Source organism: Phalacrocorax carbo, chromosome 5, assembly GCF_963921805.1.
Source record: "Phalacrocorax carbo chromosome 5, bPhaCar2.1, whole genome shotgun sequence".
NCBI lineage: Eukaryota > Metazoa > Chordata > Aves > Suliformes > Phalacrocoracidae > Phalacrocorax > Phalacrocorax carbo.
Window position 1 is genome coordinate 7,759,942 of NC_087517.1, and position 110,278 is coordinate 7,870,219.

At 39.0% G+C, this 110,278-nt stretch overlaps 3 protein-coding genes and 1 long non-coding RNA gene across 6 annotated transcripts; 3 read left to right on the top strand and 1 right to left on the bottom strand.

Moving 5' to 3' along the window:
• The first annotated feature begins 3,579 nt into the window (after positions 1 to 3,579).
• On the top strand, positions 3,580 to 7,135 carry CXCR4 (C-X-C motif chemokine receptor 4). The gene is made up of 2 exons (XM_064451038.1): positions 3,580 to 3,727; positions 5,537 to 7,135. The coding sequence occupies exons 1-2, from the start codon at positions 3,689 to 3,691 to the stop codon at positions 6,596 to 6,598; spliced, it is 1,101 nt and encodes a 366-aa protein (XP_064307108.1). The 5' UTR covers positions 3,580 to 3,688; the 3' UTR covers positions 6,599 to 7,135.
• Positions 7,136 to 48,925: 41,790 nt separating this feature from the next.
• On the top strand, positions 48,926 to 92,237 carry DARS1 (aspartyl-tRNA synthetase 1). The gene is made up of 16 exons (XM_064451041.1): positions 48,926 to 49,087; positions 50,365 to 50,422; positions 56,666 to 56,758; positions 61,646 to 61,748; positions 70,319 to 70,421; positions 71,871 to 71,951; positions 72,399 to 72,458; positions 80,819 to 80,930; positions 82,942 to 83,076; positions 84,236 to 84,383; positions 85,297 to 85,443; positions 86,458 to 86,500; positions 87,211 to 87,291; positions 87,938 to 88,049; positions 88,998 to 89,069; positions 90,804 to 92,237. Exons 1-16 carry the CDS (start codon positions 49,016 to 49,018, stop codon positions 90,893 to 90,895), a joined length of 1,512 nt encoding a protein of 503 aa, XP_064307111.1. The 5' UTR covers positions 48,926 to 49,015; the 3' UTR covers positions 90,896 to 92,237.
• LOC135313343 (uncharacterized) lies at positions 81,137 to 95,191 on the bottom strand. 2 transcript variants are annotated; one of them, XR_010372967.1, is made up of 4 exons: positions 95,078 to 95,191; positions 88,314 to 88,438; positions 83,188 to 85,579; positions 81,137 to 81,625 (listed from the first exon to the last, which is right to left on the bottom strand). It is a non-coding gene; the product is annotated as an uncharacterized LOC135313343 (long non-coding RNA). The 2 variants fall into 2 exon arrangements; XR_010372966.1 differs by having other exon boundaries at positions 81,137 to 85,579; positions 95,078 to 95,189.
• Positions 95,192 to 95,412: 221 nt separating this feature from the next.
• MCM6 (minichromosome maintenance complex component 6) lies at positions 95,413 to 109,730 on the top strand. Of its 2 annotated transcripts, XM_064451043.1 has the most exons (18): positions 95,413 to 95,562; positions 96,262 to 96,408; positions 96,967 to 97,077; positions 97,545 to 97,794; positions 98,479 to 98,644; positions 98,731 to 98,876; positions 99,775 to 99,925; positions 100,579 to 100,720; positions 100,876 to 101,017; positions 101,162 to 101,269; positions 101,869 to 102,024; positions 103,097 to 103,225; positions 104,616 to 104,777; positions 105,921 to 106,056; positions 106,329 to 106,496; positions 107,418 to 107,557; positions 108,186 to 108,329; positions 108,918 to 109,730. In XM_064451043.1, the coding sequence occupies exons 1-17, from the start codon at positions 95,447 to 95,449 to the stop codon at positions 108,297 to 108,299; spliced, it is 2,484 nt and encodes an 827-aa protein (XP_064307113.1). In that variant the 5' UTR covers positions 95,413 to 95,446; the 3' UTR covers positions 108,300 to 108,329; positions 108,918 to 109,730. The 2 variants fall into 2 exon arrangements, with proteins under 2 accessions (XP_064307113.1, XP_064307112.1); XM_064451042.1 differs by having other exon boundaries at positions 108,186 to 109,202.
• Positions 109,731 to 110,278: the final 548 nt, after the last annotated feature.

Sequence of the window (110,278 nt, forward strand, 5' to 3'; positions counted from 1 at the left end):
TTTTAGAGGACCTTCATCCAAACACTTCTCAGTGACATCTCATCAGATAGGATATCAATCCCCAAATTCCCAACCACTCAGCACTACCGTGCTTCAGGGCTAAGCCATGGAACTGGATCATTCCTCAGTTCTGAATCTTATCTTATGTTATCTATGAACACAAATAACCGAGTCACTGTCCCATATCCCATTAATTAACAAAATCAATTTTCACATAATACACTTCGCTGTTCTGGGTCTATCTGTGCAGTTAAGCAGTGTGATAACACTTGCGTAGTTGGGCTGTAATTACACTTGTAGTTCCATGCACTGACACCCCACATATCAACGCACTCCATGCTATCCACCCCAATAAATAACCAACCAACTTGTCCAATAGCTCTAGAGTTCATGTACATATATATATATATCTACTTTTGCTCATCTGCAACCAATGCCACAATGCACTACAAGCATATTTTAATGGCCTGCACTGCAGGACATCTTCTATGCCCCTCTGAGATGAGAATATGTTCTCCATAAAAATACATCTGTCACCCATATGAATTTCTGGTAAGGTAGGATCCAATTTTACCTAAAAGTTCATCTCCCCTATATGCAGCTCCATGTCTGGATTAGGTTTTAGCACCTGTTCGATATGTGTGTTTCTGAAAATCCGATTCACTTGTTTGCAAGTTCAGCAGACTGGGGAGCCTTTCCTTGCTGAAAACTGCACAGCAATTGTTGGTGCCATGAGCTGGACATCCTCCTCAAGTGAAAAAGTGAAAGATGGTTACATAGGCATGATCCTACTCATCCATATATAAAAATCCATCATCTGCTCATTTATCTGCCTGGTCATCTAATGTTGGGCTGCAGATTACTTGGAGCATATATTTTCCTATTTGTATGTCTAGAAAGTAGTGAACACATCACAGGTTTTGTGGATAATAAGGAACAAGTAGCAGTAATTATAATTTTGTCACACTTGGTTTTAAAGAAGCTCAGCAGCGTAGAATTACGGTTATGTAAAGCTAGGATTAGTATCTAAAGATGGGGATTCAGTAGAAGATTTTTTATTTCTACAGAATTCTAGCATGGTATCCCTCTCAAATTTTTCTGGATATAAACTCAAAGTAGATATTGAGTCTTCTGAAGACTGTTAATTCCTGAGTTATAATCTATTAAAATTTGCTTTTAATGTAACTTATATGTGATATTCCAGACCTGCTAACAAAATATGAATGACTATCAAATTATGATGCAGTTAAAGTACGTAATCACATTATAGGTCATACCTTACACACCATGTTTTTAACAAAAAGAAAGATAATTAGTGTTATTAATCATAACCAAACTCATACTCACTGTAGTGCATGAGAAGGGGTTCTAGAGCTTTTGGGGGAAGAGTAAGAGTGTGACTCTTGTCAAATACCTGGAAATGATCTTTGGATCTAAAACTGCTGGCTAACTCAGAGCATGTAAACTGGTAATAGGGGCATTTAAGAACAAAACTTTTATCAGACTGTCATTTCATTCATCCCTTGAGGCTGCCAGTGTAATCTGAGCATATTGTTATCACATAAAGAATGCCCTTCTCCCTTCTTTCCACTCCAAATTCCAACTGTAAAGGGTAAATCTATATAACTGAAGAAATTATTCCCAATATAGTTACTCACTTTGTTGTGAGTTGTGAAATTGGGTGGGGAGAGGGGCGATTATACTATTAAAAATCTTTTCTGCAAATTAGTTTACCTACATGAATGTCAACAGTACTGAAACCGCAGAGACAACTGTAAAGGAAATCCATTGTTCTGTTTCATTTTTCTTTATATTTGGGTTGATTTTCCCTTGCAAAACTATTTTATGATTGCTATTTTTATCCTACACATACAATTTCAGTTAAATTAATTCAAAATTTCATTTTTCCTCCCAAGATTATGCAACTACTGGAAACAGATAATTATTAAAGATACTCACCCTTCACGTTTAAAAAACTAATTTACCAAGCTTAAGATTAAGGGGAAAGACAAGCAGCATTCCTGATATCAGTGGGCAAATAAAGAGCTCATTGTTTGCTATTTCTAGATTACAAGACATTGAGCATGCAAATCCATGGTTTTAAATGAAATTGACCGTGTTTTCTTTTCTTCCCAATTTCTGTTGTTTCCTTAACACATTTCGTGTAATGTTCCAAAGCTTTTTGGAACAATGAGCCATCACCATATCTCAGCCATGCTGACAAAGCACCTGCAGCTCCTCATCAGGCTTCTCACCCAAGACCACAGGTACCAGAGGAGTTCAGTGGGTGACCTGCACCCCCCTCACCTCATGGCCCCTGAAAGCTCTGCAGAGCCTCTAGTCCCTCAGTAGGGGCCATCCATCCCCTTATGTCCTGTCTCTCCCAGTACACTGTCTCCTCAGCAGGGATGGATGAGGGACACCTCTGAAGACAGAGTGGACTATATTTTGAAGGGTGCGCAGCAGGACCTCTCCTATTCCTCCTCCATCACAATTCCCGGCCCAGTGACCAGGAACTCGGGAACTGTTCTTGAGACTTCACCCAGAGCTTGGCTGGGGTACCCATAGCGTCACGGGGCCCAACAACCCACTTGTTGAGTGTAGAGAGGGACCTGGGGGTTCTGGTCGACAGCAAGCTGAACATGAGCCAACAGTGTGCCCTGGCAGCCAAGAGGGCCAACCATGGCCTGAAGCCCTGCATTGCAGCCAGGTGAGGGAGGGGATTGTCCCACTCTGCTCCGCGCTGATGCGGCCTCACCTCAAGTGCCGCACTCAAGGTGTTGGGCACCACAGTACATTAAAGATAGATATAAAGCTACTAGAGAGTGTCCAGAGAAGGGCCTCAAAGTTGGTGAAGGGTTTAGAGGAGAAACTGTATGAGAAGAAGCTGAAGTCACTTGGTTTGTTCAGCCTGGAGAAGAGGAGACTGAAAGCAGACCTCATCGCAGTCTGCAGCTTCCTCACAAGGGGAGGAGGAGGGGCAGGCGCTGATCTCTTCTCTCTGTGATCTATGACAGGACCCGAGGGAATGGCAGGAAGACATGCCAGGGGAGGGTTAGGTTGGGTATTAGGAAAAGGTTCTTCCCCCAGAGGGTGGTGGAGCACTGGACCAGGCTCCCCAGGGAAGCAGTCATGGCACCAAGCCTGATGCTATTCAAGAAGCACTTGGACAACATCCTCAGAGACATGGTGTGAATTTGGGGTTGTCCTGTGCAGGGACAGGAGTTGGACTCAATGATCCTCGTGGGTCCTCTCCAACTCAGGACATTCTATGATTCTGTGAACACACTTCAAAGAATTTTATGGAGGGGAAATTCAAAAACCCGCTTGTAGGAACCCCTCAGCCAGAGGGTGGCATACGCCCCGGTGAGGAGCAACTGCCCCGCGGGCCCTTGGGGCAGGCGTGGCTCCCCCGGCCCGGCGCCGCAGACAAAGCGGTGCGGGGCGGCCGCCCTGAGCCCGGGTGCACAGTGACACCCGCCGGGGAGGAGCCAGGCGGGGGCTGCCCCGGGGGCGGGGGGGGGACGGGGGACGGGGAACTTATAAAGCCGCGTCCCGCCACAAGAGCCGGGGCGCGGGTTTGGTGCGGCTGCGAGTGACGGCGCTCGGAGGGACGCGGCGGCGGCACCAGCAACAACAACAACAAAACAACAACAACAACAACAGCTCGAGAGCCCAGAACCGTTAGATGGCTCAGAGCATGGACAACAGCCTCGAAAGCCTGGATGTAAGTGCCGGGGGCCGAGCCGGCCGGCGGAGCCGCGGCTACCTGTCCGTCCGTCCGTCCCCGCGGCTGTCCGTCCGTCCGTCCCCGCGGTGCGGGGCGGCGCTGGCCGCTCGACGCCGCTGCTCCGCGGCAGCCAGGGGCGGCAGCCCCCTCTCCCCGCCGCTCTCGCCCATGTGCGCGCTGTTTGCAAACAAAGATGCCCGCCCTCGGCGGAGAGCGCGGGTGTCGGCGGGCGGGGATGGCCCCCCGCCGTCCCGGGAGCGGGGAGCGGGGCAGGGCGGGGAGCGCGGGGCCGGGCGCCGCGCCGCCTCCTGCTCCCCAGCCCGCCGAAGCGCGGGGGTGTGCGGGGCGCAGCCGGGCAGGGCTCGGCGCTGGCCCCTTGCCGCTGCAGCGCGCCCGACCTCGCTACGGCTGCAGCCGCCGCCGGACTCCCGCGCCTCTCCTCGGGCTTTGCTGCTTGGCCGTCAGCTGAAGTGACATGTAGCGCTTTTGTGGGGTGAAAAACGCCGGTAGAGCAGTTAGAGCAACGCGAATGATGGGGCGGGGGTGTGCGTGGGGGGAACATGCGAGGGAGCTTGGAGCGGTCCCGCTGCAGGGAGGGGCATCCCTCCGCCCCGCTGCCCGCTCTGTCCTGGGGCTGCCGGCGAGCCCGGGAGCGGGGGCACCGGCGCAGCCCCCCGCCGGCCCAAACGCGGCTGCTGCCCCGTCTTTCGGAGGCCGCTTTTCTGCCACGGGGCTTTGAGAATAGTTAAGGACCGAAGCGGAGATCTCTGGCAAGTTCCAGCTCTGGTCCGCCGTTAATTCCCGCGTGGGGCTGGCGGGTCCGCGTGTGGGGTGCTGCGGGGCGCGGGAGGACGGGGTGCATGGCACACAGGGCATGAAAACTGCACTGAGGAGTTGTAGATGCATGAAACCTGAGGAGTTGTAGATAGCCAGGTGGCACTCGCCCGCCTGCATTGCTTTTCGGCGCGGTGGCCAAAACCGTTGGTGGTTTCCTGATGTGCTTTCATGCCCCCACCAGAATTTCGCTTCCTTTTTCCACTGCTGTACTTAGTTCAGCAGTCTGGCACAGCCACCTTACCCCGGCCCCGCAACCGCAGAGGGTGGGGAGCGCAGGGAGGGAGGGCAGCGTGGCCGTTCGCGATGACCCTCCGCGGGCTTTGAGTTCCCCTGCTTAAGGTCACCTCTTCCTTTCACTTCTTTATGGGCTTTGGGTTTTTGTTTTATTTTTTTACTTGTCTCTGTCTGTGGAGCTGTCAATTGCTTCTCAGCAGGGAATTCTTGCTGTTATTTATCTTTTCTTACATCAGCCGAGGGTACCTTCTATTCCTCCTTGACCCCATCCCCTTAATGAGAAGGGTCTTTGGAGCAGCAGAATTACCGTCCCAAGTGTAATTTTTTTTTATAGCTCTCTGTTGTAAGACTTAAATGTCATGGGTAGTATTCTGTGCGGACTAACCTCTTGCATCCAGCACTTCTGAGCTCTTCCATTTGTAGTACGCATCTGACGAGAGCACTGAAGTGTCCAGAACCAACATTTCTGGGAGTAGCCATTATATTTCTTCGCCCTTTCATCCCCTGTCCTTAGTTACAAGATCTTACTCCTTAGAGAAAGACAAAGGAAGTTTTTTAACTTGTTCTTATTTGCTGTCTATTTTTTTCTATATATATTTAAAATCTGTATTTTTCCATTTGGTTCAAGAAGGTCGCCTACTCATGATGATGGACACTGTTCAGGCAACTCTTAAAATACTGTCATATAGAGTGAGCTTTTGCAGAGGAGCTAACATGTAATTTTTTTTTTTTTAGCTGTCCTCCGGGTTAATCATTGAACTTTCTGATAATGGCACGGATGAGATTGGTTCAGGTGACTATGGAGACTACGGAGAGCCATGCTATCAGAATGAGAACGCTGATTTCAACCGGATCTTCTTGCCAACAATCTACTCCATCATCTTTGTAACAGGAATAATCGGCAATGGATTGGTTATTGTTGTTATGGGCTACCAGAAGAAACAAAGGAGCATGACCGATAAATACAGGCTGCACCTCTCAGTGGCTGACCTTCTTTTCGTCGTCACCTTGCCATTCTGGTCTGTCGATGCGGCCATAAGCTGGTACTTTGGGAATGTTCTGTGTAAGATAGTTCATATAATTTACACAGTCAACCTCTATAGCAGTGTCTTGATTTTGGCCTTTATAAGTTTAGATCGTTACCTGGCAATAGTCCATGCTACCAACAGCCAGCGACCACGAAAGCTGTTGGCTGAGAAGGTGGTGTATGTAGGCGTATGGCTACCAGCTCTGCTTTTGACAGTGCCTGATATAATTTTTGCCAGGACTAGTGAAGTAGAAGGGAAATACCTATGTGATCGCATATACCCTCATGAAAACTGGCTGATTACTTTCAGATTTCAGCATATCATGGTAGGACTTGTCTTGCCTGGTCTAATAATCCTGACTTGCTACTGTATTATAATATCTAAGCTGTCACATTCAAAAGGCCACCAGAAGCGCAAAGCCTTGAAGACAACAGTTATCCTCATCCTCGCCTTCTTTGCCTGCTGGCTGCCATATTATATTGGCATCAGCATCGACACATTCATCTTGCTAGGAATCATCAGGCATCGTTGCAGCTTGGAGACGCTGGTGCATAAATGGATCTCCATTACTGAAGCCCTGGCATTCTTCCACTGTTGCCTGAATCCAATTCTGTATGCCTTCCTGGGTGCCAAATTCAAAAAATCAGCACAAAATGCTTTGACATCAGTTAGCAGAGGATCAAGCCTCAAGATTCTTTCAAAAAGCAAACGTGGGGGACATTCTTCTGTTTCTACAGAGTCCGAGTCTTCCAGTTTCCATTCGAGCTAACGCTGCTCCTTGCCATCATTTTATAGACGCTTTAAAGTTGTGCAAGATTCGGAAAAACAAGACTGACCATAATGTACAGATTTATTTACAGTTGGGATTTTATATTGTTTCTTTCAGTCTCTGTGAAAGTTATAATTGACTTATTTATATAAAAAAACCTTTCATATTGATGACAAACTGTCTAGGCAGGTCCTGTGGACAAGTGGTTAGTTCACAAAGGTTTTAGTGTTTGTTTGTATAGATAAGTGAACAAAAACGCTTCTGGATTGTAGCAAAGTGACTGTTGAAAATTTAGAAAATATTTCTCTGTTGTTTATATGTAAATGTTTTCAGTGTTGCTGTTAAATTCTTGAAAATTTAGCTGGAGTTTTTTATCTTATTACAGGATGTTTGGTTTACAATAGCTTAACTCTGCTGTAGAAATGGCACTTATAACCAAAGCCGCCTCTGTTATATCCTAGGGTTTTTTCCTCCATTCTCAGCAACTTTGGGTTTGCAAGATTTTCTGTTCAAGGTAAATAAAAGTATACGAAAAAAGTTACTTTGCGTGCTATTTTTATTTACGGTTAAATGTCTTCCACAATGCTTTTATTTACAATTTGCAACGCACAATAATTTCTTTGAAAATTGCATGGCCTTTGTATGAAAAGCAGGAAAATCGAGTTTCAGTACATATTGATTATTCAGTTGACACCTGTGAGTTCTAAGTAATTTCTTTTTTTCACCAGAATACATTTACTGCAGTTAACATCTTTAGAATTACCTAAATCACTTTAAACAAAGAACTTTTTGAGGACAAAATATCTACAAATGAAACCTATTTAAACAATTGCTGAAATTTACAGCCTCTCAGCAGTCAAACTACGATTACCTCATGTGACTAACCTTTATGCCATGCATATGAAGTCAATCCTCCATTTCTTCTGCCTTTGGCTGTTCTTCTAAATTTAGTTTCACGTGTTAATAGTAATCAAAAGTAGTTTAATCAAAGCCATTCTGCTATTTGACATTGCATTTGGACTAGAAATAAAGTAATTGGTGTATCTCCTCTGTGGAAGATAAGTTTTTAATATGGAGCTTTCCCTATACAGTCTACATCCAGATTTTCATAATATAGTATAATTATAATAATAACAACACTCTTTTTAAAAATCCAGAATGGGTACCAGTTCTTCTTAAAAGTATTTTTTTTAGTACGAGTCAGCCATACTACAGAATTTCCAATGTTTACTGTTGAAAACTTACTTCCCGAAGTTAGTCACGTCTTCATGTTAGTAAAGCACACTCAAAAGTAATGAATACCCAAGAGGACAGAGCCATTGAGAATATTTGTATGGTCCTACATTAAGAAAACAAACACGTCTTACTGATCTATAAATAATAACAGTTTGGAAGTCAAAAAAAGCAAAAAAATAATACCTACTAGTGTCACAGAACTGAAATAAGCAATATGGGTATTGCAATTATATTGCCCAGAATGAATGTGTTTTCACAAGTACAGCACCCCAGTGATTCTGTGGAGCATGTATCACTATGCTAAGCTACACATTAAATTGCATGTTTCATTTCAGGTATTTTCATAACTACAAGACCTTTCTGTTTTCAACTTCCCTCCAGTCAGGAGGCTGCAGCCTTGGCTGCATCCTGCCCACTTTTTCCTTTGTGATGACAGTAGTAGTCATCTGATTCTATGTTGAGCTGATTCAGTTTGCTGAACGAGCACAAAACTAACTGGGCAGAAAAAGAAAATAATTTTCCAGCAATTTAGTGAACTGAATGAGCTCAATGAGGAATCCAACAAGCACTACAGAAGTGCAAGACCCTGTAACCTGGAGTCAGGCACAGGGAGAGAAAAGAGATACAAGGAAGAGGAAGCAGGTCCCCCTTTTTAGCAACTAAACTTTTAGATGAGTTAACTCTAATGTATATCTTCACTCAACATCACAAAAATTAACAAAAAAGGTGAATTCTCAAGAAACAAAATATCTCACTTTCCTCAAGTTCTTCCTCATTAACAGAGTTGAGCAATGAGGAAAACATGGTATAGGAGCAGGATTTCTTAACTGCTTTATTTTTGTTGTTTGTGTGTTTTCTTAATTTAGCGAGGGTTTCCCCACGAAGAATTTGTTGTTCTAAATGATCCTGATTTTCACCCCAGCCCAATCAATCACTGTGACTTAATTGCACTTATAAAATATTTATTAGCTGTCAACATGCTGCTGCTTATTTGTTGAGGAAATGTTTAGAGCCATTTCTCTAAATTCCTCTAGAATTAAGTTAGATTATTGCCATTATACTTAAGTCAGCCAACTATTACCTCAAACAGAGAGTTAGCAGGAAAGAGGGTGGAAGACCGAATAAACTCAGAGGTCGATGTTACTGCCAAACACCACTAAAAGGTCACTAAACAAACAGCAGAAAGCATTTGTGTAGAAAATAAATTAGCAAAATTAAAACATGCCCCAGAGGGATGAGACCTACATTAGTTTTATAAAACTGCCATTGTTTTCAGTAGAATTAGTGAAACTATGGACAGAAGAATGTCTTGAAAAGGAGCTGCAAGATCATTGGGGTTTTGCTCCAGCAAGGAAAATGGGTCAAAACCCACATGTATTGATTTTTAAAATACTTTATATATCTATAAATATGACTATAACATATATTTGTACTGTTTACAGAGCAAATATTTGCAAATTGAATGACGTTGTCACGAGGAAACACAGTAAGAAATTATGAATGCAGTTCTGTCCTTTTACCTTGGAGTAAGTCAGGGCAAATCAGGCAAATTTCTCTCAAAGCCACTGAACTATTCCAAATATACCATACTGGTAAAAAATTGTAATTTATTCCCTTTTAAAACAAAATCACCTCTAAGCTGATTTTTGTTGAGGCTGTGACTTTTTTACATCTTTGGGAATCAAAAGTAGTCCTAGTAAATGCATTTCTCAAGGGTAAATTCAGTAACAAAGGCAAATAGACCTAATTTTGTAATTTATACATTGGACAAGTCAACATACATCAAGAACTTTCCAAAGCTTTCAAAGAGACTTTCCAAGTCTTTTTTCCAAATTATTCCTCTCTAGTATACAGAATAATCATAATGACATTCTTCACGACATACCCAATGCATAGTCTCAGGATTTTCTTGATGTCATAAAATAATAGCTGTGCCCAAGTAATTTCAAATATGCAATTCAAGATACAGAACAGAAAATGAATGTGAGTACTGGTTACAAACCAGTTTAAAATGTTACATGGCAGTTTAAAGGACGTATAGTGTATTTATAAAGACATTAAAGACATTCTAATGTATTTACACAGACTTTTTCCACAGAATTCAGGTACTACGTATTCTGCCACAGTTGTTACAATGTGCTAACAGCGATGCTGGACTAAAACACGGATATTCACCTAATACTATAATGCACACATTTTGAGTGCTTAAGATTAGTTAGAAATCCTTTGGATCATGCAAGGCTAAACCAAGAACAGAACGTGTACATGAACTTACTTCTGCTTCCTCTGAAATGCTGTTTGGAAGTAAAGTTAGAATACTTAAAGTGGTGGGATAAAATTACACTATAATCCATTATTTGTACGGTATATTTTTACTCCTTCTAATCAGGTTGTGCAGCGTCCACATGAGAGGAGCATGTGAAAAGATGAGTGGTGGTAGCGAGGGTGTCATTGCTAATGTATGCAGGCTATCAAAGGCAGTGATTAAGGTGGAGTTTCTTGTCTTTTTTTGGCTAGCCTTACGACACAATCATTATAAAGGGGGTTCAACTTCTATGCATATACATAAATCAAAACAAAATCACCATGAAAATAAAAAGGAAGTAGCAGTAATAACATGGAGCCATTCATACAAGTGAATGGTTTATCTTCTGATGGTTGAGCTCGAGTCGGACAATGTACAAAGTGACCACCTCTAGATGTTTGGTTGAAAAGGCCATTTTTTATATTGTTTGGGAAAGGAAACAGCATGACGAGGAAGTACTTCCTTGATCCAGGCATGCCTCCAAAATCCCCTAACAATGGAGTATTCTCATATTCTCATAGTGCTGAAACTTAGGAAACACTTAAGCAGATAGGGCACCAGAGGTTTTGCTCAAAGGATGCCACTCCCTCACTTTATGTTTTGAAAGAGCTATACAGTCTCTTTTTCACAGCCATAAATCACGTGTCAATTGAAATTACATGAGCACTAGGATTATTCCTTATAAAGAAGGAACACATTTCTTAAAATCTTTTCTCTTTAGGCAACAAATTTTCTGCCACTTTTCTAATTTTCTCTGATGACCTTTAATATTTAACAAAATGAAGTTTAAAGATCATTTGTTTTAACATCAACTCTGTTACTATCTTCCCACCATTCTAGTTCTAACAGGACATACAATAAAACAATACTATGCTTACTGTTTTTTAAAAACATATTTTAATAGCATTTGATTATAAGCATACTTTGTGCTTATATTTATTTTTAACACAAATGTATCTACATATACATTTAATGTAGATGTATAGCGTAGATTATGCATAATCTACATATAACAATGTAGAATATAAGTACCGTTTTTAATTGTGGATACAAGTGATCCAGGCTCCAGCACAGCTACTACTGACTTCAGAGGAGTCAGGATTCCTTACAGGTGTAGTAGGTATTGATTAAAATGACTGTTTCTTAAAAGAACAGGCAGCTTCAGTGACAAACTCCCACTGAATTCAGAGGCAACAGGGTACCTAAAGAATTATGCTTCCTAAAGTATATAACCGTATAGCCCAAATCATTTACAAATGAAGATTACAAGTTCCTCTGATTTCAGCTGCAGTCAGAGATCTACAAGAAATCAAATCTTTCAGTATGGAGCAGGTGAAATTGTTCTGTTGAACATAACAGAAATAAATTTTCAGCAAAATGGTTTTCTCTTACATGCAAGCTTTGCATACCCAGCTATCAACAGTCTGACAGTAACTTGTCATCAATGGCACAGTGTTTGAAAGAAATAGGTCCAGATTTTAAATGTCCTTATCTTATGGAATTCACACCAGGAATAGATTCTTGCCACACAAACATGTCAAACTAAGTAGAAATTATGAGGGATTTTTTGAAGGGTTACACTGTGAAGAGTTCTCTGGCTTCTGGTTTGGTTTGGGTTTGGTTTGGACTTTTTTGCTGTTGATGCTGCCTTTTGTTTCTACTATCCTTTTCTCACAGCTTCTGTTCTACCTGACTTTTCCTTTTAAAATGTACCTTTATGGAATTTTTAATGGCGCTGTTCTGTTAAGACTACACACAATATCCTGGACAAGTACGAAAAAGTAGAGAGACTGTTCAAATAAAAAACACAGCCTTCACTACAGTTTCTATGTCTTCTCATGTGCATTTCCCTTCCAACATCTGCTTTTCTTTAGCCAAAAGATAAATTAGTTCAATATCGTATGAAAAGTTTAAACTCAAAGGTTGGTTTTCTTCTCAAGTTTCTTAAAGTGCAATCACAGCACACGTTTGTTTACTGTCTTGGTTCTTTCCCATTCAGCACTCTGTAAGCGAGCAGATCTCCCAAAGAGAGGTCTGGATAAGACAGGCTGAGGGGGCCCCTTACCTGCTTGTCAGTGTCATCACTGATGCCAACACAGCTACAAGAACACAGGCTGTCCATATGCTTGCTCTCACTACTAATGCACTCTGCAAAGCTATGCTAAGACTGGACAGCAATAATTATCACTGGTGATACTCCTAATGTATCACCTTGCCAAAGCTGAGCATGCCAACCCTTATCAGACATAGTACAAAATACACCTAAAAAGTTCAAATAGAACGTCTTTTCTTAACTCTCTTTCACAACTATTCACTTTTTATTGGATATCTTGTCACCTTTCTTATGGTTACTCCTTTTCAATACTACCCCCCCTTAGGCTAATATTTACTTTCTTTTCCTTGGGGGAAATATCTAATATTTAAAATATCTTTTAAAACACTCACTCTGCCACATCTGTCTACATGAGCTCACCAAAGAAAGAAATGTTGATATGCTTGATAGTAGAAGATGAAATTGGGACCTCAGTTTCCACAGATCAACCCCATCTCTAAAATCTGTGGTGAGAGAGAGAATAGTTCTGGTTTTTTATAGATGCATTTTAATGTGACAGCAATAGATGTGTCTTGTCAACAGTAGCTTTATTGCAAGCCTGAAATCTATTATTCCTACTCTTTGGGGGAGGAATTACATCTCTTATACAAATGTTAAGTGCACTGTTGGAACTCAGTACAGGAATGCGTTGGTAAGAGAAGGGATTATTGTACAAGGACGTGGTTTCATGTTAGATTTAACTTGACAGTGAGGTGGATTTAATGAGTTCCTGCCCTCCCTTACCCCTTAGTATTTACTGCCTTCCTTTCCGTGCCCTTTCAGGTCATGCCCACCCCCCCCTTTACTTGCTCTCTTTCTCCCCAACCCCATTGTGGTGATTCTTTAACAGTGCTATCCTGCATGGAACTGGGCACTAATAATGCATGGATGCAAGGCAACTGAGCTGATCTACTAATCAGCAGGACAAAAAAGAATAGTCTCACACCTCACAGTCCTCCTTCCTCTCTCCTTTACTCTTAACTATGCATACACCTCAACCTCTGCTGCTCATGTGACTCCTTGGCAAGCCAGTTCAGCTCTTGAAGATTGGAGTTTCACAGGAATTTGAAGCAATCTAACTTCCTCTGCTGGGAAGGTCTTCAGCTACCCTCCCTCCCTCCCTTCCTCTTTTAATCCTTTCATTTGTTATCTTCAGTACTCTGTGATTCTTAGTCCTGTGGACCAGTCTCCTGCTGTGCATTATCTATTGAATCAATGACACTTTTGAACAGACTTAATTGACTAAATAGATAGAATCTATTTTTTTTCTAATTTATTTTATACTATTTTAATTAAGTTAGTCAGCTCAGACTGACTACATCCAAGATAAAAAAGTAAGCAGCAGGCACATGGCTCAGCAAAGAAAAGCTATAACACAGACTTTTTTGCACTTTTCCTTTCAGCAGCAGCAAGCTTTTAATTTGACGGCCTGTATTTGTGAAGCCCACCAGCCACAGAAAATGAAGTGAATAGATTTCAGTCAGCAGAGTGAACTGAATTGGCTCACTAAGAAGTCCAAAACTGGAGCAATTGCAAGAGTGAAAGTGCAATCACCGCACCTGGGAGCTGGGAGGGGGGGAGCAAAGAAGTAGGACCCTGTCTTTTGGGAGCAGCAAGCTGTTAGACCGGTTTAGCTATCTTGTCAAAACTTCCTTAAGTAAACAGCAAACTGTTAAACAAACATAAACCAGCTCTTAGGTAGAGGATAAAAGGCTGAAAAGGTATGGAGAGAATAGATGCCCCTCTTTAAGGGAAGTGAGTCCTGCTTCCTCCATAACCAAAATATGATTGCCTGCTGACTACATGACCATGGTCCTGCAGAGGACTTTTCCCTGAAACAAGGCTCGAGAAAGAGGTCTTGAATAGCAGTATTTTAAACTAAAGAGATCTGTAATAGCATGATTAATCATGTTCTTGATTATAACCTATATTGTTCATCAGATTTAATCTAGCTATTTGTTAAGACACACTGTAAATCTATGTTCATATATATAGACCACAGGAATTTCTGAATGTGATGGATGTTTGTATGATTTTTAAAAGCAGAATCCTTGAAAAGTAGAGAGCATGCTTTCTTCTATTTAACATCCACTAAACTTTAACAGGACTTCCTATGAAAAAAACGACCAAAGCATTTAAGTATTATGCTGTGACTCTCTCCTTCCTATAGTTAACCTATCAACTAAGGAAAGAATAAATTGCCTCTTGGTATGAAACCTGCTTAGGAAAAAACACCAGAACCCTGCCTCAAATGCAAATTTAGTTCCACTGAGGAAATGCAGTCAGCCCAGTTATGCTGAAGCCCAACTAAATATGCTCAGATTGTACAGTCTGAATGTGTGGAGCTATATGGCTCTTTTAATACTCTGCAGTGAAGGAGAGAGCCTGGCAACTGCATGAATATTCAGTGTAGCATACAGCGATCTAAGTCTAACCATACTTCAGCCCGGAGAATAAACAGTCAACAGAACCATGAATCCTTGAATGTACTCATTCTTGCTTCTTTCTACAAGCTAATATGGAAGGATTAGTAAGAAACTTTGCCCCCTCATCAAGTGCTTTGTGGGCACTCTGCAATAAAAACTGTGACAGATGAAGGATACAAGATCCTTTTGTCTGTGATATTTGAGAACCACTCTGCTACCCAGGTGTTTGAAAGAGATCCTTTTCATTCATTCACCAGTTTCAGTAACAACTAAAAATCAGTACAAAGATTTTTTAATCTCTTTAGAAAACTTTCCGTTTCTAAAGGTAATCCATTTTAAAATCCTCTGTTCTTAGTACCACACGCTTTACTGTACATGCACTCTTTCAGCTGCCAGCCAAACTGGGGTGTTATGGCTTCTTTAAGTTGTGCCCAGCAAGGAAAATGAAGCTACATCTACCCAAACTGGAACATGGTATTGAAATGCTGAGGTTACACTGACTGAGCTGACAGTGGTACTGTTTTGTGGCATGAATGGAGTTCAGAAATCATTGCAGCCAGAGAAGCAGCTGTGATTACCTGTCCCTTTATCCATCTGGACTGTCCTGACCCTTGGGCTATAGAATTAGTCTCTCTCTGACTCAGTGAATATTTATTTATGCAAAGTTAAACATTTTCAAAAGGACTTACAAGACAAAAGCACCCCGCCAAATAAAACAGCATGGGGATTAAGCGTCCTCCTAGGAGAGAGTGCATGCGCTTTCTTAGACAGCAAGGAGACCCGAGCTTTTGCACCGATGTCCCTTGACAAGGGACATTGTTTTTGCAAGAGAGCTCCTCCTCCTGCTCTTCAGTGTTTTGTATTGGATTAAGTGTGCGTTTAAAAAGCACCTATAGGGTAAGCACCGTCCTTTAAAAAAAGCTGAGAAGTGCTTTGTTCATGACTTCTGCTGGGGGTTAGGCAGATAGTACTTTGTCATTTGGCACTATCAAGTCTGAAACGGGCTCTGTAGGTTAGCAGCGGTAGACACTTCGGTACTTAGATCTGCTAGAAATTGACAAAAGCTTCTTAAGATTTATGTTTAGATTCAAGTGTCCATATCGTTTGTAGAAATGTAAATTTGTCTTCCAAATCTAGCTGTCAGTAAGTGGAGTCCAGAACACTACAGAACTCTGTCCCACATTAACAAAGTAGAGCTGTAGATGCTATCCATATACCAGTAATTCAAGCTCTACACCAGAAATAATACAGGTGCAACATGTTTTCCTCCTTACTCTTTTTACAAACTCCATAACTGAATGGACAGCTCATCCTAACGAGCTCTTCAGCCACTGAGGTACACTTGATCCTGAATCAGCAAAAACTGATAATAACTCTCAGCTGCTTGAAATTGGATTATTTTCTGACGACTGGACTTAATCCAACCAAAGGCCAGTAGAAATAAAAAAATGCTGTCAGCTCAGAACTTAATGATATATTCTTACCTCTGTAGGCCTATAATTTCTTTAGATACCTAAGAGGTCATGTCAATCCTAATGTCTCCTAGTTTTATGAATGTAACCATAAGCCCCTTTTAAATCAGATTACAAATGATTATTATAACTCTAAATCAAGGGGAAGGTCCACCATTTTCTCTAATTGGAAAGACTAATTTAATTATAATTCTTTTCTTTCCAGATGCTTTGTATTTGTTCCATTACACCACAACAGATAGTCAGGGTTTATGCAAAAGAAACAGTTAATTGTTTACGATTTGGAAAGGATGGGAAATTAGTTCACATGCTGTCGTAGCCACCTTCAGCCACACTTCTATTGTTTTTGAACTGCAGGTATCTTCATATGCAGTACAGGATGGTTTCACTTCTAATTTATAGTAGCCAAGAGACCACAGCTTATGCTGCCCCAACATTTTTTAGAGATCTTATTCTGTCCAAAACAGGCAATTGATAAAACCATCTGAAGTAAAATGCTAATAATTCAAGATTTACAAGTCAGTGAACACAAAGTGGAAAATGGCTAATGTATTCAATACTCCAGTGTGATTTTGCACTGACTTAACATAAATTGACATAGCCTTCAAAGTGAATCTTGTCAACAAACTCACCTTGCCTTATTAAAATCATTGTTGTATCTAAATTACTGTTGTCAAAAATAAATTCCTTTCCAAATATTAAACAGGCCAAATCTATATTCTGTGGGGCTTTGCTTAATCCAATGTTTAATTATTTATTAGATATCAAATATATAACATCTGTGTAAAAGGCTGACATATGTTAGGACCTTTGACTTTGATGTACAAAAACTGTCTGCTGAGTTAGGAATCTCGCTATAAATTAATTAGATATACATGAATATAGCATGTATATTCTTCAAAGTCTTCGCTTCCCTAGAGATGAGGATAATGCTTATACAAAGAACACAGAGTGTGTGTATGAATGGAACCTTTTTGCCTTTGAATTAACAAGGTTACACTTTATGCCTTCGTAACTTTTTAGTGGATGGCTTTCACAGTTTAAGGATTTTACAGCCTAAAGGTTAATTCTTCTCTCTTCTCTCAAGCTGTTTCTGAGACTCTGTCAATTTTACAGAAAATTACACCAGTGTAACTACCTAGAGTTTGTTTCATTGGTATAAATTTTGTAGGCAAGGCCTCAAGTAAGAACATTCTCTGGAAAGATATATTTTTCTTCATTCATACACACAAGCACGCAGGCATACACACACAAATCCAATCGATTATGCTTCGGGTTGTAATCTTACATTTTGAGAGCAAAACTTCAATTTGATTTATCTCCTTGTCTGTACTTTTGAGTTGGAACCCTTCTAAAACTTGCTTCTCCAGCTGCTTGTCATTCTACTATATAACAAAAAATCATTACCCCTAACATTGCCTAGGAAGTGGAGCCTACTGCCAATGCAAAGGTTATTTCTTTTTCTCAGCTAGATAGGAAATGTAGTCTTTTATCAAGATAAGGGAAGGGTCACAGCTGATCTTCTAGTGAAAGTGCAGAGCCTCCTCTCCACAATATATTTTTTTTCCTCTAGAGGTCCTTCAGTAGAGATCCACAGTTTTGATTTTTGATTTAAATTACAACTTTACAATAGAAAAGGAGTAGTTTATAGGCAAGTATGCAAGGTCAGAAATCGAGCCATTCTCACTACTGAAAAGGTATAATCTTCCTCCAAATAAGGTTGCATATAGCAGTATATCCAAGGAAACTAGAGTAGTAGACATGTGCCAACAGCATCAAATAGCGTTCTTTGCCTGAGTAGGGCCCATAGTGACATGCATGCAAAAGAACTCTTCCTTCTTTAAAAAGCAATCCTGAATAAAAACTCTTCTCATTCAAGATAGAGGCCTTAAGGAACATCCTGCATGTTAACAAACATCTTCAGATAATGCCTAGTTTGATGCTCATTTCCTAGTTATTCACAGACTCTCTTAAATGGAGCTCTTTCACTTCTGTGGCTTAGCCTAAGGAAATCCTGCAAGAACAATGTGTGACTGAAATACACACAGGTTTCCCAAATGGTAGCAAGACCCATTGATGCTGCTTCAGATAGCACCAAGACAGCAAGTTATAATACAAGCTAAACAAGAAAATGTCTTGTTTGTATAGGATTGGTTTGGGTTCAAGCTTTTTTCCTTTCAATTTGTAGTATATTACGTAAAGTGGCCTTCAGTGAAGAAGATATTTAGCTGCCAAACTACATTACCTTTCCTTAAGTGTGTCAGTAGACAGAATTTCAAACCCATCTACCAATTGCTTACTCCCCACGTAAGCATTCCCATTTACTCTTCTTAGTAAAGTAACCTGGAATCCCCTTGAAGATGCTGAAGGTCTGGTAATAGAAAGAGAAGCCTTAGAGACTCTATTTCTAAAATCAAATACCATGGCAATCACACAGTTTTTTTAATTAAGGTTGATTTATTGCTGTAAAAATGCCTGGTTTGATGCTCCTGGAATCTGTACAACCTGTACATCTTTACAGCAAAACTGCAGCACTGAGGACATTACAAATTTCCTGGAAGTACCTCTGTAAACAAGGGAAAATCCTTAGGACCCCTAGATTATCCAGCTTTCCTGCTGAGGTTATCAACAGGGTGTTAACTGATACCAGTATATGGAAATCTTTCCATTGTACAATAGATTTAGACCATTAATTTATTTCAAGACAGTTAACTCCTGACAGATGGCTTTCAACTATTTCCAAGACAGATTACTTTCAGATCTCAAAGAGATCTTTATTCCATTGCAAAATTCCTGAGCCAAACAATCTTCCTCCTCCTTCTTTATGGCATTATGTAGTGTCCTCTCCAATCACAGTCTAGTTAAAGCTGTTGTAGTACTTTTTCTAGTCAGAGCATCCCTAGTAAGTTTTTATGCTATTGCTTTTCTTGTTTTCTTATTGCCCTTACTGCACACTTTCCTTGACAAGGAGGGCACACAATATTTTTCTATTCACAGCAGGTACTATGCATCACACAGCACTACATACGTGTTAGTGGATATCCTGATTATCTGTCTTCCCCAGAAGTTCATATTGATCAGCCAAGGAACTCCTAAAACACCTTAAAGCCTAGATTACTTTTTCCAATTTATTTGTGAAAACACATTATTCCTCTGTGGCGATGCCTAAATCACATGGTTCTAGGAAAGTTGTGTTTTGACTGAAAGAAAGACAGGAAACAGAGCATGCCTAATGTGCACACAAAAGAGACAAAGTAATATAAAATATATTGCATTTTCAACAAAATAATTAAAATGAAAGGATTTATGACACTAAATCTAGCCACAAAGAAATGAAAAAGAATCATCCATCCAATAACTGATTTCAGGGGTTTTATGTACAGGCAAATACAGTTATCAATTCAGATATGATAGATCATTTAGAAGTAAAAGCAAAGTATAGCAATGATTATATGCATAAAATTGATCCTATTATAACACTTTTCACGAAAATAATTAATAATCAAGCTTTTGAGACAGAACAGAATGGTTCAATGAAAGCACCGCTTTCCTGCAGTCTTAAAAAAGAAAAGGCAGAACCAAGGTATGATGATTCTCTATAGCAAATCTTATAATAACCAGTCATCCCAGTTACCATACCCTCACTCATCCTCTTAAACAGGAATTAAGAACATTAGACTAGAAATTTATTCAAACATTTGCTAAAATCAGTGGAGGCTCTGACTGGATTGATACGCTTTGGACCAGGACACTAATGCAGGGTTTCTTGCACACTGACTTTCTCCATTCTTTTCTACTGCCATCACAGCTACCTAAGTAATTCTCATTAATTTTTGCTTCAGGTGGTTGGGACTTTTCAGAAGGGTCACTACAGTGGGGCCTGTGTGGTTAACTGATGTGCTGAGCAAGAGTGATATATTGCAAAGTGAAGTATGAGGCTGGAAAGCTAAAACAATGGGTTACTCAGAAAACAGTTGGAATACACCATGTTTGTTCTTTGCCTTTTTATACATAAAAATAACTTTGAATGTATTTGTTCAAATGTTAAAATGTATCCAACTATAAACTCAACTTCAAAATCTCACACCTCCAGTTATAAGCCAGTTTAATTTACAAAAAGCAACACTCATTTCCCCATCAGGCACTTATAAGCACATCTTTGGATGCTGTTGCTGTTGGTTTTTTATATAGTTGAGCTATTTAAGTAAAAAAAGTGGCATCTGTATGTAATTTCCATGCTTACTTGGCACCACTACCTCCTTTTCATGACAGTCTGTACTGTTTCCCTTTCTTCTTCTAGTCACTCCAGCTGCAGGACCCAGATGTCAAACTCAGGAATGTATTTTTTCCCCAGCAGCGATATCTGATTCTGTTGTTGGCACCTCTGCTGGTCGCTGTTCTGAAGCTGCCTGTGTGCAGCTTCGTAAGTTTAAACTGCAGACAGCATTTTTTATTTATATGCTAAAACCTTTCCAGTTGCCTTAATTATGGAAACTGAATATTATATATTCATCAAATATACAAACATACACGTTCCATTATTTACTATATTGGTTTCATGACAACTGTCATGCTTCTAACCAGAAACTGGGAGGCAAGAAGAAAGCTTCCAAAAGTGCTAATGAGACTTCAAAAGTAGTTGCTTGCTTTTAATAACTGATCCAGACAAAGAGAAGGTAAACATAAAGCAATCAAAGGCTGAAAGTTGAGAGTAAAGAGTAAGGTAGAAAGGAAAAGGTGAAAAAAGAAATGTATTAAAAAGGAATGCACAGCAAAGAGATGAGGGGAGAATAAAATATGTTAGAACTGTCTAAAAACATTCTGCCACATGGCTTTAAAAAGTGAAGTTCTTTAAAAAAGAACCAAGGGAAAAATTTCTTTCCAATTAATACCCTTCTGTAATTTTCTCTTTTTATTTCCCCTAGCTTCATGTTTTTCTCCCAGGAACTTTTTGCTGCAGTGTCTGATTCTCCATCACATAGCCAAGGTATTTGTCTCCGAGGGGCTTTGCTGGAGCTTACTCACATACAATGACTGGTCTGGAGTACTGAATGAGTCAGGCAGCTTGCATCATCCCACAAGCACCGGAAAGCACCTGTGTGCTTACTCTGCTGCAGTCTACGTGACAAATTAATTTTCCTGTCTACAGATCCCTTAAAGAAAGTGCATTCCCCTCCCCCTGCATTAATAAACATAATTTTGAGGCAGCTTCTATCTACATAAATATTTCCAGTTGCTTTACATTCATGCACATATAGTCACAAGAACAGCTTATGAAGACAAAAGAGTGGCATATTAAGAAACTGCTTAGTCAAGAAACTAACCAGTGTAGGCTAAAAGAGCTAACTCGCAGGTTAAGAGAAGGAAGGATAATGGCTGAACCCGTTAATGAGAGAAAGGAAGTGGTGAGTATCCCCAGCCAGGTAGACAGACAGACTGGAAAGGTCAGAGGTAAGAAAATATTAATACATAGCAGCATTTGTCTTATCTTGAGAATCCACCTGATTTCTATCTCAATATATCTGTTGGATATTGAACAGTGAAGTGATAAACTGCATGTAATTCATGTCTTACAAATTAAAGAACTACGGCCAAAAGTTTAGAGAGTCAAATAAAAACAAATAATTAGCTTGAAATCCAAGAATATAAAATGTTTACCAGGATTCAGCCATTTAATCAATTAATAGATTACCTGTATTTTGCTGTTCAATCTTGCAAGATGCAAACACCATGATTCCTATTCATCACTTACATAGGTTTACCTGCATCACAGGTATGGCATGGATTCTATATGAGGAACAAAAACATATACAGGATTCTACAGCATCTATATAGATAGATAGACCAAACAGTTTTTGCAGTATGAAGAAGATAAGTAGAGGACAGAGCGTACACTCAGGCTGACATAAAAACTAGGAGGCATCAGGTTCATAGACTCATAGAATCATTAAGGTTGGAAAAGACCTCTAAGATCATCAAGTCCACCTGTCAACCCAACACTACCATGTCTCATAAACCATGTCACGAAGACCAACAAGACCAACACAAGGAGGTATTGCCTCATACTATATAGTATCTGTAGAACTAAATGATACTAAAAATTTATAGGGATAGAAAAAGTGATATCACAAAACTAATGCAAGAAAATCCAGCATGGACAAATAAATGCAAAGAGACTTAAGATGTTCCTGCTCTGAAAATCACTGGAGGTTGGGAGAGCATTTTGGGAAAATATCACTATATACCTACTCTCTCCTTGTACTCTTTCGTGTACTCTGATGCTGGTCAGTGCCAAGATGATGAGTCACTGATTCAGACAAACCTTTGGTCTGACCCAGAAGTCATTCTTACAACAGATACTTCCAAGTATCTGGAATCCAAAAAGTCTTCCAGCTTTTGGAATTTGAAAAGTCCTACAGAAATCACCAGGATGTCTAAATTCTTATACACTACAGGTCTGAACACCCAGCATTTTGTAGGAACAATCAAGATAAAAAGTAACTTACTAGAGAACAGAAAGGTATTGAAAGTGTATTGTACAATATTGTAACTCTAGAAACGGAGAGCTTCATGAAACCAGAGAGGCTTTTTCTTTCTTTCTTTTTTTTTTTTTAAATAGCTAAAAAAAGTTAGCAATGTAGAGACTGGGTTTGTGAGTTCTGTGAGAGAGGATGAAGACATTTCATGAGAAAGCACAGAAAGCAGGAAGACAGCTCTGCTTCAGACTTGGCACTAGATGAAAAGCTAACAAAGCTGAGACTGATGGCAGAACCATGTTCCTGTAGTGGGACTGTGGCATGATTGCTGCCCTCCTGCTTTGGACAATAGGAGTCAGGGGTTTTTTCCTTATCTCGATTTGTTTGGACTGTCCTGATTCAGCAACTGTATCTCACTTTCAGCACCAATAAATTCAGCACCTCTAAAAGAAATGTCCAGATATTCCCCCATCAATCACCACCCATTTCTAAAAACGTATTCTCAATGACTTAGGAACATGCAAAAGCCTCAATTACAGTAGTTACCACAGCTGAGACTAACATGCAGCTACAGACTGTGGGAGCACGCAGTTTCCATAGCTAACAGCATAGGGGTGATGACAGGCAGACTATGCAACAAGAAGGGGAACCCAGTACGAAAGATCAGTATGAGAATATGAATTTTGGTCCTGCAGATGAAAACAAGAACAACGTCAAGAGCACTGGCAAGACCAGAGATACAGAGAGAGAAGACATTTTACCCCAGGAGAAAATGTACCACAGACTTCCGTCATGACAAGAACATTATACTTACCTCAAAAATATTTTACTTCAGCAGCATGAAAATTTCTAGTTATTCTTACAGTTCTTCCTACAAACAAATTTATGGAGATTAGGCGCTCTTGGGAGTTTGTGATCAAAGTTTAGAAACAATCAATTACACTTGTAAGTGTGAAAACTGAAAATGGTAGCATACAAATGGAAAAAGGAAAGCATGTCTTTAACTAGCTAACTTGCATATAGAAGTCAAAACTGTAACACCTTACCACAGGTAAGATTAGAGATCACATACAGAGACAATGCATTTAGACATGCCGAGGACATTATCACATTCTTCCATTTACTGCCTTTTTTTAATACAGCAAGATTTTACACAAGTGGGAGAAAGCAAAACAAGCTTGCCTATATCTAAGTAAGCAAGCAAACCCGTCTGTGAACTTGGCCTCCAGCACCTCTGCCCCTAGAAAGTGGAATTTGTTTCATTCTACATAATGGAACATTCCCTTGCTAACACTGGGTGGGTTTTTCCAGTTTTCCAGTAATGAAAAATTTGACTCTTAGAGACTTTGTGTTCATCACATCCACTGGAGGTGCACAGTTCAAAGTCATATTTATAAACTTGAATCAAAACTTTCAAGCGATGGGAACGGTTCCCAAAGCTAAGTAGGTCTTCTGTGACATTACAGAACAAGCCTCTGCCTTTTGAAGGATAGATCCCAACATTTGGAATTGATTCCAGACACATAAGATCTGGTAGAAATAAAATCAAGATGGGTTGTTACATAGACACCACGGTCTGCACTTCAGAGGAGACTGTTACATATTGACTGAGAGTCTTAAAGAGTTAAGAAGTGCAAAACAGACTGTGGAGTTTGTAAAACGTTCCACCTGCCAGCTACCAAGATACGGCTAGAAAATAACCTAGTATGAGGAACTGCCACTGCAAGAACCTTTGATACTGACCCTCAAGGTAACAGAAGGATTGAACTGCACAATCAGGTGCAAACAGTGATACTGGGCTGCAGCAAAGGGAAGAAATTTCTATGAAATGGATTATAATGTGGAAATAAATTCAGAGAGAAGAGTGAGTTTACCCTTTAAAATAATGGTATTATTACCATTATTATAATCTCAAACTTGATTTTGACAATAAAAGCGTTCAACTAAAGTCAGAGATGGCTCCCTAGCCTCTTTTATTCTTTGGATACTAGAAAACAAATACTGTAAAACTCCTTTTCTCTGATATAAAAGAGAAGACAATCTGTGGCTCCTAGATTATATGAGCAGCTGCTTTATTTGGAAGGTCTACTGCGAAGGCAAGAGCTGTGGAGTATATAGATTCAAGTAAATACAGTGGAAAACAGGCCAAATTTTAAGCGTCTTACATGAGATGGTGGAAGAAGCCACAATATTTCAGGATCAGACTATGAATGTATCCTTTCAAAATTCCATAAAGGTATTTTTTAGAATTGGAACTGTCATGGGATCATCCTAGTAACAGCAGTTTGGCATGGGAAACTCTGAGTGGGTAGAGGAAAATGGAGAAGACAGAAAATGAAGTATTTTAGCACAAAGCTACAATTTTAAAAAAGGAAACAACCGGAACTGCTTAAAAGGGAAACATCATTATCACAGCAACCAGAATAAGGACAAAAAACCCCCCAGTATTGCTGGTTTTTATTTTACTTTTTTTATTATGCTCTTGGAAAAGATTACCCAAGCACTTTTTCTGCTGACATTCAAGCAAGATATAATTAGACATAGTCAAGTAAATTTGATATATGAAAATACAATGAGATTTTCTTCCTCTTTCAGCAACTTCTTCCAGCAAATTGAATATCCACATTCAGGAAGGAATACTGCATATTGCTAATACACACAGATTTCAGGTCTGAGTGTCTATTTTAGTCACTAATTTAAAACTGTGAAGAGGTTTACATTACTCCAAAACTGGACTTGTAATGCCATGTAATTTATAACACGTTACTTGATTTTTTGCAGTAGATAGTAAAAGGCATAATTTTAAATAAAAGCAGAACTAATAAGCTATAATTTGTTTTACTTTCAAATTTGTCAGAATACTAGCATTCCACAGAATAGAAATACAAAATTATCATGTAAGTAATCATCAGGTGGTCAGTGTCCAGCAAATGAAGTAATATTCTTTATCATCAGTATTCAGAATTGAAGTTTTCTTGCTACTTCTGTGTGACAATGGCCTTTTGCCAGTGTTAGAGAAACAGTTCTTGTTTCACAATATCATGAGGACACTACGACTTAGTGATGAGCTGCCCTTCCCAAAATATACAACTGATAGTGAATTAAGAAAAACGAGCGCTTCTTAGCTTGAGAAAATCTTAGTGAACATGACCCAGTTTATAGTTTTATCTAAATTAGCAGCTCAACTATAACAAGTTAAAAACATTATGGAAACCACAAACTGATTTCTGTTCACGAAGATTTTGTCTATAGTCTGTTCTCTATTGAGACTAAGTCAGGATTTCTAGACTTTTTTTGGCAATGAAAACAATGTCTGTAGGGCAGATGTCTGGTGGAAATAGAGACAAAAGCAATGTGATAGAAGTAATCACGCCAGATGTCCAGAGCAAGCAACTATTCAAAAGAAAATTAATTGATAGAGGAGATCCAGATCTTAAGGTGCTGGTTACCCTTAACCACATACATCCTAGCACTACTGACAGAGGTGAGACTAGTACGAATTTTAAAAGTAAAAACTACTAGAAGGTCTGTAGCTTTCCTCTCATAAAAAGTATTTTACAGCAATCACTCAAAAGGTTGCTATTACTCGGTGGCAGCTGACCAAAAACCATTTCTGCACAGAAGTATTCCGATTTTTCCTCAAAAGGTCAAACTTTTCCACACAAGGAAAAAATAATCTTATGCTCAAAAACCAATGTTATATAAGACAGTGTAGAAAAAAAAATTAATCATGTTTAGAACTGTCAATTGGTTTATTTAATAGTTTAGCTTCTTTATAAGAGCAAATGGAAATGCAGGAAATTCTATTTAACCATAAGAAAAATTATATTTTTTTTATGTGAAGGTGATTAAAAAATGGAGCAGGCTGCACAGGGAAGTTGTGGAGGCTCCATCCTTGGAGATATTCAAAACCCAGCTGGATACAGCCCTGGGCACCCTGCTCTTGTTGACCCTGTTTGGAGCAGGGACTTTGGACTGGACAGTCTCCAGCATCAACCATTCTGTGAATGTGGAAAATACCAGTGTTCAGGAGTTTTAATTTCCATTTATTATCAGTTCTTTTTCAACAGCACCAAATGTCCACGTGTCATCTCTGTGTCTTGTTTGAAATGATGGTAGTTTGGATTTCCAAAGTTTTCTGTTTACTAGTTAAGAAGCCATTCTGTAATTTTGATCTTACTACCCTCTAATATAATTTAGTTATACTCTCACTACCCTACCCTCTTTCTTCCTTTCCCTCCTTAAGTTTCCAGAGCACAGAAGTATTCCAATTTACCATATCTTTAATCTGGAATGATCCCTTCCCTCCCAAATTGCTAAAACAGTTTTTTTTTTCACCAATCTTTTTGTAAAACTTTATGGCACATTTTAGTGTAAGCATTTCTCTATCTTCTCCTTTAAAAATTGCAGCTGCTTACAGAAGTGTATGTTTCACTGTTTAGAATCACAGATGATGACTTTAGTACATTTTGTACCTTTAATAAAACTGCTGTTTTTAAGGAACTGGTAATTCCTGCATCACCTGATCCAGAAGAATCCAGTTTGTTCAGAAGAAATTATTTTTTAAACATGCACACAAAAATCTTAGCTCTTCCATCCTCCTGCTGATATTAGAAGTACTGAGCTACATGAGGAATTGTCCTTTCAAATTATCTACTTGCATATTTATATACTAAACCTCTTTTGCAGGTACAGGTATGATTAGAACACAGAAATTTCTGGGTTTGCATATGCAAGTACGCTGCATGCAAATGCTAGCATTCGCAAACGACTACAAGAGCCGCTTTGAAAATTAGTTTAGGTATTTAGTTCTTTGTTATGACATATATTGGCAAATCAGACCAACATTTGTTATTCCATCAATTTCATAATAAAAAATGTATAGTATTAGTAATGTGAGATATAATTTCTTATAAGTAGATTTTCAGTGGGATCTTTGCAGTAACAAGTGGCCAATGCTAATTGTAAGTCCTGTTCTCTGCTTCACAGCAGAATTGTATTCCATTTTGGTAGGACACTTCACAGGCAAAAAGAGAAGCTTTATAAACATCTACATTCATCATTACTAAAAATAAAATGTCTACACTAACAAAGGCATTTAACAGTCAACACTTGTTTGAGAATCATATTGTGACAGGAAGCATTCCAGTAGGACTCCAACCATGTCTTCTTCTGAAACTTAATAAGATATCTTCCTTTGAAAGTATTTCAGACAAATTTGTAATGGAAGAAGAAGTCTTGATAATACTAAACAACAAATTTTCCACAAAGTTCAAGTAGCTGAGTTTTTTAAAAAAATAGAGCAGGTACCTTCCATATGATATGAGAGTCACTGAATTTTTTGGATGATATTGTAAATGAAATCAAAGCATGTTTAGTTTCATTTTGGTTTGTTAGAACTACAAACAAAGAAGGAAGAAACAGCAATTTGCAAGAAGATGGAAAACAAGGCAATATAAATAGAAAAAAATAGTTACACTTAACGAGATTTGTTTTCATTGGAACTGCTGCTGGGTTTCACTTTCAAACTACAGAGTTATCTACTTTCATTTGATTAGAGACAATGCTATGCAATCTGTCTGAGTTGCTTTGATTCTCTCACCAAATAAAAGAACAAGTGTGTCACACTTAAAAAGAGAAAACATTAAATTTAAGGGAATGAAAGAACAAAGAAAGAACCTAGTTACTTTAAACACAAACGTGAAAACAATTACATTAAAGATAGTAAATCACAGTCTGGCAAGGATGCTGGTAGAGAAATTCTGTCCTGACACAAACCCACAAGGAATTATTAAAATTCACAGGATTACTTTGGAAGAGCATAGGTATGGTTTTGTTTATACTAAACTCTTTATCTCAATAGATTAGGTTTTTTCTTTTTAATAGTTGCTTCTAAACTTTCCCTTTATTGTTGTTTTCCATCATCATCCTTCAGTCTCCCAGTGACTAATGACTTTTCCATCTCTCCCTGTGCTGCAGCAGCACTTGCCACCTTTTTTCCTTCAAACTGTTTAACATAATTAAGTAATTTAAACCATCAAAGCAATTATTCCCAAAAGGAATACAGTTTGACAATTGCTGCTTCTACTTCATGTCTCTTTGTCTTGCATTCTCAAAAACTTACAGATTTCTCCAGTTTAACACTGGTATAATAAGATTTTGCCTCTTCCTAGAAGCCTTGTCTTGCTTGCACTTCTGTACTCTCAGATCACCATAGCTACAGCGCTACTACTAACTATGGATGTGCTTGTATCATCCTTATGTTGCATCACGTTATTACATCCTTAAACGTGCATTCCTTCACCATCTAATTATTACCCATGTCTTAGAAAAACTTTCACCTCCAATTCAGAAGTCATACATGTTATGTATTATAAAAGAACAACTGTATTTATACTACAGGTACATTGCTTTAAATGTCTTAGTACGCAATGACAAAACCTAAAGTAATCCTAGATAATTAGCCAGAATGCAAAGCCTCTACAGGCAGCATGTTCGCACCACACTTCATGATCCAGCACAACTGCTCATTCAGCCTAAACGAGAGAGTCAATTCTCTCTCTGAAAAGATTGCCAGGGTACACAATTATTCTTATCACATATCTTAGATATGTGTACAGAAATGAAATTTAAGAACTTACTAAGGCCTTCAGAACAGTGTTCAAAATACCAAATATTAATTACAGTTGGTGTTTTCCCTGTGTGAAGACAACAAAATGTGACTTAAAACTAGATCAAGTTATCAAAGGTTCAGCCTTGGAGGATAAATGTTCAGCTGTAGACTACAGAAGCAGAGTCTTCAAGAACAGTCTCTAGCAAACACTGTCACCACAACTTTGCAACATATGTAATGGAACCTGATGGCAGTTCCATGCAAGCTGCATCTAGGGATCTCTATCTCAAAGCATACCACTTCTAACTTGGATTGCATGGCATGCTATCGACTCACTTTTTGCGTATCCGAGTTCCCTCCCAGAAAGCACAGGAATCACTTTGTGAAGCAGGAGGGAGGGTAACTAGGGAAAAAAGGTTATATTCACAAATATGTTTCTAGTAGCAATGATGCTGCAACTATAATACTCTGTGCACATAAATAATTTCAGCTGTATAGAGTTAGTTAATATTTTTACTAGACAAAACAATGTATTCAGTAGTTGCTTTACTTCAGGCCTAAATAATAGGCTACGCCCCAGAAAGTCCAGCTGTTATTTTACTTAAGTCATTGGTCTAGTAAAAGATATTGCTTCTTCATACAAGCCTTGACTTACTTAGTGTTCTTTTATTTGCTGTTTCCAATTGTTGTAAATTAACAGAGTTCCCATTTTGGGTGTGTGGTTACTTTGAATGCACTAAAAGATAGGTTGTTGACTTCATATTTTATTTCACTTTTGAATACACTATTCTTTACTGCGCCTTTTGCTTTTTTAATACTTCTAATACTTGAATACTTCAAGCTCTGCTTTGCTAACAAAGTAAGCTACTGTCAGTGGTAAGATGCTAATTCAAGTATATGTTTTAACAGGATTCCCAGGCCCTAATAACCATTACTTCCTGCATTCATAATAAAAACAGTGTGAGATGGCTATGTTCTCACATATCAAACAGAACCTCAGGACAGCCCAGTTAAATGATTTGCCAACATACAATATGATATAGCACTAGCAATTTTCTAAGTCTCTCTCAATTATGCACATAGCTGTTCAGGACATAGCAGGTTAAATGCTGACCAGCACTACTGAAGTGTGCAATTTAATTCACTTGTTCCATGTTTTGACATAACTTTGGTAAGCTTAAAATACAAGGCTGAATGATACAAAGTATTTTTTTAAACAGTTTGCCAAACCTTAATGTGTTTCTTTACAACAACATATGGTATAGTCATTATTTAAAGGCAGGTCCTCGGCAGTACACATCTTTCACTATAGGGATTGAAACTGGGGACCCATCTGCTCACATCTATTAAACTCTCAATACAATTTCAAACATTTGCTGAACTGATGACACTTTCAAATATGGTAGGATTTTTATAACGTAGGTGAACAACAGGAACATGATTTCAGTTTAACCAAAATCGTCTTAAATTTTGGTCAGAGCAAAGAAAAAAGGGAATAAACAGCTGCAGTACTGAATCACGTTAAACACAATGACAGGGCTGTGTAATACAGGCTCCATGTTATAAAGCTTTCTTTTTTCCTTTAAACTAAGGAATGTGCAAGTGGTAATCACTCTAGCTCAACAGAAAAGCACTTTACACCCCAAAATGTGGAGGTGATCTCTTTTATTGGGGTAACTAAAATATAAAGAAGTAGTCTTTGAGAAATTTCATTTTAATTTGTTTTATCAGAGCTTGTGAGCAGTAAAAAAGAAAATCAAAGGGTTGCCCTGTGTGGTGCCTCTTGGTAAAATAATCAGCTTTGAAGTTATTCTTTGGATAACACAAGACACTGGGTTAAGTAAGGGGCACCTTAGGATTTACTCCCATTTGACACGTCACTGCCAAACATATGTAAATTTTATACCAAACTAAATGTGAAAACATGCATTATACTAACCAATCCTGTAAACACCATGATTGTTCCCTAAATAACCACACAGCTGAGGAAAAGACAGAGGAAAACACAGGAGAGTAAAATCAAGGAAAATCTAGGGGCAAAAAAATTACAAAATGAAAGAAAAATTGAACCATTGAACCATCAATGTTCTTACACTGGCCACTCCCCAGCTGGAGTAATATACCACAGTTCAACAAGTCATCAGCTATGACAACCTAGACGACACAGGATCTGTACCTGTACACAGATTAAATGAAACCAGATTTGTTCTTAATCTGATAGCTATCATATTTTGACAGTTAGTGATGTTCATTTAAAGAAACACATCCCAAATTGCAATAACTAAAATGCTTGCTACGACTGAAAATCTGTTAAAAATCTTTTAAAATCTTTTACCTTGTATGGGTTTTTTTTCTGTTAATTCACTAATTTTATTGTCTAAAATGAGGAAGAAAAAATTAAAAATAGAGGGGGGAAGAGAAAGAAACAGAAGCAAACAGAAAAAAAGATAAACAGTAAAATGAGAAAAAATAGCCAGCTCCTCACAGCAGCAATATCTTGAGTATAGGGTTACAAACAAATATACTTCAGACTTTTCCACAGAATTTTTAAACTGAATATATTCTACCTTGTACCATAGCTTTCCATAGCAACTTGCAAAAAAACCCTGCATATACTGGAATGGCATCTTGATAAAAGCTAAGGCCTTGCCTAAACTTGCTTGTACAAATAAGATATAATGTATGGTCAAAGCAGAACGATTACTTTAAAAAAACCCCAAAATCAAAACCCTCTATGTATGGACATTCCTATTCCAGAATAAAACCATCCAAGAGTGACAGTAGCAAGAAAATCCTCGGAAATTGTTTTAATACAGTTAATGGTTTGTCTCCTGTATGTGTGAACCTTCTGAAAAAAAGATCACAGCTCTCCCCACACTGTTCAGATAGATCAATGAACACTAACTATTTTTGTTCATTTGAACGCACAGAACATTTGCAAAAGATGTGTCTTTTTGTCGCTGCAATGGTCATTATAGTTTTCTCCTGGTACTTCCATACAGCCTCATTAATGGAATTAGCAAACTGTAGCTTTTGCTTGACACTTATTTATTACCAGTTGACCCTATTTTATCATCATAATATACTTACTTGGCTGGTCATATTAAATTAATTGAAAAAGTCTGTCTGTTGATAGCAAATATCATAGGAAAAAATATTTTGAAAATTTTAATCTACATTTCTGATAATATTTTGCCACTGGAATATAGAATAGTAGTTCAAATACACTGTGGCTTTCCAGTACAGTAATCTCAGACAAGACAGCATGAATCTTCTCAAATTAATCTAGGTGACTTTTAAATGCTATTTAGGAACGATACCACGCCAAAATGAAGGCAAGCAGAAGAGGGAGTCAATAAAGGAAAAAAATCTAGGTGTCAAATCATATTTGTGGAATCTATGGAAACCTCATCAAAGCAAATGAGATCCGTATTAAAGGCATTTTTTGTGATGTCCAAGTGAAACTGAGTAAATGTGCTTGGCAATATATGTCTGGACAAAACTAAATAGCTTAATGTGGATCTGTAAAAGTTAGACCAACAATTGACCGCTCAGTCTTCAACCAGGGACTCAAGGTGGCATTTCAGAGCTTAAAATACGTAACAGGGTAATAAGAGGAGGTTTGTAAAAGGTGGAGAATTTCAGAATTGAACACAGGCTCTAGCTTTGAATGTTGTCTCTAGACATCAAAGAAAAAAACTACTGATGCATAAAAATATACAGCAGTAAGTATTGCAACTAATCTAGTGCAATAACTTTTCATTCCTTTTGATAGTGGATGGGATTATCAAGCTGGAGCAGATCACTGAAGAATCATTGTGCACAATAAAGATCATACCACAGCAGTAAAAATGTTAGGATACTTTCGGTCCTCAGCCACAGACCCTTCATCTTTTGATAACATTCTGCTTGTTGAGTGAAGATTTTAATGAAAACGGTATTTCAGAACTTCCTTCCTTTGTGAGTATATGTCCTCACCTTAACCTTATTTTAACATTGTTTTTTGTGTGGGCGTTTATTGTATTGTAGAGTATGGCAATTCTGATAAGAGAAAAGCAAAGACTAAGCCCAGTCTTATTGTATCAGAAGGGCTGAAATAATCACATATCCTGGAAAACCTGGGAATTTCTGATCCTACTTTCAGACATAGAATGGATACACGGTTTTTGATTACAGAAAATTCTCTCGCAGCCAAACAAAAAGCCAAACTTCAGTTGTATTCTCCGATGAACAATCAACATGGCTCATTTCCTGGGCTTTGGGAGGAAAACTGTTTCTAGCACAACCTAGTGAACTGAGAATAATAGGAATGATATGCTTGATGACAGCAGCAACATAGAATCTAAAACATACCCCAGAAGGCTGCACTTTTGAATTAAAGTATGAATGTCACAGGCACAGCACTTAGGATGTTTGATCCCAGAAGGTTTGCTTCTTTCAGTGCCCTATAAGCTACAGCTGTACCTGTCACAACCACCCATTACCTGGATAGTTAATTCTCCCCAGACATTTTAACTTCTTTCTAAAAAGATCACAACAGTTATTAAAAGACAACAAACCCCCAGTAATTTACATTCTAGTTTCCAAAGGAAACAAAATTATTTCCTTTATCTACATTTTATTTTGTTATAGCTTCTTTTCATGCCTAATGATGAAAAAAAAAAAAGGTAATTGTCTATCCCTATTCTTTGAGGGTATCCTCAATCCTTAACATCTCATCAGTCTCATGTACGATAACGACTGCCCAATTAATTTGACTATATTAAGCACATTCATACTACTAACTGGATTCCAATACATACCTAGGGGAAAACCAAAGAAGATTGAACAACTTAGTGGGAGCAGAGGTCCTGGCAGCATGCACCATAGAAATTGTTCACTGTAGAAAAATAATTCAAACTTATAATGGATGCATTTGTCTGTAGGGACTTACAGCTCTTCCAGAGCTCTTACAATGACCAATCACATTGACATATATTTTCTTTAACCTTTACATTTAAAAAAATAATCCTACCATCAATAGATTACGGTTTGAAAGAGATTCCCTTTACAGGCAATCCTTCTCAAAATTATTCATAATATGCTTTCCTGTGCTTCTGGTAACTGTCAAAAATTGGCTTCATATCAGATGGAATATTGGTCTGATTTAATACAGCATCTCCTGTTTGGATATTTAACTAATTCCAGTACTTTCTCCAGGGCTTGAGTTTTCACTAAGAAAGCATACTGCAATAGCCTCCAGTAAAGGCTGTTTCAGTGCTCATTTCCTGAACCTGATCTTCTGAGAGAATTAACCACTTCGTTTAGTCAGCTGCTAACTCTTAAAGTTGTCAAGATGTCCGTCTTCACAACTATTTACTTTGCAACTCTGACAATACAATTCAGTTGGAATCATTTGCAAGCTTGTTCCCTGAGAGCAAGGACTCCAAATTTCCAAAGTGTTAATAACTGAAATTACTGATAAATATTTCTGCATGTAAAAATGAATATGCCATGTCTATAAATGAGGGGAAAAAGAGACTTGGACAACCAACAAAAATTTCAGCTCCTTTGGAAACAGCAAGGATTCTTAGGACTCAGCTCATTAAATTTCCCTGGGAGATACGCAATTGAAATTCAGTGAGAGTTAAACACACAACTCCCTTAGGTTCTTTAAAATCCCAGATGAAGTGATATTTAACTAATTCCCACACTAATAGAAATTAGTCTTTTGGCACAACAATGCAATCTAATTGTTGGTCACTATAATAGGTTCAGTCCCCAGCACAGCGTTTAATGACGTCATTAGGGGAAGCTCACATGTCCTGTCCCGCTGGGCTAACAGCGGCCGAGCTTACTGGCCTGAAAGCCCAGTCACCCGGAGTGCGATAGGAGGGAAGTGGTTGCATTGGAGGATGCCTCTCATTACCAGCAGAAGGTTGTGTATGTGCATTCAGCTTTCCACGAGCACTTTTTGCTATTCAGAAGCCTGCGTATTCTACACATTAGAAGTAATATATTTTTTGGGTGTGGCCAACCTCACATGTTCTATAAAATCGGCGAAACTAGATCCCTCTCTGATATGTATGAAACAAAATTAGACATCTCTGGAGAGATTTACTCTTGAATAGCCCGACCTTTTCTCCCCTTTCCTAGTTTGTTTTCCCTCTTTCATTCTTAGTGCCTTCGCTTCGCTGCCAGAAATTTCTAAACTGGTGAGCTCACTCTCCCCCCTCCTCCCTTCTTTCTTCCTTTCTCTCCTTCCCTCTGCCCGTCGGTGGGTTTCAATGGGCTCCTGCAGTTACTCAGGCGGACAGCATTCCGTTGCCAAGCAACTCCGTGAAAAGAAGCACATGCTGCTGCTGCACAGACAGAGCGTGTCCGTCTGCTCCAGCGATGCTGTGGCCTAATTTCTACCTCTGTTGTGTTAGATACAAAAGGGAACATCTCCAGAGGAGAGGGTTAGGGAGTACTGAATTATCTGCACTTTTTTTTGTTGCTTGTTTTTCCCCCCCGCTCTCCTGATCGGGTGCATCCCCTTCCATCTCAGGGCCCCCAGAAGTCATGCATGTCTAATCTGCATGCATGCGTTTGGGACCATTCCCTGGGCTTTGTACAATACTGACAATTTTCTGTTAGCTTTTGGCTGAGTTAATAGCACTTAGGGAGATCTGTTAAGCTTTCCTGTAGCTCTCCCATAAGGGCAGTTTTGCATGTAAATTCTCAAGGCCATTCATCTTTTCCTACCTGACTCTTTATTGCCTGGGTGTTTGTTTTGCTTTTTCTTTAAAGGCCTCTTTAGGAATGCAAGCATAGCCTTTCTTATTTTCCCTCCTTTCACTGTGCTTTCCTGAGAACAAAGAAAGCAAACTAAGAAATTCCTTTGGTTTTTCCACAGCCTGAAGAAAGATCACTGCTTTATCCATGGATTAAGTTTTGGACTGCCTAATCTTCTCAAAAGGCAGGCACATACAGATTCAGATTTTGTGGTTTGAACTCAGCTCTGCAACCACAATCCTTCACTGTCTATTACAGACAGTATTATCATTAGGTAAAAACAGCAGTCAGAATAAGAAGCAAGTTTCCTTAGATTTATTGCTAGCTTTCTTAAATTTATTGTTAGCATGTTTTTAATAAAAAGGTTGCTTATGTCGGTTGCTTTTTGTCAGTTCTGGTACCAACTCAGCAGCTCGCTCAACCTGCAAGCAAACTGTGTTCAGCCTGACGGAGTCTAATATTGCTCTGGTGCTCTGGGTATTCCTACGATCCTCCTCTCACTTCTGGACCAAGCCTGACGTCCCAGTCCTAATCTACAAATCCCTAATTTGGTTAGTGTGCCTCTACTTTAAGGGCAGCCAAGGATCTTCATCCGCTGATCCCTAGAGTCAGCACTACACTACAAATTTCTGCCAGCATAGCTATGTCAACACAAACTGTGAAAAATGTATAACCTCCAGCTGACACTGCTGTACCAGTAAGTGCCTGGTTCGGCCTCATTTATGCCATCAGGGCAGCACATTTGTCAGCTTAGTTTATGCCTTCAGAAACGTGCTGTAATTAAACAGGCAAAAACCACAGTGGCATGGGGAAACATGGAAACCACAGATGCCCTGTAACAGATAAGACCAGGCCCAGTGTCTGTGGACACATTACAAGAAAGACTCAGCGAGACACAGAGATCCAATGCTGTGTAGAAGAAAGGTCCCAGCCCAAAATGTTCCATTTCTTCCGAATGGCAGAGTACCTATGAGATTGCAGCTACTTTTTGTTCCAGTGTACTTTATGTGTATAGAGCTGTGGATAAGATTCCGCCAATCTTTTTCTTATCTTTTGCTTATCTCCTGCACAAAGGATCAGAACTGTTCAACTGTGTGGTAGCCATAGTTCTGCAACGCTAAATGCAAATGGAGTGGTGAAGTCTCATTCTTTTGGAGCAAAAGGATATTTCAGTCCCTGAGAGTTTCATGTGCTAGGCAATCACCATGATTATTTACAAAATTTTTTGAGACCTTCTGGAAAGAAAGCTGCTATATACAGGCAGCACAATAGTACTGGCATGAGTCATACATACACAACTTTCAGTATTATACAACTTCCCAAACATGCTCTGTGTAAGATGAAATGTATGGCTTTTCTCCCTCAAAACCACAACTAAATATCACTAAAGAAACAACAAACTGTCTTAACATTACATTAAAAATCCACACTCGCTTCTGAAGTCAATCTAAAAGGGAAAATAAGGCCCCAGAACTGCTTACAGACATGACAAAGCTAACAAAAAAAAAAAAAAATCGGTGATCCCTTGACAAACAGGTAAAGAACTAGAGAATAACAACATGAGCCAATTTGCCATACAGCTCCCAATTTCTTACTCACTGTCCACAAGCAGTCTATGTGCTTCTCTATGTATTTTCAGATCTTGCATCAATTCAAGATGATACTAGTTTGGCCCACAGCCAGAAAGAGGCAAGTGAAATAATGTTCCAGTACTTGCACTGTGAACACACAGCTGGCTTCAAAGGGAAATGGACTAATCCTACTTCATTTCCCCTCTTCAGTATGTGTTTAAAGAGCTTTGGTGAGCTGAAGGAAATCGACCAGAATTCATTAGTTCCCTTCTGATTCAGCTCATTGCTGTTGGAAAGGGAAACAGGTCGCGATTGCAGGATCATACGCTATTTCCTTCTGAAGCACACGTTAAGCCAATTCTGCTCTCAGTTGTACACATACAGATCTTCACTAATGATGCATGTATTTAAATGCAATACCTCTCCAAGCTGGCTAAAACATATAAAGACTATGAAGGGAAGAAGAAATATTAAATAATAATTTTTAAAAAATATAATCTATTTGACTTCGTACCATTGAGAACTTTTGCCTGAGAGCATTCGTGAGAAACAAACGCAGAAAATCAAGACAGGAACTTCTAAAAAGAGACACAGGAGAAAAGAGAGGGGGAAAATCCCAACTCAGACTAGGAAAAGACAATGAAGGAAAAAATAAGAATAATTTAATAAATATATCATACACATTTTTTTATATTCAATGGACTATTACAGCACATTAAAACACTGATTGTAATAGCTAAAGCAAATCCCAGGGATCATTTTGATCTTGTTTGGAGGTGGTTTTGGAAATGGTGACATGAAGCTTAATCACTTGCTCTGGACAGAAAGTTTTTCTTCCCATTTGTAATCGGATCTCTCCACTTCTCCCTTCAGAGCTCATGTCATACTTTTATGAGCCTTCTCAAGGTTACTGGAAGCAGTAGGACTTCAAATGATTCCAGGCTATATCATGTTCAGTTTAAGGCCTGAGATGATAAACCAGAACCAACCCTCCTCCAAAGCAAACCTACAATTTAACACCTAAGCAGAAAGTGGCTTGTGACAAACAAAGCAGACAGAAGAATGCTACAGGGTTCATGGTGGGACCACAGCTTTGCTTGAATCAAATAAACACAACACGTAACAATCACTTTTTGTAACTGTAGTGAAGACAAAGAAGAATTATTGCTGTAATGAACTGTCTCTTAAGCTTCAACTATGATACTTAAATGGTCAACAGCCTTATGAATTTGGTTTCCCTATTAATTACAAATCCATGAGCTTGAAGCAGTATATTGCACAGAAAACATGTCCTGGATCTGGAATTAACCAAAAAGCCTTTAAAATAGCAACACTGTATCTGAGAAGAGATGGGTGATTCCAAAAACCTGAAGTTTTAGAAGGTTTTTATTACCTGAAGTTGTAGAGGTGTCTGAGGAGCTCTCTGTGACAATTTAAAAATTTGATTCCTTACCAGTTAGCTGCAGAAATATAGTACAGACACAATTTTTATCCTGCACAATAGCTTCTCACCACAGGAAAATGAAGGACAATTAGAGAGCAAGTATTGGCTCAGTGATTCTGTAGAGCACTGTACCACCTACAGAGCAAGTTAAAACGAGATCATTTTCCGTTGCTATTCTATGTCAACCTCAGTTTACAGCTTTAACTTTAATCACTAGACCATAATTTAAAATGTTATTCAACCTACTCTAGAAAAAGTTATATGACATTTATAACTTATAAAGGCTGAGAGCTTCATATAGAAGCACTGGGATAGACCCAGAAACAACACAGATAATATGTTCTCTTTGGACATTCAACATATTTTCTTACTCCAAAAACAAAGGTTGAATGCCCCATCCCTCTTTAGTTGTAGTGAATGGATATTGTACAGGAAGAAATCAGTCACCACTTGTAGATAACATCACAAACAAGCAAACAAATACACAAAACAAAGGCATTTCACAGCTCAAAGTCAAAACTAGTTCATTAGGCATTTTTCTCATTTTTGTTTAATGTACTCCAGTTTCAAAGTACAAGACAGCAGATGATACAAAGGCAATCTACCTCAATCAGCTCAGTGAGTATGACTACATTTTTTAATCCTTTCTTGTTTTGCTGCATTTATGCCTCCATAATTCTTGTTTGCTACACTGGTTACACAAAAGGTTTTGCTTTCATATTCCCTTTGCAAAATCTGCATTCTCTTTCTTCCTACCTGCTTAGTTTTGCTGTCTCTCATAAAGAAACATTTCCTTTTGTTCATGCTGTGCATACGTATGACTTAAACTTCACCTGACGTCACCACAGAATTTAAATTTCCCTCCAATTTGAGATAAATTATTCTGGATAAAACTATATTCTAAATGTATCCAAGACCTTAACAGAGATGAGAATTTTGTTTTTACTGTCAGAAACGTTTCAGCTTGCAAAACATATTCCAGTAAAACCCTCCCTTGGTTCCTAATGTAAAGAGCCAGAAGTTGCTTTTCCAAAAATAAAAATGAAGTGCAGAATGAGAAATGCAGTTCAATAACCTAACCTACCATGGAGATAGAGTTACTGTTTACAAATGGGAGTTAGTGCATGCAAGGAGAATTGGGCTCTTGAAGACATAACAGAAAAAGAAAACACCCTCTGATTTACATCAGCGGTGTCTCTCAGACTTCAAATGGGAGGCAGTGATATACTGAGGGGGAGAGATTAAATACTGTGGCAAGAGGTAGAACATAGTGACAGAGAAACACCTGCCCCTACTGCCATTCTTTAAGAGGTACCAAATGACCATATTTGTCTGCAAGCAAGATTTAATACACTGTGGAGACTGACACAGGCTGGCCATGGAGGAACGAAAGGGAAAGGGAAGTGATCAGGGAGGCAGGAAGTATCAAGTCCTCCAATTATGCACTGCACATAGTGCAAATGCTTGTGCAGACCACCCTGGACAACAAAGGCACTGTATGTTGTTTGAGCAACTCATCCTTCTACTTATGGACAATTAGAAAAAGGAGGGACAGGGATCGTGGCTGCCACATAACCTTACGGTGACCTTGGTAATAGGTACTCTGAAAATACATGATGGATACTTCAAATTACAGACACAGATATAATACCTGCATTCATCAACTGTACCTCCTAGTCCCAACACATTTTTTAGACATCACAGACTAAGAAGAGTTAGGTTTGAGATCTACAAACTTACTCTCACTAAGAGGTTTAACCTATGATTTGTCAATATTATCCCATCTCCTTGATTCTTCAAATAATAGAAAATACCACAAACCACTAGCAATTCAACATTCCCTCTAAACAGTACAGCCTCCTAAGCATGAAGTTCAGAATTTTGACATTATTACAAAACCCCATATATTTCTCAATTCATTGACAAATGTACCCGCTCTAGTAATTGTGCCCAAACCAAGAAAAAATGGGAGGGTTTCTTCTAGCAGAAAGCCCAGTAGCTAAAATCTAAGTGAAAAAAAGGATGTATTAAAATCTTCCTCTTCTGTTCAACCTTGGATTAAGCAGCTGCCTATTTACCAGGGGTTTAGGAAGACTACAAATAGAACCCAGCCTGTTATCATGCACTGAAAAGTGAGCTTTCTGTATGAGAATGCCCTCACTTGCTTCATTGTACCAGTTCAAAATATGTGATGTGCAGCTACTGAGAAATGTGGAGAAATCAACCCACTACAACTATTAGAAAATATTGTGTTTAACACTAACCGGTCCAGCTGGCTTCTTTGCTTTCTCAACAGCCTTTGTAGCTTCCTTGAGTTGTTTTCTAAGCTCTTCCTTTGGCTAGTCATGTTTACAGCACTATGAGAGGAAGAAACAAAGCAATTGTAAAGCTTGTTATGAACTAGTTCATGTGCTATTAAAGGTGTCCTTCCCACTTCAGTTCTATTTGTTCTTCTCCCTCTCCAAAGTGGGTCAAATCTTTCAATTTAAAATCTGAGCACTCTTCACGTCAGGTCTCTGAAAAAAGCATTCAAAGCTAAGTCCTAAGATGTCCTGACCTCCTGAAAAGCTTACAGCCGCACTCTAAGAAAGCAACAAAGGATCATTCCATAGCAGGTTGAAATCTACCAATGTATTAGAATACAGCACAACTCTAAGCAGCCTTCATACGCATATAGAAACTGTTAGTCACAGCAGGGCAGTAAGCATAGTGGTAGTCTCCAAATGCAGAAAACCCAAGATGCACATCTCCTCCGAATGATTCACACTATAGACAAACAGACCTTTGCAAACAGCTGTACCGTACAAGCTACTGTGCACTGGCTCTTTCTCAATTGTTCTTCACATTACACTTCAGTGGAAACCACTAACCCTTACCTATGCTGTCTGTTCATGAGAGCATTTCCCATTGTTTTTCAAGTAAGGTCAGCCAGGTTAGATTAAACAAGAGCTTTGCTACCTTGGATGACTTTGTCTGAAATGAACAGGTGTCCATTTATAGGAGCAGATCAGTGAGGGTGTGGTTTCACATTGAGCCTAATTTGGTGCAAAGGCAGGTTGACCAGAGGCCAGATATTCATTAGGGAAAATTTGCAGATCCTCAGATTCTTCATCCACATGATCTTCTCTAATTATTTTTTCTGTAGCTTGATCCTTCCAGTGATAAAACCTTGCACCCAGTTCTTGAACCTGATGGTCAACTTTGCTAACTCTTCCTCCTCAAGGAAGGCAGCTGAGGTTTTGGCTTTGTGCTAGTGTGTCTTAAATTGACAACCAAAAAAAAGGGCACCCCAGTCTTTCTTAGCTGAATAACTACAACAAAGGCAAAACCACTGCAAACCTATGTAACCAACACAGCAAATCAAAAGATATAAATTTTAAGTATATTTTACAAGGTGTAACTTCGTATCTTTCATATCCTATATTCCAGTTACATGGGTTCAAGTCTACAGATTATAGAATGTGGAATGTAACTACGAAAGTACGAAAAACTTAATGACAGACCTTGACAGTCACATAGTTAAATCACACAGAGCAGCCAAGCAAAATTAACAGGAACGTCCTCAACAATCCAAAAAAAAAAAAAAAAAAAAAGAGGTGATCTATCAAGGTCTAAGAAACAGAATCTTCAGAACAAAAAACCCAACAACCCAGCTGTCAGGTAATGTATTTAGTCGTTCTGAATGAAGGACAGTTAAAACAAAAACGTGTTATCATGTAGATTTGCATTTTCATTTGTAAAAAGGAGATGGGATATGCCAGGTTAATCACCCTATTTATCTGCTTCTCTGGTACTGGATGTGCACCATACACTTATTATTTTATGTCTTTAAAAAACAGCAAAATGTAGAGGGGAAACCTGTACAATAGTATAAAGAACTAAAGTAGTGGTTCTGATGTGCCCCCCACAATTTTGAGTGCCATAAAGTTTATAAAAGCCTACAAGTTTTGCTCAACAAACAAGAGGAGAGGGGAAGTACGGCAGTGAAAAGTAGCAGCAGTTTGCATAGTGTGCAAGTCATACTGGTGTCCCCAGAACGAACAGTACTAAGCTGTAGGTATGTATATCATTTAATCACACTAGTTGCTCAGAGTTGAAAGCTGGCATTATATTCTTCCCGCTCCCTCTAGAAGGAACCAACAAAACACGTTTCTAGAACTTAGGACTGCATCACATGAAAACTTCACAGGAAAAATGCCTATAAACTGAGCACAAATATAAGCAAAGAAAAAACCTCTCTAAATAAAATGTTAACAGTTAAAAGAAGTTTAGAAGAAAGAGTACAACCTTTATAACAGAATTTGCTGAATGTCTTTGTCAAAATCCCCTATCAAATAAAATTTGATTTTTCTTATGATGGTGAAGGCAAAGGCTGAAGTCATACCTCATTCAAACTGCACCACTCTAGTGAGATGGAATTACCTCAGTTTACAGAAGGAGAGGTTTGATCCTAACAGGGTTTGCCTGAAGCTCTCTGGCAGAGAAAAGCTTGAGCTATAATGACAGAGTGTGCAGAATGACCCATATTACCTTTTGGCTAAGTACTACTTTTAGCAAGCTTTAGTAGTTTATCATCACTATATGGTAATGATGACTTTTCTCAGACACAAAGAATTATGGTTTTTATCAATGGTTCATGCCAAATCCAAGTCCTTAAAAGAAATCAGCCCAAAGCAGGTGCACAGAGCTGTCAGACCTTGAAATTTGTTTTGAAACCAACCACCTGTTAGTGTAATTGTGTAGCTGTTTTTCCTGGCTTATGGGATTTCAGTTCAGCTGTTGTTCTCATGCTAACGCTTATTTCCTCCAGGAATCAGTCTGTCCATTTACACTAACCTACAAATTTCTATGTGACTATCTTCACAGTCTGATTCAATGTATACATGCAGAATGTCTGGTGTAGCTCCGTTAATCAATACCAGACTTTGTTTACAAAATAGCTCGTGATTGCTGTAGGAAAATGTCTGAAAAATAGTATTTAACATCCTCTGTGTCACATTTAATCATTTAGATGACTCGCCTCTGTTTCTTGTTTGTTTCAGGCAGCAACAAAGAACATTTACTCTTAATGGATGACCTCAAAGATCAGATTTACTGTCGGTGCCTGACTCACATTCTATTGATAACAGAGCACTGTTCCCGCTGCTGAAATTAAGTCTGAGTCAGGATTCCCATTTAAACCTCTTTCTGAAGGTTTGTAACTTCACCAGAAGTTAACTCTGGATTGTGGTTAGCAAAGATACTCTTGGTTCACAGGACCATTTACTCGAAAAAATCTGAAAGAAAAAATCTGCCTACGTGTGAGCTAAAGTCTAAAAATTCTCATCAGGACAATGGCTTAAGATGCTTTTTGTAAACGAGAAATGGCATGTAAGAAACAGCAATGTTTAAGAGGCCAGTCAGAACTGCAGTTCCTTTATTCTCCAGATTGCCGTTTTCAGCACCCTTTGGACATAAGCCACCCCAGAAAAAGAACTGGACACTTGGGTGAGAACAATAGTTGAGCTGTTTATGAAATGTCCTCCTGCCACAGTCAGTCCCAATCATCCCGCAGGCCCACACTGCCCTCCAGGGAGGGCCATCAACAAAGTTGAGATGTTTCCCTCAGTTTACCTCTGACAGGATATAATTCCTTGGGAGTAAACACATAAAGTGAGTAAGAAAAATATAGCTGACATAAACATGAAAATATTCATAAGATATTTCATGACATAAAACCACTAAAAGATAAATTATAAAGATTAAATATTCCATGTTCTTATTCATGCAGAGATAACTGCTATCCAAATGCCTTTTTCAAGCATCATATAAAGGAAACAATAAACAATTTATGGGTAATAGTTCATAAATATAGGCAGTGCTGTATGTCCAATGCGCACCGATATTTCATTGTGTAAGGCATGATTACTAGGTTTATGCATGAGATGAAATGTGAGTTGTTTGCAGCTATTTAAAATCATTTTGGGACACAATAAACTGTTGACAAGATATATCCTATTTAAATGTATTACCCATCCCTGACTGTAGAGCATGTTGTCTTGTGTTTATCAGAAGGAATGCTTTTAAAATACATTGAGAAACTCAATTGTTATCATTGTCTTAACTTAAAAAGACAACACCTTTGTATAGAGTTCTGTTAAAAGAAATCCTGCTGCTTATCATAAGCACGTACTTCCCCAAAGTTCCTGTTTTTTTAGAAGTTTTATTAATTGCAAATGTTGTTTACTAGAGGAAAACCGTGATTGAAGCTCTAAAACAAAGAGAATAGTTGTAACTTTAATCCTTTCAATAAGCCTTTGTTTCCCATTGACTAAAAACTTCCTAAAGGAAGTAGAGCTGCGAAAATCCAGGAAGGAATTAGATTTGCCAAATTCTGTTCCTACTTGGATTTAGATGCAAAGGCTTTGTTACTCATTGTACAAATGTCTGAGTAAAAAAAGAATGATCACTGACAAAATTGCATTTTGCCAAGGTTGGAAATTATTAATAGAAGAGGTTTGCCTATCACAGAATGCACACTATGAACCTACATAACTTAAAAAATAATACATTAATTTTTTAGCTGCTGCTGCATTTTTTTCAATGGTGTTTTTTTTTTTTCTCTTTTTGTTATCTAAGGGGAACTTGGATACCAGCCTGACAATCATACAAGAACCTTGATCAGTAAAGAAATATGGAAAGGAAAAATCAAATGCAACCTCTTACTTAAATTAAGCATGCTTTGCAGCACCCAAAATCAGATAAATCTTCAAAATCCCTTTCCATGACAACGAGTAATTGCATACTGGAAAGTGTGCTATTGTGGCAATAAAGCTGAATTCCCCAAAGACCTTTCAGAGACACCACCAATTTGTTTTGTATTTTTTTCTACATGTTCCTTTTACCTCTGCACCACTTCATGCTCTCCAGGTTTTAACTAGCTGAACATGTAGAGACTAGGCAAATATATTCTCACTTATTCCATAGGCTAGAGGACCTTTTAATTTCTTATCCTAAAATAACTTAAAGGCAATTCCTATCTCCATCCCACCAACACAGTGTATATTTTAACTGCTCATTTCTTGATCAATAGTACGCTGGAAGATTAAAGAATATTTGAGCCGCCATCTCTGTAAAGTGCTACATAAGGATAGATTATGGAAGGTGCTGACTACTTTCAGCTTCCCGTGGTTTCAGTGGAAGTGTTGGTTAGCAAATTGTGGCACCCAGCTCGTAAGTAAAATCGGCACTGGATTTTAACAAAAGTATGTCAAAGGTTTGGCCAAGCTGGACCGCTGAGTTGGAAACGCTACACTGTGAGTTCCAGTAGCCAACAGCAGGCAACAAAAGGCTGTAGTCACCATCATACCCAGCCTCTGCGTACTGCTAGCTCAAACTATCCGGCGGAGAGGCTGACTGGGCGTTACCTTCAGCCTAAGCAGAAGCAAATGCCCCTGGATTCCTAATGAGACATATTTATGACTCTGCTATGGAAACGCCCATACAACATTTGTAACATGAGTACACATATGACTAAATTTGGGAATAGCTTCAGTTTAGGAGATTGCGGGTGCTAATGCCAGAGTTTCAAGGATAAATATGGATATCATTATTCACAGTGACTTAAAACTTGCTTGAAGATTTTCCTGCACGTTAATAAAGAGATGTGGAGTACATCCCCAAAATCACTAAAAAGTGTTTTGATTAGATCAAATTATAACAGGAGAGGAGAGGAGAGGAGAGGAGAGGAGAGGAGAGGAGAGGAGAGGAGAGGAGAGGAGAGGAGAGGAGAGGAGAGAAAAAACAAATTTCTGTGTTCCACTTTTGATCACAACAGTTGACAACCCCCTCCCTCCCTTTAAGATGGAAAAGCCAGTCTTAATTTAAACGACGAACTGTTGACCAGGCCTCAGCTTGGCTGTGCAATTCACTATATGCCTGAGGGATAAATTATTTAGCATTAGCACATGGTATGTCATGTCTTGTTACTTAAGTGGAATATGGCTTCCATCCAGCCGTACCCCCGGGGCCCCCCGATTGGCTGCGGGTGATGTCATTTCCATTTGGTAATCCTCGGGAAAGGCCCAGGGGACAGCGCTGGCCACCCCGCAGGTCCCCCGGCCCCTCCGCCTCCCACCCGGGCCCAGCACCGGCTTTGCTCCTACTTATCACTCTAAGGTGCACGGCAGGTACTGCCCCAATTACATGATTTTCAATAACAGTGCAATGAAACAGAAGGTGCAGCAGATGAGCTGTATCATCTGCACATAGTGTTTTGTTTTCTTCATGGAAGATTTGTAACAGATTTAGTGAGATGGATATAGGAAAATACATTTTTGCTGCAGACCCAAATTAAATTGAGATTTTTGAGGGGTTTAACCAAATATAAAATAATTATAGTCAGTAATTCTTCGTAAAATGAATTTGTTTTTCTATTTTGCTAAGACAAAGGGATTCTGGACAAATGACCTGAGAGCATGAACTCTGGAAAATGCTTCTTCTGAAAGTTTGGCAATGGAATAATAAGCTACAGTGCCCTTTAAAAGGCCATGTTTTGTTTTCAGTTTACACCCATATTATAAGGGTTTTTCCTTCAGAACCACCTTCAGGTTATTTGCCCCAGAGGAAATACTCATTATGCTATCCACTATTGGAAGTCTCCCAGCATAAAAATAAGGGTTACAGGGTCGGTTTGTTTTGACTGAATTTTGCAGCAAAGTCAGTGAAATGCTGAGAATTACAGAGCACTTTGTTGTACAGATGGTACTGTTGACTCCATGGTGAGGCACAAGATTTGCATCTGTCTGTTAGTTAAGGTTCAGCAGTGGTTCTGCTCAGCCTTGTGTTCTAAGTGACAGATAACAGAAAGGACACAACTGACACGTTATAAGAAAACCACATGTTCTGCTACTGTTATATTAGTGTTTAAGTACACTACACAATACCCTACTATCAGAACTTCGTTTCTTGTGGTGAGGGGGTATGAAAACCGACTGTGATTTGCCTTCTCTGTTACTGCATCTTAATTCTCTGAAACACTGCTTTGCATGAGAAGAGAAGATTTTGTGAAAGCATGCGGTCTTATAGTGAAGTGCATAATTCTCTGAGACAGAAGCAGAAGGGGAACTTTGCAAGGGGATTCCCATGAGAAGAGATGCTGAGCCAATGCAGTACGAAGTGCTGCAAATAAACAACTGTAGGACAGGAAATGAAAAACTCTAATCGATACCGCAAGAGGGATTAGTTAGTCAAATGTGAAATTCAAAACTGCAGTTTAAATCAGAACCGCTATCTCCTTCTTCATGTCCTGCACAAAATACAGCCACAGGATTCAACAGCTGCTTGCAACTTTGATTTCTGTCCTATGAAAGTTGGCACCTGCAGCAAGCCCAGCCTCAATATCGTAGCATTGATTTAAGCACCCAGCTGGAGGGAAACACCTGGATTCGCACTGATGTTAATTCTTCCCGAATTACCAGACCTACTTTGGGTTTTAGCTAACTGATGATAAACAGCAGGGTTAGCAGGGGGTACAGGCGACTAAACTGCTATTAGGGTTAGCGCTGCTAAGTCAAGTTTGTCAGTGAGATAGACCAAAAGCGCACTTTGGTTTGGCTGCCGAGCTGGGCCGAGCCACCTCACAGCCCAACGCGCCAGCTCACGCCGTAACACGCCAGACTGCCACGCAGGACAAGCCAGGCCCAAACCCCCCCGCTGCCCAGCCTCAGGGCCGCGGCCCAGCCCGGCACACCTCGGCACGGCGGCTTTCGCCCCAGCGCCGGGGCAGGGCCGGCGGCTCTGAAGCCCGCTCAGGCCGGCGGCCGCTCGCTGACCAGGACCGCCTCCTGAGGCGGGCAGGGGCCGACGTGCAGTGCCCGCGCCTGTGGCGGGAAGGAAGGCGGCCCCGCCCGCAGCCCTCAGGCAGCTCGCGCCCCGCGCGGCCCCGCCCCTCAGCTCTCGCGAGAGGCGGGCGGGCGGAAGCGGCGTGTGGCGCCGGGTCGGGCCGCGGCGTGCGGGGTCGTGAGGGGCCGCGGCGGCAGCAGCAGGATGCCGAGCCCCGCCGGTTGTGGCCAGGGCCAAGACCGCCGCCCGGAGAGCGAAGAGTCGTCGGCGGCCGACGTGGGTCTCCGCAGGGAGGGGGCGGGCGCGGCCTGTCCCGAGGGGGGGAAGGGGCAGGGTCCGGCCTGGCGAGGGGTCGGAGCCGCCCGAGGGGGCGGCGCTGTGGGGGCTGGTGGCAGCGGCCCCGCCGGGTGGGGAGGCCGGGCCCGGGAGCGGGGGGGTTGGCTGGGCCCGAGGGCAGAGCTGCTTTTTGCTTTTGTCCTGCCTGCCTCCCCCCTTGGCCGGACCCGGACACTTGGTGCCTCAGTGAAGAGCTCCGGTGGTCACACAGCGTCCCTGAGGCCCACTGGAGTCCGGTCTCCGAGTGTGTGGGTGGAGAAGGCCGTGCTTCAGCCGTCAGAAACGGCACAGCCCTGCCTTGCCCCTGCGCCCTTTCCCCGCTGCAGGCCCGTGGTGCAGCGTGCAGAAACGCCTGGGCTGCTGCTCCATAGCAGGCTGCTTCCGCAGGCGCTCCGGTGGCTCCTGCTGGCCTGGCAGGTGTTTCTGTCTCTTACTGGAAAATCACAGATCGGTGCTGAAAAATTGTAGGCTAGTATTTCTTCAAGAAAGAAAAAAAGATGTATTAATAACGAGTATGAGTTAATTTTGTTATAAAATCAATTTTGCTTGCTGTTGAAAAGTCAAAAATGCATCAACAGTAAGGAATACCCAGTATAAGTGGCTTCTGTAAAATTATATATGGGCCACGATTCATCAAAAGCAAAGGGAGACATCCCCACCCCCCACCAAGTAGAGTATTTAGAGTGAACTTAGGTTCATATATTGAATGCAATAAAATAAGCAAACTAAGGCTTTTTTAAATTTGGAAATGAGTGGGCTTAGTTGGGAAACTCGAATTGTGATCTCTCTGATGAAAAGGCCCCATCCCCCTGTGTCCTACCTAGCAGATTTTGGTAGTAGTCAGTCAAGCTTGCTTTGGCTGTCATAATGATGTGACCTGTTGGATTTCCTAGTGTGCCTGGATATTGGAAGGAAATACTTAGCCATGCATCTACTGTAGGGCTCATATCTTTCCAGGAGTAGGCTCTTTGCAGAGGTATTCATACTAACAACTGTGTAGCAAATAATGATCCTAATGTCTGTCTGCTGTTAGATTTATTTTTGTTACAGGGCACAATTATCTTCTCTCAGTTACGTATCTCTAAGTGTCTGAAACACAATTTCTGGACTTCAATACTACAGTTAGATGTTTTTCATTGCCTCAGTTAAATCTGTAGTGATTTTGTTCATCTTCTTGTGTATGCTTCTTTGATGTATGTTTCTCACCTCCATTTTAGGATTATGCTAAGGAAAGATATGGAGTGTCATCAATGATACAATCCCAAGAGAAATCAGGTCAGTTAAAAAATGGAAAAGGTTTTTTGAAAAGATGGGATAAAAATAAGTTATATACTACATACCTACAGTACTTGTTTGAGAAATCATTTACCAAACTTTCATTCAAGTCCTGCTGCCATGCTTTCCCTTGATTTGAATACATTTAGCACTTGTGAGGCTGCATTTGAGGTGCTGTGTCCAGGTTTCGGCTCTCCAGTGCAAGGAGGACGCTAACATTTTGGAGCCAGTCCAATGGAGAGCTACCAGATTGCTCAGGGGACTGGAGCACAGGATCTCTGGGGAGAGGCTGAGGGAGTTGGGTTTGTTCAGCCTGGAGAAGAGGAAGCTGTGGGGTGATCTTATTACTGTTAAAAGCTACTTAATGGGAGGGTGTAGAGAAGATAGAGTCTTGAAGGTATGTGGTGATTGGACAGGAGGTCATGGACACAAGTAGGAACACAGGAGATTCTGATTAGATAGAAGGAAATAAAAATCATGAGTGTGGTTGGATATTGGAGCTGGTTCCACAGAGGTTATGGAATCATGGTCTTTGCCCTTGCCTGGACCACACCTTACACAACTTGTCAGTTTTTGTCCCTGTCTATGTTTGCAGGCTTTTTTTTTTTTTAAATTTATAATGTACTGAGTCCAGAGATGTCAGGTTTTTTCTTCAGTGTAAGTTCTGCTATGGCTTGCTGCAGCAGCTCCTTCTGAGTAGGCTATCTGTCTACTTATGCAGCCTTCATTACTGCTGCATATGAGCACCAAATCCATTAATATATATTAATATTTATGGGTTTTGTCATTATTCACACCACTGTGAATTCAGTAAATGCTCATTTTCTACTGTTGGGGAATTGGGATTCAGAAAGACTTGTCAGCTAGAGAACAATCTCCCAGACCAACATCCCAAGAAATACTAGTCTTCATATTATTCAGTGCATGAAACAGGGACGAGGGAAGGTGATAGACTGGCTTCTTGTAACTTCTTCACAGTGAAATGTAAAAAAGGAACATCACCTATGATTAGGTGATTTTATTTCTCTTCTGAATGATTGCTTTGGTTGACCTCCCTTAAGAATGGAAATACAGAATGTAGGGAAGAGGAGGAGCCACAAATGCACTCGTAGGTTAAAACCAACTGAAGGGGAACATTATGTCAATGGGACAAGAAGATCACTAGAGACTGCATTAACAGTCATTATTTAAGAAAATACATACTAGCTGTCAAATAAGGGAACTAAAGTTGAAAACACATGGTAAGCCAGCCCAACTGCTGGCTGCTGTGGTCTGCGTTTTCCTGATGCTGGGTCTTCTGCTGATCCGTTTGAGCATGCTAATAACAACAGCTTGTTCAGCCAGCTTAGCAAAGTGAAAGAAGTTGGCTAGAGGTCTGATGACTGCTGGAAGGGGCAGGAACACAGCCGTCTATATTTATGTTTAACCATGTAACAATCCATAAATTGGTGTGCAGGCGCAACCTAAAAGGTATAATATTAAGGAAAGGGTAACTTCTCTAAGTTAGCATCTGGCTGGTTAACCTGCACTGCTGACTGTAGGCTGAAAGATTGCCCTGTTGGATCTCCTCTCCCTGTACTCTTCTGTGATGGCATTTGGCTCACTGGAGTTTCTGCAAGCTGTTTCCTCTGCCAGTTTCACACCCCATAGCAAACAACTGTGGGGGAGACCCAAGCTGGCAGATTGAGATAGTGGATCAAATTCTGCTCCCATGGAGAAAGTCTACCCTGTCAACTGTCTCACATTCAAAAGAAACACTCAAAATACTGTGGAGGAAAAAAATATGTTAAGAAAGAAAGTGGCAGAAGCTACAGGAAATGATACGAAAAAAGGCCAAGTGCTGTATTTAGATATGTTGTCCTCTTGACCCTCGATCCTTGTTTTTTAAAAAGGAAAAAAAAAGTTTCAGCCAGTATATGGGCAAGACTGAGTAGGTTTTCCACTGGGCTTAAAACACAACCTTCAACACTCCTGCTGTTCTGTGGGTTTTTTTTTTTAAGATGGTTATCCAGAACACCACAATTAGGTAACAATAAAAAACAAGTTGTCTATAATAAAGTTCAAGATCAGCCTAGCCCAGTCCTTGAGACTAATGCCCTCTTATTTAAAGATTCAGTAGTTTTTGCCAGGGAGAACTCTTACCAAAGGACTCATGGGAGGGTGAAGTCATAACTCGGCATCAGTAGTGTATATATGCTTTTCCTCAAAGTATTCTAATTGCACTGAGTGTCTTGGAGGACGAGGGCTGGCAGGGAAGCACAAGTGCGAGTGTTCCTGTCTGTCTGTACTATATTAATTATGTTTGTTTCTGAAGTCAGTGTGGGTACATGCCATTTCTAAGTCAGAATAACAAATTGTGGTATGACCTGTGCAGATCCATGTAACTGACTGGTAACTGGAGCCAACAGACAGCACAGACGTGGGTAGTAGCTCAGCAGGATGTCTGCAGCACTGTTGCTTTTAGGCTTGCTGTAGTAGCTGCACTGTCCTGGAGACACTGGCTGGACGTGGGAAGTTAAGAAGCTTGGAGTGATCAGAGCAAATTATTCTCCCTTTCCAAGGGACAGGCTTATTGTCCTTTTGCTGCACTCATAGACTGTTGTTCCTCTGCAGGCAAATTAAAACTCTTTTCATCTGTTCATAAAATTGTTGCATAGATGCTCCACCCTGCCCTACTGATCTCTCACACACACCTTGCCTCCATTCTTGGCGCACTTCAGTCTGTCTTCTGCTGATGTTGGCTGCCCTGGCTCTCTGATGTTCTCACTTCCTGTTACATCACGTCTTTAAGTCCTTCCTGCCTGCTTGAGGCTATGATTGCTAGTAAAACTCCATTTGCCTTTCCTTTTTTCTCCCTTTAGCCCCATTACTTTCATCTCCCTTCCCTGGAAGCTGCTTTCATCTTATACTGCTTTTGGCTTTCAAGTTTTTTTATTAAACTTATCTTCTCTTTGTCAAATCTATCCAACATTATAAAGATGCTGGCACTTCACAGAGACAGCTGAAATATTGATCATACTGTTCAAAACTCCACGATAACTTAGTAAAAACTCCATGATAACTTAGTAAACAGGCTGATGTGATGGGCAGGGAATGGGGGTGTGGGGGTGGAAAAGTGATCTTGTCTTGTATAACCCACACAGCTTTTTGGGTTTTCTTATCTTCTCTTCCCACATTTAGAAGAGGTTAGAGTTCTGAGAGAAAGATAAGGATATTTAGTATGTTGAAAAGAAGAGATTGTGCTATACATGAAGGAAACGAAAAATATAGTTTCCCCTTAAACATGATTCAAACTGGCAATGAAGGTGAGATAACATGAATATTGAATTTGGGCCAGAAGTGTAACTTCAGACTTAGAGTGTTTTGTTTGAACGTCATTGAAAAATCTTTATTCCCTTGTCTTCACTGCAACTGTAGCATGGTTTAAAACTTCTTTTATTTTTGCATTATTTAATTGTAAGTGTTTATGTGGCAAGAAGACAGAAAATGTAACTATAGCTTGCATTTGTGAAGGAATGCGTAGGTGGTAGTGTGAAGAGTATGGTGAGAAGGCCTTAAAGGTGAGAGCAGGAAGCTTCATTTTTGTCATGGAAGAGAGAGAAATTAACTGAAAGGAATTCCAACTGAAATTATATGTGAGAGTACATAAGGAAGATTTGAGCTACACTATGTTGGCTGTACAAGAGAAAATGAGTGGCAAAGGCAAATGATTGCTTACACTAGCAAAGTAGACATTATTGTGAACTACTGGCATTTTAGAAATGAGAGGAAAAGAAGTCTAGATTTGGGAAGCATTGAAGAAGGGAAATAAAATGATGTAACAGTTGCTACATATGGCTCTTTTCAGTGGAGCACACTGACAGGACAGGAGGCAGTGGGCACAAACAGAAACACAGGAGGTTCCCTCTGAACATCAGGAAACACTTTTTCACTGTGAGGGTGACTGAGCACTGGCACAGGTTGCCAAGGGAAACTGTGGAGTCTCTCTCTGTGGAGATACTAAAAAAACATCAGAACAATGATCAGAGCAGTCTTGGACAACTGGCTCCAGGTGGCCCTGCTTGAGCAGGGGGTTGGACCAGATGATCTCCAGAGGTCCCTTCCAACCTCAGCCATGCTGTGATGCTGTGATCTGCTGTTGGAAAAAATGACTTTATGATGTCTCTTTTTGGATATTGTTTTATTACTGTTTTTATGAAAGGTGAAATAATTTTAAATCATACTGTAAAAAATTTTTTGTTAAAGGTGTCTTGTTTAGTCTTGATGAAACACAAACCACTATGTATCCAAAAGACTTTAAAAAATATTTATCTAATGCAGATGGTTCCTGAAACACTAAGGATCCATAAAAAGGGTAACACCTCATTCTGTCTTTATGCTTGTGCCTGGAAAATGTTTTAAGTTTCTAACAATCCAGTTTTAAGTTGACTGAGGTAATTTTAACTGTCTGAATATCAAACTCTTACAAATGCTAAAGCTTATGGGTTGTGCTGGTTGCATGTTTCCTATAGTACTATACTGGTAAGGTTTGAACATCACAAGTTGCTGGCAAGTGATAACATCTTTATTCCCCTTTCTCCCTTCCCCAGTGCACGTGTGCACACACACACACACATTATTAATATATTTGAGTGAATTTCCTATCACGTTTCTTTGTGCACTTTCATTCTGTTCTGGTTTGTCTGTGAAGAAAAAAGTAGCTTGCCCTGAGCATAAGCTAATGAACATTTTCAACCCCCTAAAATTCCCAGTGGAGAATAATAGGCTTACAGGGCAATCTGTGACTGGTATTCAGAGACAGAGGGAAGGAGTCCAGAATGGCAGATGGTAACCTGGGGCAGGCAAACTTTGGAAAAGTTCTGGCGGGAAAAATGTAGAATGGAAGTGTCTTAGAAAATTTAATGTTACTTTGAAACAAGGGAGAAGTTGTCTGTGATGAAAGGCAAAGGTCTGAATTTGCTTGCATTACATATCACAGAATCATAGAATATCTCGAGTTGGAAGAGACCCATATGGATCAGTATCTCCCTTGAAGTTTTTTTTTTGTCTAGTAAGCAGTGTTTTTAACCACATATAAACTGTAAATGAGTAAGTGTAGCAGTTAGAACTGTTGAGGTATCTGCTATGCATATCCTCTAACTGATTTGTAGATACTATAAGAAATAAGTGTTTGAGACCATGCAAAAATATATTTGGCCAAAAATCTACAGGAAAAATGCAATTAAGTACATTTCAAGGAATAGTGGCATGCAGCCAGCATATTGACAGTTCATAATGGTTGAATACAATTTTTAAAGTCTTGATTTATTTAAAAATATTTTCATTGATAATTTTTATTTTCTCCTTTACTATCCAGAATCTATCCTTTCAAACCATGCATCCCTATTGTTATTTAGCTTTCTTGGTTACATAGAATTTGAAGGGTTCTTTCTAATGAATCCTGTTTCCTACAATGATAGTAGTGCTTGATCAGGTTGTCAGAGAGATTCTCTCGTAAAATAAATTGTACTGGCTTTACACAGTAATACTCTTGTTGCTCCAAAATGCTATTGTTTTTATCAGAATAAATATTCTTTTAATTTCTAATGCACATTTATTTGTGGTTTCTTTCTCTTCTTTATTTTAAACAATAATTATTTTACAGTGATATTCACCCTACTTATGTAGATACAGAGAACAGTCACATCACCTCTGAGCCTTTGTTTTGCTGTGTTCAACATAACATCTTTCATATCACAGAATAACACAGAATCACAGCATGGCTGAGGTTGGAAGGGACCTCTGGAGATCATCTTGTCCAACCCCCCTGCTTGAGCAGGTACACACAGTGGAGCAGGGTGGACATCCCTTAGCTAGCAGAAAATCAGACTAATAAGTGCAGGTAGTACAGTGCAGCACAGTGAAGTCCTATCAAAAATAGTGTAGTCATGTTGGGTTCTGCCATCCATGAACTACACTAAGTCTTGCTTTTGTTTTACTGCAGTTTGACCCTGCTATATAAACCAAACAATAAGCTTGAACCAATTTAAAACTACTTGATCAAGTACAATTCACTGAGAAAGGAAATGGGATCCTGTGTGTTTTCAGTATGTCTGTTATGTTGTAGATACAAAAAATAATGTGTTGGATTTATTATAAATTTTAGCAATGATAGAAAATGTATGCAGAATTTAAAGTGAAAATATTTTCCTTCAAAAGAACCACAAAACTGTTTTAAAATATAGATTTTTTTCTGTAATTCAGATAGAGTTTTGATTCGAGTAAAAGACTTGACAGTGGAGAAGGCTGATGAAGTGGTTTGGGTTCGTGGAAGAATTCATACAAGCAGAGCTAAAGGTGAGATGTCTCCAGGGTTTTTATTTTTATTTCTCCATATTGTTAATATAACCTGAATATTTATTTTGACTTCATGACCTGTTATATCTTGCATACAGGAAAACTTTGCCACCTGGTTACTCAGTGTTCACTTTGACTGGTTATCTTCTCTTCTTTCCACCTCTTTTTTACCAGGAAGGGAAAAGGAAATTTTGTTTTCAGTTGAGTGGAATATTACATTGTTGTAAAAGTGAATTTTTGTTTTATCATATTACTAAATAATGTGTAGACAATTGTAAATAATAGGAATTTAAAAAATATTATTGTCATTCTCCTTTGCATGTTAACAGTTGTTAGATAAAACAGTTACAAGCTTCTACTGTAAAATGTACTTTTATTATAAATGTATCAGTTGTCAGGCCATATTTATTCTGCTGCGTATGAATATTTTCACTATACCTTTTCTTCGACAGGAAACAAGAATCTATGTTAAAATTTCAGAATTTTTACTTTCAGTTACCAGTATCTGAATCTATAAATTTGAATTTAAAACAAGAAACAATCTTTCTTTAACGACAAAGGGAAAATCCTTTTATAGGTTCTTAGTAGTGTAGGCTGTCATACTTGGCTGTCTGACAGCCATATTTCTTCCCTGGAATCAGAAGTTCTCTCTGGAGGTCGGTTTGCCATATGCAAACTTAAATAGGCTTTGGCCTTTTCAGTTGACATCAGATGCAGACAACTGTTGTACTGGCTGCAGTTATGTTTGGCAGCTCTGTGGTGAGATAGAAATACCTTGTCTTCCCAGAAGTTGAAAGAAAAGAGCACAAAGAAATTAACTTCACGAATGAAAATTAGCAGTAGTCTCAGAATTGGGAATAATGCAAATTAGGAGTGAGAATCCAGTACAAAATATTGTCACGGATACCAGATTAACTTTTCTTTTTGAGAAATTCTTCATTTTCTTAAAAAATGTCCCTCTTAATGAGAGACTGTACTGTACTCAGTTAAAATAAGGAACTGCTCGTAAATATATACGTATAATGCACGTATAATGCAGGTATAATTTAGGGCATCATCTGTGATTTCCTCAATAGTTCTGTAGCGAGATCTTACATGGGTATGTCTCTTTGCTATGCATAGAAATTGTCAGCCCCAAAAGCTGTGAAAGCCGTGGTCCTTAGAACTTGAAGTTGTTCAGACAGGAGACACTATCTAATTTAAATGGTACTATCAGTATACAATTAAGGGTACCCTTACGGCTTTTTCTTTTGCAATTGTAGGAAGAGTTCAGACGACTGACAGAATTTAATATATTAAAGACAGGTGTCTATGCAGACCTTTACAAATAACAACGTTCAATGGTTGGTTGTTCTTGTCTCTGTATTGCGTTTATATACAGTGTCTTGCGTGATATATGCAGTTATTCAATCAAAGTAACATGGCAATATTAACTCACAAGAAGCTGTTTGTAGTCCTTCACCTTTGACCTCAGGAAAGACTGTTGTTTTTCATGAAATAACAGTGCTTATTTTCAGAACTCTTTAACGCAACCTGAAGAATGAAAGCAAAAGGAGTTGATTACGGGCATGAAGTGTTCTCAATTTATTGATTGTGCTTCTTGTTCCCTCTTGGTTTGACAACGCAGAACGATTCTGACATTCAGGGAATGCTGCTAGGGAATGCCATATGCTTGTTTACTTAAGCTTTGGGGGAGAGAATCTTACAAGAAAAGCAAATGTTTAAGAGTAAAAAGTAATATTGTCCTTTCCCATGCACATTGTGGTGTTATTCCTACCATTATGGAAATAAAAGTTGTGCAGGAAACAGGACAATCTTAAAGAAAAATAGCTTTAGTTTTCTCAGAAGCTCAAATTTGGCTCCTAAATAACCAACATAACCTTTATTTAACCCTGTCTAGTTCTGACCAATAAACCAAAAAAACTGAATGTGAGCAACTGCAGAATCCAGCTGTCTTGTATAGCAAGCCACTCATGAAGTCTCATGGAAATTAACTGAAGGATGTGTAAAGAATGGGGTGTTTGGAATTTCTGTGGGTTGTACTAAAATGAAAGTGCTTGATGCCCTGTGGTTTTTATTGTAGATTGAATAAATGTTATTTCTGGCCTTATTTTAAAGCCAGCCTAAGCTACTGATCACGTTTATCATTGAAAAGCAGTTGGGAAATCAGTTTGGGTGGTGCACTATGATAGACCTGAACTTGGTTGTGGTTTGTGAATGCAAAGGTTTATAAAATATCGAAATTCTATGTCAGAAAATCAGAGTACTACCAAGAGCAATTTAAATACTGTGTCAAATTTTATAATAAACCATATGAAGTTTTCTCTTTGCTGGCGCATGCCTGTAACTAGCAATGTATTAATTTATGTGACCAAACATTTTTCACTCTTTGTACAAATTCCTTCCTTACATACTTTTCTCTCATAAGGTCTTGTGTCATTTGGTGACTAAAAGTTCCTTGTATTAGACTGAGTCAGACCTTTTTAACCAAATTTATTTTGAAACTTTTAATCTTTTTAGGCATTCTTGTGGGACACAGTATTGGTTTGTTTTATAGAAACTTAGAGTAGTTTACTGTTGAATGTGAGTAAAGTTGGTCTTATACTTTTCACTTAAATACCATGTAAATATTTTGAACACATGGACAATGTTCCATAATCCCTTTCCCACCCCCCTTCTGATGCTTCCTTTTTTCCATCTCTTGGTCTGGAAAGGCATCTAATAATGAACTAGATTTGATTATGGCTTGTCTTCTTGATACTTTATTTTGAACGCCTTTAGCTCTTTTGGGAAAAGTTATGTTTCATCTTACAATCTTTGTAACTGTGGTATTTTGACTATTCCTATCAGTGAGGTTTGTTTGATCATTTATCTTCTGTGTGATTAGAAGTGGTTATATTCTACAAAACATCCTCTTTCCTCATGAAAACAACTACTGCTACTCATGACAAAAAGATTTGGGTCCTTTTATAATGCAGATAATGATCAGACTTCCAGTGTTTGGGATTAAGTCCAACTGCCAAACTTTGGTTCCGATTAGTATGATAGCAGGCCCTCCATTTATTTCAGTATCCTTAAATATTTACTAGTTGAGTGACATTCTAGCTGTCTTCAGCTGTGTATTTTTCTTTGGACACCTAACAACATCATTCCTGAAACATCAGTTATATTTTGCTAAATTATTTGTGACTGAAATTGTGGACACAAATACTATTTTTTAGGAAATACTGCATCAAACCACACTGGAAGTAAGAAATATTGAGATGTCAAAGATGTGAGATACACCTAGCTTATCCACAGAAACTTAGCATTGTGTGTCCTATGGAAAAATTGTACTTCGTTTCTTGACTTGCTGGATCTGAAAAACAGGCGTGCATACCACTGAAGGCTCTATTTAATTTCTGAAGCCGGTACTGTTCTAATTTAAATCTGTGGCTTAATATTTGCCTGCAAGAAATATGTACATCCATACCATATTAGCTTCTTTACTGAGATATTGCAGCCTCTGGAATACAGAATTAGTTGTACTCTGTTTTCTGAAGATATGGAATTAATTTTGTTGCATTTCTGAAATCATAACCATAGGACAAAGTTATTTCCAATAATTATAATGTTAATTTTTAATAATATTTTGTATTAGTTTTACAAGTTTTACAAGTTTGCTTTTATTTCCATCGGATAGTGTGTCAAATGTTCTGCATTTATCTTCTGATACTGTTTAAATTATCTGTAGCTATGTGTCAGGAATGGTAATCTCCATAATTACAAATGAAAACTGCAACTAGCTTTTTAGTGTCAGTATTCAAGATAGATATATGTTGATTTTAATGTTTTATAGTCTAAGTCAACAATAACTGGGAAATAGCTATCTATAACAACGCTTCTGGCTTTTTCGTATTCTCACCATTTTAATGGAAATGTAATGTTATGAGTCAGAACTTGGAATTAAAATTATATTGATGCCGTTTATCAGATACTGGTACAACAATGAAGTGTTTGTTGTTCATTTCTCTCTCTGATGAAGAAGCATTTAAAATCACCATATTTCCTTAAATCTAAGTTAAGGAGTAAATGATTATTGGAAATGTGAGGAGAAATATGAAATGATTGTACCTGTCAGCTAAACAGATTAGAAAGAGCTTTGTTGACTTGGAAATACCCATTTTGGAAGTCAAGAAAGTGCATTATGTTCTTTGCAAATTATTATTAATTCCTACTAACTTCTTTTTCCCTAAGCTGTTCATGAATAAATTGCTCTTAGAGAAATTTTTACTTGGGTCTTTTTAGTTTCTTGTCATTCACCAGAATCAATACTCCTTTTGTTCCCTTTCATTCTGAATGTGTGGTGTATTATAGAATGAACATTGTTGGTTTAGTCCCTGTGGTGCAAAATCAAACCTATTTCTCTCAGAGCAGCTTTGTAAAGTGAACTCTACAGCTTTAATTTGAGAAGATGAAAAAAACCTTATTTTTAAATAATGTAGCCTTGAAGTAGTTGTGAGCAAAGCAACAAGGAAAAGTATGATTTACTTCTTGCAGTTGAAGAACAATAGATACTTTAAAAGTTATGATTTCTAGTTTTTGTTTTGTCTAGATATTAATCTTGGAAGGCTTATTGTTATTTTTAGAAAATGTCCATTCACATGTTTGTAGATGAAAGGCAGATTTATTTCATTTATCTCAATATTTGGTGGGGATGTCTGTACATGCAGAGCTGACTGGTTTGATGTAGCCATTTCGGGGAGAGGGTGGTGGAGAGGGAGAGGGAGACACCCCCCCCCAAAAAAAGCTCAGCTTAATATTATAGTAGTAAAGCATTTTTCTCATTCACAAAGATCTTGAATAACTTGTCCTTAATACACCTGCGTTGTTTTTCTTTGTATTCAGGGAAGCAGTGTTTCTTAGTCCTGCGTCAGCAGCAGTTTAATATCCAGGCTCTTGTGGCTGTGGGACAGCATGCAAGCAAGCAGATGGTAAAGTTTGCTGCCAAGTAAGTAAGCAATTATATCCTGTTGTCAGAGTAAACAATGGTGGGAACCAGGACTCCCAGGGGTTGGGACCATTTTCACACATTAACTTCAATGCTTCGTTTGTTTTAAAATGTAGTTATTTAAATTGTCAGCTCACTATTGCGTTGAATACATTACACTGACAAAAGATAAAATAGAGAACAGGCTTGAAATTCATTCTGAACTGCTGAAGCAGCATTCTCTCCCCATAGACAACCTACATTTACTTTCAAGCTGGCTAACAAAAAGTCTGGCAAGCTCAGCTTAGTGGGACACTTTATTTTGTGTGTGGTGTTTGTGTGTGTCTACACATGTTCAGGGTTTTTCTTCTACAAGATGTGCAGTGTAGTAATATGTTTTATAGCTAGAACTGATGTGAAGAAGTTCCATATTGCAAGTAGCTTACTGAGTTGAAGAAATTAAGAGTAGCTTCTGTACACTAAATTAGTCTTATTTAAACCTTAGTTTTGGCACTAGAAAGTTTAATGGGGGATTTAAGTTACTTTTCAAGATATTTTTTGGGGGGTAATAGTTAGACTTGTCAATTAAACAAGTGTTTGTTGCAGCAATTTAATTCAGTTATTTGGTTTGTTCTTAAAGATTAAATAGAATAAATATTATGTAAATAATATATCTAAATAAATAGATAAAATAAAAAATTACCTTCCCCTGCTACTTGCCTCGAGATTGTGTTTTCCGGTTGTCCAGTACTAAATATGCTTGCATGAAAAAGGTGATTTTATAGAAGAGCTTTTAATCGTTTATATCTACTTGTTCCCAGATAGAAATGTGGATCAACTTGGTGCAATAATATGTTTAACATGTGGCACTTGAGTTGCTTCTGTGTAGTTCTTGGCACTACTCTCATGCCTGGGAAGGGAGCCCCCGCTAATTAGCTGCAAAAGTGCTACAGCCTTCAACCTTCAATATGTCAGGGAGAGGAGGGATTCATTATAGTATAGACTTCCAGAAGCCAAGTTAAGAAGGTTAGGATAATGCTTCTGCTGATGAGGTTCAAGGCAACGGGAGAACAGAACCAGCAGTGTTTGTTGTTTGGCGGTGCTTAGTGTTGGCAGTGCCAGTGTGAAGCATGCTGTTTACAGGTGTTTATGAGCCAAAGTGAAGTGTTCTGTTTCTTCATGAGATACTTTGTTCTCTCCAGCGCTTAGAATCTTTGAAAAGGATTAAGTGTATAATCTACTCTTTCCCCAATTCATCTCTGTCAAACCTACTAGCAGTCTGCTTGTAGTCTCTCAACAAACTTCCGCTACAGAACAGTGAAACAACTCTTAGAGTTGTGCTGCTCACTGTCCTGTTCTCCAATTCTCTGCAATATCTCTCTTTTTCAGTTTTCTTCACAGTTCTTTCTTCCACAACTGAATTTCTTCATGAGCGGCAGAGCTCAGTGGTTAGGAGCTCATGAGAGACAAGTTGGTCCTTACTCTTTACTGCCGTGTCCTGACCCTGCCAGTTGTAAGCCTTCCCTGACTTTTTTTTGATTCACCAATGTTTTTTTACTCGGTTAGTCTTCTGTCAGGTTAGTGATTTACACTAGGTCATGGAGGCCCAGGGCTAACAAGGAGCGGGAAATGGTGAAAAGGGGTATGTGGAAATAAAGAAAAAAAGAGGGCAAAGCTCCTTTCTCTTCTGGCAGCAGTGAGCTGTTAAATCAGGTGGAACCTCATCCTTAGGTTCTTTCCAACTCCCTGTCATCTCCCCACTTTTGTTGTGACAGACCTGATTTCCTCTGAGTAGCCAGGCTCATGATGTTTGTACTGTTTTGACTTAAACCTCTCTAATATATAGCATGCATGTTTTAGTCATTATTTGTGCTTCTGAAATGCTTACATGCTTACCATCGTGTTCTTTGAATAATAGAACTTCCTCTGCTACAGCCTTCTGGGTTTTTTTTTGGGGTGTTTGCTTTTGGTTTTTTAACACCTTTAGTGCAATCATCTCATTACTCCTTCCCACCAGCAAACCTATATTATTAATATCCTGCCATGCTCTCACTTTTTCCATTGTTTTATCTTCTACAATTTTGTCTGATAACAGCCATTGCAGCTGCCTGTTGTCCTTTAGAGGCTGTGGTGGTTCTCTGAATTCTGAGTGCACTTGTGGTCGCTGTGTCAGTAATACCTGAAGCACAGCAACAGTACCTGCCTTGTCTTCAATCACTTTTCTGCTAGTTTTCACCTGCTGTGGAGTGATGCCACTATTCGTAACAGATTCGGCTGGTCTTAGATGTCTAACTATAACTATACTGTTTCTCTGCCTTTCTCAGTGTCTTTTTTTCAGCATCTCCCCTTGTTTCCTACACATTAAATGAGGAAGTACACATTTATTGAAGGAAATATTTAACATAAAAACCTTGTATTTCAATTAAATTTTTAAACTGAAGTTTTTCACTGGTAGTACATAAACTTTATTTTTCATGTGCTACTTTCTCATATTTTGATACTGGGTCCAAAACTTTCTTTAAAATAGTTTGTGAAATTCTGGATCTTGAATTTTTAGTGAGAACTGATTAAATCAAGAGCATTTTTTGTACACATTTTCACAAATAATAAACAAACCAGTTCCTCTTTTAGATATTGGCACATGGAAACCAAGAACTTTCATAACCTTCTGTGGTCTAGCAACATTCATATACTAATTATCTCCATTATCATACTGAGTTCTTTTTAGTGAAAGATACTTAATACTGGTTTAACTCAGTTTCACAAAGACGTTTCTGTGAGCTTAACTATGAAAAGTTTCTAGCTGAGCTTCCAAAAAATATGTAGCCAACAACACAGAGCCAGTCAAGATACTGGACTGGGAGCTGTGGAACTCTTTACATTTTTCATCAGAAAAAAAAATACAGCCTAGTCCTGCAAGGGATGCTGTGTAAGAGAAAGAGTTAATTGTCTCTTTCTGGCAGAAGAGGTGCCAAGTGGTGCAATTAGTAATTTATCAACCTGCTTTTTTTCCATAAAGTATTGGGTGTGGTCATTTTGGGGTTTTTTTCCTCTTTTTTTTAATATCAGCTTTTAGCCTTCCCTTCCCCACCCCGCTGCCATAGCCACATGATATGATACAGCAGTTGGGAGAGGTGGTTAACAGATTCTAATTTAGCTGCCCAAACAATGTGCCCTCACTCAGGAAGTAATTTGCTGGCTCTTTATAGTAGGCTAGAGAATGAAAATCCAGAAAAGAGATTAAAAACTGGGGGGGGGGAAAGATGGGTAACCCTGTATGAAAATGCTTCACAATGTAGAAAAATATACTTAAGTTCATCACCTAGAAGAATTAGTAGTACCAGGAAAACTGCTGGATAGTGTAGAAATATCCATTTCTGTTTAATTTTTGGATCGGTGATCTGGAGAAAATGTAAAATTGCAGCTGTTAAGTTTGCTGGTGACACGGAAATTGGAATGGTAAATTAGGGGCTAGAAGCATATAGAATAATCGCTTTGATACTCTTCAGTGTGAATTTGTACCTTTGTGATTGTTAGTTCAGATTTTGTGTACGTTCAGGATTAATATGTAGGAAAGTAAGTGGTGAGAAATGTGAGATCATGGTAGATAACTGACTTGACAGGAGTCCATGCAGTTCTCTTACCTACTGCGATAGGAGAACTTTTGAGTTTTGAAAAGGAGGAATAAAATGCCAGTAATGTAATATATGCCAGTCATTAGGCTGTTTCTGGAATGTTTTGTCCACTTCTGTTGTCTTTGTGTCTGAGTATATGTCAAATTGGAAAAGGTTGGTTGTGAAGCTGCAAGATGAAATGATATGCGGTTAGGCAGATTTGCCTTCCTGTGAGACTGAAAGAAAAGCTCTGTCCTGTCCAAGAGAAATTAGTAAGTAATTTAAATCCCAGTCTGATGGTAGCTGTGCAAGAAGATTTTCTGCCAATGGAGGGTTCTTTACTTTGCAGATACAAAGGTATGAAAAGATGCAACGAACAGATGGTGAAGCTAGGTAAATTCGGAAGGGAAATAAAGCAGATCTTTTTTTCCAGCAAAAATGATTAAAAATGTATAGTGGATTTTGTTGCTTAAAATCTTTAAAAGATAACTTTTTTTTTTTCCTCCAGAGGATATCCAGGTCTTAGAATGTTGGTATAGGAAACAGATTATTATATTTTTAGAATGAAGAGAATAAAAATGGTGTTTACCTGGCCTTCATGTATACAATGTCAGTTAACTCCCCTTTCAGAGCGCTTAATGGATACTTACTGTATTTGTGCAGACAGTATTACAGTTGCTTTTATTGGGTTGGGTATAAAATGTTTATACTTTCAACTTTTTACAAAGTGAACTCATTTTTTGCAAAGTAAACTATTTCCTTCAGCTTTCACTGACATTCAGATGAAGGATCATTGATTATTATGTTCTATTACCATTATTTAATATTTTTAGATTTAATAATGTATTAATATAATGATTTGTGTAGTCTGCTAATAGGAAAGTGTTGAAGAAAAAAAAGAAATGTCTGAACAAGTATAGATGCTTCCATTAAGTAAAACATTTTCTATTTAAAGTCTATAAATAACCAAATCTTTTCCAATTCTTCAGACTTTTGATCAAGAAAATGTTGATTGTGATTCACTTAGGGAGGCCCACACGGGGTTCAGCTTGCAACATGAAGCTGTTGATGAAAGATGTTGTCATACAGACTGTAGTAATGCAATCCTGTGGTTAAAAGAGAAAGTCTTGGCTAATAGACATGCACATAATTAAGAGGGACATAAGGCATCTAGTGGACATTTTAGTAATTATAGTCTTGATTTTTTGGAAGGAACTTTACATATAAAGAAGCAGTTTGCTATACAGAAGCATTTTTTTACATTGGACTGACTATTAAAATAGCTTCTTTAAGGATTAAACAATATAAAGATGTCATCTGTCTTAATGCATCATGCATCCTAATTCAGTTTCTAGTCCTTTGTAATATTACTTATCTTTAATTATCTGTAATATTAATTACAGATAGAAATATTGTTGTCTTTAATGGAAATGGTGATAGCTTTGGCATGCTTTTCTGCTACTTGTTCACTTATTTTGGTTTGTTTGGGTTTTTTTATTATCCAGGGGAATTTTATCAAAAAATCACCTAGATGACTTAGTGCTGCTGCTGATGCAGAGAACCCTTTGCTGCAGTTACCAGCATTTAATTAATATATCTTGTTTCTTGTTGTAAATTAAAGAGAAATTACTGTTTCAGTAACATTCTTAGAATTACCTGTTGAATCAAAACGGCACCTTCTAGGTTTCTGTTGTTTACATTTGATGCACTGTGTTAGGGACTTCAGATTTTTCCAGCACTAGATCTTGCTGAGCATGGTTCAAACAGGACTCAAAACACAAGCTTTTACTTCCATACCAGATTAGATATTTAGTCTGAATGAGCAAAAGCATATTTTCTAATTACCAAATGGAAGTTTAGAGTAGATTATGAACATTTGTAAATACAAAAATGGTCATATGCAGTAGAAAACTTTGTAGTACTGCTGTGTGCCCAGGCACTTATATGCATATTTGGATACAGGATCTACACAGGTAGGAACTGAGTTGAAATACATCCTAAAATTATGGCAAATTTAACGACGAAGGGATGTTACAGTTTTAAAGTGTGTTCCAAACCAAGAAACATACCGTTTCAATTTTAACTCCAGTTTAGGCAGAGAGGGAGAAGCACATTTAATCACAAGTACAAAGTTTTAAAGTTCTGCTATGCAAGTTTAAGTTTGCAAAGCAATATTACAGTTACAATGATGTAAAAGTCAGTTTCTTCCTGTATTTTTAAACAGATACCATGTGGCGTGTCTTGGATTCCATGCATATTCTTATCAAAACTCTGTAATGACTTCACTAGCATGAGGTCTCCTCCATAGGATACGTAATCTGATTATGAATGCATCATACAACACATTCACATTTAACTATTATTTTCTTTTTCATGGTGCAAAGAATTCTCTATCATAAGTTTAAAACATTTTTATTTGCAATTATTAGTGAGAGGGCTTTTATTCAGCAGGTTAGAAACTTGTATTTTCAATGAAGACACTGCTATTCGTGTCATTAGTGTTTTCTGGGCATTTGCCAAAATGTTGACATGAAAAAGGAAGCGGGGGAAAATAGAGGAGAACTGTTTAGGGGGAAAAAAAGCACCAGCATAAAACTTTTAGTCTTTTAAACAGTCACTTATTTGAAAAGCAAAGGGAATTTATAGTTCTGCCTCATACTGTTTTAGCTTGATACATCCTCTGTGTTTCTTACCATTACGTTCTCTTGCACCCAAAGTATTGCATTGCTGCCTCAGTCTTTTTAAGGAGTTTTAAACAGAATTATTTCGTAAGAGGGTGCACTTCTAAGCACTTAGTGTAATTTCTCCTCATCTTTCTTGAATTTGTTGCCTCTGCTTAAATAATGGAGATGAATGGAGGCTCACCCTTAACAGAATGAATTCTGGTTTAAAGCTTCCTGTCAACCTCTGCTTTGAACAAATGTAGGCATTTGTTTGTTATGCTGATTTGAGCAACTAGCGTTTTTAAAGAAAAACATACTATTCACAAATTTTTCTGCAGTATGTGGAATTACCTAATGGTTAAGCAAGTCAAGCACATGAAGCACCATGGCCTATATAACTTTTAGAGCAGCTGCCAATATGTTCTATCACCTGAAAGTATTACCATCAAAGAAATAGCGTAATCAACTAAAATGCTCAAATTTGGCTTTTTTCTTCAGTTACCTGTAATTTACTTACAGTGATGCTGTTAGGTCTTGAGAACTTTGATGCTTGAATTTTCCACTGTTATTTTAATATAATCAGATTTTTCAAAACTTTTATTTTTATTCAAAATTTCTGTTGGATAACCTAAATTTGAACTCAGCTTTATAACATTTAAAAGTTTGTCCCAGGTTAGACCAAAGATCGATCTAGCTTTTCGTAGGGCTGATATGGATGCTTCAGGAATAGTAGAAGGCAGGGCAAGCAAATAGTTGTAGTTGGCAACACTTGGTGATTTGTATCTCAGCTGCTTCTGGGTCACACCTGGCTTTATCAGAGAAGAAAGCTGAGTTTCCCTCAGCAATTAAAAAGATAAACTTAATTGTTTAGCCAGGTAAATCCTACTTCAAAAACACGAGAGAATGACTAATTCCAAACATAGATATTTCTAAAGAGAAACTTCCCAATCCTATTCAGTTTCTCATGTGGTTTTACTGTAGCTGTACAAAAAGACTGTAGTGCTAGAATACTTAGGCTTTGTTCACAGCTCTTAGACTGACTTACTCCAGGTGGTGCTAGTTAAACTGATACAGATGCAAGTGATTAGGACTATAGTTACCCTCAGCAGTAGCTTGTACCTGCTTGTGCACTGTCCTTACCTCCTTTAACTGGGGGTTACTGCCCCTCAGTAACATCTCCTGTGTGTATAAATGTTTACCTGACCACCCTCCAACTTAGCTGTATGGGTTTTCAGGGGCAGAGAGAGGGGTCCTACTAATTAAAAAAAAAAAGCCAACCTTGTAAACTTGAAGACTGTTAACTGCTCCTTGCTTTACCGAGATCAGTAGTGGCTGGCTTGTCTGATGGCATCCTTGCTCACCTCTTATTATTTGCAGTTAAATTGTGGGCCTTCTACTTTCCTGCTTTCAAAGGGCTTATGTGGTCAAGTGATTTATATAAAGCGCTCTCCAGTCTTCTCAAGAAGGCCTGAGAAGTGAAAGATAAAGTTAATTTTAACAGTTACTTTTCATAAAAAGGAAAGAAATATTTTCTGATATTTGGCCTTTTGTAAGCAGGCTAGCAAACAGAGTGAAAATATATTTCCAGTGGGGGTGAGATTATCTGTAGGAAGTTACTGATTTAGAGTCACGTACCTTAAATACCTAAATAAAAACTGCTTACACAAATTGTTTTCTCACCTATGACTCTTGAAGCTTCTGTAATTGTTTGCTTATAGCACACTTACTTTATATCATATTTTGGAAGACTTTCAAGATGTTATATGGTGTTTTAATGTACTATTAGTGACTGTTAGTGGAGGGCAATTAAGATGTCCTCTGTTTTAGAGAAGTGACTTACAAGCATCTTGCATCTTTCAGTAACAAGTCATATAGTTTAGACAAGCTCAGTTTTGATTTTCCCCTGCAGATCTAGGACTTCCTTTCAGTTTGTTGTTCTGCTGGTGAAGACACATCTTTCAGATAATTGCATCAGCTGACACATACAAGAGTGTATGTGGCCTAGAAAAAGGAACTATGCAACTTGTCAGTTTATGTATATACACACAAAGAACAAGCGAGCACTAAGCTTATCTGTAATTCTTTCCCTCCCAGGTCTTCCATCCTAGTTTGAATTTATTGTGGCTGGGAATATTTTAGCAAAGTCCTTCATTACTCAGTTATTATATGTATACTGAGTAACTTTACCTAAATCCTTAACTCTGTTTTGTTGTTCCAGCAGTCCATACAGTATGTGAACGTCCTGGTGCTCAGTACTGAGTCTGGTGCGGCGTAATGAAATTTAGTAAGCCTCCTATCCTATCTTTATTGACAGCATCAACAAAGAGAGCATTGTGGATGTAGAAGGTGTTGTGAGGAAAGCACATCAGAAAATCGGAGGTTGTACTCAGCAAGATGTTGAGCTTCACGTTCAAAGGGTAAATTTTTGACAAATGGAGCACTGATTAATTGTTTGAGAGATTATCGGCCTGGGCTGTCTGTCTATCTACATACATAAACTTTGTCAATAAGCAGTCCCACACCAGAGAAATAAACTGCTTTAAACTACAAATTTCAGTGTATCATATGTAAACATGAAATGTTTCTGATTTTATGAGGTTTGATTTTTAGAATTTCCTGATTTTGTCTGTCATTGGAATTACAGTACCAAGTGAAATAAAGTATCTCACCAGAATAATTTGGCTGGGAATGCTTGTAATTCTAGTTTTGGATTCTTAACTGTAGCAGATACTGTAATAAAGAGTCTGCTTCTTTTTAAGTGCAAGCCAGAAGTTTCTTCTTTATCAGAAAGTTGCAATCTTCCCTTAATACAGTGTAGTGGAATACATAACTCTCAGCAAAAGTAAAGCATCGGCTTAACAGAATGGAAACTCTTGAAAACTAAAATTCCTGTAGCTTGTGCTGTAGGGCTGGAGGAAGTGCAACTTTATCATTTGTTTAAATAGAAAGCGTATTTAAACTTTTATGTAATATCCCTTCCTTCTAAAGGATTTCAACCAAACTGTATGCCTACAGTACAGCTGAAACACAGCCACCTGAAGAGTAGAGTACAACGACTATTATAGTTATAGCAGTAAGGTAAATTTTAGCTAGCAGTGTTGGGAAAAATCTGCAGATTCTGAAGAAACATGTTTTAATGTCTGTGCAGATTATCATATGCTTGATTTTTCTGAAAGAATATAAAATTCACTGCACCTATGACTAGACTGTAAGGGAGGCAAGGTGTTTTTCATTCTCTGATTGTATTTTAGGTATCTCAAATTTTCAGTCTTGAAATGGCTCTTTCCGATACAATAATTTCTTTACGGAAAGAGCGGTCAGGCATTGGAACAGGCTGCCCAGAGAGGTGGGGGAGTCACCATCCCTGGGGGTATTTAGAAGACGTGTAGATTTCAGGGCATGGTTTAGGAGACGTGGTAATGTTGGGTTGGCCGTTGGACTTGATGATCCTAGAGGTCTTTTCCAGCCTTTATGATTCTATTATAAAATAATACATTAACAAGGGTAAGAACAGGGTGATCTTGCTGGAATCAGAACCTAAAACTCTGTGAACTCCAGTAGTTTCAGACCTGGCATTTGTGCCAGTAGGCTTGTCCCTCAGGCAGTATGTATTTGCTGAACTCGGTGCTTCCCAAAAGTAAAAAAGAGATATTTTTAATCTTTCAAAAGGAAAATAAAAACTAAGCACTTCCACTGTTTTCATGAGAATGTACCCATGTATCTCAAGTATTTGAATAAAATCACAGTCTTGCAGCTAACAGCCTATGCAAACACTGTTTCAAGTCTATGCCAGAAATACCCTTCTGTAAATCACACCTCCTTTTGAGCTGACTCTCATGCTATTTCTGTTCCTGTCTCATTTTCAGATCTATGTGATCAGTTTAGCTGAACCCCGACTGCCCTTACAGCTGGATGATGCTGTTCGACCAGAAGTGGAAGGAGAGGAGGTGAAAACTTTGCATCCTCGAATACTTCTTATTGTCTTTGTAATTGAACAAAAGCATGAAAGCCAGGCAACTTCCTTAGCGCAGTGATTTTGGGGCTTCGTTAGGCTTGCATTTTGCTTCATTTATGTTAGAACTATCGCTTTGACATCTGCCAAACTGCAGTGGAAGGTCAAAACCAGAGGGTTTGCAGTTTTGTGTGTCTGCTGGATCCTCATAGTTAGGTTCTGCCTGGGACCTCTGGGTGAAGTTACACCTTAAGCTGTGCTACACTGCCAGTTTGATGTATGTTCTTTCTAGAATGATCTAGAAATGCTACTGAACTTAGAAGTAGCCCTTGGCTTTTAGCCAAAGGATGTTTTTTTCTATTTATTTTATTTTGTTGTGTGAGTTTGGGGCTTTTTTTTGGAGATGTATATATTAATTATGTATTTTTGCACAACTGTTTAGGATGGAAGAGCTACTGTAAACCAAGATACAAGACTGGACAACAGAGTCATTGATCTGAGGGTAAGGAACATGCTGTTTCATGCTTGCCTGCAAGTGTTTATTCTTCACATTTCCAATCCATGAAGCAATAAAAGTCGTGGACTTGATGGAAGTCTGTTGCTGGCCAGAGGAAAACTGAACAACATATTTTTCTATTTGTGAGTGGCGTTGTGAAAACACAGAGGTTTTTGAATCATAAATGTTCACCTTTCCTGACATTAATCAAAGATCACATACTAGTAGTTTAAAGGCGAACATTTAGGATTTGGCATGTGGCCATGTATATCTGGGCTTTTTTATTTACAGAAGTCACAAGGTGTCTGAATAGGGACAATTTAGACACAACATTTCTTCTCAAATATGTAGTCTTTGATGCCCCAAAACTGCAGTAAGAGCTCAGTTGTGAAGTATAAGATGGAAGTTTTGAATTTAACATGTAACTGAGGTGCTGCAATGCCTGTCTTCCAAGTGAAATTTTACCAAGCCATGATACCAATCTCATTCTATTTCTTCCACAGCATACATATATTTTTCTTTTTTTTGTTTGAAAGAGCCTTCCTCATCTAGGTCGTAGATACACAGCCTTCTGTGAATTCATATAGCTCCCAAATATTTACTTTTTCTGATCAGCAGCAAAAAAACCTACCTACTAAATCACTTACAGAACTTTTCTTTTTTAATAAAGCAGCAACTAACACTAAGTGTGTAAGTAGCTAGCTGTTCATATTGACATGAGGCTTTCTGGCCTTTTCCTATACTTAACTCTCCACAATAAAATTTTAATTAACTTTTAATTGAATGAAGAGCGTGCTTCGCTCATTTTTATGGTGTATCTAGTACTGCCTTTAAAGTTCTGGTAATGGCAGTTTCTCAGTAAATCATTCTATGGACCTGGGAAATAAAACAAAAAAAGTCATTTATTGGAAAATTTGGGAAAGTTCTGGCACTGAGATGCTTAAAGGATTTGAACATCTGATCTCCTTATTTCAGCAACTAAAACTACTTGTGGAAATTGTTTTACTTGGACCAAATTTAATTGCTTTTCACTTGATCTTCTGTGTAATACTGAGCAACTTCCATTTGTGATTACTCTTCAGGATATGGAGTATCTCATCATATTGGTCTCTTCATCTGTGTCTTAAATTGCACCTTTGATGAAAATAATTCTATACTAATGGTTAAAAGTGAAAATCATTTAAAGGATCATGGCTTATGGTAGTGGTAAGGCAGTGTGCTAAATTGAATGGAGAGCTCTGGGATGCTCAAAGTGCCATTTTTTACTTGAACTTCTGGTGATGAAGAAAAATACTCAACAGCACTCCAGAGAAACTTAAGAAAATCCATTAAATTAATGAAATGCCTGTATAATAAACTGGAAAGAGCCACGAAACCCAAAGAGAACAGATAAACAATACAAAAGGAAATAACAGTTAAAAATAATAGCTGAAAATAATGACATGAAAGTATCCTCGGCTGTAATTCAGATGAGGGCATCTGCAGAGTAAAACCTAAGAAGGTGTTTAGTAATGGAAAAAGAATGAAGTCTGTAATGCCAGAATAAACCCAAGAGACAGAACAGAAAGGGGTTGGTTAAAATTATTCCATCCCTGTACACATCCAGTAATCCTGCAGGACTCTCCCACTACTACTTGTATATCACTGCCAGTATAGTAATGGAATGTTAGTTATCAGTATTCTGCCTGGAGGGTACAGCTGGTGAGCTAAATGGATGCTGCGATAACTTTTTCTAACTTATATGTCCCAACCCTTGTTGGTACATCATTTATTCAGCAATGTTTGGCACCTTTTGTTGAGGTCTGAACCTTAACTCTGCATTCTACAGAAGCTGTTTTCCCCCTTAGCTCCAGCAGCTGCTGTGGTATGGTGCTAAACAGCTATTTCATGCTAAACAGGAATTCAGGTTAACTTTTTACAAAATTGATGAAAGGATGAAATATCAAATGTACTTCAGTACCTTATGTCTCATCCTCTGCATGCACCCATGGCTGGATGTAACATGGTCACAGCTTTCCCTTGATTAGGCTTAGGTATCTATCTTGCCTTCTTCCTATGGACAGAAAAAGTTTCTGTCTCTGACTGTGTCACATTTCTGTGTGTCTCTTCTGTTGCACACTTCATTATTTGTTTCGGAACAAAAGCAGATGATTTTGGAACAGTAGGCTCATGCCTATGCACAAGTTTGCTTTGTTTTGCAGGAGCTTTGCTCATGCAAGGGAAGATTCTAAGTTATTGTGTGTTATTTCAACCTGTTTTTTTAAAGGGAGAGCTGAATAAGCAGAAAAGGTATTTAATGGAGAAGGGGGAAATCCCAGTGAGAATACATGCACTTATATTTATATGTGCACATCCTAAGAACTGTATGCAGTGGACTCACAAAAGCAGGGACACAAAGGCAGCATATCCTGCAAAGTAACTGAACACCCCCCACCCCCAAGTAGTAATTGATTTTCAGTGATTTGTTTACATATACTGGAGCTGTACTACAAATGGGACTTGGAGCCCTAATGTTTCAAATGCACTGCGTAGGTAGGCATGTTCTAAAGACGATTAGAAGACATGATGTGTTAAAAGCTCAGAGGGGTATGTAGAACCATTGTGGGCGACTGCTCTCCCATTCCTCGTCTTTCTAGGAAAACCAAATCATGGGCTGTAGAGAAGAAATGTTAACAGGATAGTTCTAACAGAGATGCTGTGATGATCTGTTCCTACAAGTGTGGGAGGAAGTCCAACCACAGCTATATGTACCGTCTAGTTCTGGTTTCCTCAGTGCCCCAGTTTTTTAAGGAAGAAGGTCAACAAACATAAAAAAGAGAGATACCATTTTTTGGAGAAAGATTTAACAAACTAGATCTTGGCTAGACTTAGACTAAAAAAAGTCCTTAGTATGGAATTAAAATTAGTTTTGTCTATTTAAATACAGTCTTTAAAGTAGTTAAGTAGTTTAACTAATTTTAAGTAGTGATTAACCAATGAGTTCACTGGAGGGGGCCAAATCTTGATAAAGTGGAGCTGTGAAAACTCGGTTATTGCATCAATGAAAGGGACTGAATTTCCAAAAATGGCATCACTCCATCTAGGTATGATATATACTGGGGAGAGTTTGATTATGATGCAATAGAAGGAGTGTGATTAATAATAAGGAAATTACACTAGTGGAGATGTCCTATACAAAGTAGTCTACAAAGATTGCAAGACTTCCATTCTTGTGTACATGTGAAAACAGACTGAGTCGTGCACTATATTTTAAACAATCTTGCATTTTGTTTGCTGACAAAGCTCTTCCAGAGGTGTCTGGTAATTTTTTGGGGGCTAGGGATGGGAAGTACTTAAATGCCAAGATCCCAAGGTATTGCTGTAGTTGTTATTCTCATGTTTGGAGGGAGAACAGTGATTATTTTTTTGGGGGGGGGGCTTTAAAAATCCTTTCCAAAGAGCAATGGCTGAGGAAGAACGAATCTGTTCCTGATGGGTTAACTCATAAAATACAGATCACGTACTTGTGGAGTAGAAAAATGGGGGTATAGAGATGAGAGCTGGTAAGAAGAAGGAAGAGTCCTTATATAGACCAGATTTTCTTTCATGTAACCACAGGTGACCATGAGAAAACCGCTGTTGTTCTAAGTATCTGTGTTTCTCTATAGCTTAACGGAAGTCAAAACAGTCAATTGTGGAGATGTTTGATTTATCATTCCTTTATTGGAACAATTAAAAAAGGCAAGTTGGAGCACTGATTGTGTTTTTAAATCTCTATTTTTCTGCTGTTCTTAAGTTTAACTGAAGTATTCAGTGGTGTGTAGACTTTCCATGTCTGTAAAAACACCTACAGAAACCAGATTTCATTAAGATCTTTGGTAGATGAAAAACAATTAAGAAAAGACAACAGGTGAAACACTGATTTTTGGGTTTTGCTTCTTAGTATGTCTTCCTCTGAAGAAAAAAAAATCAATTCAGGTTCTCATCAGGTTTTAACAATGGACCTGACTGATGTCCTTGCTCTGGCTTATTTTTGATGTCCAGCAGGGTTTTTAACTTAACAGTATCTGTCCAAATTTGACTTGATTTATATGCGTTTTGCAGCCTTGATGGTATAATTGTGTCTGCTAATGCATAGCTCATTGAGACCAAAGCATAGTCTTTTTAGGGTCAATATTATCCTGTTTAAACTGCTCAGGGAAGAGCATAAACGTTAAACTGTGTCTCTAGTAGTTTATGGATGTCAGACTATGTTATATGATAATCCAACTGTACACTGATCTTAATGCAGTTTCTTTCAGAATACTTGATTACTTCAAGCTTGATTTATTGTGTTGAATTCAATTTACTCATTGCAAAAGCTGTGTTTTTCCTGACTGAATTGAAGCTGTAATGAACAAGCAGACATACAGTTTATTTTATTTTGGGTAGTGATTTGGTGGTGAAGACATAACACGGTCCCAGTCATTTAGACAGCAAATTTCATGTTCGTATCTTCTTGTACTATAAGTAATATTGAAATTTGAATAAAAGTTGACTTCAGTCACTTTGGGGTTAAACTGTTATTTAACATAAATCCTATTTCCTAGCAAAAACTTAATTGCTTGTATTTAGGGGACTGGAGCATCTCCATTATGAGGAAAGGCTGAGAGACTTGGGTTTATTCAGCCTGGAGAAGACTGAGGGGGGATCTCACCAATGCTTATAAATATCTGAAGGTTGGGTGTCAGGAGGACAGGACCAGGCTCTTTTTAGTGGTGCCCAACGACAGGCCAAGGGGCAAAGGGCACAAATTGAACCACAGGAAGTTCCAGCTAAACATGAGGAGAAACTCCTTCCCTGTGCGGGTGCCAGAGCAGTGGCACAGGCTGCCCAGGGAGGCTGTGGGGTCCCTTCCCTGGAGACATTCACACCCCGCCTGGACGCGGCCCTGTGCCCCTGCTCTGGGTGTGCCTGCTCAAGCAGGGGGTGGGATGGGATGATCTCCAGAGGTCTGTCCCAGCCCCTGCCAGTCTGTGATTCTGTGATATATATAGTAGCGGAATTGCAAAATTATTTAAAATAATGTATATTACTTAAAAGAATATAGATTGTATTATTTCCTTTTCTATTTAGCCTACTTTACGTGTTTAGTGATTGTTCATGGTGGAGGATATGTAGTTACAGCAGGCAAACAGAAAAGACAGAGGTGAGAGTGGAAAAATTCTACAGCTGTCGTGAGAGTAAAAATAAAATTTCACAACTTCGCACATCTGTGCCTCAGTCACAGCTCTTTGAGATACGATCACATAAGGTGTTAACTGTCCCCGATTCTATTGAAACATTCGCTGGTCTCTAGCAACTTACATGGCTCTGATTATTCTAACACTGCAGCTTGTGTTGAATAAAATGTGAGAGTTATTTTCATAATCTTGCTTATGTTGTTAGGGAATGCTCTGTTCTATTATTAATATTTTCCTTGTGGCATTTAAATAATAAACTCACAAGTGAAATTAGAGTGAGGTTAATGACCAAAACTCATATTTCAGCATTGCCAGCTAAACATTTTTTCTGCTGTCTGTAACAAAGGTGATTATTAATGAGTTTTCCTGTAAAATCAACTCGGCAGTCAGGTTAAAACATCAACACTGTTAACTGCAACAGTATTTAAGTGGCATAAGTTTGTTTCTGATCCTGGTTAGCTCTTGAATGCATATTTACTGTCTTTGCCATAGTCTCAAATAAGACAGTTTGTCAGTATATGTATATGGAATCATACATATGGAGTAATCATGGGGCTCATAATAGAATGAACACTATAGGAAAAGAATGCCATGGCAAAATCTCTTCTAAGGCAAAGGTGAAAATCAATACATTTTGACAGCTGTTTCTGTCTTGAGTTTGCTGGGTTGTACCTAAGTGTGGTAGCTCAGATGGTAACTGCTACCTACCATTGTATCAAACACGGTAATATATATACCAGCATTTCAGTTAAAGACAGGGCAACCGACAGATTCACTCTCCTTTTGTCATAAACATTATACCAGTGCAGAGATTGTAATTACATCTGAAAAGTTCTGATCCATGTGTAGATACAGAATCATCTTTAAAATCTGTGGAAAGTCCTAGTGGCACATAAAACTTTTGAGGTCATCCATTTGACTCCACTGCATGTTGTCATCTGCATTTCTTTAGGAGCTTCTCTCAAATGTCTTGTTGGCCTGGTTTATTCTTAAAAGGAGACTGCAGTAACTCCACAGTTACCCTTGTTGGCAGTCTCTGAATAAACGGGCACTGAGACTCAGCCCGCTTTGGTAGAAAGATGAGTGGTCTTGTCAGATCTAATTTGAGGTGCGGAGAATTGCTGCTTGTTCTTTCCTTGGTCTGTAGTTAAATAAAAGCTTTGGTGTCCAGATCTGAGTTTGGTAGCTTTCATTTTTAAAGTATAATTTATCATTATAGAAGGGATTAGGAACACAGAGTCTTTGCTCTGCATTGTCACTAAAGCCAGGAGGAGTTACTCCCTGATGAGCTGTTGTTAGTGGAGAACCATGTTAGTTATTGACTGGCTGTGTTTCTGTGCACACTTTTAGGCGTCAGACCAAGTAATTGGTTTCAGATTGGGTTTAGCAACCATTTTTCTTTTTCCTAGGACTGAATGACTTAGGACTGCATTCTTACCTGCTGTGGCAGAAAGCTGGTGTTGGTTCATCAGAAGGGTAGAGGAGGCATTGTTACTCTATATACCACTTTAAATAAACGTTACACGTTTTGTCTCTTAGCATTTTTAGAAATTCGTCTAGTTGATCAAAAACTGTATTGGTAAACCCAAATGTGACTGTTCAAGTTGTCACCTCTTGGAAAAATGCCTTTCAGCTTCTAAGTAGGAGATGGTTAAGACAAAAGAATGAAAATATCCCTTTGAATCATCCTAGTGATTTGATGTAACACTGCCAAATTGCACCCAGAGCTCAGGCTAAGTCTTAGCATATGTCTGATTCTGGGAGACCCGTGTAAAAAAGGTGAAAAAGTTTAAAGGTGCTTTTGTAACTGTTGCTTAAACCCTCATTTCTTTCATTTTGAAAGTAGTGGGAGTAGGGGCTGTGGTTAATGTCATCAGACAGTGAGAGCTGCTAGCTATTATTTACTAGTCTCAAGCACTTACACTCATGAGATCGTTTACCGGTCAGTAAAATTGCAAATAGCTCCAAATTACTACAGATCTGCAGTATTATTACAGTTCTGTGTTTTGGTTTTTCAGTGAAGTGATATCTTTTTCTTGCAGAGATGATGGATGTAGCTTTATTTCAATGTATCTACTGACTGACTGTTTAAATTTGGGCGCTTATATAATTTGTTTTGGTTGGGGGTTTTTGTTTTGTGGTTTGGTAGGAGTCATGTGAAAAAGCCCACAAAGCTCTTCTTACCCTAACTGAAAAGTTGGGTACCTTTTAGAAAGGAGAAGTAAACAGTGCTATGACGCAGATTGTCGTAAAGAACTGTGCTTTTAGTTGTTTGCAAGAATTCGTTAGGTTTTATATATGCTTCTGGGTTGCTAACCATCAGGTCTTAAACACTGCAAGCACAAAATCAGATATGGGCTCAGTGTTGACGTATTGCAGTGTTTTCAACATTCACCAGGGTTTTTTTTTCCTCATGCTAAAACCAAAAGTGTTACAGGAACATTTAGTGTAGGTATTGCTAACCAGATAAGTAGCTTAAATGTGTCACATACATAAACAAAAGAAGATGATCAGTTCAGCTAAATCTGCTTTTGTTTTCAGCTAAATGTACTTTTGGAGTAAATTTTGAAAATACAGTTCATGTGATCAGGTGTTATGTGGACTGTTCTAAATGCTGGGAGTTTAGACCTTGCTTTTGGGGTGTTTTTGTGGCAGTGTTGTATGTGGTTAACATGTGACTGTATTTTAATGAAAAATGTTGTATTTGGTAGCCTTTAATAGACAGAAACATTTCTGCCTTTTGCAAGTTATTGAGAGCTTTGCTTTTATCAGGCACTGTATATTACTGCAGCTGTTCTAGTTCAGTGTGCTGAAAGCTTTTTAATAGGTTTAGTGTTTTTATTCAATTTCTTACTATAAAACCTTTATTTGCAGAAGCACATCTCATAAATCAGTGATTCTTTAAATGCAGAAATGACCATAGTGCCTCCTTTATAACTGAATATGCCATAAATTGAAATGAGGAGTTTATCTTGTTTCCTTTGCTGGTTTGTTTTTTTTGTGTGTGTGTAATAAACAATTACTGACTTGCACTTTTCTCTGTTTAGGCAAATACAATAATCAAGTGTTCCTAAGAGAAGAAATTAATCCTTCCAGCTGTCCAGAAAAAGTAACAGAGTCAGGAAAAACTAACTTAGGATTCCTTATTGTATCTTCTTCTTGTAGACCTCCACTAGTCAGGCAATCTTCTGCCTTCAGTCTGGTATTTGTCAGCTTTTCCGAGAAACTCTTATTCGCAAGGGATTTGTGGAAATTCAGACTCCCAAAATAATTTCAGGTATTGTATATGTGATCCAGCAGCTACGGGTCTGCTTCTTTTACAGTTGCTCAATGTATCTATCTGCCAAAAATTTAGTAACATTTTATTTTAAAAATATGAAGTTCTAATTTAGATGCAACATAGCAAACTTCAGGTATCAAAGTTGTTCGTTACTTTTCTGCTCACTTTGGATGTTAAAAGAATGACGAGACAATTATATAGACTTGATTTATGTGCTCTGCAGTGCATTTAAAGTTTTAATTTGGTTAAATACAGATGTCTGATCATACGCATTATTCTTCAAATCAGAGTTCTTAGTGTTGACCACTGCCGGTTCCATTCCGAGTATCAAAAAAAAAAAGCAACCAAACCCCACTCTAATTTCGATTAAAAGCAGCTTCCATCTTAAAGAAGTTACAACAAACACATCATGGTATAAAAGGTGATGCTGTTATATACAATATGTCACTTTAGCAATGAGCATATGGCTGAATAGATGGTAGCAGATCATTCTTCTAAGAGTGTGGCATAACAGCTTCAGCCTGACTAGAAGTCTGGAAATGTAGATTTTGCTTCTGGTTCTGTTGTTGATGTGCTGTATTGTTTTCAAAAGTCAAATGACTTGATTTACTGATGGGTGATTTTCCTCCATCTTACGGGTGTTCTTTGAGGTTTTGCTGATGTCACTAAGACGTACGGCATGGAAAATGCTGCTGTAGGGCAGAGTATTTGTATTATTCTCACTGTATGTGCATTCATTATACGCATACATTTTGCCTACTGAGTTTTGTACTTCTCTATTTGTATTTTTGAAGACAGCTCTTGCTTGAGATAAAAAAAGGACTTTTTAACAAAATACATGTAAGCAACTATTCTTTCAACGTAGAAAGTATTGTTGAACTATAAGATTAGATAACTTTTTTTTTCCCCCTACAGAGACAGTTGAAACAGCATGAAGTACTAAAGACTCCCAAGTAGTTTATTTATGTAGGACCTTTGAGGAAGTGTGCTGATCTTGCTGTGCAGTGTACCATTGAAAGCAAGCAAGCAAGCATCCTATTGTTTGAATGAGATCATATTTTGTAAAAATAACTAAGTTAAGTCGATGCGATCCTTACTAAACTTCAAATTTAAATATCATAGCTGTTTTAAGATTTGAGATTTTACAAGCTACCTGTATTAAAAAATAACTGTAAATATTCACTGAAACCATTTCAATGGAAGAAGTGGTAAAGAAAGAAAGGAAACATTATTCTCAGTGGAATGGTTAGTAGTAATAATAATAAAAATTAGTACATTCCCTGGAGTTATCTTAACATTAGAACTTTCAAAGATTATTAACTAATCGTTCACTCTGGCATGCTTTTGTTGGCAAGCGAGGCAGCTATAACTCTCATATCTTACACTGGGAAATGGAAAGGTAAAGTGACTCAGCTGATAGCTTTGGTAGGCAGTTTACAGTAAACGATTTGAATGCACGTGTTCTTGGTTCCTATTCTCTCAAGGTAACCTTCTATGAAAACTGCCTCAAACTGAGAAAAAGCTTTGTACTTTTGGCAGATGTCCTCTGGTAAACCTGATTTTGACTCTGAGATATTGATGCCTTCAGTTAGAGAGGACGGTCCTGGCAAAACAGGATATGCAGTTTCATCTCAGCCTCTGCCGTTAACCCCTGGAAGCCTATGTCCCTGAAAAAGATTGGTTTCTGCAGAAATGCTGGGGTGCAAGTGGATGTGGTGGTACAGGCATGCATTCTCTGCTGTTCTCACTCTAAGGTGACGGTCAGCTGGGAATAGTAACATCTTAAACTATCCCAGTGAAATTTGCAGATTTGCAAGGTGATGTGTGACAGTCCTGAGCTGCAAAACCTCCCTTAGCATTAATGGATGCAAATACAACTTTTCCCTCTAGTATGTTTTGAAGAAAAATCTCCTGATCTCTAAATGTAAGGCCAATAGTCAATCTTTCTACCTCTGATTTATTTTTTACATTTTTATTTTAATAATTACTGCAAGCATTTGCTTTTCAGCTGCCAGTGAAGGAGGAGCCAATGTATTTACCGTGTCATACTTCAAAAGCAGTGCCTACCTGGCTCAGTCCCCACAGCTGTACAAGCAGATGTGTATATGTGCTGACTTTGAAAAGGTTTTTTGCGTTGGGCCAGGTAAGAAAAGCGGTGGTTTATCCTAAGTGTGAAGTGTACAGCTGTGGTACAAATAAGATAACATGTACACTGAAAGCTTTGAATGGTTTCACTTAATATAGTTTCACTCACCAAACATATTTCAGTTGGGGCAACTAATGAGAGTCAACAGAGAAGTTGCTGGAACAAAACTTAACATGCTGAAATAAGGGTGGAGTACTCTTCTCCAGTGCCTGCTGTTCTGTGAGGAGGAAGAATAGAGTTACATTGGAAATTGATAATATGATGACGTTAGTAAAACATGGAACACCACTGTGATTACTGAAGCCATAGTTTCCTATTAACCATGCCCAGTAGTTGCCTAGTTGGCTTTAGTTGCCCAGTAGTGAGCAGTTAAAATAGGCAAGCTACATTTTATATACTTCAGATTGCATATTAACATGTACCTATCCCTTGCTCTTGTATAGGTACCAAATAACTTTATTTAGAAAATGCATACTTTTAACTGGGCTGTCAGTAAATAGTGAAAAAGTAATTTTTTTTTCTGTCTCATGCTCTTTCTCAAAAGCTGATAGGATGTGGCCTTTTTAGATGGTAATACAGCATCTTTTTCTAAGACCTTGAAGTCAGGTTTAAAGATACATTAGCTGGAAATGCTGGAAAACAAATCAGTAACAGCTTATAAAATAAAAAGAAGATGCAAGTATTCAGAAGATCTTAAATTTCTTGTTAATTACTAGCCAATGAGTCATGGTTTATGGGAAGATGTTTATATTAGGCTCATATTTGGGAGAAAAAAAAAAGCCCCAGAACACACACATGTACACAAGTCCATTTCCTCTGAAAAAGGCAGTTTTCAAATCTGAAAGTTCTTGTGTGCCTGAAAGCTTGTCTGTTTTTTCCAGTTCTATCTGTTGGTCTAACAAGAGCTACTGCCTCCCTGCAACTCTTGTCTGTCTTGTATCCTTTGAGCACCACAGCCACAATAGTGCTGTCACTGTTGTTATAAATGATGCTTTGAGGCAGCTAGTTTCTTTCTGTTTTTCAGTGAGAATTGTCATGTCTAAAGACAGCATTGTCTGCCTGATCCAAATGCTGATGTGATTGATTGTCAGTGTTATTTTTCAAAATGGGATGATAACATCAGGTCAGTTAGAATTTCTGTTGTTTAATTTTGCAGTATTTAGAGCTGAGGACTCCAATACACACAGACACCTGACTGAGTTTGTTGGTCTGGATATTGAAATGGCTTTTAACTATCACTATCATGAAGTGGTAGATGAGATTGCAGATACCTTGGTGCAGATATTCAAGGGACTTCAGGAAAGGTAATGAGAGCATTTTCCATTTCATGAGCAACTTCATTTGTTTGAGGTATCTTGCGCTGTGGTGTGAAGTGGGTGAGCGTTTTGTCCTCAGCTTGTCAGATAATCATTAGTAATCTGATTTACAACAGAACTTAAAAATGAACATTTTTGCTTTGCTCTTAACTATTTCTTTGTGCCTGACATTAAAGTTCACTCAAGCCGTAGCCCAGTAAACTATTTGTAGCCGAGTTGTATCTCCTAGAGTATGCTAGCTTGCACTAAGAAGACTTGTTGGTTACTTTTGAATGGCCTTCCTGACAGAAATGATCTGTTAGTTTAAAACTTCTTCCTTTTTGTGCCACTACAGGTAGACTGATTGTACTATTTTGAAATTAATCGTAATATTTAGTATCTAAGAAAGTTTTTCTGAATCAGATTTATTGTAACAGCCTGCACGTCTGCTGTGAAAGCAGCAAAGATTATTTTCTATTATTCACAGTCTAACTCATTAACACGGCAGGCCAAAAGTTTAGGAAGTGGTTTTCATTTGCTTACAAATTAGACTATCTTGCCAGCAGAAATGCAAATTTTTTCACCTGTCTAGAAGGAAATCTCTCTCTTATATTTCAAACAGGATATCTGTACTGTGAAAATTTGACCTAGTCAATCATTTCTTACAAAAGGAATAAAACAGAAATAATAGTAAAATATTAACATGTATATCATTGAAGTAGATGCATTGACTCAACATGAAAAATTTCATTAGGATTGTACAGAATTTCTCCAGAAGTGGCTTTAAAACAATTTTTTATGTTGCAAGAGGGACCTCTTGTGGCAAAATTGTATTGCCGTTCCAAAACCATTATTAGATGCAGAAGAGTACATTCCTTGATTGTTTCGTATCTTGCTTCTGTTCTTGTTTCCTCATATATAGATTCCAAACTGAAATTCAGACAGTGAACAAACAGTTCCCATGTGAGCCATTTAAGTTTTTGGAGCCAACTCTGAGGCTGGAATACTGTGAAGCTGTGGCCATGCTTAGAGAGGCTGGAGTTGAGATGGGTGACGAAGAAGATCTCAGGTACTTGGGCAGTACACAAATGTGTCAGTCTTGTGAAAGTGGTAGTAAAGTGTCAGTTGTGTACTGTGCAACTGACAGCCCTTGAGAAGGAACCACAGGCTTTTAGAGGAACAAACAGTACCCAAATCCAGATCTCCTGAGAAATAAATGGATATGAAAATAGTCCTTTTTTTACCATAGACTATACGTACAAACTCTGAAATCGAAAAGAAAATAACATGCAACATAAAGTGAGAGTAACTTGAACCTTCTAATGATAAAAGCAGCATTTATTTTTCTAACAATTGCAGTCCATGTGAATTTTCACCTGTCTTTGAATAGGATTAAACAAAAAGGTTAATCAGTCTTAAGTTCTTTCTTTTCAGTAACACCTTCCCATTTCTTCTTTCCACTTCTCAGGAAAATGGTTAAGTGATTATGATTGCATTCCCATTGATTGACTGAAAGATGGGTTTAATTAACTGATTATATATGAACTTTTCTAAAGACACGTAACAAATTAAAGCATTTCTGTTCTTTCCCGTAATATATCCAGTACCATTAGGATAATACGTGATTTTATGGTTAAACAATCTGTGCGTCAAAGAAGTTTCAATCGTAAGAGTTCCACAGAGCATAATAAACTCCTCAGCAACTGATTATGGTGTTTCTCACTTATTGTGCCTAAGAAGGAATGGCTGCACAAGGTGTATGCCAATGGGATATAGAGTATACAGTTCTTCAGTAATCAGAATATGGTGATTAGGAGGTAGTTATATTAAGAGCAAGAATATCTTTTAGGTATCAGTTAATTTAAGGAATTTCTATGACCAATACAAAATATTTAGGAACAGAAATAAATATACTTTATTTTTTAAATTTGTATGCACAATCCAAAACATTCAGAAACACGTACTAGATTTTCTAAAGGGCAGGGTGCAGCAGATCTGTAGCTTGAAATCTTTTTAGCTTTATGAAGTATATAATCAGTACAAGTTTAAATCACTTTATTTTAATGGTGATAATCTTTTTCAGCACACCTAATGAAAAGCTCCTGGGACGCCTGGTAAAGGAAAAGGTAGAAATTGTTTTAGAATAAGTAAATTTGTTATTGAATCTGAAACATGATGTCGTGGAGTCATTGGGTTGGTATAAATGCCTACTTCATGTAAAACAACTTTTTACACACTGGTTGAGAATACAGTATCTCAGAACATGCTGAAGTTGTGAAGTTTGTGATTAGCATAAGCATTTTTAAATTGTCTGACTGCATTCCCATTTTGCTGCTGCTTATTTAATATACTGGCAGTTTTGTCTTTATCATTAATAAGCTTTATCATTAATAAGCTGTTTCAAACTGTTTTCAATCTTTTGTCTTTATTTCCATCACCTTATACTAAGTACACCAAACAGGATAGTATGTTCCAAAACTGGTTCTTATATAATAAAAACAAACAAACAAAAAAAAACCCCACAAAACACCACCGGATTCTAACTAAATCGATAGGAGAAGACGAGATCTTTGCCAAAAAAATACATACATATTTCTACAGCAAGACGTGTTAATGTTAAACATAATTTTACACTGGAAGTATTGGAAAACTGAAAAATAATACACCACTTCTATTGGTAACTTTTTTTCTTAAGATAATACTGTCAATTTTGTAGAAGGTTATTGGGAGGTATTTTTAAATTTTATTTCAAAGATTCACTGATTGTCTTCCTCTTGTAATTTGTTCTTTACATAATTTTCTCTTGCACTAACTGTTTTAAATTATCTTCTTATAGTATGACACAGATTTCTATGTTCTTGACAAATATCCCCTTGCTGTGAGGCCTTTTTATACAATGCCAGACCCAGTAAACCCTGTAAGTAAAATTCTTTGTTTTCTGTGGTTTTTTTGTTGGTTTTTTTTTGTAGTTTAAATTATTCTGTGTAGGGTGTAGAGATAACTTGACAAAATAGATAAAGTATATTTATATGTTACAACTAAAATTCTGATAACAGGATTAGGTCAGTGTTACATGACTTGGAAAATGTTTACAGTTACTCTTCACTGGTGAAAATATCCCAGAAAGAATCTAGCTAAAATTGTGAGAGCTTTATGAAGAGATCTCCATGGTCAGAGCACTGCTGCCATCACTGGAAAGAGGCAAAAACGTTCTTCCCAGGCAGCAGACAGTTTAACAGGAAATATGCTTTTTTACACTGTTAGAAATTCCCCAGTTTATTCCTAAATCCAGGGTAAATATCTTTGGAGCATTTTTTGCTGGGATAACTACATGTGAGTGTAATAGTTTTTCAAAGGGCATGCGATAAACTTCAGGTTTTTTAAAATCAACTCCAGTCTGATGAGAGGAGCCAAAGAGCTGTAATTCTCAGGCAGACTCCAACTACATTGCACTCGTACTGCACAACTTGAATATCATAAGTTAAGTTACTGAGAGGTGGCAAATATGCACCTAAGGATGGAGCAACTGTAGGTAGAAAATAAACTCATCTTTGTCTTTCCAGAAAAGCTCTAACTCTTACGATATGTTCATGAGAGGGGAAGAGATCTTGTCTGGAGCTCAGAGAATTCACGATCCTCAGCTGCTGACAGAAAGAGCCCAGCATCACGGCATCGGTAATGAGTCAAACAACATGAAGCTGAATTTAAACAAATATAAATAATGATTTGTTTCCTTTAGAGGAAGAACTTGAGGCAGAATTTGTTACATGGCAGTAGTGCTACAGTCACAGTACTGTTTCATGCTTAGTGTTAATCCATCTAAATCTCTTTGATCATTTTAGAGTGGTGGTACTTAGGAACTAGTAAGTTTCCCAGCAACACCTTGACAAAAATGAATTGTTTCCAATGACTTTAGAGAGAAGGTAATGCAGGAAATACCTTTTAACAGAATGAGTGTAGACAAACAAGTCTCATTCAGTTGTGCCTCTCTGTAATCTCACAAACTTCTTACTGAGTACTGCAGCAGAGTCCTGTGGGGTTGGCTGCCCTTTTTAAATCTTGAACTGAGAGTAAATAAGAAGTGTCCATTGGTGACATGTAAAAAAAAAAAAAAAAAAAAAAGACAAGGCCAGCTGACAGTGGAAGGGTAAAAGAGTAAATTCGGTGGAGATCGGGAGAGTAAAATGTAGATTAAAATTATGGTTTCAGTGAGTGATAAAATGAAGTGGGTGAAGTGCCAGGTAGGCAGTGGGAAAAAAAAGGGAGTAGCTCTCCCATTATAGCAAGAGGGAAAAGTAGTTGCTAAATCTTCGCTTTCTCACTGCAGTTTGTTCAAGAAGTCACCATTTTCTGTAAGTTACAATGAACAGTTGGGCCTAGCTCTTACTCAGTTCTAGAATTCCTTCCTTGATTAAGTTATTAACAAAATTCTAAAACAAAACTGTTATAGTAATAATTTCTAGATAGTCCTGGTTAATTTATATGTTTAATGAGTAAAACCCCACTGTTAGTGTGTAAGTTAAGTTGGTAAATTTTTCGTTGTGTTTGCAGTCCTCTAGTCACTTTTATGCTTGGCTTGGGGTTCATTAAGCATGTGAGAAACAAAACTTTTTTCCTCTCTAGATTTGGAGAAAATAAAGGCTTATATTGATTCCTTTCGTTTTGGTGCACCTCCACACGCAGGTGGAGGAATAGGTAAGTATCTATATTTTATTTTGTTCTGCGTTAGCCTGAGCTTAATTTAAACTGCTCAGTCTCAAGCATGGTTCAATATAAAATTAAGAATAGTAGCCTTGTTAGGTAAAGGTGTGGGGCTCTTTATCCTGGAGAATTGAAGGAGAGAAGCTGAAATGTAAGGATTGTCATAAAATAAATAGGCAAAATATTAATGGCACAGTCTGGCAAGTTTAAAAAGTAGGTGATCACAAGAAAAAAATGACGATTTATCAGCCAGGCACATGACTTTCAAATTTGACCAATGAGGAAAATTTAAGGAAGCAAGAAACTATATTATGTGTGGATTTATCATGGCCTACTAATACCAGAAGCCACTGGTCTCTTAGCACCTTTTATGAAGCTGTTCTGCAGTAAGGAGAATAAGTGATTGCTTCTGTCTTAGTGATTTGGCTGAATGTCACTGGTCAGCCTGGCTGATGCTGATTGTTTCAGCAAAGGTATTGAGGCTCTGTGTCTTGGGTGTGAGTATTTTACATATTAAAATGAAAAAAAGATAGGGTTTAGGCATCTTAATGGTAACATTTTACAGTTACATACATTGCTTTCATTATCAGGATGAAATCTGCTTGTGCATATGGAAATAGGACACTTCGTAGGCCCTGTTCAGTAAACACAGTTATTTCTTTGTTTCGGTGTTTCTGCATTTGCCTTACTTTTGCAAAGTATATTTAGTACCTTCCCAACATGTTCTCAGAACAACTTCCTAAGTATGTCTTCAGTAAATGCATTAGATCTGTGTTATGCTCTTGAGACAGCTGTTCAGAAATACCTACAAGATGTAAGCATCAGTGATCATGCAGTACACATGAGCAGAGATGCAGCATTTACAGATGATCCAAAATCACTTAGACCGGTCAGAACTGACATTGAGGGAGCTGAAGCTACATCTTTTCTGCAGAGTAAATGCTCCTCATGGAACATCCCAGAGGTCAGGCCAAGTATCAGCCAAACAGGAGATGCTGTGAGAATGAATGCTGGTTTCTGGCTGTTTCAGGTGGAAACCTTAGCATAGGAGGGCAGTGTGTAAAAACTAGCATGCATCTAGGTTTCATCTCAGCATGCCTGGGGTGCATATGTAGCACCATGGATTAGGAAGTCCTTCCATGTTCCAGAGTACACACATAACCTCTTAAGGTTTCAGGAAGAAAGAACACGTTGACCAGTGAAACATTTATTATCATAAAGATACAGGCAGGTAGTTACATGGGTATGTATTGCTGAATCTACATCTTTGTACTGTAGAGGGTTTGGGATAAAATACCCCAGCTGTAGGCTTTTACCTATAGTTGGTTATGGCACTTCATGTCCCTTACTCTGAAGCTGTTCAGACTGGTTTGGCCTATGCTTCTGTTGCTGTATGCAAGATACAGCTCTGATCACCCACCTCTCATTTCAATTTTCTGCACCATCCCTCTTTAAAGTCTGCAGCGATTCAGAGCAGGGTTGAGTCTGTAGTACCATTGCTAATTGATACATGTTCCAAATGATGTCCATATCGTGGCAGAAGGCACCATATGTAAAACCCCTAAATCTTGGATGTAGCTCCTTTCTGTAGTTGGACATGCTAATGTACATCTGTCTTTAGTCACATTGCTGTGGGGGGCTGGCTGTAGGTATAAAGTACCTTTAGCTTCTTCAGACTTTCCAACAAAAGACTGACAATACTGATGGATTCTTTTTCATTTGTTGTAGGGCTGGAAAGAGTAACCATGCTGTACCTAGGGCTGCATAATGTTCGTCAGACCTCCATGTTCCCACGGGATCCCAAACGACTGACACCCTGACATGAGTGGCTGTTCAAAGCTTGAGATTATTTGCCCTGCAAATACAATAAGATTGCAAGCATACCCCCTCCTACTGCTGAACCTGTATTGATTTGAGCATTATAATATGCAATACAAAAAAAAATCTCATTTACTAAAGTGCCACAATAATTTTTTTTATCCTTAGCTGTTTATTTAAAAGAAAATATTTTAACAGTTCAAGACTCTTTGTATTGGCAACTGTGCACATTTTTAATGAGAATGTGATACTTTGAGTTAGTATTCTAGTGTCACATAGAATTGTATCATGTTTCTAAACATTTTAATAAATGATGCAATAAAAAATCTGCATTTTTAACTTATGTCAGCAAGATTGAATATTCTGAAGTACAGAATTCGCTCAAAGCTAAAATGACTGGATGCTTGCAATTTAAAAACCAGGAGGAAAGCAGCCAATTGTTAATCTACGTGAGTGTCAGGTAGAGAAGCAGGTGAGAAGAACAACATTCTTAACAAAAAGTCTTCATATGAAATTGTGAAAATAGATTGCAATAAATCTCTCAAAGCAAATTAGATACAATGTCTTTCTGATTTTTGCTTTGTTGATCAATAATCATGAATCCATAAGGGTTGCTTTCTCTTTTAATGATGCAATAGCTGCTGGAAGTTTAAATTTATTTTCTTTTTTTAAGTTGTACATAAGCCATAGGCCTCTTCTTTATGTTACTGATTGAGAATGGATAGGTTACACACACTCATGGAATACACAAGGGATATATAATATTCTCAGAAAATAAATGGTCGGTGAGTTTGAGAGCAGGACATGTATTTTCCTGCCTGAGCCAGCCTCTAGGATAACAAACAAGACAAATCAGCAAGGATTTCATGTATCTATTGCCGATGAAAGAAAATCAAATAACGTAAGCAAACCTATTTCAGGATTTTTCTCATTTATAAATGCTCTGAACAGCCCAGCTGATGCACATTTAGAGAAATGGGGTGCTTCTGTAAGTCAGAGTACTTCTGAAATTCTTTATAGACATCCTTCTTCTCAAATGAATCACCTACTTGAACCTCCTCAATTTGCAGTGATGTACAAAGCTACTTCTCTTCCTCCTCCTCCCAGCCCAAAAGGATGTGCCCTGCATTTGGAGAGGAACCACTGTATTCGAGACTTCCTTTTATGGACTGCATCTGATAGTTGTTTTTCAAATTTAAATTTTCAAGTGTAGATGCCAAAGAGCAAAGGATTAAATTACTTGCCTGGGCACTGCAATAGAGTTACTCTAATATTTATACATATTTGTAATTCCTGACTTAATCTTTGCTTAACATTTTACATAATAAAGAGCTTTCAGTAGGAGGTATGGTTTAGACAGTTTGTGTTATTGTCACTACCTTGATTTTTAAATGTCAGAGAAGCCACTTATTGGTTATGCTACAAAAAGGTCAGTGAGGCTGTGTATAAATTGTGTAGAATTTCACAAACGGGCAAATCATCTTTTGCAGCTGCCATTGAACAAGACTTAATTTTAATGTTTTGTGACAGGCGTTCTCCATTAAAAAACAATCATACTAGGTCAGTTAGGTGAGGTGCTGGAAATGTAAAAGTTAAACTTTGTTTAGAAGTCACACAATTCAAGGAATAACACACTTTGCAGCATTGCTTATGAGTCTGTCGTAATTAATTTACCAAGGATTCTTCCCCAAGTATTAACTTCAAATCTTAAGAGCGTACCCAGTTGTACTTTACATGGCTAAGTGGATTATAGGCACAGCTTATCATCAGCGTTATTATTGATGAATCCGAGTTTCCAGACAGTTGTTTATTCAGCTAAGCCACCTGAAATGAATTTAATTACTTTATCATATGGAACTGGTAATGTGTTCCACAGCAGAAGCACATCGTTCATAATACACGGCAAAATTACTGACTTGTATTTTATGCCAACAAATAAAATACTGAGAACTGTGCTCTAGATTTGGCAGCAAGGTCTGTGCATACATTCCTGTAACAACTGTGCTTATCCCAATTCTGTTTAGAGTTGTTCAAGCTCATGTTGTAGTTTGATTTATTCACAGTAGCTGCACAAGAACAATTTGGATGCAGACCCCGATTCCTTTGTAACCAGAATCCTTTCATGCAGTTTTTCTTGGCTAACTGAAAATAATTATGATCATAAATCAAAATGCATTTGCCCTGAATGTAATCTTAACAGGAGACTTTAGTGGAAGCTGCACATTGTTAAAACTTAGGTTGAAACCCTGCAAATAGTAATTTCAGAACTTCATGTTGCTTTGATAGGTAGTGACTCTGTCTTGGTTGTTCTGGAAAAGTCGAACTTGTGTAGTCCTTTATTTCCAGTAACCTGCGGGAAGTTTAGCATTTTACATGGAGTCCGTATTGCTGCTGCTTCTCCACCAGTTAAAATGTTTTCTGGTTTTTTTTTTTTCCTTTCATGATGTACAGATGGGAATTGCAACCGTGCAATTTTTTAAATCAAGGTACTAAAAAGGATACTGGTAAGGAATAGCCAGTGAGTCACCTGCTCAAAACAAAGGGCACAAAGCCTCAGTTTGCTTCTGCGGTTTAACCAAAACATTTTCCTGTGAAAACCCATCTGTGTCCACTGAGCACTCTGATTCTGCCCAGCAGGGAAGGGAACTCGGGCTGTTCTTTTGGAAGCGAAGTGCAGGACTGGTTCCCTGTGGCTGCCACATGCTGTTAGGGGTTAACCCCGGCAGGCAGCCAGGCACCTCACAGCTGCTTGCACCCTGCCCAGTGGGCCTGGGGAAGAGGAAAGGAAGAGTAAAAGCAAGAAAGCTTTGTGCTTCCACCCCAGGCCAGTCAATTCCAGGTGTATTAGACACCTCTCCATGTGAAAGCAAACCATGGCCTGCACTTTGCTGCCAAAGGGACGGAGGAGAACGTAGTATCCATCTGGCACACTGCTTGGCTGCCTTAGGCTCCAGTTCCTACCAGGGTTCCAGCGCATCCCATGCGGCAGTGCTCAGCCGTGGTGCTATTTCATGTGGGCCATGGGAGTCCACTGCTAGCCTCCACCACATGCACCTGCACGGCTCCTCCCGTACGCCCTGCAGCTGGCCACGGGTCCCCTCAGAGCACCTTCCTCCATGCCAGAAAGCGCCTGGGAAAGTGAGAAAGCCTGGAAAAACAGCATGTTTTCCTGACAGCCATCTCTAAAGCACACAACTTGCCCAAACAGATTTTAATTATTTACCATTCCTTGTTTGAGTATTGCCATTACCTGTGTGCAGGGTGGGGGTAGGCTGGGGGAGGGTTTTGGTAAAGAGAAATTAAGAAAAACCAGCTGAGATTATCTAAGATGAGTTATTATTTCTTTTAAAATAAACAAGCCTCACAACCAGCATGCACTTGTGCACGTTTTTGCTGGTATGATCGCACAAAATATGGAATTTATTCACTGCAAGTTTTTTTAAAGTTATCATTAGTTCTGTTTTCTTATTTTCTTTGGATTCAAAACAGCATGTAAGCATAGGGTCGATTGTAAACAGCTGGGCAGTTTTTCTTCTACTTTGCCAACTCATAAGCCCTTAGCCACGTGCTAAAAGAACACAAAAACCCAACCCTCAGAAAGCTGTCATTAACAATCTGCATTAAAATAGTACCAACTTTCAAAAAGGGCTAACCCAGCCAGGACCTCCACCCCGACCTCTGCCGTGAAAAGTGAGCAAACCGTTAAGAGTTTTATCTTATTACACCTAAACCCCCCTATTGCCAGGCTGCCTTTACCATTTCGCAAGCCTACCATATGGCAAGCGCACCGTAACGAGAACGCTGCTGCTGGAAGCCTGCGCTGCCAGTGCTTTGTAAAGGGTCTCAGAAGCGAGAGTCAGCCGTTCGCTGCCGTAATTACAGCGAAATTCCCAGTTTAGGCAGAGATTAACGACTCCGCAGGTGGCGGAGCAATTCTAAGCGATTTTTCATAGATACTGAAGCGGTTCCTGCTGGCGGGGACCACGTGCCGCCAGCTGCCATTCCGCCAGGGCTGTCACCGCCACGGCACCCCTTGGCAAACGTTACCTCGTACCGTCCTACCCGTAAGCACGATGTCACAAACACGCAGCCGAGTCTCCAAACTAAGGCCCGACCATCATCTGGTTTAACCTACACCCTTTTCACCCCAGGCTAGTCCTTGGGAAGCCGGAGGTGCAGCCTACCTAGCGGGTCCTGTCGGTGAGGGGCTGCCCGAGACGCCGCGCACGACCACTACCGAACCCAGCCCTGAGCGCCGGCGCGCCCCTCGCCTTTGGCGCGAAAACCTCCGTGAGGGGAGGGGCTCTGCGGCCCGGCGGTCGCCGATTGGTCGGCGCGGCGGCGGGGCGGTGCACGTGGGGCGCGCTTGTGGCGCGAACTGCTGTGGGGCCGGGTCGGGGAAGAAGGGGGCGGCGGGGCGGGGCTCTGCGGCCCGGCGGTCGCCGATTGGCCGGCGCGGCGGCGGGGCGGTGCACGTGGGGCGCGCTGTGGCGCGAACCGCTGTGGGGCCGGGTCGGGGCTGGGTCGGGCTCGGTGCGGCGGCGGCGGGCGGGATGGACCTGGCGGTGGCGGCGGCAGCGGGGGAGGCGGGAGCGGCGCAGCAGCACCAGCAGCTCCGCGATGAGGTGGCCGAGAAGTGCCAGAAGTTGTTCCAGGACTTCTTAGAGGAGTGAGTGAGAGGGGCCGGGCCTGGCGGCGGGCGGGCAGGGCCGGGCCGTCGGGAGGCGGCGGGCCGCCATTTGGCGGGGGTGGGGATCCTGTCAGGCCCTGTCGCCCCGATCCCTCGAGTTTCCGTCAGAATTTCAGTCAGAAAAGCTCTCCTGTCGCCGGGGCCCGCCGCTGGGGCACTGCTCTGCCTTGGGGTGCCCGCCTCCCACGCAGCTCTCCGTGGGACTTTGTTAGGTGCATCCGACCCTTTCTAACAAAATTTTGTGACGACCGGGTTGAGCATCCCTTTTGCGGCTTGGCTGTGGCGCCTTAATACGCCTGACTCCATGCGTTTTGTCTCTCGAGGGACCCTTGGGCAGCAAACGAGGAAACTGTTAACGTCGCCCTAAGGAACACAGAAGAAACCCCGTTTTGCTGGTGCAGGGTCATTGTTAAACCACAAATAAAATTCTGAGCGGCAAACCAGCTGTGTGTAGTGCAGATCCAGTGTGTCTGCGCTGGGGGCGTTTGTGGGATGGGTGTCGCGAGGGGGGCGGGAGGAGAAATACTGCTGGAAAAGGCGTTTGCAAGGGACTGTGGGATGCCATCGGTCCCTTGCGCGCTCCTTAACGTCTGCGATCCTTTTCTTCTCTTTCTCTCCTGAAGTATTCATTTGCAGCCTGATATGTAACTGTGAAAAGTTTTCCTGACTCGCTTTCAGGTTCCAGAACAGCGATGGGGAGGTCAAATACTTGCGTGATGCTGAAGAACTGATTCGGCCAGAGCGGAACACGTTGATTGTAAGCTTTGTGGATTTGGAGCAGTTCAATCAGCAGCTCTCTACCACTATTCAGGAGGAATTTTACAGGTACAGTGTAGAGATCCCCTGAGACCTGAGCAATGCTGCGGTCTCAGGCCCGTAACATCTTACGTGTTATGTAAAAACCGAGAGGATTATCTGCTTTCTGTGTCCTGAAAACACATTTAAGAATTTTTTTCTTTTTTTACTGGATCAAAACTTATTTCATAATTGGTTCCTCTTTGGAAACCATTAGTTAACTAGGCAATTGCATGTATTCTGGTAAAGAGGTAGATGGTCAGTACAGGAATACAGAATAAACCTCTAGAACGTCTTGCTCTGAAAATATTTTATTGAACCAGTGGCTTATTTTGAGGATCTACTTAATATCAGGATAAAAGTGTCATAAAATGAGACTTTAAAAGTCCGTTTTCAGATGGTAAAGCAAATGGCATTATTATGCAGTGATCTCATGTTTAGCATATTTAGATTAGCTTTTGTGTGTTCTTAGATAACGTGGCAGTAAAAGCCAGAACCTGGAAAGGTATGCTGCAAGCCTTTGATGTAGTCTAAAGCATAGAAGGCCTTTTGGTTCCATAAAATTTGAACTTATTTTCCATATTTCAGGATTTACCCTTACCTCTGCCGAGCAGTGAAAACCTTTGCCAGAGACCATGGAAATGTTCCCTCAAACAAGGACTTTTATGTTGCATTCCAAGATCTACCTACCAGACACAAGTAAGATGATTATTCATTCCAGAAACTTGTTCATTTTTACTACTGGGGAAAAAAGCACCAACACGTACTGAAAATGTTTTAGTTGTATAGCGTGAAGTGTACAGTTGGCCCATAGGATTGTGAAGAAGTTCCTGATCTTGTGCAGGATATTTTCTGAAACAACAGTTTTTCATTTGTGAATCATACTCAGGTACTTACGTTCATCATATTCCACAAATAAATATAACTTCTCCAATTTAAAAAAATTATTTAGAGTATGTTGCTTTTGAAGTACCAGTGAAGTAACTTTCGCATTGGGAAATCATAAAGTGAGAATACGTTCTAGGAACTGTTTCTTTTGTCTGTTACAGCTATTGTTTAGTCACAGACTGAATGAAACTATGTTGCATCTCAGTACTTGAGTAGTACCCTGGGCATAAAAATGTCAACTTACAAATTTAATCCTCATGAATTTCTGTTTTAAACAGAATTCGAGAGCTGACATCAGCAAAAATTGGCTCACTGATGCGTATCAGTGGACAGGTGGTACGTACCCACCCAGTCCATCCTGAGCTTGTAAGCGGAACCTTCCTGTGCCTCGACTGCCAGACAGTGATTAAAGATGTGGAACAGCAATTTAAATACACACAGCCAAACATCTGCAGAAACCCAGTCTGTGCCAATAGAAGAAGATTCATGCTGGACACAAACAAATCAAGATTTGTTGATTTCCAAAAGGTATGGTGGCAGGGTTGGGGGATGACAACAAACGATAATGTTCCTGTGGGAGCTGAAATGTGGTGTTTGTACTGCTACACATTGAAGGCATCAACATCAATAAAAGACCTCAAGAAAAGGCACTGGAATTTCAGCAAATAGCTTCTTTCTGTCTATGGAAGGCTTATGCTTAAGCATGGGAAATTATGAATAGTATCAAGGCAGTTTTGTTGCGTGATGTTTATTGTCTAAATAAGCCACTGAAAACCCACATATTCGAGCCAGTCTCGTGTTGGAGGTACATCATGTGTAGTTGTTTTATACAGGTATGAAAAGGTGTGTCTCTTAGTGTCTACAGTGGCTTGCTCTTCTAGATTGATTTACCCCAGCAAAATCCTCAGCACTTCACATTCTGCAATAATATTTTGTGTCAGTCACATTAACTGGACTCTTCAAGTTGCTTTTCCTAGCCCTCATAATTGTCATTGTGTCCCCTCTATATCCTCTTAAGTTTCTCCAAGGCCTCTTAGATACTGATTAGTGAAGGGATTTTCGGTTGTTTGTCTTACCATAAGAGGAATTTCATGATTTACATGGATGGCAGCAGTCAAATGCTACTGACTGTATTTGTTAGCAGCTTAGCTTTTAAAGCAGTTTCAAATTTGATGACGTCCACTAAGCGCTTAATATCCTCTCCCTCCCCAGGTTCGCATTCAGGAGACGCAGGCCGAGCTGCCGCGTGGTAGCATTCCTCGCAGTGTGGAAGTCATCTTGCGTGCAGAAGCAGTGGAGTCTGCTCAGGCAGGTGACAAATGTGACTTCACAGGGTCGCTGATCGTTGTGCCTGATGTGTCCCAGCTCTCAACACCAGGTTTGTTGCTAGTGCTCGTGATGTCGATGACATGTCCCTCCTGCTTGTTCTGGGAACTCCTGTTCTGACTCCCACTCTAATGGCAGGGGTGCGTGCAGAAACCGGCTCCCGGGTGAGCGGGACAGAGGGGTATGAAACTGAAGGTATTCGAGGACTTCGCGCCCTTGGAGTCAGAGAGCTGTCGTATAAGCTAGTCTTCCTAGCTTGTTACGTTGCACCAACAAATCCACGGGTGAGTCTGGAAAGAAAATAGATTTAAAGATGTTGATGATTTCTGCTCTGTGTGGTTTTACCTCAAATTAGGGGGCGGGAATGGGTAAAGCTTTAAATACCTATGTGTATCGCCTTCCTGTGCATTTGACTGTCTTAATATTCTATATATTTTATGGTTATATTTATACAGCAAATTTTTTTCCTTGTCTTTGTTGTTTATAGCAGTTTTCACAGATGTGATTATTTGCCAATGTTATCAGTATATTCTAAAGAGCTAACTGGTCCATTTATTTCCATTCAGCTTTCATTCAGTTCTGAAGCATTTCCTTTTCCTCCAGGAAATCGTACAGCTTTGTTTTCTCACAGGGAAAACAGTGATCCTTCTTTTTCCCCTGGTTTATCACATAACATCTCAGGACGTTACTTCAACATAATAAGTAATACTATGGTTGGGTTTTAGAATGGTATGATGTTTTAATCTATAATTCTACTAGCAGCTTCACTGTCACATAGGACAAAAATAGCATCTGTTATTTTCTGGGTGTAGAAGTTTACTCTGGAATGAGGCAGAAGTGAAAGACCTTGTGAATTCCAGTTAATGAAGAATGCTTACAAAGGTAAATTTTAGCCAAAGGAAGCTGTACTGGTTTACTCTCTTTTTAATCTCTTCTGGACAAGCATCTCTCCTGGGTTTTTTTCACTAACTGAAGTTACACTCCATTGATTTTGCCCCCTAGGAAATTGTCTGTTGGTTTGTAAAGGTATAAGGTGATAAGCTTCCTTAGCCTAAGGTCAGTTTTTCTGTATGTGTTCCTCCCATGCAGCTTACAGAGCAATTTTTTGTAACCTGTCTGCAGTACTCGTATTCAGTACTGACCATGTTATCACTTTTTTTTTTTTCTATTTCCTTTCTTCAGTTTGGTGGAAAAGAGCTCCGAGATGAAGAACAGACTGCGGAAAGCATTAAAAACCAAATGTCTGTGAAAGAGTGGGAAAAGGTTTTTGAAATGAGCCAGGATAAGAACCTTTACCATAATCTGTGCACCAGCCTCTTCCCCACTATCCATGGTAATGGTCTAGTTGTTGTCTCAGAAATATTCTTTTTGCTGTCCCTGTAGTGCCATTTTGGGAGAGCTTGAAAGCCCTATTCCAACTACCACAAGCTTTCCCCTCCAGCTCTGGTTATGCTAGAGAAGGAGAATCTATTTCCTGAATACTTGCTGTCCTTAATTAGTAAGCCCTGCTAGAGTAGTGTAAGTGATTGGGTCTGATACTGGGTGATCTACTGCTAAACCCTATAGCTGACAGTAGGATATAAGCTCTGTTTTGTATGGGCTTCCTTCAAAAGATTTAAGGGTTCCAAATATTTGTGTGCTGTTGTGCACGCATGTGTGGGTATATGTTTGCAGTTTTTTGTGGTTCAGAGCTGTTTGAGAACTTACGTTGCTTATGTCTGAAAAGTTTGATCAGCTGAATTGGGTCCCTATTCTGAGCTACTGTAGCATCCAGGAATTCAGCTGCTTTCTGAGTCATTCTTCCCTGAAACTCTATCAAGGACATAAATGCAGTTTTAGTGGATGTTTAGCAAATAGGCAAATTCTAAGCAGATGTACCCAAATGCTCTAAAATCCTGGTGGGCTGATGTTTTGGGTTTTTTTTTTTTAATAGGAAAAATGGTGGTGTTCTCTTTGGGTTTTAGTCAAATGTCTTTTCTGGCGCAGGTAACGACGAAGTGAAACGTGGGGTCCTGCTGATGCTTTTTGGAGGAGTTCCTAAGACCACATCAGAAGGCACTTCATTGCGTGGGGACATCAATGTTTGTGTTGTTGGTGATCCAAGTACAGCCAAGAGTCAATTTCTAAAGTAAGCATCTCATTTAAATATTGTCTAGTGTTACTAGAGCTATACATGTGCGCTGTGCCTTTTCTAAAAGGCAACACTGCATTACAGTTATCCTGTTTCTGCAGGTTTTAATATGACTTTCTAAGTTTGCTCCTCCCTGTTATTTCTCTCCGTAGGCATGTGGATGAGTTCAGCCCTCGTGCTGTATACACCAGTGGAAAAGCTTCCAGTGCTGCTGGTCTAACAGCAGCTGTTGTAAAAGATGAAGAGTCTCATGAATTTGTCATTGAAGCTGGAGCACTGATGCTGGCGGATAATGTGAGTCCAGGAACCAGAGAGAGGTTCCTGCAATCCTGGAATGGTTTTGGTTAATGACAAAGAGCCCAAATTGTCTCAATTATGCTTTTTTTCCAAAAGTGATTGAATTTGGGTGATGTATTATTTTTTATTCTCCCTCTGCAGGGGGTTTGTTGCATTGATGAATTTGACAAAATGGATGTGCGGGATCAAGTAGCCATTCATGAAGCAATGGAGCAGCAGACTATATCCATTACTAAAGCAGGAGTGAAGGTAGCTTGCGCTATTCCTCTGGGTGTGTGGTCTGTACGGTTGTCTGACTGTTACAGGTACTGATCTAGTGTCATCTGTCAGATTTTCCTGTCAGCTCTGCAGCTGCCTCACTGTGGCGGGACAGAGATCACTTGCCTGCAAAGTTTTTGTGCCACATACCCAAAAAAGATCAGAAATGTTACTGAAAGGAAAAAAGAGATAGTGGTCGACAGGAATCAGAAAATGGGAAAATCCTAACCTTGAAGCAGCCCCAAAAGATTTGTGTGTGTCTGTAGAAGCGTGTATTTGCACTGTGAAAAACAGGGTGTTGTGAAAAGCAATTCTAAGGGTTTGTTTCAGTATTACTGACAAGAGTGTGACAATGTTAAAATACTGATTCATCAAACTGTCTCCTGAGGCAGAGACCTGATTAGAAAAGGCTGGTTAGAAGAGTTTGGGCTCTTCTGAGGAGTGATTATTGTAATACCTCTGTTGAAACCCCATTTAAAAGATGTATGCTGACCCATTCGAATTGCAATGGGTTGTTTTAGCAAATGGTCACAGATATCATTATTCTTTCTTTTTCAATTTTTTTTTATTCTTTTCCCCTCCATTGTCAGGCTACCCTGAATGCCAGGACCTCCATTTTGGCTGCAGCAAACCCAGTTGGTGGGCGCTATGACAGATCCAAGTCACTGAAACAGAACATAAACCTGTCAGCTCCCATCATGTCTCGCTTTGATCTCTTTTTCATCCTTGTGGATGAATGTAATGAGGTAATTTTAAGGAACTGTAGAATAATTTATGTCAGAAATGACATCTGGGGGGCTCTAGTCTAACCTCACGCTCAAAGCAGATCACGAACAGGTTGCCAAGACTTTGACTTGGTGAGTTTTGAGTATCTCCAAGGATGGAGATTCTGTAGCCTCTCTAGGCCTCTACTGCAATGTCTGACAACTCTCATGTGTTTAAAAAAATAATAATAGCTTTTATCTAATCAGAATTTCTCATGGTTCAGTTTGTGTCAGTTGCTTTTTGTCAATCTGTACTTCTAAGAACAATCTGGTTCCCTCACATCTATGCTCGCCAACGAGGTGGTTGTTTTCTTTTCAAGCTGAACAGACCCAGCTCTTTCAGCCTCTCCTCATACATCATGTGCTCCTGCCCTCTGACCATCTTGGTGGCCCTCTGCAATTTTAGGTGAAGCTGATCTAATGAGAGTGTCCTGCTTCAGCTTTTCTTTTGTGTCTGCAAAGTTAAAAGCTGGCAGTACAAATGTGAACATGCTCTGCTGAATACGAGGATGCTGCCTTTTCATCTTGTAGTGATTTGACCTGCAAACTTTAACACCATTAGTCATTTTTACAAATAGCTGGTCACTAAGACTAAGACTGCCACCACCTGTCTATGTGGCATTTGCCTTGGGAACACATGAGATGCAGAGATTAATGTTGGTTCAGCACTATTCTTTCCACTCTTTTGCTCAGAGTGATTATCTAATTTAGAAGGGACTGATGAAAGAGACAGAGTAGGCTGAAAAGGAAGAAAGCAGTTCCCACGCTGCAGAGTGCTGCTTTCTGCCTGTTCTATGGCTAACTTGTAACCCAGGAGAGTTCCAAGAGGTTATAAATCCTAAGACTGCCTTTTATCCCTTCTCTGCTGTGTTTCCTTGTATTAAAAGCCTCCAGGGCATTCTCCTGGATCTTCTGGCAGAGAGTCCGGCTTCTGGAAAGACTAGCTCTGCCATGAGGAGTGCAAGTGAGGGAGGGGAATGGGAAGGAAGAATATGGCTGTTTTGATATTTGGCTGATGTTGTGGAAGTGATCTGACAGAGCAATGATATCCCAGGTTACAGATTATGCCATTGCCAGACGGATAGTGGATCTGCATTCCAGAGTAGAAGAATCTGTCGATCGTGTCTATTCATTAGATGATATCAGAAGGTATCTGCTGTTCGCAAGACAGTTTAAACCAAAGGTAATTCTACTTTTCTGTATAAGTTGTTCTGTATGAGGTGGTCCAAAGGAACAGTCACTCTGTAGCATGCTTTTTTCTGGCAAATACAAAGACACGTAGTGTAGTGTTCTCTCAAGAAAGGAGCCATAAACTCAGTTATTATCTAGAAACATAGCATGTTTTGGAGCCATGTACTCTCTTTTTTACTCTTTTTTTTACTCTTTTTTTTTTTTTTTTTTTTTTTTAAGTCTAGAAACCCAGCCAGCCCAGGTGAGACTGTTATAATCAGTAGTCTTAACTGCTTTGGTGGTAGCTCTTACCATCTGTCTAGAACAACTGAGGTGTCATATCATAGGTTTTTCATATCTCAAGAGCATGGGTTATTCAACATGGTTGCTGTAGAGATTTTTGTATTTTATTGGCTTATTGCTTAATCAAACAGTTTGGTTGTCTTTATTTTAAAAGGGTATTGTTCCTTGATGTTTCTTTGCTTTGTTTGTGGTAGAATACGCAACATGGGAAACTGCTCTAAGGACAAATTTTTGTGGTCTATCCAAATAGCAGCCTGGACAGCCTGGATGGGCTGTGCATTATGGTTTTCAGAAGTTCTTCTAATGTAGTTCTCAAATGGAAGGAGAGGACGCCCTGCCTTACAGAGTTTTGAAAACTCCCATTTTGTTTCCGTGTGGTGGGGAGTTTGTTTCCACTGGATGTGTGTATGTGCAGATAGACTCAGGCTAAAAAGCCTGTACACAGAGCTGTAGTCAGTGTTAGTATATGGAGTGTATGCTTGTGTGTGCGTCTGCCTGCAGAATGAAAGGTAAATAAACATAGTACAACCTAGTAGAGTCAGACCTGAGTTATGCCTGGAAGCAAGTTGGTGGAACAGAAAAATAGAAATTATGAAAAATCTGCTGTAAAATAATTAACATGTGAATGTACTTACCGTAATATCATTGTTACTGTAATCATTATTACAATATTTTAACATAACAATTGTAATTATATTTATGTATAGTATGTGTATAGCATAGAATATTTCAGAGAAAAAGCAGTAGCTAGTATGTTGCAGTACGCTTCTATGGGAGAACTTATCTTGGGCCGCATATCTCCGGGACACAGGGCTCTACCCACCCTGGGGACAGTGATGCACAGACATCAATATGATGGATACAAAATGTCCATTTATTTAGCTGCGTCACACACTTATATAGCTCTTGCGCTTCCTGTTCCTGCCACTCCTCTGGGGAGGAGTCTATCTTTCCGTCACATCCCATGATCTTCCGGTCGCCGATCCCTGTCTATTCCCCTACACTAGTATAGAAGGGTCTGGGAACTGCCAATCTAACGAAAGACATAAACTTCAATACTTTTAACATGGCAAACTGTCATACTGTCTTACGTCACAAAGATATCTAAGGAGTCTGAGGACTTCATAGTGGAGCAGTATAAACGACTACGGCAGCGTGATGGCTCTGGAGTGACGAAGTCGTCCTGGAGAATCACAGTGCGACAGTTGGAAAGCATGATTCGGCTGTCTGAAGCTATGGCCCGTATGCACTGCTGTGATGAGGTATCAGGTTTTTGAAGAAAGTTTGTATAAATGTTTATGTAAATGTGGGAGTTCTGGCTTTGCTGTTTGATAGTATTGTACACTTTTAAATCCTGTGGGTGAGGTCGAGAGCTTGGATCATGTTTTTACTTGTGATGTGGTCATACTCGGTCTGAATTTGTGTGCTAGAAACACTGCTTTTAAGGTATGTCTTACTGTTTTTAAGGTATGGACCAGATCAGCTGGTCCAAACTGAGAACATGCATGTTTCTGCAGTACAGTTGTATCAGCACTCTCAGCCTGTTACCTGTCAAATCATGACAAATAGGAAGAACTATTGGTATCTATCTATTAGTACCAGGCGGGGCTGTTGGTAATGTCTAGCCTAATCTTGCATAGTTTGTAATCTCTCACAGCTCTCTTCCATCTGCACTCTAAAATGCTGAAGTTCATCCAAGTGTCTGAACCTCCCTAAGAGCACCTGTATTTGTGATCTGAGTTCCTCCTTACATCAGTCAATGTTGAAATGTATGTTTTGTTATGGCTATTAACTGTAGTATGACTGCTATCCATCTAGGCCCTGCTGTAAAACTCAGCAGGGCTTTTGAAATGTTGATTAGGGGATATGTGACACAGGCAGCGATAGAAACTTGCTCACTGCTTAGATACCCGTTGGGTTCTTTTTAATTAAATTCAGCTTATAAAGAAACAGATAGCTTTTAGCTTATGGCTCAGCTAGAGATGATTTTTCCAGATTTTGCTTTTCAGTTCCGGAGGAGAGCCTCATTAATTACATCTTGGGTTTTTTCCCCATATTGTTTCTGTTCAGATCCATTTCTTTTCATGTTTCTTGTTCCACTGATCTTTCTTCAAAATGTTCTTGTCTTAAGTAAAAAATTTATCAACTCCACATGATTGCTAAAGCTTGAAATATTCATCAGGCTGCTTTTCCCTCCATAACCTAGTGTGAACTCAGAGTACTTGTAGTGGGATATACTTTGACTTGCAGAGTCTTTGCTGCTTAGGATTAATCAGGTGAGATGGGTAGAAAGACCCTTCATCAGAGTCAGAGCTGAGTTTCTGGAGCTATTGGGGAAAAAAGGCTTTTAACACTAGAAGAGCCACCATGCCTATTTAATACATGTTTTTTCAAATCTTCCCCAGGTTCACCCGAAACATGTGAAGGAAGCTTTCAGGCTTTTAAATAAGTCCATCATTAGAGTTGAGACTCCTGACATCAATTTAGACCAAGATGATGAACAGCAAATGGAGGATCAAGAGGACCAAGATGGAGTCAATGGTAAATTACTTGTAGAGAATTTTTTCAAAGGGCAAAGTACTTCCAGTCTTTACAGCTTACCTTGTTTGAGTATATGCTTGTCTTCAGTTTCTCACCTATTTCTCATCTAATAATGGTCTAGGAATCTTGACTCCTGTTCTTAACTCTCTTACTTCTTCAGCTTCCTTGTGGGTCCACTCTCCTGGTTGGTCAATGCAACACTTTTCAGTGGCTCAGAGTATTAAACAATTAAAAGATGTTACAGATTTAAACCTGGGCATGTGTCCAAACAGGTGAGGCAGAAGCTCCAGCTGGGGTCAATGGTCTTGTGAATGGGATCAATGGCCATCCTGAGGACATGAACAAGGATGGTGCACCCAAAGCTTCTCTTAGGCTGGGCTTCTCTGAGTATCGACGAATTTCTAATCTCCTGGTGCTGCACCTTAGGAAAGCAGAGGAAGGTAAGAGTGTGTTTATTGATGGTAGACCCTGGGTTCAGGAAGCAACTGTTACTACATCTCATGCTGTTGCACTTGGGATTTTCATTCCTGCTGAGACACCAAACTTGTTAGGTCAGGTGTCAGCCTGTACACATGTGGCTATACTACATTAGATGATACAAACATGACTTCTTGGACTTTTTTAGCTCTGGTATCATGGTCATTTGTCAGAGCCTGGTAAGCTGAGGAGCATGTCAACAGAGCAGATCCAGAAAAGGATTTGTAGCATGTGCTGGTTTAACCTAGCTAGAAGAGTCAGCAGCAATGAAAACTGCAGCGAGAGCTCCAACATATGCCAGCAACCACAGCCTAAAGTATATACTTAACCAGTATGTGCCAAATGGCTGCATCATTTCTTTGGGAGGTGAAATATTTCAGTTGCAATGAGGCTATTCCTGTAATGAAATGCAGGAGTTGTCTTGTAGCATATACCAATGCAGTGAAGTTTTTGGTAGGGTGTGGAGACTACAGTATCTGTTCAAAATGCTGAGTACGTGTAGAAGGATGACTTCTTTGGCTTTGTGTGACAGTGATTTTCTTTTGCCCATACTTGGAGGGAAATAGTACACGTCCATGTGACTGCTTTTTCTTGGTGCAGAAGGCTGATGTGATTGCTAGGCTGCTCGTTGAATTGTAAGCCGCTTGGATGCTTAAAACTGAAAGCTTCAATCCTCAATCTAAATATCTCCAATTAAACCACGATGAAACAGCCTCCTGTACAAAACATGATGATTTAAGAAAAGAAGAAAGTCTGATGTTTCTTAAACATCTTAAAAAGGATGTTTCTTCAGCACTGTAAATGTTAACACACAAATCCTTTTCTCTTATGGTTTGAATGGTATCTTACTGCTGGTGTGTTTATACAAATTATTTTCTTTGCAGAAGAGGATGATTCATCATTAAAGAAGAGTGAACTTATTAATTGGTATCTAAAGGAAATTGAAGCTGAAATAGAATCTGAAGAGGAACTAATAAATAAAAAGAAGATCATAGAGAGAGTTATTCACCGACTTACACATTATGTATGTATAGAGACGTGTGCATAGTGAAAAAGGGGTTTAACTTACATAGTACCATAATTCATTTTTAATAGAATACCTTCCTAATTTGAAAAATGTTTTGTGCTTCTGTGTTATTGACTGGTGTAGTATAAATGCCACCTTTGTTTAATACCTGTTAAAAATAATTACAGAGAAAACATTGAAATAAATTAGAGATGTGTGTAAGTAAAAGCTCAGAGTGCCATATCATGTCCCTACAGCAGTGTAAGTGATATTTTTCTGTATTTCTATAGTGTTAGTTATACACTAGATACAGAAATACAAAGAACACTTTATTCAATGGATAACCTTAAGTCACAGGGGCACTAGGGCAGTTTGGAGGAAAAAAATATGAAAATATAAAATACTTTTCACTTTTAAAGGCACAAAACCACTAGATAGACGTATTCCCAGAAAGCATACAATATATGAGAGATTTCCACTGAATGTAATTGTTGAGATTAGGAACCTTTAAAGAGGGAATTCACAATTAAAAGGGTTGAAAAATTCTTCAAAAAGAGGTGATACCAGTATAAAAAAGGAGATGCCTTCAAAAAGTACAAACAAACCTTTCTTTTCTTGTCTGAATACAACTTTTTGTCTATTGCAGGACCACATTCTGATAGAACTGTCCCAGTCAGGGCTGAGAGGATCCAGAGAAGAGGAGACTTTTGATGAAGATCCATACCTGGTTGTCAACCCAAACTATCTGCTGGAAGACTAAGGGCTGAGAGCTGGATTGTGCTGCTGACTAGTTATGTGTTGGAGAATACATTCTTTTCTTAAAAGAAAGTTGCTGTGTGGCTAACGTCTTAAATTCCTACGAGTGCTTTACTGTGGAATGTGCCACGGTGCGGCTAGTAATGTATGATTGCTCATTTACACTGAGCATACCTGGAAAGTTTTAAAAGAAATTACACACTTACATATTAGTTTCGTTTATTAATTCTGGGTTTCAATGCCATCATCCAGATACAGAAGAGAATCATTCAGTAGCTCTTTTCAGTATCAAGCTATGTAGATGATTCTGTTTTAAATGAGAGGAATTTTCCACTCTTCTTCTATTGTATTTAGTAGACTTTTTATGCTGTCGTTTTTACTGTTTTTCATATTGACATAAATAAAAGATCATTAAATGTCTGGGGGTGGATTTATTATCACTTGTATGTGGGATTGCTATTTTCTATGCCTGTGCTTTGAGGTTGAAAAAATAGTGATCTAAATATTTAATGTCTTAAGAAAGATTAAATTTCCTGGATGACAGATGCTGGTTTTTAAGAAGTGTTATTTAACTTCCAGTAACAGATAATGAGAAACTCTGATTGCTTCTCTTTCTTTTTAGATGGACTAAAGATGTATATGCTCCTGTTGTATATGTAAAATAGAAAATTGAAAATAGACAAGCCCAAAGCAAGGCTTTAAGTCAGGAGGTCAGAAAATCCACATGTTGATGAATGTCTTGACTTGTAAGTGAACTGAAAACTGCCATCATTTGTGAAGGATTTTTAAGACTATTTATGTAAACTAGTTTCTAGATTTTTCTATAAGAAAAATTTACTTAAATTTCTGTTCTCAATTATTTGCTGTATGCTATGGTATCATTAAATAATCTATTAAGAATTTAAAATACCTGAATCTTTGTCTTGTCAACCTGATACCAGCACCTAAAAACCATTTGTAACAGCATGAAAGATACCAATGCTATATATTTGAAGTATAAATAGTGTGAATTAACTTTCTGAAGCAGGTCCAGAAATGGAGCTGCTTTGTAAGACAGTTGTCTTTTTCCTGTTAGTCTCACCCAGCTTTGGAGAGATAGGCTTTGGTCTAACTAAGCATATCACTGAAGATAACAGTTATATTTAAGGAATGGAAAGAATCATAAATAATTGTCACTAACAATGCTACCACATCACTGGGCTCTAATTCACTAACTCTAACTGCAGCAACTTCTCTCCACTAATTTCTTTCATAAACGGCATCTTGGCAAATGCTACATTTCATTAGAAATTGCCACCCACCTGTAACAACAGTTTCATGTTATTCTGTATTGTTCATTTGCTTTCAGAATAAGGACAGGAAGATGTTTGTACTTCATTATGTAGTTCCCCCAATCTTTGTTTGATAATAAATATTCTTCACATGGGAGAAAGTATCTTTTCTGCTTTTCTTTCCCCAGTTGTATATGCTTCATAGGCTAGGAGGGGTGGTTCTCTTCCCAAGTTAACACTGCTCTACTGAAAAATAAGCAGCAGGTGGTGCTGTAAAGTTCCTATTGTTATTCAAACATCAGAGGGGGAAAAAAGAAGAAAAATAGAGCACGTAGTTGCTCAGAACAGTAAGTACAGCCTTTCAGCAAGCTTTTCAAGGCTTTCTAAAAAGAATAATCACCTGGGAATCAAACAGGGTCAAAGTACACAGATTACTATCCCTGTATAATCTAGAAGATTGTCTATTTGCGTAACAGCAAATGTTGAGAGACGTTTTCTACTGTAATTTAAAGATAATGTTGCTTGGCAGAGGAATAAGTTGCCCAGTTGATTCCAGGTGTACTTCAGACAAAAAGCTGGTTATTAAAGGAAATAAATTCAGAGATGGAACTGACTTTTTATTTATGTAGAATTTTGTATTTAGTTGATTTAAACATGTTCTGTATTTAGGCAACTCTTCAGTTTTGCTGTATTTGAATGTAGGGAAGTCAAG

Bases quoted from the DNA above. Each gene is read 5' to 3' on its own strand.
- MCM6 (XM_064451043.1), top strand. From the start codon at position 95,447: ATGGACCTGGCGGTGGCGGCGGCAGCGGGGGAGGCGGGAGCGGCGCAG. The intron at 97,795-98,478 runs GTATGGTGGCAG...CTCCCTCCCCAG, and splicing joins GATTTGTTGATTTCCAAAAG to GTTCGCATTCAGGAGACGCA. The intron at 98,877-99,774 runs GTGAGTCTGGAA...TCCTTTCTTCAG, and splicing joins TTGCACCAACAAATCCACGG to TTTGGTGGAAAAGAGCTCCG.
- DARS1 (XM_064451041.1), top strand. From the start codon at position 49,016: ATGCCGAGCCCCGCCGGTTGTGGCCAGGGCCAAGACCGCCGCCCGGAG. The intron at 84,384-85,296 runs GTAATGAGAGCA...CCTCATATATAG, and splicing joins TTCAAGGGACTTCAGGAAAG to ATTCCAAACTGAAATTCAGA. The intron at 87,292-87,937 runs GTAAGTAAAATT...TTGTCTTTCCAG, and splicing joins TGCCAGACCCAGTAAACCCT to AAAAGCTCTAACTCTTACGA.
- CXCR4 (XM_064451038.1), top strand. From the start codon at position 3,689: ATGGCTCAGAGCATGGACAACAGCCTCGAAAGCCTGGAT. The intron at 3,728-5,536 runs GTAAGTGCCGGG...TTTTTTTTTTAG, and splicing joins ACAGCCTCGAAAGCCTGGAT to CTGTCCTCCGGGTTAATCAT.